This window comes from Bombina bombina, chromosome 3 (assembly GCF_027579735.1).
Source record: "Bombina bombina isolate aBomBom1 chromosome 3, aBomBom1.pri, whole genome shotgun sequence".
NCBI lineage: Eukaryota > Metazoa > Chordata > Amphibia > Anura > Bombinatoridae > Bombina > Bombina bombina.
Window position 1 is genome coordinate 1123702741 of NC_069501.1, and position 144179 is coordinate 1123846919.

Here is a 144179-nt window from a genome sequence, read left to right on the forward strand (position 1 = left end):
CTGAACAAAAGGCAGAATAGTCCTTATAGTTACCATTTTGAATGTTGGTATCCTTACATAATGATTCAATATTTTTAAATCCAGAACTGGTCTGAAGGAATTCTCCTTCTTTGGTACAATGAAGAGATTTGAGTAAAACCCCAGCCCCTGTTCCAGAACTGGAACTGGCATAATTACTCCAGCCAACTCTAGATCTGAAACACATTTCAGAAATGCTTGAGCCTTCACTGGATTTACTGGGACATGGGAAAGAAAAAATCTTCTTGCAGGAGGCCTTATCTTGAAGCCTATTCTGTACCCTTGTGAAACAATGTTCTGAATCCAAAGATTGTGAATCGAATTGATCCAAATTTCTTTGAAAAATCGTAATCTGCCCCCTACCAGCTGGGCTGGAATGAGGGCCGCACCTTCATGTTGACTTGGAAGCTGGCTTTGGCTTTCTAAAAGGCTTGGATTTATTCCAGACTGGAGATGGTTTCCAAACTGATACCGCTCCTGTAGGGGAAGGATCAGGCTTTTGTTCCTTATTGTGACGAAAGGAACGAAAACGATTAGTAGACCTAAATTTACCTTTAGATTTTTTATCCTGTGGTAAAAAAGTTCCTTTCCCCCCAGTAACAGTTGAAATAATAGAATCCAACTGTGAACCAAATAATTTATTACCCTGGAAAGAAAGGGAAAGCAAAGTTGACTTGGAAGACATATCAGCATTCCAAGTTTTAAGCCATAAAGCTCTTCTAGCTAAAATAGCTAGAGACATACCTGACATCAACCCTAATGATATCAAAGATGGCATCACAAATAAAATTATTAGCATGTTGAAGAAGATTAACAATGCTATGAGAATTATGATCTGTTACTTGTTGCGCTAAGGCTTCCAACCAAAAAGTTGAAGCTGCAGCAACATCCGCTAAAGATATAGCAGGTCTAAGAAGATTACCTGAACATAAGTAAGCTTTTCTTAGAAAGGATTCAATCTTCCTATCTAAAGGATCCTTAAAGGAAGTACTATCTGCCGTAGGAATAGTAGTACGTTTAGCAAGAGTAGAGATAGCCCCATCAACCTTAGGGATTTTGTCCCAAAACTCTAATCTGTCAGATGGCACAGGATATAATTGCTTAAAACGTTTAGAAGGAGTAAATGAATTACCCAAATTATTCCATTGCCTGGAAATTACTTCAGAAATAGCATCAGGGACAGGAAAAACTTCTGGAATAACTACAGGAGATTTAAAAACCTTATTTAAACGTTTAGATTTAGTATCAAGAGGACCAGATTCCTCTATTTCTAATGCAATTAAGACTTCTTTAAGTAAAGAACGAATAAATTCCATTTTAAATAAATATGAAGATTTATCAGCATCAACCTCTGCAACAGAATCCTCTGAACCAGAGGAATCATTATCAGAATCAGAATGATGATGTTCATTTAAAAATTCATCTGAAAAATGAGAAGTTTTAAAAGACCTTTTACATTTACTAGAAGGAGGAATAACAGACATAGCCTTCTTAATGGATTTAGAAACAAAATCTCTTATGTTAACAGGAACACTCTGAGTATTAGATGTTGATGGAACAGCAACAGGTAATGTAACATTACTAAAGGAAATATTATCTGCATTAACAAGTTTGTCATGACATTCATTACAAACAACAGCTGGAGGAACAGATACCACAAGTTTACAGCAAATACACTTAACTTTGGTAGATCCAGCATCAGGCAGCGATTTTCCAGAAGTATCTTCTGATTCAGGATCAATCTGAGACATCTTGCAATATGTAATAGAAAAAACAACATATAAAGCAAAATTGATCAAATTCCTTAAATGACAGTTTCAGGAATGGGAAAAAATGACAGTGAACAAGCTTCTAGCAACCAGAAGCAAATAAACAATGAGACTTAAATAATGTGGAGACAATAATGACGCCCATATTTTTTAGCGCCAAAAAAGACGCCCACATTATTTGGCGCCTAAATGCTTTTAGCGCCAAAAATGACGCCACATCCGGTAACGCCGACACCTTTGGCGCAAAAAACGTCAAAAATGACGCAACTTCAGAAATTTTTTGCGCCAAAAAAGTCCGCACCAAGAATGACGCAATAAAATGAAGCATTTTCAGCCCCCGCGAGCCTAACAGCCCACAGGGAAAAAAGTCAAATTTTAAGGTAAGAAAAAAATTGATTGATCAAATGCATTATCCCAAGTAATGAAACTGACTGTCTGAAATAAGGAATATTGTACATCCTGAATCAAGGCAAATAAATGTTTAAACACAAATATTTAGAACTTTATATAAAAGTGCCCAACCATAGCTTAGAGTGTCACAAAAATAAGACTTACTTACCCCAGGAAACTCATCTACATGTAGTAGAAAGCCAAACCAGTACTGAAACGAGAATCAGTAGAGGTAATGGTATATATGAGTATATCGTCGATCTGAAAAGGGAGGTAAGAGATGAATCTCTACGACCGATAGCAGAGAGCCTATGAAATAGACCCCGTAGAAGGAGATCATTGAATTCAAATAGGCAATACTCTCTCCACATCCCTCTGACATTCACTGCACGCTGAGAGGAAAACCGGGCTCCAACCTGCTGCGGAGCGCATATCAACGTAGAATCTAGCACAAACTTACTTCACCACCTCCACGGGAGGCTAAGTTTGTAAAAACTGATTTGTGGGTGTGGTGAGGGGTGTATTTATAGGTATTTTGAGGTTTGGGAAACTTTGCCCCTCCTGGTAGGAATGTATATCCCATACTTCACTAGCTCATGGACTCTTGCTAATTACATGAAAGAAAAAACACTAAATTACAGAAAATAATAAAATAATTACAAGAATTTTAAACTAATTACACCTACTCTAATCCCCCTAACAAAATAAAAAAGCCCCCCAAAATAAAATAAAAAAGCCCTAACCTACATTAAATTACAAATAGCCCTTAAATGGGCCTTTTGCGGGGCATTGCCCCAAAGTAATCAGCTCTTTTACCTGGAAAAAAAAGTACAAATACCCCCCCCAACATTAAAACCCGCCACCCACACAACCAACCCTACTCAAAAACCCACCCAATCCCCCCTTAAAAAAACCTAACACTAACCCCTTGAAGATCACCCTACCTTGAGAAGTCTTCACCCAACCGGGCCAAAGTCCTCCATCCGGCGCGGAGTGGCTCCATCTTCAAGACATCTGACGCGGAGCATCCTCTTCTAACGACATCTGATGACTGACTGAAGGTTTCTTTAAATGACGTCATCCAAGATGGCGTCCCTTCAATTCCGATTCGCTGATAGAATTCTATCAGCCAATCGGAATTAAGGTAGAAAAAATCCTATTGGCTGATCCAATCAGCCAATAGGATTGAGCTTGCATTCTATTGGTTGATCCAATCAGCCAATAGAATGCCAGCTCAATCCTATTGGCTGATTGGGTCAGCCAATAGAATTGAACTTCAATCCTTTTGGCTGATTGCATCAGCCAATAGGATTTTTTCTACCTTAATTCTGATTGGCTGATAGAATTCTATCAGCCAATCGGAATTGAAGGGACACCATCTTGGATGACCTCATTTAAAGGAAACTTCATTCATTCGTCGGGTGTCTTGAAGATGGGGCCGCTCTGCGCCAGATGGATGAAGATAGAAGATGCCGCCTGGATAAAGACTTCTGCCCGTCTGCAGGACCACTTCTGCCTGTCTGGAGGACCATCTCTGCTGGCTTCGTGGAGGACTTCGGCCCGGTTGGGTGAAGACTTCTCAAGGTAGGGTGTTCTTTAAGGGGTTAGTGTTAGATTTTTTTAAGGGGGAATTGGGTGGGTTTTAGAGTAGGGTTGGTTGTGTGGGTGGTGGGTTTTAATGTTGGGCGGGTATTTGTACTTTTTTTACAGGTAAAAAAGCTGATTACTTTGGGGCAATGCCCCGCAAAAGGCCCTTTTAAGGGCTATTTGTAATTTAAGGTAGGGTAGGGTTTTTTATTTTGTTAGGGGGATTAGAGTAGGTGTAATTAGTTTAACATTCTTGTAATTATTTTATTATTTTCTGTAATTTAGTGTTTGTTTGTTTTCGTACTTTAGATAATTTATTTAAATTGTAATTAATTGTATTTAGTTTAGGTAATTAATTTAATTATAGTGTAGTGTTAGGTGTAATTGTAACATAGGTTAGGTTTTATTTTACAGGTAAATGTGTATTTATTTTAACTAGGTATTTATTAAATAGTTAATAACTATTTAATAACTATTGTACCTAGTTAAAATAAATACAAAGTTGCCTGTAAAATAAAAATAAACCCGAAGCTAGATACAATGTAACTATTAGTTATATTGTATCTATCTTAGGGTTTATTTTACAGGTAAGTATTTAGTTTTAAATAGGATTAATTTAGTTAATGATAGTAATTTTATTTAGATTAATTAAAATTATATATCAGTTAGGGGGGTTAGGTTTAGGGTTAGACTTAGGTTTAGGGGTTAATAAATTTAATATAGTGGCGGCGACATTGGGGGCGGCAGATTAGGCGTTAATAAATGTAGTTAGGTTTCGGCGACATGGGGGGCGGCAGATTAGGGGTTTATAAATATAATGTAAGGTTCGGTGACGTTGGGGGCAGCAGATTAGGGGTTCATAAGTATAATGTAGGTGGCGGCGGTGTCCGGAGAAGCAGATTAGGGGTTAATAATATAATGTAGGTATCTGCGATGTCGGGGGCGTCAGATTAGGGGTTAATAAGTGTAATATTAGGGGTGTTTAGACTCGGGTTCATGTTAGGGTGTTAGGTGTAGACATAAATGTATTTTCCCCTTAGGAATCAATGGGGCTGCGTTAGAGGCTGAACGCTGCTTTTTTGCAGGTGTTAGATTTTTTTTCAGCCGGCTCTCCCCCATTGATTCCTATGGGGAAATCGTGCACAAGCACATTTTACCTGCTCACCGCTACCGTAAGCAGCGCTGGTATTGAGGTGGGATGTGGAGCTAAATTTTGCTCTTCATTCACTTTTTTTGCGGTTAACGCCGGGTTTCTAAAAACCCGTAATACAAGCATTGTCTGCAAGTGAACAGTGAGGGAAAACTGCTCGTTAGCACCGCACCCCTGTTAACGCAAAACTCGTAATCTAGGTGACAGTTTTTCCAATCGTCAAATTTAATTTTTTGTTTGTTTTTCCAGTTACTGAGTATTATATTTCTGACTGATAGGATAGCTACATTTATAAACCTCCATTCCTGCCCTACTTCTTCGTATTCTACTAGAAACACAATCCACAATATCACTATTAACCCACTTCCTTAGCCAAAATTCAAGCCTGTACCAGAATTGCCTAATTATTGGGCAAGACCAAATAAGATGAACTAAGTCTGCTGCCTGCAATCTACATTTTGGGCATTCTGTAAATTGTATATTTCCCCCGGCTGCCCCCCTTTTAGGGGTATAATATGTTCTATACAAGAGTCTAAGATGTGTTTCCCTCCATGTTGTAGAGAGAATTACTCTTTCAATTCTACTCAGGGACTCTCTTATGGTTTCTATTCTTCTTTCTTTAGTTGTAAAGTCAGGGGCCAACTTTTCCAATAGGAGACCTAAATTATTTCTACCATCCTCATTTATAAAAGTCTATACCAAGGGGATATGAAAAAAGTCCCTAGATTAGCTAATTTTATTAAAGAGTTGATTGCTTCCCATCCCCAATCATAACTGTTTCTTTTAATAATTTCTTCAACATAATGGCTAGCCTGTAAAAAGTCTTTGTTATGGATTTGAAATTCTTGTTTTAACATGTCAAAGGTTTTGATATTTTTATCTTCTATAGTCAACATCTGATATATGTATCTCAGACCCTTGATATTCCAGTTAATAAATACGGCGGAGTTAATAGCTTCTGGAAAATCAGGATTTTTTTGAAGTGAGATATATTTAGACATCCCGAACTTAATTTTTAGTTTTTCACATATCTTTTGCCAAGCTTTAATTGGACAGGAAAGTGTTTTAATTTGTCTAATTTCAGCTGGGAGCTTGTTCCAAGTGATATGAAGAATATTTCTCCTGTTAAGTGTGGTCAGTCCACGGGTCATCATTACTTCTGGGATATTATCTCCTCCCCTACAGGAAGTGCAAGAGGATTCACCCAGCAGAGCTGCTATATAGCTCCTCCCCTCTACGTCACCCCCAGTCATTCTCTTGCACCCAACGAATAGATAGGATGTGTGAGAGGACTGTGGTGATTTTAATTAGTTTATTACCTTCAATCAAAAGTTTGTTATTTTATGATAGCACCGGAGTGTGTTATTCATTCTCTGGTAGAATTTGAAGAAGAATCTACCTGAGTTTTTTCTATGATTTTAGCCGGAGTAGTTAAGATCATATTGCTGTTTCTCGGCCATCTGAGGAGAGGTAAACTTCAGATCAGGGGACAGCAGGCAGATTAATCTGCAAAGAGGTATGTAGCAGTTTATTATTTTCTGACATGGAATTGATGAGAAAATCCTGCCATAAATGCAGTAGATGTAGCTGGTATCAGTCTGTCATGTATGTATATCTTACACTTCAGTATTCTGGGGAATGGTACTTCACTGGATTTATACTGTATGCATAGACTTAACCTATTTTGCAGGGACTTGCAATAGGTTTTAAATAACAATTAATTTATTGAGGTTAAACGTTTTTTTGCTGGCATGTAAAATCATTTATTTCTCTGAGGTACTGGGTGAAAAAATGTTTTGGGCACTATTTTTTCCACTTGGCAATAGTTTTGTTTAAATTAAAGCAGTTTACTGATCTCTCTCACTGTTATGTGTGAGGGGGAGGGGCCATTTTTGGCGCTTTTACTACGCATCAAAAAACTCAGTCAGAAGTTCATTTTCTTCCTGCATGATCCGGTTCATCTCTACAGAACTCAGGGATCTCCAAAGCTTGTTTTGAGGGAGGTAATCATTCACAGCAGAGCTGTGAAGATTATAGTTGACTGTGATAAAAAACGTTTATTTGTGTATTTATTTCTGCTGTCAGGGTTAGTTATCCTTTGCTAATGGGAACAATCCTTTGCTAAAATTGTATATTTCTTACAAAGATTTGATGCTATAACTTATTTATTTTCAACTGTCATAATTTTTTCTGTGCTTCTTATAGGCACAGTTCGTTTTCATATTATTGTAAATTACTTGAAAAGCATTTCCAAGTTGCTAGTTTATTGCTAGTGTGTTAAACATGTCTGATTCAGAGGAAGATACATGTGCTATATGTGCTAATGCCAAAGTGGAGCCCAATAGAAATTTATGTACTAATTGTATTGATGTTACTTTAAATAAAGGTCAATCTGTACAAACTGAACATATTTCACCTAACAACGAGGGGAGAGTTATGCCGACTAACTTGCCTCACGTGTCAGTACCTGCATCTCCCGCTCGGGAGGTGCGTGATATTGTAGCGCCGAGTACATCTGGGCGGCCATTTCAAATCACATTACAGGATATGGCTACTGTTATGACTGAAGTTTTGGCTAAATTACCAGAACTTAGAGGCAAGCGTGATCACTCTGGGGTGAGAACAGAGTGCGCTGATAATATTAGGGCCATGTCAGACACTGCGTCACAGGTGGCAGAACATGAGGACGGAGAACTTCATTCTGTGGGTGACGGTTCTGATCCAAACAGACTGGATTCAGATATTTCAAATTTTAAATTTAAGCTGGAAAATCTCCGTGTATTACTAGGGGAGGTGTTAGCGGCTCTGAATGATTGTAACACAGTTGCAATACCAGAGAAAATGTGTAGGTTGGATAAATATTTTGCGGTACCGGCGAGTACTGATGTTTTTCCTATACCTAAGAGACTTACTGAAATTGTTACTAAGGAGTGGGATAGGCCCGGTGTGCCGTTCTCTCCTCCTCCGATATTTAGAAAAATGTTTCCAATAGACGCCACCACACGGAACTTATGGCAAACGGTCCCTAAGGTGGAGGGAGCAGTTTCTACTTTAGCTAAGCGTACCACTATCCCGGTAGAGGATAGCTGTGCTTTTTCAGATCCAATGGATAAGAAATTAGAGGGTTACCTTAAGAAAATGTTTGTTCAACAAGGTTTTATATTGCAACCTCTTGCATGTATTGCGCCTGTCACGGCTGCAGCAGCATTTTGGTTTGAGTCTCTGGAAGAGACACTTCAATCATCTACACTAGATGAGATTACACACAAACTTAAAGCCCTTAAGTTAGCTAACTCATTTATTTCAGATGCCGTAGTACATTTAACTAAACTTACGGCTAAGAATTCTGGATTTGCCATTCAGGCACGCAGAGCACTGTGGCTAAAATCCTGGTCAGCTGATGTTACTTCTAAATCTAAATTGCTTAATATACCTTTCAAAGGGCAGACCTTATTCGGGCCCGGGTTGAAAGAGATTATCGCTGACATTACAGGAGGTAAAGGCCATGCCCTGCCTCAGGACAAAGCCAAACCTAGGGCTAGACAGTCTAATTTTCGTTCCTTTCGTAATTTCAAAGCAGGAACAGCATCAACTTCCTCTGCACCAAAACAGGAAGGAGCTGTTGCTCGCTACAGACAAGGCTGGAAACCTAACCAGTCCTGGAACAAGGGCAAGCAGGCCAGGAAACCTGCTGCTGCCCCTAAGACAGCATGAATCGAGGGCCCCCGATCCGGGACCGGATCTAGTAGGGGGCAGACTTTCTCTCTTCGCCCAGGCTTGGGCAAGAGATGTTCAGGATCCCTGGGCGTTAGAGATCATATCTCAGGGATACCTTCTGGACTTCAAATCCTCTCCCCCAAGAGGGAGATTTCATCTGTCAAGGTTGTCAACAAACCAAATAAAGAAAGAAGCGTTCCTACGCTGCGTACAAGATCTTTTATTAATGGGAGTGATCCATCCAGTTCCGCGGTCGGAACAAGGACAAGGGTTTTACTCAAATCTGTTTGTAGTTCCCAAAAAAGAGGGAACTTTCAGGCCAATCTTGGATTTAAAGATCCTAAACAAATTCCTAAGAGTTCCATCGTTCAAGATGGAAACTATTCGAACAATCTTGCCCATGATCCAAGAGGGTCAGTACATGACCACAGTGGATTTAAAGGATGCTTACCTTCACATACCGATTCACAGAAGTCATTACCGGTATCTAAGGTTGGCCTTTCTAGACAGGCATTACCAGTTTGTAGCTCTTCCATTCGGATTGGCTACGGCTCCAAGAATCTTCACAAAGGTTCTGGGTACTCTTCTGGTGGTACTAAGACCGCGAGGAATTTCGGTAGCTCCGTACCTAGACGACATTCTGATACAAGCTTCAAGCTTTCAAACTGCCAAGTCTCATACAGAGTTAGTACTGGCATTTCTAAGGTCGCATGGATGGAAGGTGAACGAAAAGAAGAGTTCTCTCTTTCCACTCACAAGAGTTCCCTTCTTAGGGACTCTGATAGATTCTGTAGAAATGAAGATTTACCTGACAGAAGACAGGTTAACAAAGCTTCAAAATGCATGCCGTGTCCTTCATTCCATTCAACACCCGTCAGTAGCTCAATGCATGGAGGTGATCGGCTTAATGGTAGCGGCAATGGACATAGTACCTTTTGCACGCCTACATCTCAGACCGCTGCAATTGTGCATGCTAAGTCAGTGGAATGGGGATTACTCAGATTTGTCCCCCACTCTGAATCTGAATCAAGAGACCAGAAATTCTCTTCTATGGTGGCTTTATCGGCCACACCTGTCCAGGGGGATGCCATTCAGCAGGCCAGACTGGACAATTGTAACAACAGACGCCAGCCTACTAGGTTGGGGCGCTGTCTGGAATTCTCTGAAGGCTCAGGGACTATGGAATCAGGAGGAGAGTCTCCTTCCAATAAACATTCTGGAATTGAGAGCAGTTCTCAATGCCCTTCTGGCTTGGCCCCAGTTAACAACTCGGGGGTTCATCAGGTTTCAGTCGGACAACATCACGACTGTAGCTTACATCAACCATCAGGGAGGGACAAGAAGCTCCCTAGCAATGATGGAAGTATCAAAGATAATTCGCTGGGCAGAGTCTCACTCTTGCCACCTGTCTGCAATCCACATCCCGGGAGTGGAGAACTGGGAGGCGGATTTCTTAAGTCGTCAGACTTTTCATCCGGGGGAGTGGGAACTTCATCCGGAGGTCTTTGCCCAGATACTTCGACGTTGGGGCAAACCAGAGATAGATCTCATGGCGTCTCGTCAGAACGCCAAGCTTCCTCGCTACGGGTCCAGATCCAGGGATCCGGGAGCGGTTCTGATAGATGCTTTGACAGCACCTTGGACCTTCGGGATGGCTTATGTGTTTCCACCCTTCCCGATGCTTCCTCGATTGATTGCCAGAATCAAACAGGAGAGAGCATCAGTGATTCTAATAGCACCTGCATGGCCACGCAGGACTTGGTATGCAGATCTAGTGGACATGTCATCCTGTCCGCCTTGGTCTCTACCTCTGAAACAGGACCTTCTGATCCAGGGTCCATTCAAACATCAAAATCTAACTTCTCTGAAGCTGACTGCTTGGAAATTGAACGCTTGATTTTATCAAAACGTGGTTTTTCTGAGCCAGTTATTGATACCTTAATACAGGCTAGGAAGCCTGTTACCAGAAGGATTTACCATAAAATATGGCGTAAATATTTATATTGGTGCGAATCCAAGAGTTACTCATGGAGTAAGGTTAGGATTCCAAGGATATTGTCTTTTCTACAAGAAGGTTTAGAAAAGGGGTTATCCGCTAGTTCTTTAAAGGGACAGATTTCAGCTCTGTCCATTCTTTTACACAAACGTCTGTCAGAAGTTCCGGACGTTCAAGCTTTTTGTCAGGCTTTAGCTAGGATCAAGCCTGTGTTTAAAACTGTTGCTCCGCCATGGAGTTTGAACTTAGTTCTTAATGTTTTACAGGGTGTTCCGTTTGAACCCCTTCATTCCATTGATATCAAGTTGTTATCTTGGAAAGTTCTGTTTTTAATGGCTATTTCCTCGGCTCGAAGAGTTTCTGAGTTATCTGCCTTACATTGTGATTCTCCTTATCTGATTTTTCATTCAGACAAGGTAGTTCTGCGTACTAAACCTGGGTTCCTACCTAAGGTGGTCACTAACAGGAATATCAATCAAGAGATTGTTGTTCCATCTTTGTGTCCTAATCCTTCCTCGAAGAAGGAACGTCTGCTACACAATCTAGATGTAGTCCGTGCCCTGAAATTTTATCTACAGGCAACTAAGGATTTTCGTCAAACGTCTTCCCTGTTTGTCGTTTATTCTGGTCAGAGGAGAGGTCAAAAAGCTTCGGCTACCTCTCCCTCTTTTTGGCTTCGTAGCATAATACGATTAGCCTATGAGACTGCTGGACAGCAGCCTCCTGAAAGAATTACAGCTCATTCTACTAGAGCTGTGGCTTCCACTTGGGCCTTTAAGAATGAGGCTTCTGTTGAACAGATTTGCAAGGCTGCAACTTGGTCTTCTCTTCATACTTTTTCCAAATTTTACAAATTTGACACTTTTGCTTCTTCGGAGGCTGTTTTTGGGAGAAAGGTTCTTCAGGCAGTGGTTCCCTCCGTATAAAGAGCCTGCCTGTCCCTCCCGTCATCCGTGTACTTTTGCTTTGGTATTGGTATCCCAGAAGTAATGATGACCCGTGGACTGACCACACTTAACAGGAGAAAACAAAATTTATGCTTACCTGATAAATTCATTTCTCCTGTAGTGTGGTCAGTCCACGGCCCGCCCTGTTTTTTATGGCAGGCTAAAAAAAATTTTGGATTATACTCCAGTCACCACTACACCCTTGGGCTTCTCCTTTCTCGTTGGTCCTTTGGTCGAATGACTGGAGGTGACATAGAGGGGAGGAGCTATATAGCTGCTCTGCTGGGTGAATCCTCTTGCACTTCCTGTAGGGGAGGAGATAATATCCCAGAAGTAATGATGACCCGTGGACTGACCACACTACAGGAGAAATGAATTTATCAGGTAAGCATAAATTTTGTTTTTGAACCCTATATGGTTGAGCTAAATTCTCTTAAAACTCCGGAATTGTATAATAGACGTTACCTGATAACCATTCCACTACAATCTTTTCTAACGCTATCCAATTATAAAACTCTAGGTGAGGGATGGCTAATCCACCCAGCTCCCTAGGAAGACATAACTTTTTAAAAGCTATTCTGGGTTTTTTATTGTTCCATATAAATTGCAAAATGGCTGTGTTTATTATTTTTATGTCTTTTTTCAGCATTTGAATTGGGATATTTTGCATAATATATAGAATCTTTGGAAAAGTTATCATTTTAAAAAGATTTATTCTACCGGTGAGTGAGATTGGTAATTTACTCCATTTTTTAATATCATTCTTCACTTTATTAATAATTGGAGGGAAATCCAACCTGTACCAGTCACGTTCTACTGGGGAAATATAAATTCCTAGGTATTTAATATAGTTGTGGGAATCATCAAAAACTTTCTCATTTCTTACATCAAATTTACTTGATTTACGGAGCCATAACATTTGTGATTTACTAGTGTTAATTTTATATCCAGAGAATGAGCTATATTTTGATATAACATCTACAATTATCAGAATATTTTTGTCTGAATCTCTAATAAATAGTAAGAGGTCATCTGCATACAGTGATACTTTAAACTCATATTTACCTATATTTATTCCCTGAATTCTTCCTCTAAGACTATTCGCTAATGGTTCAATTGCTAAATCAAAAAGGAGTGGGGATAATGGACAGCCCTGTCTTGTTCCCGTTTCTAACTTAATACTCTTAGATAATTGTCCATTTATTAACATAGCAGTCAATGGGGAATTATATAGTCTACTAATAAAATAAATTAAATTATCATGAAGGCCAAATTGTAACAATGATGTAAATAAATGGCCCCATTCTACAGAGTCAAAAGCTTTCTCCGCATCAAGGGATATTATAGCCAAATCTTGGACTGTCCCTTTCTGAGTATTCTTTTTCTCCTCTCTGTTAATATAATCCATCGCGATAAATACTTTTCTTATATTAGATGTTGAGTTTCTTCCTCTTATAAAACCTGTTTGCTCTGAATGAATTAAGGAGTTTAAGGAATTTTGTAGTCTTTCAGCAATTATACTTGTTAATATTTTGTAGTCTGTATTTAAAAGGGAGATTGGTCTATAAGATCCCATCTCCTCAGGGTCTTTTTGTGGTTTAATTATTAGAGTTGTCCATGAGGCCGTAAAATTAGGTGACATCCCTTTTTTCAATAAAATAAGAGTTAAATAGAGACTCTAGCATTGGGGTTATGCAGTCTACCATCATTTTATAATATTCATTTGGTAAAAGATCCGGTCCTGGGGATTTACTATACTTTAACTTTTTAATTACTTTCTTAATTTCATCTTCTGATATTGGGAGCATAATTTTAGACATTATCTCCTGAGTAATTTTAGGTAGTTTAACATTAGCCCAGAAGTCTGTCTTATTTTGAATATTTGATTCCTGGGAGCTATATACTTTTTGATAGTATTCTACAAATCCTTTCATTATATCTTCTGTATTTTTACATATTCTTTCTTTCCATTTTATGGGCTCTATAAATGTAGTCTTACGGACAATCTTAACTGTTTTTGCCAGAAATTTTCCTGATTTACTTCCATATCTGTAAAATTTAGCTCCTTGTCTGATTTCTTGTTGAGTAGATAAATATATTAAAAAGGTGTCCCTATCTTTTTTAGCCTCTTCATAATTGCGCCAGTTTTGATACGTTGAATTTTCTAGATATCTATTAAATGAGGAGATGAGTCTATTTGTTATTTCTTTTTCTCTACCTTTTTGATTGTTCTTAACCTTGCTAACAAACGCAATAACCTCCACTCTCAGTACTGCCTTTGAGGCTTCCCACAATATTTCCGATTTATCCACATATGTCTGGTTTAAGGAGATATATTCCTGCCATTTCCAAGTAAGATGGTCTTTAAATTCAAGATTGTGGACTAAATAAATTGGAAAGCGAAATCTTCTAAAAAAATACATAGAGCTATGTTGAGTGATATCTAATAAAATGGGACCATGGTCTGAAATTGTAATATTTTTCATTATAACTTTAGCATTAACCCCTGTCAATTTTTCAGACACTAAAAACATATCTAATCTAGAGAAGGTTTTATGTGCTTTAGAGGCACAAGTATACTCCCTTGTTGTTGGATTATGTATTCTCCAAATGTCTTTTAAATTAAGATTATTTATAAAACTTTTCAGAAGTTTTGCCTCCAACCTGTCTCTATTTGTTTTTTTAACCGCTTTATTGGACCGATATCTATCCAAAGGTATTTGGAAAACCATGTTAAAGTCCCCCCCCTACTATAAGATTTCCTTCGTAACTTTCCATTAGTCTAATTTGTAGATTAGTCCAGAATCCTGGAGAGTACTCATTTGGACCATAGACATTGCATAATGTAAATTTTTCTTTACCAACTTCTATTTTTAAAATAACATATCTCTCTTCTGGGTCTAAATCACACACTGCAATTAAATATTGAAGATCTTTTTTTAATAAAATAGCAACCCCTTTTTTTCTACTCTTACAGTGGGTTCCAACCACTTCTCCCACCCAACCTCCTTTTAGTTTGGAAAGTTCTTCACTTTTAAGATGCGTCTCCTGAATGAAGGCGATATCTGCTCCCATATCTCTACAATGTTTAATTATAGCTTTCCTTTTTTTAGGGGAGGTGATGCCGCCCACATTCCAAGAGATACACCTAAGATGTGTTTTCATAATTGTTTATAAATTATACCAATAGCTTTCACCACTGTATGGGGGGGGGGGGGAAAGAGAAGAAAGAGATGGAAGGGGGAAAAAAAAACAAAAAAAACACATACACAACCCTATCCATATATACAATTGCCAACAATAATTATTCCCAGATCAACAAGCCGTATGGACACTATTCCTTCAAGAATTTAGCCATGAAAACCTTGACCTCTTGGATATTATCTAATATTTCAGTTTCAGAGCCTATCTGGACCCTAATTCTAGCAGGGCATAACATTGTTGCATTCAAACCTTCCTTTATCATTTTGGTACAGAATGGGGACATCTCTTTCCTCTTATTTGTTACCTCAACAGAATAGTCTGAAAATAGAAAAATTATTTTATCTTCAAAATATATCTTTTTTTCTTCTATAACCTTGCACAAGTTTAACCTTATCTTGAAACTTAAGTAACTTTATAATAATAGGTCTTGGTCTTTCTGTGTGTCGACTTTCAATAATTGAGCCTATACGATGTGGCTTTTCTATAATGAGTGAAAAATCTATCCCTAGTATTTCCAAAAAATTAGGTAATGTATCTGATGCAAATTTAATTAAGTCATTATAGTGTAGAGTTTCTGGAACACCAATTAATTTAATATTATTTCTGCGAGATCTATTTTCAAGATCATCTACTTTCTGTTGTAACATAATAAGCCTTTTTTCATTGAATTCGATTCTCTCTTTAAATTCTACAGAGTTATCTTCTAGGTCTGAAATACGCTGTTCAGCCTCTTATAACCTTGAAGCGTATTGTCTCACTTCACTGGTCAAAATAGATATATCAGACTTAATCTGTTCAAATTTAGGAAAAAATATATCAGTCATACTTTTTATAAGTGCTTGCGTGTCTATTTGTGTGTTACTTTCAAATGGAGGTTCTATCAAGGTTTAGTTACTGTTTTTATTTATTTTGTCCTTACTTCTGGAGGTCATTGCTGGTAATTTATTTTTAGTTTGAGTAATATACTTATCCATATAGATGTGGAGAAAGAGAAATGTAAAAAAGAAAAAGAGAAAGAAAGAAAATGGTGATGGAAAAGAAGAAACAAACAAACCTCAGAGAGGATATAAATCTATCCTCTTGTGTGTGTCTAAAATAGTAAGTGAGCAGGTGAGCTCAATATTTTTTTTTTTTTTTTTAAATAGAGTGTGATCGAGAAGTGCAGAAAAATAAATTATATTTATATGGGTTAATCAGAAATAACCAGCAGTGTTCCAGCAATTTTAAAGCTAGAACCAATGCATACAACAACAGCAGCAAAAAACAAACAAAAAAAAAAAACTTCACAAAACAAAGTTCTCAGCTACCTGAATAGATAAAAGATAACACAAAGGCCTCTAAATATCAACGTGTCTACCTCAAATACGCTGGAATTCCGCAGCGTATTTGAGGCGAGGCTGATTCGCCTTAGTTATCAAGCCCTAGATACCTGCAAAAGTAGAATTTAGTGACGTAAGCTTTGATCCGCCGGACTCAGTCCGACACAGATCGATTCTTACGTCACTCCAGATGTTCCGCACACAAGTGCGGCACAATCTGACTACTTTTGCTAGTTATCAAAAAACTAGCAGGTATGCTCGGCACTTTTCCGGCCCAGCATACCTGGTTTTCAAAGCGCCGCCCTGGAGGCGACGGATCCCATAGGAATCAATGGGGTCTGACCATAGCGAAAGTTCATGTTTGCTGCTGCCAGACATCCCATTCATTCCTATGGGAGCTGTCTACACCTAACACCCTAACATGTACCCCGAGTCTAAACACCCCTAATCTGCCCCCCTACACCGCCGCAACTAAATAAAGTTATTCCCCCCTAAACCGCCGCTCCCGGAGCCCGCCGCAACTATAATAAACTTATTACCCCCTAAACCGCCGCTTCCAAAGACCACCGCCACTCTAATAAACTTATTAACCCCTAAACCGCCGCTCCTGGAGCCCACCGCCACTATAATAAACTGATTAACCCCTAAACCGCCGCTCCTTGTCCCTGCCGCAACTATAATATATGTATTAACCCCTAAACCGCCGCTCCCGGACCCCGCCGCCACCTACATTATACCTAGTAACCCCTATCCTGCCCCCCCATACCGCCGCCACCTATAATAAAGTTATTAACCCCTATTCTGCCGATCCCAGACCCCGCCGCAACTAAATAAATAGTTTAACCCCTAAACCGCAGCTCCCGGACCCCGGCGCAACCTATATTAAACGTATTAACCCCTAATCTGCCCCCCTTACACCGTCGCCACCTATAATAAATTTATTAACCCCTATCCTGCCCCCCCCTACACCGCCGCCACTGTAATAAAATTATTAACCCCTAAAACTAAGTCTAACCCTAACCCTAACACCCCCCTAACTTAAATATTAATTAAATACATCTAAATAAATTTAACTCTTATTAACTAAATGAATCCTATTTAAAACTAAATACTTACCTTTAAAATAAATCCTAATATAGCTACAATATAAATAATAATTATATTGTAGCTATCTTAGGATTTATTTTTATTTTACAGGCAACTTTCAATTTATTTTAACTAGGTACAATAGCTATTAAATAGTTATTAACTATTTAATAGCTACCTAGCTAAAATAAAGAGAAATTTACCTGTAAAATAAAAACTAACCTAAGTTACAATTACACCTAACACTACACTATACTTTAATAAATTATTCCTATTTAAAACTAAATACTTACCTGTAAAATAAACCCTAACCGCTAGATTTGGAGTTTTGTTGTTAACGACCCGAAAAACTAACGCTGGCTTTTTTCTGGCCGCACCATAAAAATAACTCTGGTATTGAGAGTCCACATAAAGGCTGCGTTAGGCTCCAAAAAAGGAGCGTAGAGCATTTTTAACGCAGCTTCGAATCTCAATACCAGAGTTGCTTACGGACGCGGCCAGCCTCAAAAACGTGCTCGTGCACGATTCCCCCATAGGAAACAATGGGGCTGTTTGAGCTGAAAAAAAACCTACCACCTGCAAAAAAGCCGCGTTCAGCTCTTAACGCAGCCCCATTGTTTGCTATGGGGAAACACTTCCTACGTCTGCACCTAACACTCTAACATGTACCCCGAGTCTAAACACCCCTAACCTTACACTTATTAACCCCTAATCTGCCGCCCCCGCTATCGCTGACACCTGCATTTTATTTTTAACCCCTAATCTGCCACTCCATAAACCACCGCTACTTACATTATCCCTATGTACCCCTAATCTGCTGCCCCTAACACCGCCGACCCCTATATTATATTTATTAACCCCTAATCTGCCCCCCACAACGTCGCAGCCAGCTACCTACAATAATTAACCCCTAATCTGCCGACCGCAAAGCGCCGCCACCTACGTTATCCTTATGTACCCCTAATCTGCTGCCCCTAACACCGCCGACCCCTATATTATATTTATTAACCCCTAATCTGCCCCCCACAACGTCGCCTCCACCTGCCTACACTTATTAACCCCTAATCTGCCGAGCAGACCTGAGCGCTACTATAATAAAGTTATTAACCCCTAATCCGCATCACTAACCCTATAATAAATAGTATTAACCCCTAATCTGCCCTCCCTAACATCGCCGACACCTAACTTAAATTATTAACCCCTAATCTGCCGACTGGAGCTCACTGCTACTCTAATAAATGTATTAACCCCTAAAGCTAAGTCTAACCCTAACACTAACACCCCCCTAAGTTAAATATAATTTACATCTAACGAAATTAATTAACTCTTATTAAATAAATTATTCCTATTTAAAGATAAATACTTACCTGTAAAATAAATCCTAATATAGCTACAATATAAATTATAATTATATTATAGCTATTTTAGGATTAATATTTATTTTACAGGTAACTTTGTATTTATTTTAACCAGGTACAATAGCTATTAAATAGTTAAGAACTATTTAATAGCTAAAATAGTTAAAATAATTACAAAATTACCTGTAAAATAAATACTAACCTAAGTTACAATTAAACCTAACACTACACTATCAATAAATTAATTAAATAAACTACCTACAATTACCTACAATTAACCTAACACTACACTATCAATAAATTAATTAAATACAATTCCTACAAATAAATACAATTAAATAAACTAGCTAAAGTACAAAAAATAAAAAAGAACTAAGTTACAAAAAATAAAAAAATATTTACAAACATAAGAAAAATATTACAACAATTTTAAACTAATTACACCTACTCTAAGCCCCCTAATAAAACAACAAAGCCCCCCAAAATAAAAAATGCCCTACCCTATTCTAAATTACTAAAGTTAAAAGCTCTTTTACCTTACCAGCCCTGAACAGGGCCCTTTGCGGGGCATGCCCCAAGAAGTTCAGCTCTTTTGCCTGTAAAAAAAAACATACAATACCCCCCCCCAACATTACAACCCACCACCCACATACCCCTAATCTAACCCAAAACCCCCTTAAATAAACCTAACACTAAGCCCCTGAAGATCTTCCTACCTTGTCTTCACCTCACCGGGTATCACCGATCGGTCCTGGCTCCGATATCTTCATCCAACCCAAGCGGGGGCTAGACATCCACTGAAGAAGTCCAGAAGAGGGTCCAAAGTCTTCATCCAATCCGGGAAGAAGAGGCGATCCGGACCAGCAACCATCTTGATCCAAGCGGCATCTTCTATCTTCATCCGATGACGACCGGCTCCATCCTGAAGACCTCCACCGCGGACCCATCTTCTTCCGGCGACGTCCAACTGAAGAATGACGGTTCCTTTAAGGGACGTCATCCAAGATGGCGTCCCTCGAATTCCGATTGGCTGATAGGATTCTATCAGCCAATCGGAATTAAGGTAGGAATATTCTGATTGGCTGATGGAATCAGCCAATCAGAATCAAGTTCAATCCGATTGGCTGATCCAATCAGCCAATCAGATTGAGCTCGCATTCTATTGGCTGATCGGAACAGCCAATAGAATGCAAGCTCAATCTGATTGGCTGATTGGATCAGCCAATCGGATTGAACTTGATTCTGATTGGCTGATTCCATCAGCCAATCAGAATATTCCTACCTTAATTCCGATTGGCTGATAGAATCCTATGAGCCAATCGGAATTCGAGGGATGCCATCTTGGATGACGTCCCTTAAAGGAACCGTCATTCTTCAGTTGGACGTCGCCGGAAGAAGATGGGTCCGCGGTGGAGGTCTTCAGGATGGAGCCGGTCGTCATCGGATGAAGATAGAAGATGCCGCTTGGATCAAGATGGTTGCCGGTCCGGATCGCCTCTTCTTCCCGGATAGGATGAAGACTTTGGACCCTCTTCTGGACTTCTTCAGTGGATGTCTAGCCCCCGCTTGGGTTGGATGAAGATATCAGAGCCAGGACCGATCGGTGATACCCGGTGAGGTGAAGACAAGGTAGGAAGATCTTCAGGGGCTTAGTGTTAGGTTTATTTAAGGGGGGTTTGGGCTAGATTAGGGGTATGTGGGTGGTGGGTTGTAATGTTGGGGGGGGTATTGTATGTTTTTTTTTACAGGCAAAAGAGCTGAACTTCTTGGGGCATGCCCCGCAAAGGGCCCTGTTCAGGGCTGGTAAGGTAAAAGAGCTTTGAACTTTTGTAATTTAGAATAGGGTAGGGCATTTTTTATTTTGGGGGGCTTTGTTGTTTTATTAGGGGGCTTAGAGTAGGTGTAATTAGTTTAAAATTGTTGTAATATTTTTCTTATGTTTGTAAATATTTTTTTATTTTTTGTAACTTAGTTCTTTTTTATTTTTTGTACTTTAGCTAGTTTATTTAATTGTGTTTATTTGTAGGAATTGTATTTAATTAATTTATTGATAGTGTAGTGTTAGGTTAATTGTAGGTAATTGTAGGTAGTTTATTTAATTAATTTATTGATAGTGTAGTGTTAGGTTTAATTGTAACTTAGGTTAGTATTTATTTTACAGGTAATTTTGTAATTATTTTAGCTATTTTAGCTATTAAATAGCTCTTAACAATTTAATAGCTATTGTACCTGGTTAAAATAAATACAAAGTTACCTGTAAAATAAATATTAATCCTAAAATAGCTATAATATAATTATAATTTATATTGTAGCTATATTAGGATTTATTTTACAGGTAAGTATTTATCTTTAAATAGGAATAATTTATTTAATAAGAGTTAATTAATTTCGTTAGATGTAAATTGTATTTAACTTAGGGGGGTGTTAGTGTTAGGGTTAGACTTAGCTTTAGGGGTTAATACATTTATTAGAGTAGCGGTGAGCTCCAGTCGGCAGATTAGGGGTTAATAATTGAAGTTAGGTGTCGGCGATGTTAGGGAGGGCAGATTAGGGGTTAATACTATTTATTATAGGGTTAGTGAGGGGGATTAGGGGTTAATAACTTTATTATAGTAGCGCTCAGGTCCGCTCGGCAGATTAGGGGTTAATAAGTGTAGGCAGGTGGAGGCGACGTTGTGGGGGGCAGAATAGGGGTTAATAAATATAATATAGGGGTCGGCGGTGTTAGGGGCAGCAGATTAGGGGTACATAAGGATAACGTAGGTGGCGGCGCTTTGCGGTCGGCAGATTAGGGGTTAATAAGTGTAGGCAGATGGAGGCGACGTTGAGGGGGGCAGATTAGGGGTTAATAAATATAATACAGGGGTCGGCGGTGTTAGGGGGAGCAGATTAGGGGTACATAAGGATAACGTAGGTGGCGGTCGGCAGATTAGGGGTTAAAAAATTTATTCGAGTGTCGGCGATGTGGGGGGACCTCGGTTTAGGGGTACATAAGTAGTTTATGGGTGTTAGTGTACTTTAGAGTACAGTAGTTAAGAGCTTTTGAAACCGGCGTTAGCCCAGAAAGCTCTTAACTACTGACTTTTTTCCTGCGGCTGGAGTTTTGTCGTTAGATGTCTAACGCTCACTTCAGAAACGACTCTAAATACCGGAGTTAGAAAGATCCCATTGAAATGATAGGATACGCAATTGACGTAAGGGGATCTGCGATATGGAAAAGTCGCGGCTGAAAAGTGAGCGTTAGACCCTATTTTGAGTGACTCCAAATACCGGCGGTAGCCTAAAACCAGCGTTAGGAGCCTCTAACGCTGGTTTTCACGGCTAACGCCAAACTCCAAATCTAGGTCTAAGATAGCTACAACATAATTAATAATAAATAAATAATAAATTAATTGTAGCTATTTTAGGATTTATATTTATTTTACAGGTAACTTTGTATTTATTTTAGCTATTTAGAATAGTTATTAAATAGTTATTAACTATTTAATAACTACCTAGCAAAAAAAATACAAAATTACCTGTAAAATAAATCCTAACCTAAGTTACAATTAAACCTAACACTACACTATCATTAAATTAATTAAATAAATTAGCTACAAATAACTACAATTAAATACAATTAAATAAACTAACTAAAGTACAAAAAATAAAAAAAGCTAAGTTACAAAAAATAAAAAAAAAGTTACAAACATTTAAAAATATTACAACAATTTTAAGCTACTTACACCTAATCTAAGCCCCCTAATAAAATAACAACGCCCCCAAAATAAAAAAAATGCCCTACCCTATTCTAAATTAAAAAGTTACCAGCTCTTTTACCTTACCAGCCCTTAAAAGGGCCTTTTGCGGGGCATGCCCCAAAGAAAACAGCTCTTTTGCCTGTAAAAATAAAATACAACCCCCCAACATTAAAACCCACCACCCACATACCCCTAATCTAACCCAAACCCCCTTAAATAAACCTAACACTACCCCCCTGAAGTTCATCCTATTGAAGAAGTCTTCCATCCGATGAAGTCATCATCCAGGCGGCGCTGAAGAGATCTTCCAACCGGGTGAAGTCATCTTCCAAGCGGCATCTTCAATCTTCTTTCTTCTGGATCCATCTTGATCCCGCCGACGCGGAACATCCTTCTTCCCCGACGGCCGACAACTGAATGAAGGTTCCTTTAAGGGACGTCATCCAAGATGGCGTCCCTTCAATTCCGATTGGCTGATAGGATTCTATCAGTCAATCGGAATTAAGGTAGGAAAAATCTGATTGGCTGATTGAATCAGCCAATTAGATTGAAGTTCAATCCAATTGGCTGATCCAATCAGCCAATCAGATTGAGCTCGCATTCTATTGGCTGATCAGAACAGCCAATAGAATGCAAGCTCAATCTGATTGGCTGATGGGATCAGCCAATCGGATTGAACTTCAATCTGATTGGCTGATAGTATCAGCCAATCAGATTTTTCCTACCTTAATTCCGATTGGCTGATAGAATCCTATCAGCCAATCGGAATTGAAGGGACGCCATCTTGGATGACGTCCCTTAAAGGAACCTTCATTCAGTCGTCGGCCGTCGGGGAAGAAGGATGTTCCGCGTCGGCGGGATGAAGATGGATCCAGAAGAAAGAAGATTGAAGATGCCGCTTGGAAGATGACATCGCCCGGTTGGAAGATCTCTTCAGCTCCGCCTGGATGATGACTTCATCGGATGGAAGACTTCTTCAGCGCCCCTTGGATGATGACTTCTGCCGCTCCGGATCTCCTCTTCAGTTCCATCGGTGGTCGGCTGGCTGAAGACGACTCAAGGTAGAATGAACTTCAGGGGGGTAGTGTTAGGTTTATTTAAGGGGGGTTTGGGTTAGATTAGGGGTATGTGGGTGGTGGGTTTTAATGTTGGGGGGGTTGTATTTTTCTTTTACAGGCAACAGAGCAGAATTCTTTGGGGCATGCCCCGCAAAAGGCCCTTTTAAGGGCTGGTAAGGTAAAAGACCTGGTAACTTTTTAATTTAGAATAGGGTAGGGCATTTTTTTTATTTTGGGGGGCTTTGTTATTTTATTAGGGGGCTTAGATTAGGTGTAAGTAGCTTAAAATTGTTGTAATATTTTTGAACTGTTTTAACTTATTTTTTTTATTTTTTGTAACTTAGCTTTTTTTATTTTTTGTACTTTAGTCAGTTTATTTAATTGTATTTAATTGTAGTTATTTGTAGCTAATTTATTTCATTAATTTAATGATAGTGTAGTGTTAGGTTTAATTGTAACTTAGGTTAGGATTTATTTTACAGGTAATTTTGTATTTCTTTTAGCTAGGTAGTTATTAAATAGTTAATAACTGTTTACTAACTATTCTAACTAGCTAAAATAAATACAAAGTTACCTGTAAAATAAATATAAATCCTACAATAGCTACAATGTAATTATTAATTACATTGTAGCTATCTTAGGGTTTATTTTACAGGTAAGTATTTAGTTTTAAATAGGAATAATTTATTAAAGTATAGTGTAGTGTTAGGTGTAATTGTAACTTAGGTTAGTTTTTATTTTACAGGTTAATTTCTCTTTATTTTAACTAGGTAGCTATATTAGGGTTTATTTTAAAGGTATTTAGTTTTAAATAGGATTCATTTAGTTAATAAGAGAAATATTATTTAGATGTATTTAATTAATATTTTAGTTAGGGGGGTGTAAGGGTTAGTGTTAGACTTAGGTTTAGGGGGTTAATAATTTTATTATACTTGCGGCGGTGTAGGGGGGCAGGATAGGGGGTTAATAATTTTATTACAGTGGCGGCGGTGTAGGGGGGGCAGGATAGGGGTTAATAAATTTATTATAGGTGGCGATGGTGTAGGGGGTGCAGATTAGGGGTTAATAAGTTTAATATAGGTTGTGGCGGGGTCCGGGAGCGGCGGTTTAGGGGTTAAACTATTTATTTAGTTGCGGCGAGTTCCGGGATCCGCAGGATAGGGGTTAATAACTTTATTATAGGTGGCGGCGGTATAGGGGGGCAGGATAAGGGTTACTAGGTATAATGTAGGTGGCGGCGGTGTCCGGGAGCGGCGGTTTAGGGGTTAATACATTTATAAGAGTTGTGGCGGGGTCTAGGAGCGGCGGTTTAGGGGTTAATTACTTTATTTAGTTGCGGGGGGCTCCGGGGGCGCCGGTATAGGGGGTAGAACAGTGTAGTTAGTGTGGGTGCTTAGTGACAGCTTGTCAATAAAGCTGTCAAAAAGCCGAAGAGCAGCGAGATCGGATGAGTGATAACTCTCACAGTCCTCTGCTCATCGCCCCGTACTTGATGCATGGCTTTTTGACAGCTTTTTTGATAACTTAGGCGAACGTATTCAGGTCCGCGGCAGCGATGGTAGGCGAGCTTAGGCGGGCGTATTGGACTGGCGAAGGCAGGTAAAATAGACGCGTTGATAAGTACCCCTCAATATATTTTCAGTTAGCTTTCTAATTTACCTTTCCTGCTTTAGAAAGTTACCACTTTGTCTGATTTCAAAGGTTATAGAATTTAGTTTCAACCTATTAATATCCCAGCTTAAAAAAAAAAAAAAAAGCTATTCATATATTCACAGCAAATTAATTCAAAACTCTTCATAAGTGTTAAGACAAATTCTCCTATAAAGTCAAACTTAAGCAATAGACCTTGTATGTCCTTCTTTCATGTGTTCTTTTACTAACTAGAACACTAATTTTAACTTAACAGCCTTTATATTTTTCTATATGGCACTTTCTTGGCCTTAAGGGTCTTTTTTATTCAGACTAAAGTTCTTATTTTTACACCCCAGCCTTAAACTTTCGCCCTCAGCCTATACATCTAGTTCATCTAGACAAATACCTCAGGTCTTTCTTCAGCCCCTGCCGACATCTTCACGTGGCGTTTCTTAATAGTGGCCCCTTTTTATGAAGGTATTTAAGACCTAACCTTTTGCTCTTACTATTATCAGTATAGTATAGTACTTACGGACCCTCGTCCTGGTATGCCTCAGGATTCGGTCACCACTATCGCCAGACTTACAGGTCAGACAGAGGCCCAAACCATCTGCTTTTATCCATCTCCCATAAATCTTTCCAACGATCAGTGTATATCTGTTATTAACCATCAGGTTCCTTTATGTTGTACGGCTCCTGTGTGCATAAGAGGTAGCTGTTCCTGCGGCTTGTTAGCTTGTGCATGCTGCGCCGCACATGTGGACTTCCTAGAGAGAGGCTCTGTGTGGTTCCATCCCTTCTATCTCTTAGCACTGGCTGCGGCAGTGTCCTCGGCGTGCTTAGAACCCCAAACGCCTAGAGGAAATTGAGCGCAGGATAGAGCTCAGATGGACCTGCAGTATGAACTTACTACTTATCCGACCCGCCCACCAGAAGTCTCTCTGTGGATATCATTTTAATAAATAATAAAGAAACAGATGTTGTTATTTTGATATAAGTTAGGCATTTATAAATACCAATGTAGTTATTCATTTTAAAAAAAAGCCTGCCAGCCCTAGGGTACCTATGCTCTCACCAGTTTACCTTTGACCTCCTGTTTTTTAACAGTTTGTATTCAATAAATGTTACGTTTTACATGTTAAACCTCCTTGCTGAACGCTCTCTTTTTTGCTCTATTGGAACGTTATTCATTTAAACTCACAGTCATTTATCTAATCTATTTTTCAGATCAATACATAAATATAGATGTTTTCAATATGATCTGTGTATTTTAAATTATTATGAAGATTAAGTCACAGCATTTCCACATGTCTGCAAATATATTTATTTGTTTCCAGGCAAGATGTGTATTGTGACTTCAAAGGGAACCTGGTGAGTCATTGTGTTGATTATCACATGTATCTGTTAGCTTACCATGTCCTGGGATTCTGCTAGCTTATCTGATATAGTACAAGATTGTGTCTTTGTCACCCCAGGGGGCATCCTGAACTAGGTCAGTATCAGGGCAATTGTTTAAGTCATAGATTTTGATCTGAGCAAATGTATTGAACAAAGGTGTAATTTAGCATAGTGAGTGGGGAGAGGGGTCTGAGCTGAATTCTGATGTGTAATCAGCTAGGCATCCAATTTCTGACCACAGACTTGCAATACACAGAATGTATCCAGCCATGGTATTAAGCATGCTCAAATTGAATATTTAATAGATTGCATACTTATTTTATCTTTATATATATATATATATATATATATATATATATATATATATATATATATATATATATATATATATATATATATATATATATACATATATAGCGATCTTCAACAAAGGACTGCACTCACTGGGTTTCCAAAAACATTCTTATTTATTAGGTAACGTTTCGGGATTCACAGATCCCTTCCTGTGAATCCCGAAACGTTACCTAATAAATAAGAATGTTTTTGGAAACCCAGTGAGTGCAGTCCTTTGTTGAAGATCGCTGTGAATAATACTGACCTGGCACCCTGGTTGCTGACTATATGACATTGTGAGTGCAGATACACATGGAGGATATATACATATATATGTATGTATGTATTATCTACTGACATTCGCAGATACTCTGACACACCTGAACATCCCTATGTAAAAAAAAAGAAAGATATTTTACCTTAAAATGTCCTAAGTATTCACATCCCATTGTAAAGGACTTTAAGCAGCAAATCAGTAAGCCTGTCCCTGACCGGCAAAGAGGTGAGCCTCATGCACACTCATGTTATTTCCCTATTCAGTTTAAGGAAGTTTAATATGAAATCTCATGAGATCACAGTGAAAGAGTTCATGACCGCAGCACTGTTGATGCTGATTGGCTGCATTCATTTTTTTATATTTTTTTTTACCTGCAGATGGACAGCAGCTGAAGTATAACTTTTTACACAATGTGCTTCAATGTATCAAAAGGGTATATGGTTCAAATTTTTTTTGCCAAAGATACTTAAAATTAGTGGTGATCGGCTAATATTCACAAAATATAAACAAGTGATAATGCAAAGTGAAACATGATACATATTTATATTAACATATGATTTATTGGATACAAAAAATAGGAAGCATAAAAATCTAGTGGCAGAATATACCTAACTTGCACTTATTAACCCCTAATCTGCCGTCCCCGACATCGCCGACACCTACATTATATTATTAACCCCTAATCTGCCGCTCCGGACACCGCCGCCACCTACATTATATGTATGAACCCCTAATCTGCTGACCTCAACATCGCCGACACCTACCTACACTTATTAACCCCTAATCTGCCGCTCCCAACATCGCCGCCACTATATTAAAGTTATTAACCCCTAAACCTAAGTCTAACCCTAAACCTAACACCCCCTAGCTTAAATATAATTACAATAAATCTAAATAAATATTACTATCATTAACTAAATTATTCCTATTTAAAACTAAATACTTACCTGTAAAATAAACCCTAAGATAGCTACAATATAACTAATAGTTACATTGTATCTAGCTTAGGATTTATTTTTATTTTACAGGCAAGTTTGTATTTATTTTAACTAGGTAGAATAGTTATTAAATAGTTATTAACTATTTTTTTTTTTTTAAACTTTTTATTGAGGTCATATGAGAATACAACAAGTATGGAATGCCATTGAACATACATATCATTTTACATGACAATCAGTAATTGTTTTAAATAAGGCAAAAGGAAAAAGACAAGAAACATAAATTAAAATATATTAAATCTGTATGGCTATTCATCTGAGACCTCATTTTTATTTTATGTTCTAAAATGAATTCCTCTATGCAAACAACGGGCTGCTTTTGAACCCAACGGATCTAATGGACACTGAGAGAGGAAATTAGCATTATGGGTGGCCACTTTTGGACCTGGTACTTAGTAGAGTAAGATGGGAAAAATCAGCAGGTTAGAGCTGCTTTAAAGAAGGGAGGAAAACGAAGGGGGAGAGAGAAAGAAATGAAAGGCAGGAAAGTGTAGAGGGACTATATGGGGGGGGGAGGTTGGATTCTTGTTAGACGTGTGTCTTATCTGAGATTTAGGGAGTATGCAGTGGGGAGAAAGATGGGGGGCTTCGCCTTGACTAAGTATGCACTATATCCTGATAACTCAAAAAGCAAAAGTTTCAGGGATAGCATTTGCGCTTCAGATGCGTATGTATGGAGACACCTATATCTGCCTTCTGGGCTAGGGAAATTAAGTGGCCTGCAGATAGCAACAGATAATGTCTCATAGTGAGAGAGATTAGATTTAAGAGGGGTGAGAGTTGAGAACATCAGAGTGGTATACTCAACAAAAACCTCCCTAGATTCTGCAGTGATAGCCCTCATCCTATGTTTGGTATTTTATATTTCTCTTTATCTGAAAATAGATGCAATAGGAGGTAAGTAATATAATGAGGGTGTAGTGCTAAAAAGCTCCTGTCTGGGTAACCATATATCTTGTGTAATAAAGCTCATGCCGCTGAATTGGGAGCATTATAGAACAACTATATAGGCAGACATTTGAGATATTAGATGCAAAAAAAATGTGATAACTACCCCAACCGTTCACAGGGGAAAAACAACAGTCAAGCTACCTAAACCCCAATTAAAATATCAGGTATGTTGATCAGGGGGACATCAGAGAAAAACTGCCATGAAACACATAAGGCAACATAGGAATAATACATTTCAGCTATGGGAATCTGGCTGTAACAAAAACGTAAACTCAGGTCCCATAAAGTTAGTGGGAGAGCCCTTATAGAGGGTCAAGTGTCTTTCTAGCCCACTCCGATTTTGATGTTGGCTTGGAGAACTCTGCTGGGCTCTATATAAGCTCCGCTGGAGATATGAGCCCTTTGTTTGATGTAGTGATGGGGAGTTTTGCCCTCAAAGTAATCAGACGGATCTGCGGTCCCGGCCTCTCTCCTCCCTGCCATGTACGCCTTAGCAATAATGCAGTCAGGCGTCCCTGACCGCCCGGAGCGATCAGCTGTATCTTCTGTGATCTTAAGTGCGGTCGGTGCAAGAGCTGTCCGGGAGCGGAGGTAACTCTGAGGGTGGTGCCTAGTGATGGTGAGAGAGGGCCCTATGGAATCCGGTATGGCCGCCGCAGAATGAGGCTGGTCTTCAAAGTGTAATTGTAGTGAGTCGGGGCATACCGACTGTGGCAAAGTGCTGGCCGGGACGTGACTAAGCTGCCTCCTCTGTGCACGCTGATGATAGTGTGGAGCTAGTGGGGGATCTTCTTCCCGGATCTCCTTAGAGGAGTCAGATAGATTTAGTGGAGGAGCACCATCTTGATTACGTAGTTCGAGGAGCGTGGTTTGTAGTCCATAGAAGCATCTGTCAGCTTTTCTGCTTAAGTCCCTTAATAAAGAGATAAGGCAGGTTGAGAGTTCCTCCATGTTGCTAGTAGTATAAAGGGGCTGACAATCAGTAAAATGAGTGGCCTGTGAATAGGCTAGTTCCTGAGACGGCTAGATGTCAGCTCTGGTATCAACCCCTCTGCCACTGCTTCAGCTAGCTGATGGATAATAGTGTCGATAGCTTCATCTTGGGCTCAGACAGAAAGATCATGCCTCTATAATAGTTCAACAATAAAATATAAACTATCTAGGCACTTAGTACCCCATAATTAGTTGTTTATATAATCTACCTTTTAGGAGCTCTGTAGTGGCACATCTTACTCCTTCGGCGGTTAGCTCCGCCCCCCGTTATTAACTATTTAATAACTACCTAGCTAAAATAAATACAAATTTACCTGTAAAATAAAACCTAACCTAAGTTACACTCCTAACACTACACTATAATTAAATAAATTTACTAAATTAAATACAATTACCTAAATTAAATTAAATTACCTAAAGTACAAAACAAACACTAAATTACAGAAAATAATAAACAAATTACAGAAATTTAAACTAATTGCACCTAATCTAATAGCCTTATTAAAATAAAAAAAGCTAAACTAAACTACCAATAGCCCTTAAAAGGGCCTTTTGCGGGGCATTGCCCCAAAGTAATCAGCTTTTTTACCTGTAAAAAACAATACAAACAACCCCCCCAAATAAAATGCTAGCTAAAAAAAACCTAAGCTCCCCATTGCCCTGAAAAGGACATTTGGATCGGCAATCAGCCCATCATGTTCCAATCAGCCAATAGAATGCAAGCTCAATCCTATTGGCTGATTGAATAAGCCAATAGGATTGAACTTCAATCCTATTGGATGATTGCATCAGCCAATAGGATTTTTTCTACCGTAATTCTGATTGGCTGATAGAACTCTATCAGCCAATCAGAACCTAAGGGACGCCATCTTGGATGACGTCACTTAAAGGTACCTTCATTCTGTTTTAGTCATCGGATGAAGAGGATGCTCCTCATCGGATGTCTTGAAGATGGACCCGCTCCACGCTGGATGGATGAAGATAGAAGATGCTGTCTGGATGAAGACTTCTGCCCGTCTGGAGGACCACTTCTGCCCGGCTTGGATGAAGACTTCTGCCCGTCTGGAGGACCACTTCGCCCGGGTTGGATGAAGACTTCTGCCCGTCTGGAGTACCACTTCGCCCGGGTTGGATGAAGACGTCTCCTGGTAAGTCGATCTTCAGGGGGTTAGTGTTAGGTTTTTTTAAGGGTGTATTGGGTGGGTTTTATTTTTTAGATTAGGGTTTGGGCGGCAAAAGCCTTTTAAGGGCAATGCCCATCCAAATGCCCTTTTCAGGGCAATGGGGAGCTTAGGATTTTTTAACTAGTATTTTATTTGGGGGGTTGGTTGTGTGGGTGGTGGGTTTTACTGTTGGGGGGGTTGCATTTTGTTAACACACACAATATTAACATTAAATATTCTGACACATTACAGCATTTGTTGTACTTTTATGTTTAGTGTTTAGCATTAAAAAGATATTAACTAGAAGATTATGCAAAATGAAACAGAACTATTTGCACACACCGTGATATGGTATTATTTGTTTGTTTGTTATGTACTGTAAGACAAAAAAACAAGAAAATAGCAACACCGGATCTCTGTGCAGAGTTAAAACACCTTTAATTAAGCCCCTGATATAAGGCTGTTACTCATTAGATAACAAGTTAAAATATGCATTTAAATACACAAATATCACCAAAGCGTAGGACATCGGACAGTCTCGTATCAGTATTTGCTCAGCGTGATATATAATGATACCCGCAATGAGAGTCCAAATATTCAACAAGTCTGAGATCCAGCAGAATATCCTTCAGGTAGCGTTAGTGATGCGTAAAAACAGCAAACAATACTTTAATGGTAGCGGCTAGATCCCATCCTTCTAAAGAATCTTCTGACATAACAGCCGTCACGTGACTTGTTATGTACTGTATCTGTATTTTGTTTACCATTAAATAATGTGATTGTGATCCCCAGCAATAAAGAATCTGGCAGCACTTTCTAAAATAAATTATACTAAAATACCAGCAATCACATATTTTTGTGTGTTTACTAGATATTCCAGATTTATCTCTTATGCAACTCAGACAGCTTAACTACTTCAGGCATCCAATGTATTAGAATATCATATAACAGGAAGCCAACATCCAACTTGATTTCAAAGATTTCAAAGATTTTGAATGTCAAACAGTGGCGTCACTAGGGTTGGTGTCACCCGGTGCGGTAAGTTATGGTGTCACCCCCCCCTCCCCCCAGAAAGCAGACACACACAAACACAAAAACACAGGCACACACACATACAAACACTCAGACACACTCATACGCACTTAAAAACACACTCAGATGCACACACAAACACTCAGAAACACACTCAGATGCACATACAAAACTCAGACACACACACAAAAACACTCTGACACACACACACAAAAACACTCAGGCACACACACAAAAACACTCTGACACACACACACAAAAACACTCACACACATACACACACACACAAAAACACTCAGGCACACACACAGAAACACTCAGGCACACACACACACACACACACACACACAAAAAACACTCAGACACACACACAAAAACACTCAGACACAAACACACACACACAAGCACTCAGACACACACACACAAACTCAGACACACACACATGCAAAATATGTAAACTGCACTGCATTGATTATAAAGCTCATGCCTAGAGCTGCTCCCAGGCTCAGCAGAGCATCAAATGAAAGATAAACAGAGCACTCTAAAAATAAATCACTAAAGAAAAGGTTTAGGCGCGCAAACTATGAAAATTCTGCTCTCTGACTCTGTTCCAAGTCTGTCAGTGCACAGCCCCGGGCTGCGTGCCTACCGCTTCTTATGGCCAAGCACCTCTGCTCTCTGCCCACCTCCAGACCCCTGTCCGCCCTCCCCTCCTACCTCTTCAGTGTACACTTAGTGTACCGTAACCGTACCGGTCTGGTAGGCATCATACGTGACTCCTTCACTTTATAGACAGTGTCAGACAGTCATGTGGTCAGGTGCCAGACATCCCCCTCATGATTTCCCAGTTTCCGTTTAGAGAGACAGCACAGTAGTGAGTGACTCCACTGCTCCACACGTCACTGAGCAGTGAGCACAGATAGGCAGGCATGTTTAGGCTAGCAGCGCAACTTTGCAAGCCCCACGGCATGCCCACAACATTCATAGTGAAATTGGGCAGGGGAGGAGCAAAGTACAAGCAAGCAAAAGCAGCCGGGAAAACTATTTGTGGAAATTGCAGCGCTGGCTCAAGGGGCAAAAAAATGAAGTGTCTACAACTTCCCCAGTCCCACTAATGTTCACAAATGCTGGCCCCTCTAATTAAAAAGTCTATGCATCTCTACATTGTATTTCTTTGAATTTCAAAAAAAATTTTTTTTGGTGGTGTCACCCCCTGGAGGGTGTCACCCAGGTGTGGCCCGCAAACCCTCCCCCCCACCCCCCTAGTGACGCCACTGGAGCCAAAATACTTCATGTGTTTGAAAAAAAAATAGTTGCATATCATTAACTTGATGTTGCATTAGCAATATTCCTTCATAAGCAACAATTTTATACAGTATTTGTAGAGATGTTAAAGATAGAAAATTGTGGGTAGTCTGAATATAATTTATTTCCTCCTAAATCTGTGCAATAACAAAGGAGCAACCTTTACAGCACTTATGCAGATCAAACTAATGACATAAACCAAGATAACCTGATTATTTGAAGGTTGTTAAAATCTAAGTACAGAATATATTTTATGTCAGTTTAGTATTCTTCAAAAAAAAAAATTAGCCCTCCAGGTATAAAAAAAAGAATGTTGCTGACAAATACAATACAAAGCCCACAATTATCCTGTAATTTGCAAGTTTGTTCCAAATTGAGATGTACCTCATCCCTCAAAGTAAGTCCTTGTTACTCTTCAGGAACCCTTAGGCCTGGCAAACTTAACCCCGTAACAGTTAACCTCAGTTAACCTTATAGTTGCCAACATTTCAATAAAAATTTCCGGGGACACTTCGCAGCAAAGCAAGTAAGCAGGTTATCAGAGTATTGATGGCCTACTGTTCATCTGCTCCGCCCACTCAGTTATGCGATCAAAACACACCCATATGATAGTAATAGTATAATTAAACATATCCATAGATTATTATGCAGATTACAACACTTGCGCCTAGATTTAGAGTTCTGCGGTAGCCGTCAAAACCAGCGTTAGGGGGTCCTAACGCTGGTTTTTACCGCCCGCTGGTATTTAGAGTCAGTCATTAAAGGGTCTAACGCTCACTTTGCAGCCGCGACTTTTCCATACCACAGATCCCCCTACGCCAATTGCGTATCCTATCTTTTCAATGGGATCTTTCTAACGCCGGTATTTAGAGTCTTGGCTGAAGTGAGCGTTAGAAATCTAACGACAAAACTCCAGCCGCAGAAAAAAGACAGGAGTTCTTTCTGGGCTAACGCCGGTTCATAAAGCTCTTAACTATTGTGCTCTACAGTACACTAACACCCATAAACTGCCTATGTACCCCTAAACTGAGGTCCCCCCACATCGCCGCCACTGTATTAATTTTTTTAACCCCTAATCTGCCGACCGCACACCGCCGCCACCTACATTATCCCTATGTACCCCTAATCTGCTGCCCCTAACACCGCTGACCCCTATATTATATTTATTAACCCCTAATCTGCCCCCCCCAACGTCGCTGCTACCTTACCTACTATTATTAACCCCTAATCTGCCGACCGGACCTCACCGCTACTATAATAAAGTTATTAACCCCTAATCCGCCTCACTGCCGCCTCAATAACCCTATAATAAATAGTATTAACCCCTAATCTGTCCTCCCTAACACCGCCGACACCTAACTTCAAGTATTAACCCCTAATCTACCGATCGGACCTCACCGCTACTCTAATAAATGTATTAACCCCTAAAGCTAACTCTAACCCTAACCCTAACACCCCCCTAAGTTAAATATAATTTAAATCTAACAAAATAAATTAACTCTTATTAAATAAATTATTCCTATTTAAAGCTAAATACTTACCTGTAAAATAAATCCTAATATAGCTACAATATAAATTATAATTATATTGTAGCTATTTTAGGATTAATATTTATTTTACAGGCAACTTTGTATTTATTTTAACCAGGTACAATAGCTATTAAATAGATAATAACTATTTAATAGTTACCTAGTTAAAATAATTACAAAATTACCTGTAAAATAAATCCTAACCTAAATTACAATTAAACCTAACACTACACTATCAATAAATTAATTAAATACAATACCTACAAATAAATACAATTAAATAAACTAACTAAAGTACAAAAAATAAAAAAGAACTAAGTTACAAAAAATAAAAAATATTTACAAATATATTAAAAATATTACAACAATTTTAAGGTAATTACACCTACTCTAAGCCCCCTAATAAAATAACAAAGCCCCCCAAAATAAAAAAATGCCCTACCCTATTCTAAAATTAAAATAGAAAAGCTCTTTTACCTTACCAGCCCTTGAAAGGGCCTTTTGCGGGGCATGCCCCAAATAATTCAGCTCTTTTGCCTGTAAAAATAAACACAATACCCCCCCCCCCCAACATTACAACCCACCACCCACATACCCCTAATCTAACCCAAAACCCCCTTAAATAAACCTAACACTAAGCCCCTGAAGATCTTCCTACCTTATCTTCACCACACCGGGTATGAGCGATCCGTCCAGGCTCCGAAATCTTCATCCAAGCCCAAGCAGCGGCTGAAGAAGTCCAGAAGAGGCTCCAAAGTCTTCATCCTATCCGAGCAGAAGAGGAGATCTGGACCGGCAACCATCTTCATCCAAGCGGCATTTTCTATCTTGATCCGATGACGAGCGGCTCCATCTTGAAGACCTCCGGCGCGGATCCATCCTCTTCTTCCGACGACTAGACGACGAATGAAGGTTCCTTTAAGGGACGTCATCCAAGATGGCGTCCCTCGAATTCCGATTGGCTGATAGGATTCTATCAGCCAATCGGAAATAAGGTAGGAAAATTCTGATTGGCTGATGGAATCAGCCAATCAGATTCAAGTTCAATCCGATTGGCTGTGAGGTCCGGTCGGCAGATTAGGGGTTAATAATTGTAGGTAGGTGGAGGCGACGTTGGTGGCGGCAGATTAGGGGTTAATAAATATAATATAGGGGTCGGCGGTGTTAGGGGCAGCAGAGTAGGGGTACATAGGGATAACGTAGGTTGCGGCGGTGTACGGAGCGGCATATTAAGGGTTAATTGTGTAATGCAGGGGTCAGCGATAGCGGGGGCGGCAGATTAGGGATTAATAAGTGTAAGGTTAGGGGTGTTTAGACTCGGGGTTCATGTTAGGGTGTTAGGTGCAGACTTAGGAAGTGTTTCCCCATAGGAAACAATGGGGATGCGTTAGGAGCTGAACGCTGCTTTTTTGCAGGTGTTAGGTTTTTTTCAGCTCAAAATGCCCCATTGTTTCCTATGGGGGAATCGTGCACAAGCACGTTTTTTAAGCTGGCAGCGTCCGTAAGCACCGCTGGTATTTAGAGTTCCAGTGTTGGTAAATTATGCTCTACGCTCCCTTTTTGGAGCCTAACACAGCCATTCTGTGAACTCTAAATACCAGCAGTATTTAAAAGGTGCGGGGAAAAAAAAACCACGCGTAGCTAACGCACCCCTTTGGCCGCAGAACTCTAAATCTAGCCGTAAGCTCTTATACCTACACCATAATAACTACACATTCTGGTCATATGGTAATTGTTACAACACAGCATCAAAATTAGGCAGACAAATAATATGTTAACTCATACAATAATAACAACAATATTCCTGTAGGAGTTAATTATATTTAAATAATATACTATATATACACACTATGGGGCGATTTATCAAGCTCTGTATGGAGCTTGGGGCGCGATCCGATATACGGCGTAGTTTGCGGCGCAAGCGAGAGAACCCCCGTATTAACCCCTAAACCGCCGCTCCCGGACCCCACCGCCATCTAATAAAGTTATTAACCCCTAAACCGCCGCTCCCGGACCCCGCCGCCAGCTATATTAAATCTATAACCCCCTAAAGTGAGCTCTAACACCGCCGCCATCTATGTTACCTACCCCCTAATGTGAGCTCCTACCCCGCCGCCAGCTATATTAAACTATATAAACCAGTATCTAATCCCCCTACTCCACCGCCAGCTATAGTATCTATATTAACCCCTAATCTAATCCCCCTAAAATAATTATCTCTATTACCAGCCCTTAAAAGGGCCTTTTGCGGGGCATTGCCCCAAAGTAAACAGCTCTTTTGCCCTATAACCTGCCCTCCCTACACCGCCGTCACCTATATTAATAGTATTAACCCCTAATGTAAGCCCCTTACACCGCCGCCATCTATATTAAAATTATTAACCCCTAATTTAATCTACCTACCCCGCCGCCAGCTATATTATCTATATTAACCCTAAGTATATTATATTTAATATATAATAGGCCTAGATTTAGAGTTTTGTCGGTAACGACCCGCGTAGCTAACGCCGGCTTTTTTCTGGCCGCACCATAAAAATAACTCTGGTATTGAGAGTCCACAGAAAGGCTGCGTTAGGCTCCAAAAAAGGAGCGTAGAGCATATTTAACGCAGCTTCAACTCTCGATACCAGAGTTGCTTACGCAAGCGGCCAGCCTCAAAAACGTGCTCGTGCACGATTCCCCCATAGGAAACAATGGGGCTGTTTGAGCTGAAAAAAAACCCAACACCTGCAAAAAAGCCGCGTTCAGCTCCTAACGCAGCCCCATTGTTTGCTATGGGGAAACACTTCCTACGTCTACACCTAACACCCTAACATGAACCCCGAGTCTAAACACCCCTAACCTTACACTTATTAACCCATAATCTGCCGCCCCCGCTATCGCTGACCCCTGCATATTATTTTTAACCCCTAATCTGCCGCTCCGTAAACCGCCGCTACTTACATTATCCTTATGTACCCCTAATCTGCTGCCCCTAACACCGCCGACCCCTATATTATATTTATTAACCCCTAATCTGCTCCCCACAACGTCGCCTCCACCTACCTACACTTATTAACCGCTAATCTGCCGAGCGGACCGCACCGCTATTATAATAAAGTTATTAACCCCTAATCCGCCTCACTAACCCTATAATAAATACTATTAACCCCTAATCTGCCCTCCCTAACATCGCCAACACCTAACTTCCATTATTAACCCCTAATCTGCCGACCGGAGCTCACCGCTATTCTAATAAATGTATTAACCCCTAAAGCTAAGTCTAACCCTAACACTAACACCCCCCTAAATTAAATATAATTTTAATCTAACGAAATTAATTAACTCTTATTAAATAAATTATTCCTATTTAAAGCTAAATACTTACCTATAAAATAAACCTTAATATAGCTACAATATAAATTATAATTACATTGTAGCTATTTTAGGATTAATATTTATTTTACAGGCAACTTTGTATTTATTTTAACCAGGTACAATAGCTATTAAATAGTTAATAACTATTTAATAGTTACCTAGTTAAAATAATTACAAAATTACCTGTAAAATAAATCCTAACCTAAATTACAATTAAACCTAACACTACACTATCAATAAATTAATTAAATACAATACCTACAAATAAATACAATTAAATAAACTAACTAAAGTACAAAAAATAAAAAAGAACTAAGTTACAAAAAATAAAAAATATTTACAAATATATTAAAAATATTACAACAATTTTAAGGTAATTACACCTACTCTAAGCCCCCTAATAAAATAACAAAGCCCCCCAAAATAAAAAAATGCCCTACCCTATTCTAAAATTAAAATAGAAAAGCTCTTTTACCTTACCAGCCCTTGAAAGGGCCTTTTGCGGGGCATGCCCCAAATAATTCAGCTCTTTTGCCTGTAAAAATAAACACAATACCCCCCCCAACATTACAACCCACCACCCACATACCCCTAATCTAACCCAAACCCCCCTTAAATAAACCTAACACTAAGCCCCTGAAGATCTTCCTACCTTATCTTCACCACACCTGGTATGACCGATCCGTCCAGGCTCCGAAATCTTCATCCAAGCCCAAGCGGGGGCTGGAGATCCATCATCCGGCTGAAGTCTTCTATCAAGCGGCTGAAGAAGTCCAGAAGAGGCTCCAAAGTCTTCATCCTATCCGAGCAGAAGAGGAGATCCGGACCGGCAACCATCTTCATCCAAGCGGCATTTTCTATCTTGATCCGATGACGAGCGGCTCCATCTTGAAGACCTCCGGCGCGGATCCATCCTCTTCTTCCGACGACTAGACGACGAATGAAGGTTCCTTTAAGGGACGTCATCCAAGATGGCGTCCCTCGAATTCCGATTGGCTGATAGGATTCTATCAGCCAATCGGAAATAAGGTAGGAAAATTCTGATTGGCTGATGGAATCAGCCAATCAGATTCAAGTTCAATCCTATTGGCTGTGAGGTCCGGACGGCAGATTAGGGGTTAATTATTGTAGGTAGGTGGAGGCGACGTTGGTGGCGGCAGATTAGGGGTTAATAAATATAATATAGGGGTCGGCGGTGTTAGGGGAAGCAGATTAGGGGTACATAGGGATAACGTAGGTTGCGGCGGTGTACGGAGCGGCAGATTAGGGGTTAATTGTGTAATGCAGGGGTCAGCGATAGCGGGGGCGGCAGATTAGGGATTAATAAGTGTAAGGTTAGGGGTGTTTAGACTCGGGGTTCATGTTAGGGTGTTAGGTGCAGACTTAGGAAGTGTTTCCCCATAGGAAACAATGGGGATGCGTTAGGAGCTGAACGCTGCTTTTTTGCAGGTGTTAGGTTTTTTTCAGCTCAAAATGCCCCATTGTTTCCTATGGGGGAATCGTGCACGAGCACGTTTTTGAAGCTGGCAGCGTCCGTAAGCACCGCTGGTATTTAGAGTTCCAGTGTTGGTAAATTATGCTCTACGCTCCCTTTTTGGAGCCTAACGCAGCCATTCTGTGAACTCTAAATACCAGCGGTATTTAAAAGGTGCGGGAAAAAAAAACACGCGTAGCTAACGCACCCCTTTGGCCGCAGAACTCTAAATCTAGCCGTAAGCTCTTATACCTACACCATAATACCTACACATTCTGGGCATATGGTAATTGTTACAACACAGCATCAAAATTAGGCAGACAAATAATATTTTAACTCATACAATAATAACAACAATATTCCTGTAGGAGTTAATTATATTTAAATAGTATACTATATATACACACTATGGGGCGATTTATCAAGCTCTGTATGGAGCTTGGGGCGCGATCCGATATACGGCGTAGTTTGCGGCGCAAGCGAGAGAACCCCCGTATTAGCCCCTAAACTGCCGCTCCCGGACCCCACCGCCATCTAATAAAGTTATTAACCCCTAAACCGCCGCCAGCTATATTAAACTATATAAACCAGTATCTAATCCCCCTACTCCGCCGCCAGCTATAGTATCTATATTAACCCCTAATCTAATCCCCCTAAAATAATTATCTCTATTACCAGCCCTTAAAAGGGCCTTTTGCGGGGCATTGCCCCAAAGTAAACAGCTCTTTTGCCCTATAACCTGCCCTCCCTACACCGCCGCCACCTATATTAATAGTATTAACCCCTAATGTAAGCCCCTTACACCGCCGCCATCTATATTAAAATTATTAACCCCTAATTTAATCTACCTACCCCGCCGCCAGCTATATTATCTATATTAACCCTAAGTATATTATAGTTAATATATAATAGGCCTAGATTTAGAGTTTTGTCGGTAACGACCCGCGTAGCTAACGCCGGCTTTTTTCTGGCCGCACCATAAAAATAACTCTGGTATTGAGAGTCCACAGAAAGGCTGTGTTAGGCTCCAAAAAAGGAGCGTAGAGCATATTTAACGCAGCTTCAACTCTCGATACCTTACGCAAGCGGCCAGCCTCAAAAACGTTCTCGTGCACGATTCCCCCATAGGAAACAATGGGGCTGTTTGAGCTGAAAAAAAACCTAACACCTGCAAAAAAGCCGCGTTCAGCTCCTAACGCAGCCCCATTGTTTGCTATGGTGAAACACTTCCTACGTCTGCACCTAACACCCTAACATGAACCCCGAGTCTAAACACCCCTAACCTTACACTTATTAACCCCTAATCTGCCACCCCCGCTATCGCTGACCCCTGCATATTATTTTTAACCCCTAATCTGCCGCTCCGTAAACCGCCGCTACTTACATTATCCTTATGTACCCCTAATCTGCTGCCCCTAACACCGCCGACCCCTATATTATATTTATTAACCCCTAATCTGCTCCCCACAACGTCGCCTCCACCTACCTACACTTATTAACCCCTAATCTGCCGAGCGGACCGCACCGCTATTATAATAAAGTTATTAACCCCTAATCCGCCTCACTAACCCTATAATAAATAGTATTAACCCCTAATCTGCCCTCCCTAACATCGCCAACACCTAACTTCCATTATTAACCCTTAATCTGCCGACCGGAGCTCACCGCTATTCTAATAAATGTATTAACCCCTAAAGCTAAGTCTAACCCTAACACTAACACCCCCCTAAATTAAATATAATTTTAATCTAACGAAATTAATTAACTCTTATTAAATAAATTATTCCTATTTAAAGCTAAATACTTACCTATAAAATAAACCCTAATATAGCTACAATATAAATTATAATTACATTGTAGCTATTTTAGGATTAATATTTATTTTACAGGTAACTTTGTAATTATTTTAACCAGGTACAATAGCTATTAAATAGTTAAGAACTATTTAATAGTTACCTAGTTAAAATAATAACAAAATTACCTGTAAAATAAATCCTAACCTAAGTTACAATTAAACGTAACACTATACTATCATTAAATTAATTAAATAAACTACCTACAATTACCTACAATTAAACCTAACACTACACTATCAATACATTAATTAAATACAATACCTACAAATAACTACAATGAAATATACTATCTAAAGTACAAAAAATAAAAAAGAACTAAGTTACAAAAAATAAAAAAATATTTACAAACATAAGAAAAATATTACAACAATTTTAAACTAATTACACCTACTCTAAGCCCCCTAATAAAATAACAAAGACCCCCAAAAATAACAAAATGCCCTACTCTATTCTAAATTACTACATTTCAAAGCTCTTTTACCTTACCAGCCCTGAACAGGGCCCTTTGCGGGGCATGCCCCAAGAAGTTCAGCTCTTTTGCCTGTAAAAAAAAACATACAATACCCCCCCCCCAACATTACCACCCACCACCCACATACCCCTAATCTAACCCAAACCCCCCTTAAATAAACCTAACACTAAGCCCCTGAAGATCTTCCTACCTTGTCTTCACCCTACCAGGTTCACCGATCCGTCCTGAAGAGCTCCTCCGATGTCCTGATCCAAGCCCAAGCGGGGGGCTGAAGAGGTCCATGATCCGGGTGAAGTCTTCATCCAAGCGGGAGCTGAAGAGGTCCATGATCCAGATGAAGTCTTCATCCAAGCGGGAGCTGAAGAGGTCCATGATCCGGATGAAGTCTTCTATCAACGGCATCTTCAATCTTCTTTCTTCCGGATCCATCTTGCAGACCTCCGACGCGGAACATCCTCTTCTCCCGACGCCTACTAGCCGAATGACGGTTCCTTTAAGGGACGTCATCCAAGATGGCATCCCTCGAATTCCGATTGGCTGATAGGATTCTATCAGCCAATCGGAATTAAGGTAGGAATATTCTGATTGGCTGATGGAATCAGCCAATCAGAATCAAGTTCAATCCGATTGGCTGATTCGATCAGCCAATCAGATTGAGCTTGCATTCTATTGGCTGTTCCGATCAGCCAATAGAATGCAAGCTCAATCTGATTGGCTGACCTCTTCAGCTCCCGCTTGGATGAAGACTTCAGCCGGATCATGGACCTCTTCAGCCCCCCGCTTGGGTTTGGATCAGGACATCGGAGGAGCTCTTCTGGACGGATCGGTGAACCTGGTAGGGTGAAGACAAGGTAGGATGATCTTCAGGGGCTTAGTGTTAGGTTTATTTAAGGGGGGTTTGGGTTAGATTAGGGGTATGTGGGTGGTGGGTTGTAATGTTGGGGGGGGGTATTGTATGTTTTTTTTTACAGGCAAAAGAGCTGAACTTCTTGGGGCATGCCCCGCAAAGGGCCCTGTTCAGGGCTGGTAAGGTAAAAGAGCTTTGAAATGTAGTAATTTAGAATAGGGTAGGGCATTTTGTTATTTTGGGGGTCTTTGTTATTTTATTAGGGGGCTTAGAGTAGGTGTAATTAGTTTAAAATTGTTGTAATATTTTCTTATGTTTGTAAATATTTTTTTATTTTTTGTAACTTAGTTCTTTTTTATTTTTTGTACTTTAGTTAGTTTATTTCATTGTAGTTATTTGTAGGTATTATATTTAATTTATTTATTGATAGTGTAGTGGTAGGTTTAATTGTAGATAATTATAGGTATTTTATTTAATTAATTTATTGATAGTGTAGTGTTAGGTTTAATTGTAACTTAGGTTAGGATTTATTTTACAGGTAAATTTGTAATTATTTTAACTATTTTAGCTATTAAATAGTTCTTAACTATTTAATAACTATTGTACCTGGTTAAAATAATTACAAAGTTGCCTGTAAAATAAATATTAATCCTAAAATAGCTACAATGTAATTATAATTTATATTGTAGCTATATTAGGATTTATTTTACAGGTAAGTATTTAGCTTTAAATAGGAATAATTTATTTAATAAGAGTTAATTAATTTCGTTAGATTAAAATTATATTTAATTTAGGGGGGTGTTAGTGTTAGGGTTAGACTTAGCTTTAGGGGTTAATACATTTATTAGAATAGCGGTGAGCTCCGGTCGGCAGATTAGGGGTTAATAATTGAAGTTAGGTGTTGGCGATGTTAGGGAGGGCAGATTAGGGGTTAATACTATTTATTATAGGGTTAGTGAGGCGGATTAGGGGTTAATAACTTTATTATAGTAGCGGTGCAGTCCGCTCGGCAGATTAGGGGTTAATAAGTGTAGGCAGGTGGAGGCGACGTTGTGGGGGGCAGATTAGGGGTTAATAAATATAATATAGGGGTTGGCGGTGTTAGGGGCAGCAGATTAGGGGTACATAGCTATAATGTAGGTGGCGGCGCTTTGCGGTCGGCAGATTAGGGGTTAATTATTGTAGGTAGCTGGCGGCGACGTTGTGGGGGGCAGATTAGGGGTTAATAAATATAATATAGGGGTCGGCGGTGTTAGGGGCAGCAGATTAGGGGTACATAAGTATAACGTAGGTGGCGGTCGGCAGATTAGGGGTTAAAAAAATTTAATAGAGTGGCGGCGATGTGGGAGGACCTCGGTTTAGGGGTACATAGGTAGCTTATGGGTGTTAGTGTACTGTAGAGCACAGTAGTTAAGAGCTTTATGAACCGGCGTTAGCCCAGAAAGCTCTTAACTCCTGGCTTTTTGCTGCGGCTGGAGTTTTGTCTTAGATTTCTAACGCTCACTTCAGCCAAGACTCCAAATACCGGCGTTAGAAAGATCCCATTGAAAAGATAGGATACGCAATTGACGTAAGGGGATCTGCGGTATGGAAAAGTCACGGCTGGAAAGTGAGCATTAGACCCTTACCTACACGACTCTAAATACCAGCGGTAGCCCAAAACCAGCGTTAAGAGCCTCTGACGCTGGTTTTGACGGCTAACGCAGAACTCTAAATCTAGGCGTTAGGGTTTATTTTATAGGTAAGTATTTAGATTTAAATAGGAATATTTTAGTTTATAATATGAATTAGATTTATTTAATAAGAATTTAGTTAGGGGTGTTAGGGTTAGATAGAGTTAATATAGTTATTATAAATACTATAGTAACTATGTTAACTATATTAACCCTAATATAATTAGGGTTAATATAGTTAATATATATAATGTAATAACTATATTAACTATAATATACTTAGGGTTAATATAGATAATATAGCTGGCGGCGGGGTAGGTAGATTAAATTAGGGGTTAATAATTTTAATATAGATGGCGGCGGTGTAAGGGGCTTACATTAGGGGTTAATACTATTAATATAGGTGGCAGCGGTGTAGGGAGGGCAGGTTATAGGGCAAAAGAGCTGTTTACTTTGGGGCAAAGGCCCGCAAAAGGCCCTTTTAAGGGCTGGTAATAGAGCTTATTACTTTAGGGATATTCGATTATTGGTTAATAATATTAATATAGCTGGCGGCGGTATAGGGGGATTAGATTAGGGGTTAATAATTTTTATATAGGTGGCGGCGGCGTAAGGGGTCAGATTAGGGGATAGATAAGGTAGATGACGGTAGTGTAAGGGGTTTACATTAGGGGATAGATAAGGTAGATGGTGGCGGTTTTAGGGGTTCACATTAGGGGATAGATCAGTTAGATGGTGGCGGTTTTAGGGGCTCACAGTAGGGGGTTAGTTTATGTAGATGGCGGCGGGGTCCGGGAGCGGCGGTTTAGGGGTTAAATACTTTATTAGGGATTGCGGCGGGGGATCGCGGTTGACAGGTAGATAGACATTGCGCATGCGTTAGGTGTTAGGTTTTATTTTGCAGGTAGTTTAGGTAGTTACGGGGCTCCAATAGTCAGCGTAAGGCTTCTTACGGCTGCTTTTTGTGGCGAGGTGAAAATGGAGTAAGATTTCTCCATTTTCACCACGTAAGTCCTTACGCTGTATATTGGATACCAAACTGCGCTGGTTTGGTATACCTGCCTATGGCCCAAAAAACTACGGGCGACGGCAGAAATATACGGGCGTAACTTCTAGGTTACGCCGTATATAGGATACCAAACCAGCGCAAAATTCAGCGTCGCCGGCATTTGCGGGCGACGCTGCATATCGGATCGGGCCCTTGATGCAGAACTTATGAAGCAGCGGTCCTCCTGCTCTGAGGCTGCGGACAGAAATCAACCCTATCAAATACGATCGGATTGATTGACACCCCCTGCTAGCGGCCGATTGGCTACGAATCTGCAGGGGGCGGCATTGCACAAGCAGTTCAGAACTGCTGGGGCAATGATAAATGCCGACAGCGTATACCCCTAAATGTTGGGCACCAGAGGTAGCATTTTCTATTGCTGTTTAGCCAGTAGTGGGTTAATAACACAGCAATAGGAAAAATATTCATGTATACCATTTTAATTAGAGGTAAAGCTTCAGTGCAGCTGACCTTACTGGGTGATTATGCACAACACTGGACTGGGAAAGCTGTTGGGGGGGAATTGTTTTTGTATTATTTAGTCTGACAGCATTTTTCATATTTTTTGCACTGTGTGGAGGAGGTGGTTTATGTTTAAAACTCATGCTTAAAGGGATACTCAATCAAAATTAAACTTTCATTATTCAGATAGAGCATGCCATTTTAAACAACTTTCTAATTTACTTCCATTAACAAAATGTGCAGTCTTTTTATATCTAAACTTTTTGAATCACCAGCTCCTACTGAGCATGTGCAAGAATAAGTGTGTATGCATTTGTGAATGGCTGATGGCTGTCACATGGTACGTGTATGCATTTGTGATTGGCTGATGGCTGTCACATGGTACAGGGGGAGTGGAAAAAGACATAACTTTTAAAATTGTCAGAAAAAAAATCTACTACTCATTTGAAGTTCAGACTAAGGGGCCTATTTATGAAAGGTCTTGCGGACCGACAGTGCGGATCAGGTCCGCAAGACCTCGCTGAATTCGGAGAGCAATACGCTCTCTGTATTCAGCATTGCACCAGCAGCTCACAAGAGCTGCTGGTGCAACGCCGCCCCCTGCCCACAGGAAGGTGTCAATCAACCCGATCGTATTCGATCGGGTTGAATTGTGGCGATTCCTGTCGCCAGAGACACAGCCCTTCAAGCTCCATACGGAGCTTGATAAATGGGCCTCCAAGTGCTATTACATTGTCTTGTTATCTTGCATTTGTCGATTATGCAAATCTACTGTGTTGACTGGTCCTTTAAATCAGTAAGCTGCAGATGATACAGAGTGCTAAATGTGAAGATTACTGTCAGACTAAATAATGCAAAGATGCAAAGAATAAATTACTGTATCTACATTAGTAGCCAAGTAATCTCCCCTCTTTTACAACAAATCAGCACAGCTACCTAGTGTGGAGGAGCTGTTTGTAAGTTTTTTTTTCTTCTGATTTGTGGTAGTTTAAACATTGATCACTTAGAGAAGGTGCAGCAATGAGTCCCTGCCTTGTACTTGCTGCACGCACAGCCTCACCGTCAGATCCTCTCCATTAACTTGTGTCACACATGCCCCAGCTCAGCTGCAGCCTTTCAAATCTCCTGGAGGGGACATTTCCAGGGACAAAAAAAAATCCAAGGACATGCAACAAAATCCAGAGAGTGTCCCTGGAAATCAGAGTCTGTTGTTAACTATGTAACCTAGGACTTACCCTAGATTGTCAAGACCTGGCAAACATCATCAACATGAAGACTCTTTAACTGGGCCCCTCTTCTTTGAACACTTTATTAATGAAAATAAGTAATCTGAAAACTATAAAAACGTAGATTTATTTTATATATATATATATATATATTTATATATATATATACTGTATATATAGTATCTTTAGCTAATGTTGAGTGATTAACAGCATTCACATTGAACTCATTAATAAGATTTTAGTTTTGATGAGAAGCTTATTTTGTTAATACCATAAGCAGTCTTCTTCATTGCCTTAGCTTAATACCAGATAATATCACATAATGGACTAGATTACAAGTGGAGAGCAAAATTGTGCTTTTGCGAGCGGGTTATTTGCGTTCTACTCAGTAATACCGGTGCACACACATGCATTCACATTGCATGGAACCTTTGCACTCACAAGAGTGTGTTTCTATAGGCTTTAATAGGAGACTTGTTTTGATGCTGATAGACACGGCACATAACCTAGTGCAGTAAAGTGGGTAAATCACGCAGCGTTGGGCAGCAAAGTTTAAATATATGTATATGAATATATACATATTTATTGAAGTTGTTTATACTGTATGTGTATATACACATATGAACACATAAATATTTATGTATATAAGCATATCATTATATATTTAAAGTTTTAACACAGTCCCCATAGACTGTTGTGGCTTGAATGTTATTCGACAGACATTTGTTTGACAGATAATATACCGACAGACAAATGGCCGTCGGATAACAGTCCAGCCACGAGATAGATAGATACAGATCGAAAGATAGATTAGATAGACAGAACCACAAGAAGGGACACAGTACTCACACATTCTGTACACGCGTTAAAAGCACATAGTGGGGGGTGGGACCCATGGATAGGCTCCCAGAGGCGGTTGTGGCGCTCTGATTAGAACAGAGCACTCTGGAGCGTATCTGCCCTTGGCCGTCTCTCAGACATATATATGTCTGATGGACAAATGTGCTTTGGGATTCTGTCCATCTGCATTCTGTCTGAGAACCCTGCAATGTAAAGGCACTTTTCATTGCCGGTTTTTCTTCTAACACCCTACATCCCATCCTTTTAGACCTTTCAAAAACTTACTTAGAAGCTCCCAATTTGGCACTGTTGATGAAGTTATGCTGGGACACCCAATGAAAGGGCTGAGAGCAGATCCTCCCCACCCCTGCATATGAAAAGACCCATTATACAAACAATAGCAAGCAGGAGTCTGTATACACCAGTCTACGTCTGCGTACTAAAACTTTGGGGCTTGGTTAGGAGTCTGAAAATCAGCACAATGTTATTTAAAAATAAGCAAAACTATACATTTTTACAAAAAGCAACCCCAGATTGGCTATATAAATGAATCATCAATAAAACATTAATGCAAGGAAACATCTAGTGTACAATGTACCTTTAACCAGAGATCTGATCTCTGGTTAATAAATTAGAGCGCAAAGTGCTACTGCAAGCATGCGGTAGCATTAACCAGCCACTTGTAATGGCTGGTTATTTAATGTAAGCTGTTAATGTTGCGTTCGCATTGCGCTTTACTTGCAATACATTTGCATGCGCTGGTATTACTGAGTGGAGTGCAAATATCGAGAAAGCACAATTTTGCGCTCCATTTGTAATCTGGCCCATAGTTATTATTATTAAAAATATAGAAAACTTCTATAGGAAAAGCTAGCTGTACAGTAGAAGAATTAGTGGATTTTTATACTATGTTATTTTATAGTGCTTATGCTAAAACAAATTATGCTAGGATAATGAGAGACTTCCTTGCATCAGATAAAAATTACAGCTCTGGCTAAATCTGTGTTACACATTCTCAAAATAAATTTAAACATTAAACTCTACAATTTCCATAGCAGGAAGCAATAAATTACCATTAAGTACAGTATATTTAACTGGAAAATGGAAATTTAAATAGTTCCACATAGTTTAGCTCTATAAACATTCATAAGGACTTTTTTTACATACTTAAAGGGAAGGTTAAGTTACCGGTATCTCTAACTTGAATTCAAATCTATGTCGAAAATGAATTTGAGTTTAAGTCATCATCTTTTATGAAATCACAGTGAAATAAAATTATCGCTTTTTAAAATACATAGACCTAGATTTGGAGTTTGGCGTTAGCCGTGAAAACCAGCGTTAGAGGCTCCTAACGCTGGTTTTAGGCTACCGCCGGTATTTGGAGTCACTCAAAATAGGGTCTAACGCTCACTTTTCAGCCGCGACTTTTCCATACCGCAGATCCCCTTACAACATTTGCATATCCTATCTTTTCAATGGGATCTTTCTAACTCCGGTATTTAGAGTCGTGTCTGAAGTGAGCGTTAGACATCTAACGACAAAACTCCAGCCGCAGGAAAAAAGTAAGTAGTTAAGAGCTTTCTGGGCTAACGCCGGTTCATAAAGCTCTTAACTACTGTACTCTAAAGTACACTAACACCCATAAACTACCTATGTACCCCTAAACCGAGGTCCCCCCACATCGCCGACACTCGAATAATTTTTTTTAACCCCTAATCTGCCGACCGCCACCTACGTTATCCTTATGTACCCCTAATCTGCTCCCCCTAACACCGCCGACCCCTGTATTATATTTATTAACCCCTAATCTGCCCCCCTCAACGTCGCCTCCATCTGCCTACACTTATTAACCCCTAATCTGCCGACCGCAAAGCGCCGCCACCTACGTTATCCTTATGTACCCCTAATCTGCTGCCCCTAACACCGCCGACCCCTATATTATATTTATTAACCCCTAATCTGCCCCCCTCAACGTCGCCTCCATCTGCCTACACTTATTAACCCCTAATCTGCCGAGCGGACCGCACCGCTACTATAATAAAGTTATTAACCCCTAATACCCCTCACTAACCCTATAATAAATAGTATTAACCCCTAATCTGCCCTCCCTAACATCGCCGACACATAACTTCAATTATTAACCCCTAATCTGCCGACCGGAGCTCACCGCTACTCTAATAAATGTATTAACCCCTAAAGCTAAGTCTAACCCTAACACTAACACCCCCCTAAGTTAAATATAATTTACATCTAACGAAATTAATTAACTCTTATTAAATAAATTATTCCTATTTAAAGATAAATACTTACCTGTAAAATAAATCCTAATATAGCTACAATATAAATATAATTATATTATAGCTATTTTAGGATTTATATTTATTTTACAGGTAACTTTGTATTTATTTTAACCAGGTACAATAGCTATTAAATAGTTAAGAACTATTTAATAGCTAAAATAGTTAAAATAATTACAAAATTACCTGTAAAATAAATACTAACCTAAGTTACAATTAAACCTAACACTACACTATCAATAAATTAATTAAATAAACTACCTACAATTACCTACAATTAACCTAGCACTACACTATCAATAAATTAATTAAATACAATTCCTACAAATAAATACAATTAAATAAACTAGCTAAAGTACAAAAAATAAAAAAGAACTAAGTTACAAAAATTAAAAAAATATTTACAAACATAAGAAAAATCTTGCAACAATTTTAAACTAATTACACCTACTCTAAGCCCCCTAATAAAACAACAAAGCCCCCCAAAATAAAAAATGCCCTACCCTATTCTAAATTAATAAAGTTAAAAGCTCTTTTACCTTACCAGCCCTGAACAGGGCCCTTTGCGGGGCATGCCCCAAGAAGTTCAGCTCTTTTACCTGTAAAAAAAACAACATACAATACCCCCCCCCCAACATTACAACCCACCACCCACATACCCCTAATCTAACCCAAACCCCCCTTAAATAAACCTAACACTAAGCCCCTGAAGATCATCCTACCTTGTCTTCACCTCACCAGGTATCACCGATCCGTCCTGGCTCCAAAATCTTCATCCAACCCAAGCGGGGGTTGGCGATCCATCATCCGGTGGCTGAAGAGGTCCAGAAGAGGCTCCAAAGTCTTCATCCTATCCGGGAAGAAGAGGCGATCCGGACCGTCAACCATCTTGATCCAAGCGGCATCTTCTATCTTCATCCGATGACGACCGGCTCCATCCTGAAGACCTCCACCGCGGACCCATCTTCTTCCGGCGACGTCCAACTGAAGAATGACGGTTCCTTTAAGGGACGTCATCCAAGATGGCGTCCCTTGAATTCCGATTGGCTGATAGGATTCTATCAGCCAATCGGAATTAAGGTAGGAATATTCTGATTGGCTGATGGAATCAGCCAATCAGAATCAAGTTCAATCCGATTGGCTGATCCAATCAGCCAATCAGATTGAGCTCGCATTCTATTGGCTGATCGGAACAGCCAATAGAATGCGAGCTCAATCTGATTGGCTGATTGGATCAGCCAATCGGATTGAACTTGATTCTGATTGGCTGATTCCATCAGCCAATCAGAATATTCCTACCTTAATTCCGATTGGCTGATAGAATCCTATCAGCCAATCGGAATTCGAGGGACGCCATCTTGGATGACGTCCCTTAAAGGAACCGTCATTCTTCAGTTGGACGTCGCCGGAAGAAGATGGGTCCGCGGTGGAGGTCTTCAGGATGGAGCCGGTCGTCATCGGATGAAGATAGAAGATGCCGCTTGGATCAAGATGGTTGCCGGTCCGGATCGCCTCTTCTTCCCGGATAGGATGAAGACTTTGGAGCCTCTTCTGGACCTCTTCAGCCACCGGATGATGGATCGCCAACCCCCGCTTGGGTTGGATGAAGATTTTGGAGCCAGGACGGATCGGTGATACCTGGTGAGGTGAAGACAAGGTAGGATGATCTTCAGGGGCTTAGTGTTAGGTTTATTTAAGGGGGGTTTGGGTTAGATTAGGGGTATGTGGGTGGTGGGTTGTAATGTTGGGGGGGGTATTGTATGTTTTTTTTTTACAGGCAAAAGAGCTGAACTTCTTGAGGCATGCCCCGCAAAGGGCCCTGTTCAGGGCTGGTAAGGTAAAAGAGCTTTTAACTTTATTAATTTAGAATAGGGTAGGGCATTTTTTATTTTTGGGGGCTTTGTTGTTTTATTAGGGGGCTTAGAGTAGGTGTAATTAGTTTAAAATTGTTGTAATATTTTTCTTATGTTTGTAAATATTTTTTTATTTTTTGTAACTTAGTTCTTTTTTATTTTTTGTACTTTAGCTAGTTTATTTAATTGTATTTATTTGTAGGAATTGTATTTAATTAATTTATTGATAGTGTAGTGTTAGGTTAATTGTAGGTAATTGTAGGTAGTTTATTTAATTAATTTATTGATAGTGTAGTGTTAGGTTTAATTGTAACTTAGGTTAGTATTTATTTTACAGGTAATTTTGTAATTATTTTAACTATTTTAGCTATTAAATAGTTCTTAACTATTTAATAGCTATTGTACCTGGTTAAAATAAATACAAAGTTACCTGTAAAATAAATATTAATCCTAAAATAGCTATAATATAATTATAATTTATATTGTAGCTATATTAGGATTTATTTTACAGGTAAGTATTTATCTTTAAATAGGAATAATTTATTTAATAAGAGTTAATTAAATTTCGTTAGATGTAAATTATATTTAATTTAGGGGGGTGTTAGTGTTAGGGTTAGACTTAGCTTTAGGGGTTAATCCATTTATTAGAATAGCGGTGAGCTCCGGTCGGCAGATTAGGGGTTAATAATTGAAGTTAGGTGTCGGCGATGTTAGGGAGGGCAGATTAGGGGTTAATACTATTTATTATAGGGTTAGTGAGGCGGATTAGGGGTTAATAATTTTATTATAATAGCGGTGCGGTCCGCTCGGCAGATTAGGGGTTAATAAGTGTAGGCAGGTGGAGGCGACGTTGAGGGGGGCAGATTAGGGGTTAATAAATATAATATAGGGGTCGGCGGTGTTAGGGGCAGCAGATTAGGGGTACATAGGGATAATGTAAGTAGCGGCGGTTTACGGAGCAGCAGATTAGGGGTTAAAAAAAAATGCAGGTGTCAGCGATAGCGGGGGCGGCAGATTAGGGGTTAATAAGTGTAAGGTTAGGGGTGTTTAGACTCGGGGCACATGTTAGAGTGTTAGGTGCAGACGTAGGAAGTGTTTCCCCATAGCAAACAATGGGGCTGCTTTAAGAGCTGAACGCGGCTTTTTTGCAGGTGTTAGGTTTTTTTTCAGCTCAAACAGCCCCATTGTTTCCTATGGGGGAATCGTGCACGAGCACGTTTTTGAGGCTGGCCGCTTGCGTAAGCAACTCTGGTATTGAGAGTTGAAGCTGCGTTAAAAATGCTCTACGCTCCTTTTTTGGAGCCTAACGCAGCCTTTATGTGGACTCTCAATACCAGAGTTATTTTTATGGTGCGGCCAGAAAAAAGCCGGCGTTAGTTTTTCGGGTCGTTACCGACAAAACTCCAAATCTAGCCGATATTTTCTATGTATCCAAAACAACCCGTTTTTTTCTTTTTTTTTCTTTTCAAGATCACGTTCTTCAAGCAACCAATTGAGATTCTGGCTGTTAGGTGGCCGTCAATCTACGTCACCAGCCTCCTATTTAAACTGTGCATGTGCTACTATAATTCTCCGTCTTATGCGTAACAACTTGAAATCGGACAAAACTTAATACGTAACATTGTTTGTTACGGAACTCTACCAAACAGTAGAATAACAATAGTATGTTGCAAGTAACGCATGCGCATTGGTGAATGCGATCGGAAAATATTGCATGCACATTAGTAATATTAATCGGCAATTGGCGCACACGCAATACTTACTGTCGTCGTGAACACGCTTGGGAGATGCGTATAGAGCGGGTGGGACCGCTCTCTATGCAACAGCATAGAAAATCAGGAAGTGGAAGTGGGGAGGAGTTTACAAGCAAACGGTAAAGGCAGAATAATATGCTAAAAATAATAATACATTTGCAAAATGTATTCAAATAAACTTAGCAATACAAATATTATATAAGTGATGTATGCCTTTATGCATTCAAATAGTGAAAAATTAAACTTCATTTTAAACTCAGAAAAATAACATTTAAAATAAATATTTATCAAAATAAGTATAAATCGTTTTTAAATTTTACTTACATATAATTTTAATTTATTAGTGTTTAGTGTAATAAGGTAGATTTGAGAATACACTATGAACAAGATTACGAGTGGAGCGCTAACATTTGCGCGCAAGCAATAAGGGGTTTATCACTGGTGTTTGCGCTCATCGGGTTTACCGCTGGTATTACAAATTAAAAGTAAAGCCGTTCACTTGAGCGCAATCACATTTTATTCGAAAATGATTACCTCGTCCGCAGAGCTCTGTTTAACTCTTTCGCGAAACAAATAATTGCCCAAAAAACACATCAAAAATACATTACAAAATACACTTACAATCATAATAACGCTATTTAATATAACATTATTCAAATACAATGTTGCACACAAAAGTTATAAAGGTCCAAAGATATGAGATATCAGGTGTTACATACATATATAGTACATTTCTAAAAATGTCTATATATGTGTACATATGTATTTATGTGTTTATATGTGTGTATATATATATATATAGAGAAGCAAGTAAAATGTGTTCACTCAGTACACTGGGTAAACACAAGTGATACTCTATAGTTGGCGCTAGTCAGTATTGTGTAGGGTATAGTGGCAGCTATATAAGACAAATACTGGTTGAGATGTAAAGTCCCAGTCAGTAAGTGAAAAATGTGTATACAAGGATAGATACAGCGCCTATATATCCATTAAAATATGGGTGGTAAGTGGGAATATGAGTGAGAGCTAAGGATAATTAGTTAAGGAATAATAACAATTAAAAGAATATAAAAGAATGTTAAAATAAATGATGCTAGAAGAATAATGAATAGATTATGAAACAATGTTCATATGAGTCTTTAGGCAATATACAGTCCGTGGTTAATCTTCACATGAAGTTGATATCAGTAAATAGATGGTATATAATACCCTTACCAGATATTACCTCAATCTAATGAGGTAAGTATGCCGCACTGGGGGTATATACAGCTAGTACGCAGATTTTTGCGAGAGGCAGCACATGAGCTTAAAGATTCGTGTCCTGGAGTGTCACGACATTTGCTATCTGTACTCGGCTCCATTCCAGATGACAAGAAAGACAAAAAGAAGCCCAAAGAAAAGATATGCCCATTCTGTTATCAACTATTGATGCCTGGTAATTATAAAGTAAGGCTTAAACCAAAAAAGAAAATAACACCACAAATTGAGCGCCTTCTGAGGAAAGAAGCTAAGAGCCACAGACTCAACTACAAGCAGACAAAGCTTCTGAGGAAATATAAACTCGCACGGAGTGTACTGTTTATACCAAGACAGAAAAGGTACTCCAAGAGGCTAACTACCAACATAAAGGAAGTACAAGGGATCTATCTACAACCAGAAACACATCCCTGCATACTCCAGGAGGCTAACGAAAACCCAAGAGGCACCACATCTGGATACAAGGAGAAGATTCTACCATCTGTATATACCCCCAGTGCGGCATACTTACCTCATTAGATTGAGGTAATATCTGGTAAGGGTATTATATACCATCTATTTACTGATATCAACTTCATGTGAAGATTAACCACGGACTGTATATTGCCTAAAGACTCATATGAACATTGTTTCATAATCTATTCATTATTCTTCTAGCATCATTTATTTTAACATTCTTTTATATTCTTTTAATTGTTATTATTCCTTAACTAATTATCCTTAGCTCTCACTCATATTCCCACTTACCACCCATATTTTAATGGATATATAGGCGCTGTATCTATCCTTGTATACACATATATATATATATATATATATATATATTTATTTACAGACATATATACACATATAAACACCTAAAAACATATGTACACATATATAGACATATAAAGAAGTGCATTGTAGCCCTTTGCTGTTAAGTACATAAAAACATATTTATGCAATATTGATTAATACAGTGTTATTGTGTGTATTTACTGAAAATATTTCATATTCCAATGATCTGCATAGCAGAATATGTTCTATGAATTTTTAAATAGATTTATATATATATATATATATATATATATATAGTTGTGCTCATAAGTTTACATACCCTGGCAGAATTTATGATTTCTTGGACATTTTTCAGAGAATATGAATGATAACACAAAAACTTTTCTTTCACTCACGGTTATTGTTTGGCTGAAGCCATTTATTATCAGTCAACTGTGTTTACTCTTTTTAAATCATAATGAAAACAGAAACTACCTAAATGACCCTGATCAAAAGTTTACATACCCTGGTGATTTTGGCCTGATAACATGCACACAAGTTGACACAAAGGGGTTTGAATGGCTATTAAAGGTAACCATCCTCATCTGTGATCTGTTTGCTTGTAATAAGTGTGTGTGTATAAAAGGTCAATGAGTTTCTGGACTCCTGACAGACCCTTGCATATTTCATCCAGTGCTGCACTGACATTTCTGTATTCTGAGTCATGGGGAAAGCAAAAGAATTGTCAAAGGATCTGCGGAAAAAAGGTAGTTGAACTGTATAAAACAGGAAAGGGATATAAAAACATATCCAAGAAATTGAGAATGCAAATCATCAGTGTTCAAACTCTAATAAAGAAGTGGAAAATGAGGGGTTCTGTTGAAACCAAATCACGGTCAGGTAGACCAACTAAAATTTTAGCCACAAGTGCCAGAAAAATTGTTCGGGATGCAAAGACAACCCCACACATAACAGGTGAAATACAGGACATGTGGCGTGGCTGTTTCAAGATGCACAATAAGGAGGCACTTGAAGAAAGATGGGCTGCATTTATGGTCATGTATCCCGCTTACAATACGCCAAACAGCACAGAGACAAGCCTCAAACCTTCTGGCACAAAGTCATTTGGAGTAATGAGACCAAAATTGAGCTTTTTGGCCACAACCATAAATGCTACATTTGGAGAGGAGTCAACAAGACCTATGATGAAAGGTACACCATTCCTACTGTGAAACATGGAGGTGGATCGCTGATGTTTTGGGAATGTGTGAGCTACAAAGGCACAGGAAATTTGGCCAGAATTGATGGCAAGATGAATGCAGTATGTTATCAAACAGAACGTCTCATTTTCCTCTTCTTGATTAGAGTTTGAACACTGCTGATTTGCATTCTCAATTCCTTGGATATCTTTTTATATCCCTTTCCTGTTTTATACAGTTCAACTACCTTTTTCCCTCAGATCCTTTGACAATTCTTTTTCTTTCCCCATGACTCAGAATCCAGAAACGTCAGTGCAGCACTGGATGAAAGATGCAAGGGTCTGTTGGGAGTCCAGAAACTCATTGACCTTATACACACACACACTAATTACAAGCAAACAGATCACAGGTGAGAATCGTTACCTTTATAAGCCATTCAAACCCCTTTCTGTCAACTTGTGTGCATGTTATCAGCCCAATATCACCAGGGTATGTAAACTTTTGATCAGGGTCATTTGGGTAGTTTCTGTTGTCATTATGATTTAAAAAGAGTAAACACAGTTGATTGATAATAAATGACTTCAGCCAAACACTAACCATGAGTGAAAGAAAAGTTTTTGTGCTATCATTCATATTCTCTGAAAAATGGCCAAGAAATCATACATTTTCTGCCAGGGTATGTAAACTTATGAGCACAACTGTATATATACATACATATATATATATATATATATATATATATATATATATATATATATATATATATATATATATATATATATATATATATATATATATATATATATATACATAATAAACGAAAAAGAAGGTACGCTTGCTCAAAGTAGAAATGCTGGGAAATCAAAGGTTTATTTTCAGACCAAACAGTAACAGGTATGAAGGATCACAGTTAGGAACGCCTGACGCGTTTCACGCATGCGTGGATGCGCTTCATCGGAGGCTAATGGAGTATGACTGTGCAAGCCTTTTAAAACGGATTTTCACCAATCCTGAAGGGACTGAGGTCTAAACCAATCAGTGTTACTTCACTGAGTCTTAACCTGACAATATTGACTACTATATCTTCATCATATGGCGAAGGCCATTAATGTTAAATGGTAACACATGAATAAACAAATAAAATGCAGTGAATCATTAAACATTACAATTGATATAACAATAAATAAAAATAAGGATTGCTGAAAAGAAAATAATTAACAATGCATGCTAAACTCTTAAAAAGAGAAGTCTTTTGGATAGTCAAATTAAATACTAGATATCCCAATGGGATTAATAGAAGATTGGATGTGGACCTATATGTGTAGTCTACTCTAGGTAACCTAAGAGGACCCACACACAGTATGATATTATTTCATATCATATTTGGATATATATTAAATCTTCCTAGGACCAATTAAATGAGACCCAATTTATATACATCTATTAATCTACTATGCCCTATTGGAGTATTATATTGGGTTCTATATTTATGATATCTTCAGTATTCACCTCAAATACTTCAGTACACATAGTACACAGGACTTCATCTAACTCATCAATATGTATCATAAAATTGACTCCTCTATTTACATGTCCATCCAGTGGTCTCCCAAGCTATACATATACATATACTTAGACTTATACATTTATATACATTTATATATATATGTACATACAATGGATAAGTATAGCTTATGATACCTTAGTATCTTAATATTCAATATTTAACTTCAAATAACTAACTGGATTAAAAAGTTTTTCCTAGATTGATTACCACATGCATTTTTCAATCCATATTCTAGCCTTCCTTTGAATATAATTTTCTTATTTTTTAGCCTTTTTAACATATGAAAAATATATATAGGTAATAAATATCAATTTTCTCCTACAAGACTAGGTGTATCAACATTTAACTAGCAAGGATAGATATTTAGAATCATATCTTCCACTTTTGATGGTAGGAAATTCTTATTTATTTATTTTTTCTTATTTTTTCTTATTCATTTATTTATTCATTTTTATTTTTAATTTCAACTTTCTTACTTTTATTTTTATATTTTCTTATTTTTCATCAACACTTTTTATTCATTTATTAATTTATTCATGCATTGTTAATTATTTTCTTTTCAGCAATCCTTATTTTTATTTATTGTTATATCAATTGTAATGTTCAATGATTCACTGCATTTTATTTGTTTATTCATGTGTACCACCCAGTGTTACCACTGAGTCAACATTTAACATTAATGGCCTTCGCCATATGATGAAGATATAGTAGTCAATATTGTCAGGTTAAGACTCAGTGAAGTAACACTGATTGGTTTAGACCTCAGTCCCTTCAGGATTGGTGAAAATCCGTTTTAAAAGGCTTGCACAGTCATACTCCATTAGCCTCCGATGAAGCGCATCCACGCATGCGCGAAACGCGTCAGGCGTTCCTAACTGTGACCCTTCATACCTGATACTGTTTGGTCTGAAAATAAACCTTTGATTTCCCAGCATTTCTACTTTGAGCAAGCGTACCTTCTTTTTCGTTTATTATATATATATATATATATATATATATATATATATATATATATATATATATATATATATATATATATATATATATATGTATATATACAGTTGTGCTCATAAGTTTACATACCCTGGCAGAAAATGTATGATTTCTTGGCCATTTTTCAGAGAATATGAATGATAGCACAAAAACTTTTCTTTCACTCATGGTTAGTGTTTGGCTGAAGTCATTTATTATCAATCAACTGTGTTTACTCTTTTTAAATCATAATGACAACAGAAACTACCCAAATGACCCTGATCAAAAGTTTACATACCCTGGTGATATTGGGCTGATAACATGCACACAAGTTGACAGAAAGGGGTTTGAATGGCTTATAAAGGTAACGATTCTCACCTGTGATCTGTTTGCTTGTAATTAGTGTGTGTGTGTATAAGGTCAATGAGTTTCTGGACTCCCAACAGACCCTTGCATCTTTCATCCAGTGCTGCACTGACGTTTCTGGATTCTGAGTCATGGGGAAAGAAAAAGAATTGTCAAAGGATCTGAGGGAAAAAGGTAGTTGAACTGTATAAAACAGGAAAGGGATATAAAAAGATATCCAAGGAATTGAGAATGCAAATCAGCAGTGTTCAAACTCTAATCAAGAAGAGGAAAATGAGATGTTCTGTTTGATAACATACTGCATTCATCTTGCCATCAATTCTGGCCAAATTTCCTGTGCCTTTGTAGCTCACACATTCCCAAAACATCAGCGATCCACCTCCATGTTTCACAGTAGGAATGGTGTACCTTTCATCATAGGTCTTGTTGACTCCTCTCCAAATGTAGCATTTATGGTTGTGGCCAAAAAGCTCAATTTTGGTCTCATTACTCCAAATGACTTTGTGCCAGAAGGTTTGAGGCTTGTCTCTGTGCTGTTTGGCGTATTGTAAGCGGGATACATGACCATAAATGCAGCCCATCTTTCTTCAAGTGCCTCCTTATTGTGCATCTTGAAACAGCCACGCCACATGTCCTGTATTTCACCTGTTATGTGTGGGTTTGTCTTTGCATCCCGAACAATTTTTCTGGCACTTGTGGCTAAAATTTTAGTTGGTCTACCTGACCGTGATTTGGTTTCAACAGAACCCCTCATTTTCCACTTCTTTATTAAAGTTTGAACACTGATGATTTGCATTCTCAATTCCTTGGATATGTTTTTATATCCCTTTCCTGTTTTATACAGTTCAACTACCTTTTTTCCGCAGATCCTTTGACAATTCTTTTGCTTTCCCCATGACTCAGAATACAGAAATGTCAGTGCAGCACTGGATGAAATATGCAAGGGTCTGTCAGGAGTCCAGAAACTCATTGACCTTTTATACACACACACTTATTACAAGCAAACAGATCACAGATGAGGATGGTTACCTTTAATAGCCATTCAAACCCCTTTGTGTCAACTTGTGTGCATGTTATCAGGCCAAAATCACCAGGGTATGTAAACTTTTGATCAGGGTCATTTAGGTAGTTTCTGTTTTCATTATGATTTAAAAAGAGTAAACACAGTTGACTGAAAATAAATCAGCAGTGGGGTTTACCGCTTTGAATCGCTGCTCTAGCTGCAGTCCCTACCTGGAACCAGGCTTTATACCCTGCCTTTCTACTTCTCCAAGTGAGATCATCTACACGAGCCGACCAACGTCAGGGGTGACGTATCAGGAAGACGAAGCCGGATATCGATATACGCCAAGAAAGACACGCATACTGCACCCGCCCGGGAGGGTTTCCATTGCCCATCCATGAGGAAGTACAGCAGCGTGCCCAGGCATCCCACTGGATCAGCGGAGGGTAAGATACCTACGGCACTTTTGACTGTGACACCCCTGACCTTCAGGCTTACACGGATTACCTTGTAACTGTATTACCTTGTAACTTTCTGGCATCCAGTACTGTGGACATTACTTTAATACTAACTGTTTGTTTCCCTTACACCATTTGTTTTTGGACTATTTATTCCCCAGCTTTGAAGGATTCTTACGTACACTTTCATGAAGAAACCGAGGGGGATCTTTACCTGAACACACAATTTTCTGTTGTATTTTATATATATATATATATATATATATATACACAAACAAATAAGTGGGAGCGCTCTGTATGGAAACACGAAGGCACTGACAAGAGAACTGGCATATACTATACACCATGGGTATACAACAGAGGTATAAAATGAGTGGATCCCATACAATACATAGAGAAATACAGTCCAATACGAAATCACAGGTGATGACAAAATACCGTTATGGGAAAGCAAACGTTAGCAGAAAGCCAAACATCTGGAATTACAAAATTCAAATTGCAGATACCATACCAATTAATAAAAGGGAAAAATACATTTGCTTTGATAACACAGCTCCAATAAGAGCCATGGTAGGTAGTGATGTCGCGAATAGTTCGCCGGCTAATAGTTCCCGGCGAACATAGCTTGTTCGCGTTCTCCGTGGCGGGCGAACATATGCGATGTTCGGTCCGCCCCCTATTCGTCATCATTGAGTAAACTTTGACCCTGTACCTCACAGTCAGCAGACACATTCCAGCCAATCAGCAGCAGACCCTCCCTCCCAGACCCTCCCACCTCCTGGACAGCATCCATTTTAGATTAATTCAGAAGCTGCATTCTTAGTGAGAGGAGGGACAGTGTAGCTGCTGCTGATTTAATAGGGAGATCGATAGCTAGGCTAGTGTATTCAGTGTCCACTACAGTCCTGAAGGACTCATCTGATCTCTGCTGTAAGGACAGCACCCCAAAAAGCCCTTTTTAGGGCTAGAACATCAGTCTGCTTTTTTTTTTTCCTGTGTAATCTAATTGCAGTTGCCTGTCTGCCAGCGTGTGTGTCAGGCTCACAGCGTATACTGTGCCCACTTGCCCAGTGCCACCACTCATATCTGGTGTGGCAGGTGGTGGGGGTTGGTCTGTGGGGAAAGCTACACTAAAGAAAAAAAAACTGAAAAAACGACTTTTTTTTGCAAACTGGTTACTGGCAGACAGCTGCCAGTACCCAAGATGGCCGCCAATAAGGCAGATGGGGAGGGTTAGAGAGCTGTTTTGGGGGGATCAGGGAGGTTGGGGGCTAAGGGGGGATGCAACACCACAGCATATGTAAATATGCTAAAAATAAATAAAATTTAAAAACCTTTTATTTTAGTACTGGCAGACTTTCTGTCATTACTTAAGATGGCGGAGACAATTGTGGGGTGGGGGAGGGAAGGGAGCTGTTTGGGAGGGATCAAGGGGTCTGATGTGTCAGGTGGGAGGCTGATCTCTACACTAAAGCTAAAATTAACCCTGCAAGCTCCCTACAAACTACCTAATTAACCCCTTCACTGCTAGCCATAATACACATGTGATGCGCAGCAGCATTTAGCGGCCTTCTAATTACCAGAAAGCAATGCCAAAGTCATATATGTCTGCTATTTCTGAACAAAAGGGATCCCAGAGAAGCATTTACAACCATTTGTGCCATAATTGCACAAGCTGTTTGTAAATAATTTCAGTGAGAAACCTAAAATTGCAAAAAAAATTAAGTTTTTTTTAAATTTGATCGCATTTGGTGGTGAAATGGTGGCATTAAATATACCAAAATGGGCCTATATCAATACTTTGGGTTGTCTACTACACTACACTTAAGCTAAAATTAACTCTACAAGCTCCCTACATGCTCCCTAATTAACCCCTTCACTGCTGGGCATAAAACACGTGTGGTGCGCAGTGGCATTTAGCAGCCTTCTAATTACCAAAAAGCAACGCCAAAGCCATATAAGTCTGCTATTTCTGAACAAAAGGGATCCCAGAGAAGCATTTACAACCATTTATGCCATAATTGCATAAGTTGTTTGTAAATAATTTCTGTGAGAAACCTAAAGTTTGTGAAAAAGTGAACAATTTTTTTTTTATTTGTTCGCATTTGGCGGTGAAATGGAGGCATGAAATATACCAAAATGGGCCTAGATCAATACTTTGGGATGTCTTCTAAAAAAAAATATATACATGTCAAGGGATATTCACGTATTCCTGACAGATATCAGGGTTCCAATGTAACTAGCGCTCATTTTGAAAAAAAGTGGTTTTGAAATAGCAAAGTGCTTCTTGTATTTATTTCCCTATAACTTGCAAAAAAAGCAAAGAACATGTTAAAATTGGGTATTTCTAAACTCAGGACAAAATTTGGAAACTATTTAGCATGGTTGTTTTTTGGTGGTTGTAGATGTGTAACAGATTTTGGGGGTCAAAGTTAGAAAAAGTGTGTTTTTTTCCATTTTTTCCTCATATTTTATTTAGTGGCGAGAAAAACAGTATATAATATGTGTGGGTACAGTAAATGAGTAAGAGGAAAATTACAGCTAAACACAAACACCTCAGAAATGTAAAAATAGCCCTGGTCCTTAAGGGAAAGGAATTGAAAAATGGCCTTGGTCCTTAAGGGGTTAAAAAAAATAGAAATTTGACTGTGAAATAATAGCAGTCAGTTTCCTTCACACGTGTGCGTTTCAGGGCCTGCCAGGGCACAGTGTCACCCCAGTGCAACTCATATCTGGTGTAACAGTAGTGTACATTTAAAAAAAAAATACAATTTTGACTGTAATAGATTGAATAGCAGTTAGTTGTCTGCAAGCGTGTGTGTCAGGCCTACAGCGTCTACTCTGCCAACTTCTGCCAGTGCACAGTGCCACTCATATCTGTTGTCACAGAAGCTTGCACGCATAGTACCACTAATCGAAAAAAAAATGACAGGCAGAGGCAGGCCACCCCGCAGGGGTCGTCGTGGTGCTGTGATTCCCTTTGGCCCTAGAATAATGCCCAGTGTTCAGAGGCCACGTACCCTGAACTCAAAAAGTTCTGAGGACATAGTTGACTGGCTAACACAGGACACCCAATCATCTACAGCTTCCGCTCGGAACTTTGATGCACCATCCTCCTCCAGCTTAGCTTAGGGCACCTCTCAAGTTACCACTCGCCCGCCTGCCACCACCACAAACACTAGCACCACAGCCGCTTCACTTGATCTGTCAGAGGAGTTATTTACACATCAGTTGGAAGAAATGAGTGATGCGCAACCATTATTGCCAGAGGATGTTGATAACAGGTATATGTCAGGCAGCATTACACAGATGGACGTACGGTGTGATGATGATGATGTTGTACCCGCTGCGGGAGTTTGGTCTGTCACTGTGAAGCGGGCGTAACCCTTACACTACCTGATCGATGCAACATCATACCTGATGTTTTAAAGCATGTTATTCCAAACAATTTAGGAATGTTAAGTGATTTATGCCCTTTATGGATTAAAACCAGACTCTGCATCAACTATGTAATTTTCCATGGGAGTTTTGCCATGGATCCCCCTCCGGCATGCCACAGTCCAGGTGTTAGTCCCCTAGAAACAACTTTTCCATCACTATTGTGGCCAGAAAAAGTCCCTGTGGGTTTTAAAATTTGCCTGCCTATTGAAGTCTATGGCGGTTCGCCCGTTCGCGAACATTTGCGGAAGTTCGCGTTCGCCGTTCACGAACCGAAAATTTTATGTTCGTGACATCACTGATGGTAGGTAGAGAATATACCATAAATAGAACTATAATTATGCTACTCCCTAAACAAATATTTCTTTGTATAATTAATATAAATTTCTAGCTGAGACGTGTCCTCACTATGTTCCATAGGGTGAAGGGTATAAAATAATATGATATATTGCAGCATTTTCTTTAAACTACAAAGGTGCAAACATATTTTTTATACTCAGTGGGCCATTCAATAGGTTACAATACTGCAAGGTTTAGAGTTTTACTTATCTAGACGGTTACTTTGTTTAAGTACATAAACTACAATGTTGTACTAAAACAAATAAGGCATACTTTTCTGCAGACAAAACTATATGACTTGTTATAACTAATATGATCAACAAAAAATAACACAAATACAAGAGCATACAAAACAAGAAATATAAGTAAACAACTTAAAACAATACTCCCCTAATTTAATTGTGTTTGCCTCTGTAACAGCGTAACAAGTCCTCAATATCAACAGGCAAGGCACAGTCCAGAGAAGGATAGTTTTTATGTTCTGAAGACACACATCATAGGAAACAGTCATAGATTACCCAGAGTCCAGTTCTGGGGCTGGTACCAGCATGCAAAGCAAAGAATGGATCCAAAGATAGTTCAGCAACTTTTACTGCAGTATGGTGGTTAAAACAATCTTGACAAAAGGTCTTTTATCTTCATTGTTTCTTTCTTTAAAAGGTTTAATTGCATCCAATCTTCAATCTTTTGGAGAGTGCACTATGGAATTTTATCTGTACAGATTTTACCTAAATATGAAAAACTCAAAAATAATTCAGTTAGTGTCTTTAATCTCTGGACACAGCTTCATGATCTCATCCTGCAAATACAAATATTGTGTTAAGAACAAAAATAGAAAAATAAAAACATTTTAGGTTCACTTTCTTACTTAAAATAATAATCACCCAAATCACATAAAGATACTCAGCAATACTTCCCCCTTTGTTTGTGGGAAACACCCCCTACGTGTCACGCAAACACAAGATAACAGAAAACGAAAAGACAATTCATGCACTCCACTCATGCATGTAGTATACTATTCTTAACATCATGTAAAATCAAATACACCTCAATATTCAATATTCCATTCATACAGCACGCTTCCACACGCAGTCACTAAAAATAAAAAATAAAAAAAACACAACATTCTCTTAGAAAACACTTAAAACCAACTGTCCATTCCACAAAACAAAACATTAACAGCCGACACAAACTTTTAACAACCAGAATTAACCTGAAATTTAACATATATACTTACATTCACTGAAACACAGCACTCGCAAAACACTACAAATAATTAAAATCCTATAACAACCATCTATACCCTGTTCTGCAAATTCTACCATGCACAATACTATAAGATCATACTAATGATGCAATCACTTCAGATGATCAATAAACTCCAGTTGCATATTTACAAATAAAATCCCTAACCATAAATTTACAAAGGAACACACAAACACCTAAGTACCATATTTTGGGAAAGATCAGATAAAAATGGTATAGCCACTGTTCTATATAGCCCCTGCTCACATGCACAGTGCAAATCCACTGTTAAATAAATCATGTGTGGCACAAATAATTTGTGAAAAGCTGTGGAATCCAGTCTATACTTTTACATAACCAACATTTTACTAAATACACCATTATTTGATTTAACTTTTGTTATATAATTTGATATTCACCATTTTGCAGCTTTCCAACTAAATATAACAATGGTATACAAACCAAATGAGCTTTCTAAAAGAATAATAATAATAATTTACACTAATAGATTAAAAGGATAGTTTGTCCAAAAATGTCCCCTTTAAATTGTTCCCAATGATCCATTGGCCTTACTTATAATAAAAAATGTATACTGATGTCCATTGGATAGCCTAAGCAAGCACAGCCAGCATAAAAACACACTCTCACAGTGGGGTGCAGGATAGTTAAAGGGACATTTTACCCAAATTCAAAAATATCTTTAATTGAAACTGCTGACACAGTTAAATATACTAATGTTTGGCTTACAATAAACCTCATTTTCTTTCTCTGTAAATATTTCTTTAAAATCTCAGATTTTATATCAGTTTGCCTGTATCCCTTTTTCTCTCCTCTTTTTTTTTCTTTTTCTTTCGCTAGTCTCACAGATCGCAACACAAAGGTTGCAGGCAATTTATCAGTTCAGTTTGCATTACAAAGGGAATTGAGTTACACTGCGTAAATGTCTGCTATCTAAACGGCAGATTTAAAAAAATATATCTTGCAACTTGTTAATACAGTGTTATTGCTGCTCATGAACTCCTTTCCCATGAGTGAACTGGTCCTTTAAGTAATAAAATGACCATTTTCCATTGCTCTGTCTAAGCCCTGAGCTCCGATTTTACAGATAAATATAAGATAAGGAACACAATAAGATATGCTTATTATCCGAAATTCAAACCATTGCAGTCAACTGTGTTTTGACCAGCTACTTTATATATATACAAATAAACTTGCAAATGCAATTTCTCCTATATTTTATACTATTCAGCTTGTATCACAAGTCATTGAAAATACATTAATATAACTATGTTACAGTGTACTGTCCCTTTAAAGACTAACCATTTATCATGTAAATTACATATGTATACCCTAGCCATGATTAGGAAACTTGTATTATTTACCATAAAAATTCTACTTCTTTACTGTATCATGACCTGCATATTTAAATGAGAGCCATCACCGCATAAATAATACCCATTTATATTAAAATGTCTACTGAATTAATTTACTTGCAACAGAAACGGTCCCAAATAATTTTAGATAAATTTAATGATACACAGCCTATAACCTTACTTTATCTTTTCCACTAACTCCTTGCACAAATCTTGCAAATACAACATACTTGAAGCAACCTGTTAATCTTTTTTCATTTACCAGAACGTCACCAAAAGTCACACAAACATCCGCACATTCACAAATCCCTTAATTAGTTCACTTGCAAAAACAATATATTTATATGCCGCAACAGGTGGACAGTTTTTTATTTGCATACAACAAATATCACTTAAAAATAAAAACTGCTATTAATAACACACATAATTAAGAACATGGTGATGACTTTAAAATAAAGTTATAACAATAACACTACAAAATACCGCATTACAACGTCTGCATTGTTAGCTAAGAAACTAGCCTAAATAATTACCATACAGAAAGAAAAATGCACCAAGATAATTTTTACAGCGATACACACACACAAGCTCATATCATCTCGCATACCAGAAATTCACTCCCAACATTTATTCTTACGCAATTTCAACATACATGAAACTTTTAGTGACATAGAAAACACATTAACAGTTTCTTTCTTTCTTTCTTTCTTTCTTCCTTTCTTTCTTTCTTTCTTTCTTTCTTTCTTCCTTTCTTTCAGGAAAACATATATTTCATAACATACCAAAGACATTTAAGAATACAATAAGATTAACTTTCCACCAAATTTAAAATGTATTTGAAAGTGCCAGAATCTGCAAGGAATGGCCATTTTCGCAGCAAACTGAGACAAATTTCAAACAGGATAATACATCCTCTGTTTTTTTTGTTTTTTTTTAAAGTCCACAGTAAATCTTTTACACGTCATACCAGACACAGTGAGAACCGACAGACCAACACTCATTACCCATAAAATACACAAAATCTCCTTTACATTACTGCAAACACGCATACAACAAAAGAGAGAGTTTTACAAAAGGAGCTTCTGTAACAGTTTTTTTTTCGTTCTCTGAATATGTGCTCTGGTGTGTGTGCTCGGTGGCCCCCCTCTATGCCCACAACATTCTTTAACACAGAGAAAGTTTTCTCACTGAATCTACAAAGCTGTGCCCACTGACAGTTTTATAATCCCCTCCCTTTCTGGAGTGGATATCTCTCTGCCTGAAATGCTTCTGTTAACCCCTTTGTAGACATTAAAAAAATGCAATAACATTCTCCTTTTCTCTATGCATTATTATTAATATTTTGCTATGAGCAGACCCCATTTTTTACATGCACAGTCACTTAATATTTTCTAAGCACAGCACAGCACAACACAATCATATAGCAATAAAAGCAAGCAAGCAAAAAGCACCAAATACCAGTTCAAATCCAGTGATAGGTAACAAAAACTCTACTACAGAAATGTATAGGGACAACTTCAATACAGGTGAGACTCAAACTCACCATCACACAGCGATGCCAACTTTCCTGGGGGACTAAGAACATCCCGTCAAATGCATGCTAATTTTTATCTCTTGCGCGCGTCACCAGACAGGACTGCAACACCTGTCTAGAGGGGATTATATGCCGGCAGGACTAAAAACCTCCGCATAAAAACCCTGCTTCTTTACTGCAGGAACCCCTTAACCCTTTATCATATATAACCAACACCTATTACAAAAAATAAATTTAGGTTCAGATTCACAGAGGGAAAAGTAGAGTAAAAAACACTCATCTACTTACCCAGTGCGAATCCTATGAGCTGACACCAGAAACTGTTAGGTGTTGTTTTCAGGGGGGGGAGTGTCAGTCAGGACTGGGCCTCGGGCACACCATATCAGCTGGAAATGAAGGGGTTATTTGATCAGGATATCCAGAGAACAGCACTTCAGACCATGCAGCAATGAGTCTAAAACTATTCTCCTTTATTGAAAGACACACAACATGTCTTATAGGCAACAATTACAGCATACAGGGCTAACATGATGACACGTTATGACCGCGTCATTTTACACAGTGTTTGTCAGGAAAAATACAAGCTCATTATTATAAGTAGAGTTTTGAGAAGCAATATTTCTATAGTCATAATAAGAAATGCTTCTAGGACCAAAGCAAGGTTATTTGAGCATCTTATAGAGATAGCGATTTCCAGGCGTTTTGCCCAGAACATCTACAAGGCCATCTAGTTCTAACAAACTAATAACAAATATGTATTTCTACAGAATGATTGCTGTAATAAATATTATTCAGACAAGATGGATGCCAAATACAAAATGGTAGTTAAGAACAAGATGGCGCTAGTCATGCTGACAATAATTCCCAACAAAAGCAAATATAACACAAGTCTCTATGGATCAAATAAGATCACTTCGTTCTTGAGTATAATAACATCCAGCTGATCCCCTTAGGGTATATACAACGAGTCACATGACACCGGGGAGGGAAAATGGCTTATTGGGCCCAATTTGGACATTTCCACTTAGGGTTGTACTCACTTTTGTTGCCAACGGTTTAGACATTAATGGCTGTGTGTTGAGTTATTTTGAGGGGGCAGCAAATTTACACTGTTATACAGGCTGTACACTCACTACTTTACATTGTAGAAAAGTGTAATTTCTTCAGTGTTGTCACACGTAAAGATATAATAAAATATTTACAAAAATGTGAGGGGTGTACTTACTTTTGTGAGATACTGTATATATATATATATATATATATATATATATATATATATATATATATATCTATACCTATATATAATCATATTTATATATATATATAGATAGATAAAGAGATATATATTGTACAAAAAAAAATCATATATATATAGAAATGTTTATTTATGAATAAATAGAACATATTCTGTTATGTGAAGAACATTGGAATGTGAAATACTCATATTTTCATGTCGTTTAGCACACTTGAGAATATGCAATCGGGTTTGCGTGCGATTAGGGTGTTTGTTTTTTTCCACCATTTTTTTTGCTCCATTGATTCTATGGGGGAATACGTGAACGCACATGTGATATTCTAACTTCAAAAGTAGAAGAGCCGCACACAGTTTAAATGCCAAACTTCGCAATTTTATTGCATAAAGTAAAAATACAAACACAGAAACAAGGTGTCTAACGCGTTTCCTGCCCTCTAGTGGCGCTTCATCAGAGACTCTGATGAAGCGCCACTAGAGGGCGGGAAACGCGTCAGACACCTTGTTTCTGTGTTTGCATTTTTACTTTTTGCAATAAAATTGCGAAATTTGGCATTTAAACTGTGTGCGGCTCTTCTACTTTTGGATCCTACTTTGGGTGGAAGGTTCCCGCACCCCAGAGCTCTGCACCTTGCCAGGATTGAGGGTTTATCTGCTGGAGGACTTTGCTGCCGCTATAGCGGATAATGTCATTTCCCTGGGATGGATCTCAGCTGTATGTTCCGTGAGCTTTTGCAGCTGCTACCTTACTCTCTCGATATTCTAACTTCGGCTTTTTGCGCTCGTTGGGTTAGCACATGAGAGAAAACTGTTTTCTTTCAACTCATAATACGTGCGCAACCCGACACACGCAAGAAGCTTATTTTCTAGCACAGTTCATTCTCGAACTGTAGCGTTAATTAGCGCTCCACTTGTAATCTTACTCTAAAAGTTATAAACTTTGCAATTTATAATTATTGTAAATATGTTTTGGACCTGGTTACAATTAAAGCTCAGAAACACAAGGGATATGGAGCACTAATGTAACTTGCGCTAAATAGGGCTGCCAAGTGTCGAGTATTCAATCAGACAGTCCATTATTTTGCCAGGCTGTGCAGTAACATCTTTAGAAAAATACACTGAACACTGATATGTCCATTTTTATTCATCTGTGTAGCAGATACATTTTAAAGTCCTCCTATGTCTCTAGGCATAACAGATATGGCCCAGAAAGAAGTGACCCTACACATGTACTGCGCTTTGTGTTACATGGAGCCACTGGCATGGGTGACAAGGGGGGGCAAGAGAGGGCATCTGCCCACTCTGGATATTCCTCCCCACCTGGAGTAAAACTGCAGGAAAAAAAGAAAATTGAATGTCCATTTCTATGCTTTTTAATCCTCTTGATTAAGTTCAGTTTTAGAGGAAGAAGCACAGTATTCTGGGAGTTACAAAACATTCTGGAATGTATAGTTGACTATATCCTACTCATTATTGTGTCACTGCAGTTTTGGTCTCTAATTCCCAGCATGCATTGCACAGTTCATTCTTGTTTGAACTCTGTAGAGAGGGAACACTGCATAGCAGATGATGATTATGTAAGCCTGTTCTAATATAGTGTAAGCCTGTTCTTATATAGTTTAAGTCTGTTCTTATATAGTATAAGCCTGTTCTTGTATAGTGTAAGTCTGTTCTTATATAAAATCACTGACCATGTTACTCTTTAATTATAAATACATTTCTGAGATATTGCTGGGAATAAGCATAAATCAGACAAGCTATATATACTGGTTTGTATGTGTAAGGAACATGCTTTACTGATTAGTGTTACAGTGTCTTACCATTTGCTTTTTAATAGTATTTTTGTGCTGCATTTGGCTTGTTAAAGGGACATTCCAGTCAAAATTTAAATACACATAAATGAATTACATATTTGAAAAGAAATATATTTTAAAATATACGTGTTGGCAAACATGCTTCTAGTAAAAGTTATCTCTGTTTTAGTATTAACATTTTTCTCTGCATGTGCATGTGAAGCATAGCTAGATAATCTCAGTGAACCAGCATTTTAAATACTGCAGCTGCTCAGAGTGCCAGTCGGACTTGTATCATGTCAGCAATTAAAAAATTGCAATTATACCAGTGGCTTATAATATAATATATTTATTAAGAATCCAAACTCATGTTGTGAGAGGCAAGAAAAGTGTCTCATATTCAAGGCTATATTTCTCTATCTATACTATCCTGTTACCTGTATGTGTGTAAGGAAGGCCCTTTTATCTTGGTCTTATCCTGATCTTCTTCTTCTCTAGTTCCTTCCAACACAGCACATATAAAGCCACCAAGCCACACCATGAAGAGAGTCCCAGCCAATGAAATCCTGACTTTACGTCCAGTCATCCATAGGTGGCCAAAGTCCTGCACATGCACCAGCTACCTGCTGGTGCAATGCTGAATACGGAGAGCGTATTGCTCTCTGCATTCAGCGAGGTCTGGTGGACCTGATCCGCACTGTCGGATCAGGTCCGCCAGACCTTTGATAAATATCCCCCTTAGTCTGAACATCAAATGAGTAGTAGATTTTTTTTATAACAAATTTCAAAGTTATGTATATTTCCACTCCCCTTGTACCATGTGATAGCAATCAGCCAATCACAAATACATATACGTATAGTCTGTGAATACTTGCACATGCTCAGTAGGATCTGGTGACTCAAAAAGTGTAAATATAAAAGACTGTGCACATTTTTTTTAATGGAAGTAAATTGGAAAGTTGTTTAAAATTACATGCTGTATCTGAATCATGAAAATTTAATTTAACCTGAGTGTCCCTTTAATACAGAAAAAAAAAGTGAATCAAATTACATGTCTGCAGAAGGAGGTACCCTGTGCCCACAGTCTGTGAGATGGTCTAACCCCCTATTACTGTATATAGTGACACTGTTTAACCCACCAGTACTGTATATAGTGAGTTAGTCTGTAATCTGCCGGTGAGATGGCTGGCCTGACCCTACCGCCCCAGTACTTTATAAAGTGACTACAGTAGTCTGTGACATGACTGACACTGTTTACCCCCCACCCCCCCCATGCTGTAGTAACAAGGTCTGTAATTTGAAGGTTCCACAAACATGCACACACACACATACATGAATAAATACACACACAGTCACATACACACACACATAAACACCAATGGGTAAAACAGAAACACTAACCCCTGTAGTCAGAGACACTAGTGAAGCATCACATCACACTCACATGATATCAGTGCAGGCAGTGGCAGGTCAACGTTTTTTACTAGAAAAAAAATATTTTTTTTTATTTATTTTTTTAAGCTTGTCCCCCACCCTCAGGGGCCCAGTCGCAGTTGCGAACTCTGCACCCCACTGTAGTTCCGCCCCTTGGTAGGGCTATTAATGATATTACTTGGGAACTGGTTTATTTAAGAGAAATCCATTTTAGCTCCATCAGGCAGCATTGGGAATATTATTATTGTTTTATATATTTATAACAGTGTATATTAAATACAGATTGAAACAGCTATATCTTTTATTAGAAGCATTTTTGCTAATACATGTATATTACAAAAATGCTTCTATTCAAAACTGAAATACATCCATGTGGATTTAAATTTTGGCTTGAGTGTTCCTTTAACTGCTTCACACCTCTGCCCATGTACACATGAGTGATTGTTCATGTGAGAAGAAAACAAGCCCCTCATAAGCAGCCAGCACTGGGGAAAGTCAGATCATTTCACAGCTACATATTTAGTTGTTTTTTTCTCCGTGCACCCTTGCTGTATCTGTAAGTGACCTATTTTTCATTTGTATATTTTTAATAGTTACACAATCAGACGCAGCAGTATTCAGCAATGCTGATTTACACCAATGCACAAGCAAAGTATTGCTAAAATATATATATATATATATATATATATATATATATATATACACACACACATACACACTACCGGGCCGGACATGTCCAGCTAAAATTTACTAGGCCTTGAGGTCACTTTGGGTGAGAGCCACCGCCTTAGACTACACAATTCTGGGAATTATTACTTTCAGCAACAGCCTGAGAAAATGCTACTTACAGTTAAATAAAAACGGGCTGTTGGTAATATGTGTCAGGCAGTAGGGTGGGACTAGGTTGCAAACCCATTCTCCAGGATGTTTTTTTAAAGCATTACTTGCACCCTGGTGAAAGGAAAACAGAATAATGTGTCTATATGTGGCAGATTTCATGTTTTTAAGACCTATGAGGTCTACACTATACTTTTATTTATGTGTAATACATAAACTATTGTAAATATGGATATACTGTATGCTTGTGGTCACATACAGGTAGATTACAAGTTTTGCGTTGTGAATTTTAACACTGAAAAAATGGCAATTTCAGCATAATGGCAGTAACGCACTATTACGAGTCGTGTCGGTATAGCTATACTGCAAGCATTTTAGCCTGACGCAATGTCCACTCCGCACTCAAAAAAATTAAGTTTTTGCGTGGGATTTTTATAGCGCTGGTATTACAGGTTGTGTGGTGAGGCTAAAATGCTTGCGTTAGAGCCTATACCGACACAATCCATACCACCATCTGAGAGCAGTAGTTATGAGTTTTGTGTAACAAAAATGTTTCACAAAACTCATAACTAAAATGTTACAAAGTACACTAACACCCATAAACTACCTATTAACCCTTAAACCACCACCCTCCTGCATTTCAAACACTATATTAAACTTGTTAACCCCTAATCCGCCGCCCACCCACCCACATTGCAAATATTAAATAAATTTAATAACCCCTAATCTGCAGCTGCCCGACATCGCAATACTATAATAAAGTTAATAATCCCTAAACCTCCGGCCTCCCACATCGCCGCCACTAAATAAACCTATTAACCCCTAAACCTTCGCCTCTCACACCACCGCCACTAAATAAACCTATTAACCCCTAAACCTTTGCCTTCCACACCGGCACCACTAAATAAACCTATTAACCCCTAAACCTCCGGCCTCCCACATTTCCCCAACTAAACAAACATATTAACCCCTAAACTGCCGGCCCCCCACATCGCAAAACACTAACATAAACTATTAACCCCTAAATCTAACAGCCCCCTAACTTTAAATTTAAATTACAATATAACTATCTTTAAATAAATAAAAACTTACCTGTGAAATAAAAATAAGCCTACAATTAAGCTATAAATTAACCTAACCTTACTATTCTAATAAAATAAAAAATATACTACCAATTAAAAAATCTAAATTGCAAATTTAAAAAAACCTAACATTATGAGAAACATTAAAAAATCTAAAATTACAAAAAACACTAAATTACGAAAAATAAAAAACACTAAGCTTACAAAAAATATTCATACGGTCCCTGTTGTACACTAAAGCTTCAATTCAATGTAGCCTTTTCAAAATTGCGTACCTGGCATTCTTATTGGCTGATTTGATTCTTCATCCTATTTTTAGCTCTATTTTTTATAAATGATTATTAATGCTTGGATTTGTACATATATCTTTGCACATACTTGTGTATATATATATATATATATATATATATATATATATATATATATATATATATTGGGGGATATTTATCAAAGCGTCAATCTTGGTACATTCGCAGGCGTCAATACACTCACAAGACATCACTGACACGGCTCTGCATAGGATAGCCCTTATTTATCAAACAAACAGTCAAAAACATGCGTGTCAAGTACGGCGTGATGAGCATCAGACTGTTGTTAACTAACAGTCATCAATGTTGAGGTTATTCTGTTTTTTCCCAACTTTATTTATGCCATTTCATTACTGTCCATGAACAAGCACATTTCTCTAAAGCTAATCTTTTATTTTTCATCTGTTAATGTCCAAGAAATAGCTAGATTTATACCTGAACAAACAATATCTCATAGAAAGTTTTGTTTTATACTTATTTGCTATACAAAAATATCAGTTATATGATACTTTCACAGAAATGAATGTGTATTTGTATTTCTAGATGTCATGATATGCTTTTATCTCATGTTTTTTTTAATAAATGATTATTAATGCTAGAATATATCTTTGCACATACTTGTATGTATATATATATATATATATATATATATATATATATATATATATATATATATATATATGTGTGTGTGTGTGAGTGTTATGTCAGAAATCTTTTGCAAACATATTTACATGTCCCTAAATTCCTTTTTTTGTTCTAAGCAATGTTGTCTTCCATATCTCTGTTTTTATTTATACCACTGCTGTATCTGAATCATAACAGTTTATTGTTAGGTTAAATGTTAGGTGGGCTATCCCTTTGAGCTATCATCTTAAGATTATATTGAATCAAACAACAATTCGAATTTTAAAACCATTGTCTAAAATATTACACTGTGTGTCCTAATATCAGCATTAATTTTATCTTTAATACTAATTTCACATACACGTATACATACATTCAAAGTTTAATACACTATGTAACAAACGGCACTTACAAGTTCTGATGAGTGATCAATGGCACAAGTATCGAGCAATTTGATTCCTTAGTGATAGTTTAAAATGTATATTTGAATCAGATTGGCTGACGTCATAAATCCTGTAATTATGCATATTCCAATAAAAAGTAGTTGAAAAATTCACTAGTGTGTGGGTTGTTTAGGAGTTTGCGTCATAATTGGTGCAAGAAGTGTTGCGTCAAATTTGGTGCGAAATTTGGTTCCAAAAAAATAAAAAGGAAGTTAGCTATATTATGTTGTGTATTTATTTCATTTTTATCTCTATATCTATTAGTGCAACAAGTTTGGGGCAAAACTTTGCAACAAATTTGGAGAAATAATATTGTCCCCTTGCTTTGTAATAAGAGACAAAGGTGTAACATAATCCATAAGTAGCAATGTATTTTTCATTTTTATCCCTATATCTACTAGTGCACCAAATGTGGAGCAATAATATTGTTTGATTTAGAAAGGGTATATAATTTTAATAAAGTTTCTAATTTACTTTTATTATGTAATATACTTCATTCTCTTGCAGCATCGAACATAAACTTTCTGTGTTTTCAGACTTCCATTGATTTCTATGGCATCCGAGGCCTCAAGGGTGGTGGATTGAAAACTAGGTACGCTGCTTCGGAATAGACGCGAGCATACCTGTTAAATATTTGATAAATAAAAGGGTCAAATAGAGTCGAATGTGAATTCAAAAAATCTGTAATGATGCAAGCATCGATCTGCGTCGGATTGAGATTGCGGGAGCGTATATTTCGTCACACATTTCAACATTTATTATTTATTATTATCGGTTATTTGTAGAGCGCCAACAGATTTTGCAGTGCTATAAACAAAGGGGGAGTACAACAAAACAATTATAGGGATCAAATGGGTAGAGGGCCCTGCCAATAGTTGCACTGTTGTAGTCAGCTCTTAAGAAGGTGATCTACAAACAGCTGGACTCTTAGGCTTACATGCTAAGGGGGTTCAGGGGATAGCAATGGAGGAGAGGAACTGGTATTAGGAAAGGTTAGTGTAGGTTGTATGCATCCCTGAACAGTAGAGTCTTTAGGGAACACTTGAAGCTTTTAAAACTAGAAGAGAGTCTTGTGGAGCAAAGCAGAGAGTTCCACAAGATGGGAGCCAGTCTGGAGAAGTCCTGTAAATGGGAGTGTGATGAGGTGACAAGAGAGGAGGAGAGTAGGAGGTCATGAGCAGAGCGAAGGGGACGGAGGGAGAGTATCTGGAGACAAGGTCTGAGATATAGGGGGGAGCAGTGCAGTTGAGGGCTTTGTATGTCAGAATGAGAATTTTGTGTTTGATCCCAGAGGCAAGAGGAAGCCAGTGAAGGGATTGGCAGAGAGGTGCAGCAGATGAAGAGCGACGTGTAAGGAAGATGAGTCTGGCAGAGGCATTCATTATGTATTGTAAAGGAGCTAGGTGGCAGGTGGGGAGACCAGAGAGGACAGAGTTGCAGTAATCAAGGCAGGAAAGAATGAGAGAGTGGATTAAAATCTTAGTTGTGTCTTGCGTAAGGAAGTGTCTAATTTTAGAGATGTTTTTATGGTGGAAGCGGCAGGCTTTAGACAAGGACTGAATGTGAGGAGTGAAAGAAAGATCTGAGTAAAATGTGACCCCAAGACATCGGGCGTGCGGGGTAGGGGTAATGATGGAGTTGTCGACAGTTATAGAGAGATTGGGGGCGGAGAGTTTTGAGGAAGGGGGGGAAATAAGGAGCTCAGTTTTGGAGAGATTTAGCTTGAGGTAGTGAGAGGACATCCAGTTAGAGATGTGAGAAAGACAGTTAGTGACACGGGTTAGCAAGGAAGGAGATAGGTCTGGTGCAGAGAAGTAGATTTGGGTGTCGTCGGTATACAAATGATATTGTAGACCATGGGACTTTATTAGGGAACCTACTGATGACGTGTAGATTGAGAAGAGAAGGGGACCGAGGACAGAGCCTTGCGGTACTCTGACAGAAAGTGGTGACGGGGCAGAGGAGGCCCCAGAGAAGGCTACACTAAAGGTACCGTTTGACAGGTAGGAAGAGAGCCATGAGAGGGCTGTGTCACACATGCCGAAGGATTGGAGGGTTTGGAGCAAAAGAGGGTGGTCAACAGTGTCAAAGGCTGTGGAAAGATCAAGGAGGATAAGCAGAGAGAAGTGGCCTTTTGATTTTGCTGTAAGTAGGTCGTTGGTAACGTTAACAATTGCTGTATCTGTGGAGTGATGGGGACAAAATCCAGATTGCAGTGGGTCAAGGAGGGAGTTTATTGTAAGGAAATGGGATAGACGTGCATAAACTAGTTTTTCGAGAAGCTTTGATGCAAGAGGGAGGAGGGAAATAGGGCGGTAGTTGGATGGGGAGGTAGGGATAGGTTGAAAGTGTGTGTGAGTATAGGGGTGAGGGTAGCAGAGAGGGAGGGGAGTAACTGTGAGGGGATAGGGTCAAGGGGACAGGTAGTGAGGTGAGAGCGCAGTATAAGTGCCGAAACTTCTTCCTCAGTGACAGGGGAGAATGAGCTAAGTTTAAGGTTATGTGGGTTGTGATTGATTGAGAGCATTTGAGGGGGTGAGAGAAAGGAATTATGTTGAGAGCTGATATCATTTCTGATGGAGTCGATTTTGTTATTGAAGTGGCTGGCAAAGTCTTGAGCTGACAGAGAAGTTGTATTAGGAGGTGGGGGAGGGCGGAGAAGGGTATTGAAAGTGCAGAACAAACATTTGGGGTTTGAAGAAAGATTAGAGATAAGAGTAGAGAAGTAATGTTGCTTATGGAAATTAAGGGCAGAATAGTAGGAGTTCAAGATAAATTTGTAATGTTGAAAATCAGCTGAATTCCTAGATTTTCTCCAGTGCCACTCAGCAGTACAGGAACATCTGCGTAGGTATCGTGTGAGAGGAGTATGCCAGGGCTGAGGATGAGTGTTTGATTTCCGAGCTATGGTAAGAGGGGCGAGATTGTCAAGGATGGATGTAAGGGTGGAGTTATAGTGGCAGATAGATTGGTCAGGGCAGGAAAAGGAGGAGAAGGATGAGAGGAGAGGTTTGAGGGAATTAGAAAGCTGTTGTTGATCTAATGACATAATGCTTCTTTGAAGTTTGGTGTGAGGAGCAGAAGGAGGGAAAGTTGTAGGGAGGGATGATATGTTGCAAGTAAGGAGATGGCGGTTAGAAAGAGGAAAGGGTGAGTTTGTGAAGTTTGAGAGAGTGCATCGATAGCTAAAGATCAGGTCAAGGAAGTGACCATCTTTGTGAGTGGGAGAATCAGTCCATTGTGACAAACCGAAAGAGGAAGTGAGTTGCAGAAGTTGTTTTTCAGAGAAGGTAGTGGGATTGTCAAGAGGGATGTTGAAGTCACCAAGAATGAGGGAAGGGGTGTCTGAGGAAAGGAAATAAGGTAGCCAGACAGCCAAGTGATCTAGAAATTGAGTTGAGGAGCCAGGGGGTATATGGGTATAGGGACGGTATATGACTGCAACACGTATAGAAAGAGGAAAGAATAAGCGAATCATGTGGGTTTCAAATGAGGAAAATGTGAGATGGGATGTATTTGTTGAAAGGTGCAATGAGAGGAAAGTAAAATACCTACACTACCTCCTTGTCTATTACCAGACCTAGGAGTGTGGCTGAAGTGGAGACCCCATGTGACAGAGCAGCAGTGGATGCTGTGTCAAGGGGAGAGAGACAGGTTTCTGTTAGGGCCAGAAGGTTGAGGGAGTGGGAGATAAAGAGGTCATGTATAGAAGTGAGTTTGTTGCAAACAGAGCGAGAGTTCCAGAGTTCACAAGTGAAAGGGGTAGTGACTTTTGATGCAAGAGGAATGTGAGTAAGGTTGTCAGAGTTTTTTTTTTGAGTCTGTGGGATGGTACACATGGATGTGCCCACAGACTAAAAAAAAAAACTCTGACAACTAGGCAGTTGCTGGGGACCAGGATTAGGGGAGATGACACCAGCAGTTAGTAAAAGCAACAGGGAGAGTGACATGAGATGAGATACAGATTTGCAGTAATGAGACTGCTTTTGAGACAAGGTGCAGGGAGGAGAGAGAGTGTTTATGAATAGGTAAAGTTCGACAATCTGACATTTGACTATCTTGACGCTTTGTTAACTACGGCAGATCAATCTCGCGTCAAATCCATCCAAGGGGATATCATGACTGCTCAGTTGGGAAAAATGTATATGACTGGTTCAAGGGCAGGGTCTAAGATGGAGACCTACATGGGACCATTGTGTGCCCCTATCTACAACTAGGGTTACCAAGTTGTGTCAGTATTTTGTTGAACCACCTTTTGCTTTAATTACAGCCTTTAGGCTGTTGGGATTTGTCTCTACTAACTTTGCACATCTAGACTGTGCAATATTTGTCCACTCTTCTTTGCAGAACTGCTCCAGTTTTGTTACATTTGATGGTGACTGTTTGTGGAATGCAGTCTTCAAGTCATGCCACAGATATTCAATGGGTTTTTTCTCCTTAAAACACTGTGTGGTCATGTTTGCTGTGTGCTTTGGGTCATTGTCATGTTGGAAGGTAACAGGAAAAAGAGGGTATGAAAATAGTAAAATAATTTTATAAGTGTAAATCCACTAAACAACCAAACTATACCAATAAAAACTCAAAAAATTGGCAAATATAGAAACCAAATTAGAAACACAGTTAGTGTGGTTGCGCCTAAAATGTTTACTAAAATAGTTAACAAAGTCTTAAAATGGATAACACAAACCCAATATTTTAAAATGATATATCTTAAATAAGATCAAATATTATGCTTTACTAGTTAAAATGAATGAGACATGTTGCACATACAGAACATAAAATATATGTAACATATAATAATATCTGTAGCATAAATAGCAATCTGGACTAAAGAGCCTTAAAATATACTAAAATTATCTCTTTAACATCAGGATATTTATTATCTCTCCAGTTAAATAAACTTGAAACTGAAGTATATGATCAAAGAAGCAGGTTAAAAGGACGCTAATAAGAATGTTTAACTATACTGATACCTAATAGTAAATACACAATTAAGTAAAATAAACCATACTGTGTGACTGGCCAGTCATTAACAACTAATCCTAAAATAAACTTAATACCTGATTTATAGGAACAAAAATGTCTTAGTGGTTAAAAGTAATTTAAAAGATACACTCAATATTCAGAATGGAGATCTTTTAAGGATACTAAAAAGGGTCACAATCCTTGAACTTCAAAATTATCCGTTAATATGTCCGTTTTTTCTTAAAAGAGGTATTGTATTATAGCATATGAGGATATTCCTAAAGTCAATGTTGAATTTTAGAAATTAAAAGAATAGTTGCTAACAAATACCGGTAATTGATTTTTCAGCTGTCTGTGTTTTTTAAGAGATCTTACAGCTATCGCTTGACAAAGGCTGTGGATACAGCTGAAACGTGTAGCGTACAAACTAATCAGCTGTGCAAATTTTGGAGATACGGCAATTCCAGCATACAGACCGGAACGGAGTATGGTCTGAATCCCTGAGGTCAGAGTGAACTTCCGATAGCGTTCTAAAGGACGCTGGACAAAGTAGAGATCGGAGGAATCACCAGGAGACCCTTTGAAAGGGGAAACAGTCCACAGTAGGATTCTTGCAATCCGGATAGCCGTAAGATCTCTAAAAGGACACAGATAGCTGAAAAAGCACTTACCGGTATTTGCTAGCAACTATTATTTTAATTTCTAAAATTCAACATTGACTTTAGGAATATCCTCATATGCTATAATACAATACCTCTTTTAAGAAAAACGGACATATTAACAGATAATTTTGAAGTTCAAGTCCTGGACATTAATAAATATTGTGACAACATTAGGATTGTGACCCTTTTTAGTATCCTTAAAAGATCTCTATTCTGAATATTGAGTGTATATATTAAGTTACTTTTAACCACTAAGACATTTTTGTTCCTATAAATCAGGTATTAAGTTTATTTTAGGATTAGTTGTTTATGACTGGCCAGTCACACAGTAAGGTTTATTTTACTTAATTGTGTATTTACTATTAAGTATCAGTATAGTTAAACATTCTTATTAGCATCCTTTTCACATGCTTCTTTAATCATATACTTCAGTTTCAAGTTTATTTAACTGGAGAGATAATATATATCCTGATGTTAAAGAGATAATTTTAGTATATTTTAAGGCTCTTTAGTCCAGATTGCTATTTATGCTACAGATATTAGTTTATGTTACATATATTTTATGTTTTGTATGTGCAACATGCCTCTTTCATTTTAACTAGTGAAGCATAATATTTGATCTTGTTTAAGATATATCATTTAAAACTATTGGGTTTGTGTTATCCATTTTAAGACTTTGTTAACTATTTTAGTAAACATTTTAGGTGCAAACACACTAACTGAGTTCCATGTTGGAAGGTAAACCTTCTTCCCATTGACAACTTCCTGACAGAGGGCAGCAGATTTTCCTCAAGAATTTGAAGATATTTTACCTCATTCATTTGTTCTTCTATCCTGACAAGTGCTCCAGTGCCTGCAGAGAAACACCCACATAACAGGATATTACCACCTCCATGCTTTACTGTAGGTATGGTGTTATTTGGATGGTGAGCTGTATTGGATTTCCTCCAGACATATCATTTGGTGTTGAGGCCAAATAATTCAATTTTAGTCTCATCTGACCATAACACCTTTTTCCACGTGGCCTTAGAATCTCCTATGTCTGTTATGGCAAAGCTCAGTTGTGACTGCATGTGACCTTTCTTGAGGAGTGGCTTTTTTCTTGCAACCCTCCCATACAAGCCACATTTGTGGATAATTTGTGATATTGTTGTTACATGCACACAATGACCACTCTTTGTCATAAATTCCTGCAATTGTTTCAGAGTTGCTGTGGGCCTCTTGGTAGCCTCTCTGACCAGTTTCCTCCTGGCTCTTTAATCCAGTTTGGAGCGACGTCCTGATCCAGAGATGGTCTGTGTTGTACCAAATACCTTCCACTTCTTAATAATAGACTTCACTGTGCTTCTAGGCATTAATAAAGCCTTTGATATTTTCTTGTATCCATCTCCTGACTTGTGCCTGACCACAACATTATCCCAGAGATCTTTTGACTGTGCCTTGCCACCCATATTTGATTGTTTGTTTCAGTTGCACTACCAGGGACCGAGATACTCCAGGAAAGCTTTTTTCATGCTGAGCTAATCAATATGCCCACAGTTGGTCACAGTTGAAGGTCAAATGGCTTTGTGTGTGCAGTTGAGAAGGTGATTAGCTACACCTGATTGAGTTTACAAGTAATTTTAGGAGGGGGTGATCCTTTTTCCAACTCAGTGATTCTGTTTTTTATTTTCAAGGGTGGTGATTCTTTTCAATACCCGCTATATATATATATATATATATATATATATATATATATATATATATATATATATATATATATATGTGCAGCCACCAAACAGTAGCTTCTGAGTATACCTAGGTATCCCTTTGAACAAAATATACCAAGAAAACAGAACAAATTAGATAATAGAAATAAACTGCAAAGTTGTCACATGCTTTATCTGAATCATCAAGGAAAAATGTTTAGTTTTTTTGTCCCTTTAAGTAGAACTACTAAACTACTAAAAAATCTAGCTTGCTCCTATTGTTTTATACTGTCTATCCCATGCTGGGCAACATGATTGAGAAAAATACACATTAAAATTTAATTGCCAAAAAACTAATTTCTGTATGTCAGACAGACTAATATATAAAGCATTATTCATTATTAAATAGCTAAACCAATGTCAATTTATGTGCACGTGCACCCAAATAAAACTGTATTTAATTGTCCAATTTAACCTGAATAGTTAGAATCAGCAAATTACCACAAATTACTTGACAAAAGACTGGTGCTTTCCTTTAGTCCCTGTAAGGATGTAATATAGTTACAAAAGGGAAGCAGAAATATGTAAACAGTTCAAGGTTTTAGTGTCTGTCATTTTTCTCTGTTAAACGCCTCCACGTCCTATCTTTTGTTAACACCACTTGTCTCATCTATGATAATTTACAATGTTTTCTAGCAATTACTTGGCAATCTGTTGCAACAGCAGAAATCTCCTGAATTCATTGCAATGCAAAAATAAAAAACGTAAAACCAAAACACTGTATTGTACTATAGCCCATGACTCACAGGTTTGACGTAAAAGATAATACAGTAATCTCTGATAAACAGCAAATTCTTACCCCACATTTAGCTGCCAAGTTATCAGTCCTTAAAAGGAGCAAGCTTCCAGTTACATGTGCAGAACAAAGCTAGCAACAGATATATCATCCATATCCCTGTGATTCCCAGTGTGTTTGCCTATAGAAATAATAGACAATGGTGAATTACAGTAATTGCCTTTCTAGAATTGGAAAAAATTGCATTGATAAAACCGTGTTTCTACAGAAATCTGACCTTATCTGTATGCAACAGTACAGTTGGGAAAGAAAACTATCATCTTTATGGATTTCCTGAGATGGAGAATATTATTTGTTCTTTGCCGACATTAAAGGGATATGAAACCCCCCCAAAAAATGTTTGTGATTCAATCAGAGCAAACAATTTTAAAAAAGTTTCCAATTTACTTATTTTATCAAATTTGCTTTGTTCCCATGATTTTCTTTGTTGAAGAGATACCTAGGTAGGTCTCTGAAGCACTACATAGTGCTGCCATCTAGTGCACCGACAAATGGAAAACGTTCTTGCAAAACTGCTGCCATATAGTGCTCCAGAAATGGGCCGGCTCCTAAGCATATGTCCCTGCTTTTCAACAAAAGATAACAAGAGAATAAAGAAAAATTGATTATAGAAATAAATTGGAAAGTTGTTTAAAATCACACGCTTTATCTGAATCATGTAATCAAAATTTAGATTTTCATATCCCTTCAAAGATATTTTATATATAAGAAATTAAAGGCACATAAAACACCAAAAAAAAAAAAAAAAAAAAAAAATCATGATTCAAATAGAGTGCAAAATTAAAAGAAAAATCCAATGTACTTCTATGATCAAATTTGTTCTCTTGGTATCCTTTGTTGAAAAGCAGATAGGAATGTGTAGGAGCGTGCACGTGATTGGAGCAATACACGGCAGTTGTTTTATAACTTGTTATACATTTTCAAGAACAGTAGGTGTCAGCAGCTTTTCCTGTCATAAAAAGGAGGGAGAAGCAGTTAGCGCCTAGGACTATATACCTGCTGCACTATAAAGAAGACCCCCTAACAGGTCTGGTGAGATATACAATGGTGGATATATAGGAGCGCCAAAAGGCTAAGGTATAATACAGGTGCCGGTATTCTGGAATACCAAACTCTATCAATAACAGATGATGTCTTAGATAGTAAAAACTATTTATTACAATATTTGCCATTAAAATTGGGTTAAAAATACATTAAATAATATAAATTGGGACAATGTATTTTCTAATAAAAATACAGAGGATAAATGGATAATATTTAAAAATTTGTTAAATAAATATACATATCAATACATACCATATGGTTATAAAAATAAAAATAAAAAAAAATAAGCCGTTATGGCTAAATAAAAATGTGTTAAAAGAAATTAGGAAAAAACGTAGGGCATTTAAATTATTAAAAGAAAATAGCACAGACTCAGCATACAATATTTATAAGGAATGTAACAAAGCATGCAAAAAAGCAATCAAATTAGCCAAAATTGAAAATGAAAAATTAATTGCCAAGGATTCTAAGTCTAACCCTAAAAGGTTCTTTAAGTACATAAATAGCAAAAAATCTAAGAAGGATAATATAGGTACATTAAAATGTGTGGAGGGTAGCATGATAAATAATGACAGGGAAAAGGCTGAGGTACTAAACCAGTTTTTTTCTTCAGTATACACAAGAGAGGAACCATTGAATGATACTTTGGAACAGAATAGAACATGCCAGTCCATACCACTAACTGGGTTTTGTTTAGAGGATATCAGGAAAAAACTAAAAAATATTAAGGTAAATAAAACTCCAGGCCCAGATGGAATACACCCAAGGGTGTTAAGTGAACTTAGCACTGTTATAGACAAACCTTTACTCTTAATTTTTCAAGACTCATTATCCTCAGGCATGGTACCCCAGGATTGGCGTAAAGCTGATGTGGTGCCACTCTTCAAAAAGGGAAGCAGGGATGATCCAGGAAGCTATAGACCAGTTAGTCTGACATCAATAGTGGGGAAGATATTTGAAGGGATTATAAGGGATTATATTGATGAGCATATTCGTGTAAACAAGATTATGAGTTCTAATCAGCATGGCTTTAGGAGAAATAGATCATGTCAAACTAATCTAATTAGATTCTACGAGGAAGTAAGTAAAAATATAGATAAAGGGGAATCAGTTGATGTGATATACTTAGATTTTGCAAAGGCATTCGATACAGTGCCACATGAGAGATTAATGCACAAAATTAAGGGACTGGGAATAGCTGAAAATGTTAGCTCATGGATAAATAACTGGATAAAAGATAGGGAGCAACGAGTAGCAGTAAATGGATCATACTCAGATTGGACAAAGGTAATCAGTGGCGTCCCCCAGGGATCAGTACTGGGCCCTGTTCTTTTTAATATTTTTATAAATGACTTGGAGCAAGGATTAAATAGCGACATCTCTATTTTTGCAGATGATACTAAGTTAAGTAAGGTCATTAGGTCAGAGCAGGATGAACTCTCTTTGCAAAGGGATTTGCAAAAATTAGAACTATGGGCAAGTGAATGGAAAATGAGATTTAATACGGAAAAATGTAAGGTTCTACATTTTGGAAGTAAAAATAAGCAGGCTATGTATTTTTTAAATGGGACAAGACTTAGCCAAACACAGGAGGAAAGGGATTTGGGAGTAGTAATAGATAACAAGCTAAAAATGAGTGCACAATGCAGGGCAGCGGCTTCAAAGGCTAATAAGATACTAGCATGTATTAAAAGAGGCATTGATTCAAGGGAGGAAAGCATAATTCTGTCATTATATAAAGCCCTGGTAAGACCTCACCTTGAGTTTGGAGTGCAGTTCTGGGGACCGATTGCTAAAAAAGATATTGCAGAACTAGAAAAAGTTCAGAGAAGGGCCACAAAGCTAATAAGGGGATTGGAGAAATTAACCTATGAGGAGAGGCTAGCCAAACTGGGTCTGTTCTCTTTAGAAAAAAGGTGCTTGAGAGGTGACATGATTACTTTATATAAATATATTCAAGGCCCATATACAGAGATGGCAGAAGCTCTTTTTATTCCAAGAAAATTGGTTCTGACAAGAGGTCATAATTTAAGGTTGGAGGAAAGGAGATTTAATCTCCTGCAACGGAAACGTTTTTTCACTGTAAGAGCAATAAAATTGTGGAACTCATTACCAAAGGAGGTAGTGAATGCCAATACCATAGATACATTTAAAAATAGTCTGGATAAATTTCTGTATATAAACAAAATTCATGGATATGATTGCTAGTATTAAATGGGTCACATTTTAATGGGGTTATTTAAGCTTAACTGGAGCTTTTTGTAAGTATTTTAGATTTGTATAGGTTGAACTCGATGGACTTCAGTCTTTTTTCAACCTTATCTACTATAAAAAAAATACTTCTAATATGACGAGAATATCAATAAAAGATAATAATAGGGATAATAAATAACCTAAAAACTGATATGGTTTAGGATGATTAAAACCTGTTACACACAACGGCTCAAACAACAGCTCAAACAGATAATCTCATCTAATATGGCTAATGTGACAAAAGTGGGAGGTAACTTTACCACACGGTTTTGGTCATAACATCAGCAAAGATCCTTATAGGTAAATATCAATGTGGTAATGTACCACAAAAAACGGATACCAATTTGATAAATGGATACCAAAATAATAATGGAAAGTGATAAATTACATAATATATATATATATATGAAAAACTTGGTGAATACAATGTATAACTCTAAGGTGACAGATTTAAAAACAGTATGAAAAATACAATGTGAAAAAATACAATACGTAGATGTGTTTATAACACAAAATGTGTGAAAAAAATGGATCAATACCGTTTTATCCAAAGGGTGTTAGAAAAAAAAAATATATATATATCAAAAAAGAACAATATGACAAATGTTATTAGTGAATCGAACCAAAAATCAATATGAAAACAAATGTACCATAAGGTGAATGTGAACATACAATTATAACAATGTATTGACCATATAGGACTAACTTGCCCTCTTAGGTTACTATTAGGTAGGGCCTAAAGTGCCCAGTGAATATGCGACAATATTGATGTGATTATAACAATAATATTTAACATTAAATAACCAACATATAATCATAGAATAACAGTCTGAGTCAGATTGGTCCCAATCTGATTAATCCTTAAAGATATCCAAAAATGTCAATAAGTCAGAAAGAGTGACTGAGTGAAAAATCCTAAGGAATATGTCCTGATCCAGTATCCTAGTCTGTTGAAAACATGGGCCTTTCTTGAAAAAGGCCCTTTTGTTGGGCCGAAACGCATAAACTACCTAGAAAGATTTGTGAGGCTTCATATACTACCAGGACTTTTTGGCATTTAGGGTAAGTTAATTTACCGATAAGCTACACCCCATAGGCCCTTATTGTTGAGTATTTTTCTCTCTTTGATTTCAGGTCCATGAATTCAACAGACTAGGATACTGGATCAGGACATATTCCTTAGGATTTTACACTCAGTGACTCTTTCTAACTTATTGACATTTTTGGATATCTTTAAGGATTAATCAGATTGGGAACAATCTGACCCAGACTGTTATTCTATGATTATATGTTGGTTATTTTATGTTAAATATTATTGTTATAATCACATCAATATTGTCGCATATTCACTGGGCACTTTAGGCCCTACCTAATAGTAACCTAAGAGGGCAAGTTAGTCCTATATGGTCAATACATTGTTATAATTGTATGTTCACATTCACCTTATGGTACATTTGTTTTCATATTGATTTTTGGTTCGATTCACTAATAACATTTGTCATATTGTTCCTTTTTGATATATATATTTATTTTTTTTCTAACACCCTTTGGATAAAACGGTATTGATCCATTTTTTTCACACATTTTGTGTTATAAACACATCTACATATTGTATTTTTTCACATTGTATTTTTCATACTGTTTTTAAATCTGTCACCTTAGAGTTATACATTGTATTCACCAAGTTTTTCATATATATATATATTTTATGTAATTTATCACTTTCCATTATTATTGTGGTATCCATTTATCAAATTGGTATCCGTTTTTTGTGGTACATTACCACATTGATATTTACCTATAAGGACCTTTGCTGATGTTATGACCAAAACCGGGTGGTAAATTTACCTCCCACTTTTGTCACATTAGCCATATTAGATGAGATTATCTGTTTGAGCTGTTGTTTGAGCCGTTGTGTGTAACAGGTTTTAATCATCCTAAACCATATCAGTTTTTAGGTTATTTATTATCCCCATTATTATCTTTTATTGATATTCTCGTCATATTAGAAGTTGTATTTTTAACCCAATTTTAACGGCAAATATTGTAATAAATTGTTTTTACTATCTAAGACATCATCTGTTATTGATAGAGTTTGGTATTCCAGAATACCGGCACCTGTATTATACCTTAGCCTTTTGGCGCTCCTATATAGCTTTTTCTGTCATGTAATGCTCTAGAAATGTTCACGCTAACTATCTAGATATCTCTTCAATAAAAAAACAAAACATGAGAATGAAATATGATAACAAAAATAAATTGATTTTTTTTTTAAATTGTATGCATTGGGGCCGATTTATCATGGCCTGAATGGAGCCGTATACCCCTGTTTCCGCGGAAACAGGAATTAAGACCGCTGCTCCTTAACTTGTCTGCTACCTCTGAGGCTGCGGTCTGCAATCCGCCCGATCGAATATGATCGGGTTGATTGACACCCCCTGCTAGCTGCCGGTTGGCTGCGAATCTGCAGGGGGCGGCATTGCATTAGCAATTCACCAGAACTGCTTGTGCAATGATAAATGCCAACAGCTGATTTATTGTCTGAATCATGAAAAAAAATTGGGTTTCATTGTAAAAGATCTGCATAAAAAATATCTGTTTTAAAAGCATTTGAACTGTCATTTAAAAAAAATAATTAAATTTTGCAGTCCAGGGACAAACACATTTGCCGTGGCCACTTAGATATAGATATAAATGAGTTTGTAGATAAATCTAGCAAACACTGTGTATCAATAGGATAATGTAAAAAATAAAATTTTCATTGATAAATTAAAGCAAGAAAAGCGGGAAAAGTGCCCAGTAATTACAAGGTAATATGTAGCTGATTAATCATTTAATTATATATAATTCTGACAACTGTTATAGTTTGAAATCTGAAAAAGCTGAACAAGGGCATTTATAGAAAATATCTGTAAAAACTAATTTAAAGGGACATTAAATATTAAATAAATGCCAGATAGAATGATATTTACATATAAGCAAAGATTATTTAGTGAATATTGTGTGTGTGTATATATATATATATACGGTATATATATATATATATATATATATATATATATATATATATATATATATATATATATATATATATATATATATATATATATATATATATATACAGGGAGTGCAGAATTATTAGGCAAGTTGTATTTTTGAGGATTAATTTTATTATTGAACAACAACCATGTTCTCAACGAACCCAAAAAACTCATTAATATCAAAGCTGAATAGTTTTGGAAGTAGTTTTTAGTTTGTTTTTAGTTTTAGCTATTTTAGGGGGATATCTGTGTGTGCAGGTGACTATTACTGTGCATAATTATTAGGCAACTTAACAAAAAATAAATATATACCCATTTCAATTATTTATTTTTACCAGTGAAACCAATATAACATCTCAACATTCACAAATATACATTTCTGACATTCAAAAACAAAACAAAAACAAATCAGTGACCAATATAGCCACCTTTCTTTGCAAGGACACTCAAAAGCCTGCCATCCATGGATTCTGTCAGTGTTTTGATCTGTTCACCATCAACATTGCGTGCAGCAGGAACCACAGCCTCCCAGACACTGTTCAGAGAGGTGTACTGTTTTCCCTCCTTGTAAATCTCACATTTGATGATGGACCACAGGTTCTCAATGGGGTTCAGATCAGGTGAACAAGGAGGCCATGTCATTAGATTTTCTTCTTTTATACCCTTTCTTGCCAGCCACGCTGTGGAGTACTTGGACGCATGTGATGGAGCATTGTCCTGCATGAAAATCATGTTTTTCTTGAAGGATGCAGACTTCTTCCTGTACCACTGCTTGAAGAAGGTGTCTTCCAGAAACTGGCAGTAGGACTGGGAGTTGAGCTTGACTCCATCCTCAACCCGAAAAGGCCCCACAAGCTCATCTTTGATGATACCAGCCCAAACCAGTACTCCACCTCCACCTTGCTGGCGTCTGAGTCGGACTGGAGCTCTCTGCCCTTTACCAATCCAGCCACGGGCCCATCCATCTGGCCCATCAAGACTCACTCTCATTTGATCAGTCCATAAAACCTTAGAAAAATCAGTCTTGAGATATTTCTTGGCCCAGTCTTGACGTTTCAGCTTGTGTGTCTTGTTCAGTGGTGGTCGTCTTTCAGCCTTTCTTACCTTGGCCATGTCTCTGAGTATTGCACACCTTGTGCTTTTGGGCACTCCAGTGATGTTGCAGCTCTGAAATATGGCCAAACTGGTGGCAAGTGGCATCTTGGCAGCTGCACGCTTGACTTTTCTCAGTTCATGGGCAGTTATTTTGCGCCTTGGTTTTTCCACACGCTTCTTGCGACCCTGTTGACTATTTTGAAGGAAACGCTTGATTGTTCGATGATCACGCTTCAGAAACTTTGCAATTTTAAGAGTGCTGCATCCCTCTGCAAGATATCTCACTATTTTTGACTTTTCTGAGCCTGTCAAGTCCTTCTTTTGACCCATTTTGCCAAAGGAAAGGAAGTTGCCTAATAATTATGCACACCTGATATAGGGTGTTGATGTCATTAGACCACACCCCTTCTCATTACAGAGATGCACATCACCTAATATGCTTAATTGGTAGTAGGCTTTCGAGCCTATACAGCTTGGAGTAAGACAACATGCATAAAGAGGATGATGTGGTCAAAATACTAATTTGCCTAATAATTCTGCACTCCCTGTATATATATATATGTGTGTGTGTGTGTGTGTGTGTATATATATATATATATATTAATATTAATTTAAAGTTTTAGTGTCCATAATTTTTAATACAAAATAAAAACAAGTTCATTGTAACAGTATATAATAATGCATTGTGATAATGTATTTGATCCATTTTCCTGTAATTTAACTCTGAACTGTGTGGGTATTTTCACTGTCTCAGTGATGCTATAGTGCGCAAATCCTCACCCTGCAACATTATACACAGTAATTGCTTTTGATCAGTACAATAGTTTGTCTATATTGTCTGGGGTTGCCATTTCCCTTGCTCAGAGAAGAATTGCCTGGTATTTAAGGGCTGGACTGACCTTGTTAGACGGGATTAGACTGATATACTTCAGAAAAGTTTTTCTCTGTGAAAAGCACAATTGGGCTAAAAGAAGCTACTCCCAGGTGGTTACCTGGCCCTAGAACAAGCCACTGAGCTGTTGTTTATTCCTGGCAGACTGCTTCTCTTTCTGTTTGTATTTGTCTATATTTGTCTATATTTGTCCCTATTTGTCTATATCTGTCTCTATTTGTCTATATTTGTCTCTATTTGTCTATATTTGTCCCTATTTGTCTATATTTGTCTCTATTTGTCTATATCTGTTTCTATTTGTCTCTATTTGTCTCTATTTGTCTCTATTTGTCTATATTTGTCCCTATTTGGCCACAGCAAATGAGATATGATTCTTAAGAGACTTTTTAAGTTGCATATTGCTGGTCTGCAAAGCAAAACAGCAATACAATTTGCTTACAAAAATAAAAAATAAATACTGTTTTAAATGCTTTTTATAGTACTTGTATGCAGCTCATTTGCAATCCACTGTTCAGTTGCTGATATATATATTATTTATATATTAAAATTAACGAAAGCTTTAAGGGCTAGATTACGAGTGGAGTGATATCGTTTTCAAGGCCATTTGTGCTCAAGTTAAATTATGCAAGTATTACAAGTTGAAAGTAAACAAGATCGCTTGAGTGCAGTCATGATTTACGCTAGAATGATTACCGCAACTTCAGAGCTCTGGTTAACTGTTACACAAGTCAAAAAAGTTTCACAAAACACATCAAAAATGCTTTACACAATACAGTTACACTCATAATAACACTATCTAATGAAAATTATTTTTTAAAAAATTGCACAAAAATGTTATAAGGCCTCAAAGATAGGAGCTGTCATATGTTAGAAAAAAAAATATGTATTTCTAAACATATGTATATATGTATTGATATTTGTATATATGTATTTATATGAGTATATATGTATTTATATTTGTATATATGTATTTATATGTGTATATATGTATTTATATTTGTATATATGTACTTATATGTGTATATATGTATTTATATTTGTATATATGTATTTATATGTGTATATATGTATTGATATTTGTATATATGTATTTATATGTGTATATATGTATTTATATTTGTATATATGTATTTACAGCCATATATACACATATAAATATAGATATACATATGTATACAAATACATACATATATCCCACTGCAATCCTGCGCTTGTGTTTGTGCAAACTGGTTGCTATTTTTTGTTGTTGTTAAAAACGAGACTCCATTAAAGTCTATGGTGGAATACGATCTTGCTTTCGTAACTTCGCAAAGTTTTTTATTCTGTGCGAGGATGCGACCGTGAGAGTGCAAACATTTTACTTGCAACCAGTTAAACGTGCGCAAATGGGCACGCAATGGTAAAAAAAGTTGAGCATAGATAAAGCACTGAGTGGGATCGTAAATTTGCACTACACTCGTAATCTAGCCCCTAGTATTTTGTTACTGGAAGCTAAAACAACAGTACTTTTGTTTATTTGTACCCCACCCTTGGCCGCTTACTTGCTGAGCAAACTAGCTGGGGAAATAAAAAAAATAATTAAAATAAATATTTTGCTGGCTATTATCAGAATTTGTACAGTCCACTTTTTCCATAGAGTTTTCAGAAAGTACATTTATAAAAATAGATGGACTAGAGTATCTGGTTAGTGAAATGAGAGTTCAGCGCGTACTGAACTAAGGTATTTATTCAGAAATATCTTATACATATTAGTTATATATTGTTCAGAGGCTGTATTTTTTCATATTTGTAAATATGTATAGACAGCATGTCATGATAAAAATGATTGTGTTTGCTAAAATGTATTTCAGTTCCCATGCCCTTGTGTCCTGATAAAGTTACCACTTAGAATTAAAATAAACAAGTCACTTATAGAATGTCCAGGTCATGAGAAATGTTGTATTCTAGTTACAGGGTTAGATATACTTTGTCAGCTCTTTATTGAAGTACTTGTCTGGTACCATCGTATCTCTTTCTGAATGATTATTTCCCCTTTTCCTTGGGTGCTGTGGTTAATGGTTTGTCTAGACATTTGAGAAGAAGTAGCCAATTTGAAGCTAGGTTAAGGTACAGTCAGTCTGTGGTGGTGAACTGCTTATTTTACCTTAAAGGAACATTAATGCTTTTGGCTGCTAAGCCATTTTCACGCACCCCCTGGGCTAGAAGTGTTTTCAGTTGTTTGGCCCTCATTGCATTTACACATTTTTTCTGTGAGGTACCCACACACATTATTCCTCATTTCGTTCAGCAGAACAAAAAATAAGTTTAGATTGCAGAAACATCATAATATGACAAAACGCCACCAAATGAAATGCAAAAAAAATCATTACATTTCTGTGTCATATTCTATGATGAACATAGTAAATTGCAGCAAGGTTGTCATTATTTCCTTTAAGACAGCAATATGTATATTTTTTTTTTCTTACATGGTTCAATTAAAATGAAAAATTATTATTTTAGTTTATGCAGAAAACGAGTAGGTATAAAATAACATAATTTATGTAAGAACTTACCTGATAAATTCATTTCTTTCATATTGGCAAGAGTCTATGAGTTAGTGACATATGGGATATACAATCCTACCAGGTGGGGCAAAGTTTCCCAAACCTCAAAATGCCTATAAATACACCCCTCACCACACCCACAATTCAGTTTAACGAATAGCCAAGCAGTGGGGTGATAAAGAAAGGAGTAGAAAGCATCAACATAGGAAATTTGGAAATAATTGTGCTTTATACAAAAAATCATAACCACCATAAAAAGGGTGGGCCTCATGGACTCTTGCCAATATGAAAGAAATGAATTTATCAGGTAAGTTCTTACATAAATTATGTTTTCTTTCATGTAATTGGCAAGAGTCCATGAGCTAGTGACATATGGGATATCAATACCCAAGATGTGGAGTCTTCCACTCAAGAGTCACTAGAGAGGGAGGGAATAAAACAAAAAACAGCCATATTCCGCTGAGAAAATAATCCACAACCCAAAAATAAGTTATTTTTACTTTTGAAAGAAAAAAACTTAAATCAAAAAGCAGAAGAATCAAACTGAAACAGCTGCCTGAAGAACTTTTCTACCAAAAACTGCTTCCGAAGAAGCAAATACATCAAAATGGTAGAATTTAGTAAATGTATGCAAAGAGGACCAAGTGGCTGCTTTGCAAATCTGATCAACTGAAGCTTTATTCTTAAAAGCCCATGAAGTAGAGACTGATCTAGTAGAATGAGCTGTAATTCTCTGAGGCGGGGTTTGACCCGACTCCAAATAAGCTTGATGAATCAAAAGTTTCAACCAAGAAGCCACGGAAATAGCAGAAGCTTTCTGACCTTTCCTAGGACCAGAAAATAAAACAAATAGACTAGAAGTCTTCCTGAAATTTTTAGTAGCTTCCACATAATATTTCAAAACTTTTACCACATCCAAAGAATGTAAGGATTTCTCCAAAGAATTCTTAGGATTAGGACATAAAGAAGGGACAACAATTTCTCTACTAATATTGTTAGAATTCACAACCTTAGGTAAAAATTGAAAAGAAGTCTGCAAAACTGCCTTATCCTGATGAAAAATCAGAAAAGGAGACTCACAAGAAAGAGCAGATAGCTCATAAACTCTTCTAGCAGAAGAGATAGCCAAAAGGAACAACACTTTCCAAGAAAGTTGTTTAATGTCTAAAGAATGCATAGGTTCAAATGGAAAAGCATGTAAAGTCCTCAGAACCAAATTAAGACTCCAAGGAGGAGAAATTGACTTAATGACAGGCTTAATACGAACTAAAGCCTGTACAAAACAGTGTATATCAGGAAGTATAGCAATTTTTCTGTGAAATAAAACAGAAAGAGCGGAGATTTGTCCTTTCAAAGAACTTGCAGACAAACCCTTATCCAAACCATCCTGAAGAAACTGCAACATTCTAGGAATTCTAAAAGAATGCCAGGAGAAATTATGAGAAGAACACCATGAAATGTAAGTCTTCCAAACTCTATAATAAATCTTTCTAGAGACAGATTTACGAGCTTGTAACATAGTATAAATCACTGAATCAGAGAAACCTCTATGACTTAGAACTAAGCGTTCAATTTCCATACCTTCAAATTTAATGATTTGAGATCCTGATGGAAAAACAGACCTTGAGATAGTAGGTCCGGCCGTAACGGAAGTGGCCAAGGCGGGCAACTGGACATCTGAACCAGATCCGCATACCAAAACCTGTGTGGCCATGCTGGAACCACCAGCAATACAAAAGACTGTTCCATGATGATTTTGGAAATCACTCTTGGAAGAAGAACTAGAGGCGGGAAGATTTAAGCAGGTTGATAACACCAAGGAAGAGTCAGCGCATCTACTGCTTCCGCCTGAACATCCCTGGACCTGGACAGGTATCTGGGAAGTTTCTTGTTTAGATGAGAGGCCATGAGATCTATCTCTGGAAGACCCCACATTTGAACAATCTGAGAAAACACATCTGGATGGAGAGACCACTCCCCTGGATGTAAAGTCTGGCGGCTGAGATAATCCGCCTCCAAATTGTCTACACCTGGGATATGCACCGCAGAGATTAGACAGGAGCTGGATTCCGCCCAAGCAAGTATCCGAGATACTTCTTTCAAAGCTTGGGGACTGTGAGTCCCACCCTGATGATTGACATAAGCGACAGTTGTGATATTGTCTGTCTGAAAACAAATGAACGGTTCTCTCTTTAGTAGAGGCCAGAACTGAAGAGCCCTGAGAATTGCACGGAGTTCTAAAATATTTATTGGTAATCTCGCCTCTTGAGATTTCAAAACCCCTTGTGCTGTCAGAGACCCCCAAACAGCTCCCCAACCTGAAAGACTCGCATCTGTTGTGATCACAGTCCAGGTTAGGCGAACAAAAGAAGCCCCTTGAATCAAACGATGGTGATCTATCCACCATGTCAGAGAGTGTCGTACATTAGGATTCAAGGATATTAATTGTGATATCTTTGTATAATCCCTGCACCCTTGATTCAGCATACAAAGCTGTAGAGGTCTCATGTGAAAATGAGCAAAGGGGATTGTGTCCGATGCTGCAGTCATGAGACCTAAAACTTCCATGCACATAGCCACTGAAGGGAATGACTGAGACTGCTGCGACCAATCTTAAACGTCTCTTGTCTGTTAGAGACAGAGTCATGGACACTGAATCTATCTGGAAGCCTAAAAAGGTGACCCTTGTCTGAGGAATCAAGAAACTTTTTGGTAAATTGATCCTCCAACCATGTTTCCGAAGAAACAACACTAGTTGATTCGTGTGAGATTCTGCAGTATGTAAAGACTGAGCTAGTACCAAGATATCGTCCAAATAAGGAAACACCGCAATACCCTGTTCTCTGATTACAGATAATAGGGCACCCTGAACCTTTGAAAAGATTCTTGGAGCTGTTGCTAGGCCAAATGGAAGAGCAACAAATTGGTAATGCTTGTCTAGAAAAGAGAATCTCAGAAACTGAAAGTGTTCTGGATGAATCGGAATATGAAGGTATGCATCCTGCAAGTCTATTGTGGACATATAATGTCCTTGCTGAACAAAAGGCAGAATAGTCCTTATAGTCACCATCTTGAAAGTTGGTACTCTTACATAACGATTCAAAATTTTCAGATCCAGAACTGGTCTGAACAAATTTTCTTTCTTTGGTACAATGAATAGGTTTGAATAAAACCCCAAACCTTGTTCCTGAGGAGGAACTGGTATGATCACCCCTGAAGACTCCAGGTCTGAAACACACTTCAGAAAAGCCTGAGCTTTTACTGGATTTACAGGAATGTGTGAGAGAAAAAATCTTCTCACAGGAGGTCTTACTTTGAATCCTATTCGATACCCTTGAGAGACAATGCTCTGAATCCAATGATTTTGGACAGATTTTATCCAAAAATCCTTGAAAAACCTTAATCTGCCCCCTACCAGCTGAGCTGGAATGAGGGCCGCACCTTCATGCGAACTTAGGGGCGGACTTTGGTTTCCTAAATGGCTTGGATTTATTCCAATTTGAGGAAGGCTTCCAACTGGAAGCAGATTCCTTGGGAGGAGGATTGAGTTTTTGTTCCTTATTCTGACGAAAGGAATGAAAACGGTTAGAAGCCTTAGATTTACCCTTAGGTTTTTTATCCTGAGGCAAAAAAACTCCTTTACCTCCAGTGATAGTTGAAATAATATAATCCAACTGAGAACCAAATAAATTATTACCTTGGAAAGAAAGAGATAGTAATCTAGATTTAGATGTCATATCAGCATTCCAAGATTTAAGCCACAAAGCTCTTCTAGCTAATACAGCTAAAGACATGGATCTAACATCAATTGCAGCCGCAACATCACCCAAAGAAATAGCAGGTCTGAGAAGATGACCTGAATATAAATAGGCCTTCCTTAGATAAGATTCAAGCTTCCTATCTAAAGGATCCTTAAAGGAAGTGCTATCTTCCATAGGAATAGTAGTACGTTTAGCAAGAGTAGAAATAGCCCCATCAACTTTGGGGATTTTTTCCCAAAACTCTATAGATTTTGCTGGTAAAGGATACAATCTCTTAAACCTTGAAGAAGGAATAAAGGAAGTACCTGGCTTATTCCATTCCCTAGAAATCATATCAGAAATAGCCTCAGGAATAGGAAAAACACCTGGAGAAACCACAGGAGGTTTAAAAACAGCATTTAAACGTTTATTAGACTGAACGTCAATAGGACTGGTTACCTCAATATCCAAAGTAATTAACACTTCTTTTAATAAAGAACGCATATACTCTATTTTAAATAAATAAGTAGATTTGTCAGTGTCAATATCTGAGGAAGGATCTTCTGTTTCAGATAGATCCTCATCAGAAGAGGATGAATTATTATGTTGTTGGTCATTTGAAATTTCATCAGCTAAATGAGAAGTTTTAAAAGACCTTTTACGTTTATTAGAAGGTGGAAATGCAGACAAAGCCTTCATAATAGATTCAGAAACAAAATCTTTAAAATTTACAGGTATATCATGCACATTAGAAGTTGAAGGAACTGCAACTGGCAATGTACTATTACTGATAGAAACACTATCTGCATGTAAAAGTTTATCATGACAACTATTACAAATGACATTCGGTGGAATAATTTCTACAATTTTACAACAAATGCACTTAGCTTTTGTAGAACCCATGTCAGGCAGCAATGTTCCAGCAGAAACTTCAGAGACAGGATCGGATTGTGACATCTTGCTCAATGTAAAGGAAAAACAACATATAAAGCAAAATTATCTATTTCCTTAAATGACAGTTTCAGGAATGGGAAAAAATGCAAAAGCATAGGCCTCTTGATAGAAAAGAAAGCAGGAGGCAAACAACAATGGGGTATTGAAATAATAAAGAAAAATTGGCGCCAAGTATGACGCACAACGTAACGTAAACTTTTTTGGCGCCAAAAATGACCGGAAATGACACACTTGCGTCACTAATGACGCCGCCGTGTGAAAGGTCTCAACGTCACGTATGACGCCGGAATTGACGAAGTTGCGTCAAAAACGTAATTTCCCGCGCAAAAATGTTCGCGCCAAAAATGACGCAATAAAGTCCAACATTTGACGCACCCGCGGGCCTAATACCCGCAAATGCAAAAGTAGTCAAATTGAAAAAAGACTAAACCCCAGGTAAGAAACAAATTTCTTAAAGTGTTTATATTCCCAAAAATGAAACTGACAGTCTGCAGAAGGAAATACAAGTACAATACATATATTTAGAACTTTATATAATTTGCATAAAGTGCCAAACCATAGCTGAGAGTGTCTTAAGTAAATTAAAACATACTTACCAAAAGACACCCATCCACATATAGCAGATAGCCAAACCAGTACTAAAACAGTTCTCTAGTAGAGGTAATGGTAAATTTGAGAGTATGTCGTCGATCTGAAAAGGGAGGTAGGAGATGAATCTCTATGACCGATAACAGAGAACCCATGAAAAAGACCCCCATTAGGGAAATCATCGTATTCAATAGGTGATACTCCCTTTCACGTCCCTCTGACATTCGCTGTACTCTGAGAGGAATCGGGCTTCAACAATGCTGAGAAGCGCATATCAACGTAGAAATCTTAGCACAAACTTACTTCACCACCTCCATAGGAGGCAAAGTTTGTAAAACTGAATTGTGGGTGTGGTGGGGGGTGTATTTATAGGCATTTTGAGGTTTGGGAAACTTTGTCCCTCCTGGTAGGATTGTATATCCCATATGTCACTAGCTCATGGACTCTTGCCAATTACATGAAAGAAATCCAACCATACAAATATTGCATGCATTTAAAATTACAGAAAATTCTGATTTCCCAGATGGGTGACTTAAAGGGTTATGCAACCCAAAATTTTTCTTTCATGATTCAGATAGATCATGCAATTTTAAACCACTTTCTAATTTACTTTTATTATAATTTTTTCTTCATTCTCTTGGTATCATTTTTTAAAAAGCAGGGACATAATTTTGGCCCATGTAAAAAGAAAATTAAAATTACTCCACAAAGTTGTCAAACTATGATTTTGTATTGTAATACATTTTTAAAACACTTCACACATACAAATACATGTACACAAATATATGCAGACGCACATATCAGTGAGTGCGGTGAGGTCAGTGGCTGGTGAGACACTGGCTAGTATCACAGCCAAATAAACACACATTTAAACCCGATAGTTCAGTTGTTGGATACTTAAAAGTCTACAGAAACACTCAGGCATAAACAAACAAAAACATTCACACTCACATACACACAGAAATACTCAGACACACAAAAACATGTACTCACTAACAGACACTCAGAAATACTCACACACAGAAACACTCCTGAGACACACACACGTTCAAAGACACAAAAACACTCACAAACACTCACATAGAAAAACTCAGATACACACACTTACACACACAGATGCAAAAAACACATGGCCAGATTACGAGTTTTGCGTTAGGAGCTGTGCGGTGCTAATGAGCCGTTTTGTCTCACCGCTCACTTACCTACAGCGCTGGTATTACAGGTTTTTACAAACCCGGCGTTAAAAGGCAAAACGTGAGCGTAGAGCAAAATTGAGCTCCTTACCGCACTTAAACACCAGCGCTGCTTAAGTCAGCGGTGAGCTGGTCGTACGTGCTCGTGCACGATTTCCCCATAGACATCAATGGGGAGAGCCGGCTGAGAAAAAGTCTAACACCTGCAAAAAAGCAGCGTAATACTCAGTAACGCAGCCCCATTGATTCCAATGGGGAAACACATTTTATGTTTACACCTAACACCCTAACATGAACCCCGAGTCTAAACACCCCTAATCTTATACTTATTAACCCCTAATCTGCCGCCCCCGACATCGCTGACGCCTACATTATTCTTATTAACCCCTAATCTGCCGCTCCGGACACCGCCGCCACCTACATTATATTTAATAACCGCTTAACTCTTGCCCCTAACATCACCGCCACCTACATTATATTTATTAACCCCTAATCTGCCTCCCCCAACGTCACCGCAACCTACCTACACTTATTAACCCCTAATCCGCCGCCCCCAATGTTGCCACCACTATATTAAATGTATTAACCCCTAAATCTAAGTCTAACCCTAATCCTAACACCTCGTAACTTAAATATAATTTAATTAAATCTAAATAAAATTACTATCATTAACTAAATTATTCCTATTTAAAACTAAATACTTACCTATTAAATAAACCCTAAGCTAGCTACAATATAACTAATAGTTAACATTGTAGCTAGCTTAGGGTTTATTTTTATTTCACAGGCAAGTTTGTATTTATTTTAACTAGGTAGAATAGTTATTAAATAGTTATTAACTATTTAATAACTACCTAGCTAAAATAAATACAAATTTACCTGTAAAATAAAACCTAACCTAAGTTACAATAACACCTAACACTACACTATAATTAAATAAATTCCCTACATTAAATACAATTAAATAAATTCAATTAAATTAGCTAAATCACAAAAAAAACAAAAATAAAAAACAAATTACAGATCTTTAAACTAATTAACCTAATCTAAGAGCCCTATCAAAATAAAAAAGCCCTCCCAAAATAAAAAAAAACCCTAGCCGAAACTAAACTACCATTAGCCCTTAAAAGGGCATTTTGCGGGGCATTGCCCCAAATAAATCAGCTCTTTTTCCTGTAAAAAAATACAAACAACCCCCCAACAATAAAACCCACCACCCACACAACCAACCCCCCAAATAAAATACTAACTAAAAAAAACCTAAGCTCCCCATTGCCCTGAAAAGGGCATTTGGATGGGCATTGCCCTTAAAAGGGCATTTAGCTCTATTTCAGGCCCAAAGCCCTAACCTAAAAAATAAACCCACCCAATACACCCTTAAAAAATCCTAACACTAACCCCCGAAGATTCACTTACCGGGAGAAGTCTTCATCCAAGCGGCAAGATGTCCTCAACGAAGCTGGCAGAAGTGGTCCTCCAGACGGGCAGAAGTGGTCCTCCAGACAGGCAGAATTCTTCATCCAGACAGCATCTTCTATCGTCATCCTTCCGACGTGGAGCGGGTCCATCTTCGAGACATCTGACGCGGAGCATCCTCTTCAAACGACGGCTTCTTCGTAATGAATATCTCTTTAAGTGATGTCATCCAAGATGGCGTCCCTTCCATTCCGATTTGCTGATAGAATTCTATCAGCCAATCGTAATTAAGGTAGAAAAAATCCTATTGGCTGATGCAATCAGCCAATATGATTGAGCTGGCATTCTATTGGCTGTTCCAATTAGCCAATAGAATGCAAGCTCAATCCTATTGGCTGATTGGATCAGCCAATAGGATTGAAGTTCAATCCTATTGGCTGATTGCATCAGCCAATAGGATTTTTTCTACCTTAATTCCGATTGGCTGATAGAATTCTATCAGCCAATCGGAATCAAAGGAACGCCATCTTGGATGACGTCACTTAAAGAGATATTCATTACGAGGAAGCCGTCGTTTGAAGAGGATGCTCCGCGATGGATGTCTTGAAGATGGAACCGCTCCGCGCCGGAAGGATGAAGATAGAAGATGCCGTCTGGATGAAGACTTCTGCCCGTCTGGAGGACCACTTTTGCCCGTCTGGAGGACCACTTCTGCCGGCTTCGTTGAGGACATCTTGCCGCTTGGATGAAGACTTCTCCCGGTAAGTGAATCTTCGGGGGTTAGTGCTAGGATTTTATAAGGCTGTATTGGTTGTTTTTTTTTTTTTAGGTTAGGACTTTGGGCCTGCAATAGAGCTATATGCCCTTTTAAGGGCAATGCCCATCCAAATGCCCTTTTCAGGGCAATGGGGAGCTTAGGTTTTTTAAGTTAGTTTTTTTGGGGGGGTTGGTTGTGTGGGTGGTGGGTTTAACTGTTGGGGGCTTGTTTGTATTTTTTTTTTTACAGGAAAAAGAGCTGATTTCTTTGGGGCTATTGGTAGTTTAGGGTAGGGTTTTTTTATTTTGGGGGGGGGGTGCTTTTTATTTTTATATAGCGGTAGTGAAAAAGGGCTATTAGATTAGGTGTAATTAGTTTAAAGATCTGTAATTTGTTTTTTATTTTCTGTAATTTAGTGTTTGTTTTTTTTGTGATTTAGCTAATTTAATTTCATTTATTTAATTGTATTTCATTTATGTAATTTATTTAATTGTAGTGTAGTGTTAGTTGTTATTGTAACTTAGGTTAGGTTTTATTTCACAGGTAAATTTGTATTTTATAGTTATTAAATAGTTAATAACTATTTAATAACTATTCTACCTAGTTAACATAAATACAAACTTACCTGTAAAATAAAAATAAACCCTAAGATTGCTACAATGTAACTATTAGTTATATTGTAGCTATCTTAGGATTTATTTCACAGGTAAGTATTTAGTTTTAAATAGGAATAATGTAGTTAATGATAGTAATTTTATTTAGATTTATTTAAACTATATTTCAATTTGGGGGTGTTAGGGTTAGGGTTAGACTTAGGTTTAGGGGTTAATAAATTTAATATAGTGGTGGCGACGTTGGGGGCGGCAGATTAGGGGTTAATAAATATAATGTAGGTGGCAGCGATGCTAGGGGTGGCAGATTAGGAGTTAATATTATTTAACTAGTGTTTGCGAGGCGGGAGTGCGGTGGTTTAGGGGTTAATATGTTTATTATAGTGGCGTCGATGTCCAGAGCTGCATATTAGGGGTTAATCATTTTTATTTAGTGTTTGCGATATGGGAGGGCCTCGGTTTAGGGGTTAATAGGTAGTTTATGGGTGTTAGTGTACTTTTTAGCACTTTAGTTATGAGTTTTATGCTACGGCGTTGTAGTGTAAAACTCATAACTATTGACTTTAAAATGCGTTACGGATCTTGGAGGTAGGGGGTGTACCGCTCACTTTTTGGCCTCCCAGGACAGACTCGTAATACCGGCGCTACGGAAGTCCCATAGAAAAAAGGGTTTACAAAGTCGATTTGCGGTAAGGCCAAAAAAGTGTGTGGGGCCCCTAAACCTGCAAGACTCGTAATAGCAGCGGTAGTGAAAAAGCAGCAATATGACCTGTTAACACTGCTTTTTTACCTTACCGTAAAACTCGTAATCTAGCCGATAGATAATAAACAAAAATTAGCTATATACTGTATATATAGATTCACAATAAAATGCACTCAGAGGAAATTCTGAGAATACTTTTGGGAATTCAGAACCTGGCCACCAGAAGGAGGCAAAAGACACCCCAGCCAAAGGCTTAAATACCTCCCCCACTTCCATCTTTGCCTTGTCACAGGAGGTTGGCAGAGAAGTGTCAAAAGATTTAGTTAAGTCTCTTATAGAGGGTAGTACTCGGAATGGGACTGAAGTTTTAAGTAGTCCTGTCAGCCACTCAGTGAGAGTATGGATGATGATGCAGGGAGAGTCTTTCTGCGAACCCATCCCGACTCATATTAACAGCTCCATAAGCAATCAGGGTTGACGAATTTCGCTGTCTGCTTTCTTCACTCAAGTCCATGTCAGAAGCGACGCTACTATCTGTCACACTTGAAGGGCCGAGTTCCTGTTCCATGGCATTGATTCCAGTAAGATTGTTTCATTTTACTTTAAATATGGAAATGTAATGTAATGAAGAAAACACGGTCTCAGTGGGACTCCATTTATCTTACGGAATCAAGGGTTAATATCTCCTGAGGGGGGTTATTGAACAGGGGATTTTAATCATGTTTGTTTTGGGATTCTGTCTGCTAATGTGTAGTGATACTTGGGCTCATGGCTATTTCGAAACATACCAGCCTTTTTTGCAGGCTGTGCGGTCTTTTGCGGACTGGTGCGCTTTTTCTTGGACTGTACGGTACACCTTGTGACCGGACGTGGTCATGCCTCTATTCTCTATTTCCGTATTCCTGACTGTGTGGCGACGGAGAGAATCTGTTTCGCTAGAGTCTGGGTCAGGAGGTGGTGAGTGCCCCAGCCATTGGAGGTGTAAGGTTCTTATTTTTTGGAGACGAATGTCTCTGATTCAGATTCTACTTCTTGCGAAGAATATGAAATGGCCCGGGTGATCCATGCCCATCAGTTATGGTCCGAATCCAACTTTAGAGTGCTCTATTCTCCGGAATCAGGGAATTTAGAGTCCACTGAGCCATGCGCCCCTGAGGATTCCATATCCTGCAAGGCGCGCGCCCTAGAACCTACTTTTGCTACCAAAGCAGGTGTCCCAAGTGCCGTTTATCCTTCTCCAGAAGGCGGCTTGTTTCTTCCAGAAGTTACGGCATGGTTCCACATGGCCATATCGATGGCGTTGGTGCATTTACATCTTCCAGGAAGATATTATCTGTATTCTGTTAACCAGGGCTCCTCAGGCATGGGATATGCTGGTTCAGATCAGCTCTCTGGGGAAGTGGTTTCCTCTGAGGCTTCAGGGGTCCAACCCTCGGGCCAGGGTCATCAGTTGCCCCGGTAGAGGTAAGTCTTGCCTTTCATTTTAGACTGGCACGCCTTCGTGTCGTGCTGAGGCATGTTTTGGCAGTGCTGGAGGATCCCAGTCCTAATGGGTTGGTGGATCCTCGGTTAGACGAATGGGGGTGAATTAATGTCCTTGTCGTCTCCTTTTTTTTTTTTTTAAGTCTTAATCTTCTTCCAGTTCTGAGCTTTGAAAGAATGGGATCTCTGACCGGCTGGTCCTGTTAGTGTGTCCGTTCTTCTTGGGCATTAACCTGCGGGTGTGGCCCTCTTTTATTTTGAGCCGGTTAGGATGTATTTTATTTTGTGTATTTTGTTTAATTTTGAAAGCTCATGTCTGTTAATTTTTTCCTTTGGAAACATTTTTTCTCTGGAATTTGATACTAGCAATTTTGTGGTCGCATTGGAGGTTTTGCAGAAGTTATATGAAAAGTTCGGACAGTGTCATGTCTACCGTTTGTCTGTTTAATCAGTCTGGTCCTGGTTGGGTACTAGTTTTCTGTCCCTTGGGGTCTATATCAGACACGTGGTGCCCGTTATACCTGGCTGGTCCAGTTAGGGTGTCGAGTGGCTCACTCTTGTTTTGAGTTTCGTTTTCTTGTTTTTCCGTTATTAAATTATAGCGGGCCTTTCGTTCCTAGATCTCATACTGGCCCTTGTTTATTCTTCTGGGGCATCTGAGGGGATTGTGCTCAGTCCTAATTGTCCTATCCATGCTTAGCTGGCGGGGTTTCCGAGGTTTTGATCCTGCTAAGGCGTACTCTGTAGGCTCCTGGGTTCTTTTGGTTCAGGTGCTAGAGTTTTTTCTCCTTCCCATAGTGGGTTAGAGGTTCAGAAGATTTCATGGAAATCCGTGGTGCCAGGTTCTGGTGGCATTTCCTTGACGCTTCCTTTGGAATTGTCCTCTTGGAATTTGTTTCCTTGATGATGGTACCTCTTCCTTCGGGTCAAGGCTGATTGGGCCTTTTGTCCCCTTTCCTTGGGGCTGGCCTTCTGGTGGTCATCGTTTTTTCTCGGTGTTTGCCCCTGCTTAGGCGTTTTGGGTTTTCATCCGCCAGAGGGTTAGAATGCTCGTTCATTTGTAAATTCCTCAAGCTGTAGGTGTTTCCAGGAAGTTGATCCTGAGAGGATTTTGGAGACTATTGTTCTCTTCTAAATTCAGATTTTCTAGGTTTGAGCTCTGTTCTCTTGTACGTTTACCACAGTCTTTGGACTTGGTAGGGTTGTCCCTAGAGCCTTTGGGGGTCAAGCAGAGTAGCTGTGTGGCTTTATCATTGCCTAGCACCCTTTAGGTTGGGAGTTTGAATCCTGCTGTGGGTGTCTTTAAAGTACTCTGTGTCTGGGATACTTACATGAAAGGTCAGTGTCCAAGGTGCCTTGGATATGACTATGATTGCATTGTTGTGATGCAAGGTTTGCTCTGGATGGGGTAACCCAGTGGTTCCTCAGGGGTTATTAGTTGTTTAAAGCCGGCTCCGGTTTCCGGGTGTCTGTGTTTTTTGTTCCTTGTCTTTGACTGGACGTTTTGGGGTTCTGTATACAGATCCCTTAGGACTGGTTTGGGATGGCCCATTTTCCTGTTTCCGGGACATCTCCTGTTTCTACGGGTGGATTTTTCTCTCTCTTTTCAGAGAATTGGACATTTCTGCTAGGCCAGCTGTAGTGGCCAGATGGTTCTTTATTCAGTACTTGACCTTTTAAGTCCATCTACAGCTTTACACTCCATACTTGTGTGCAGGTGAGCTGTTTTGTTTTTGTTTTCCCTCCTTTTGGGGTGGACGTGGCATTCCACTGTATCCGCCTGGTGCTCGGAGGTCCTTTTTCTTCCTCTGTTCTGCCTTGCGTTCAGGATGTCAGGTGAAAGGCTGGATTTCTTGTGACATTCCATTACTGTAGTTTCAGTAATGGGTCTCCATTTGGGAGTGTCCTTAGTTATAGGGAAGGGAGCTGCTCTTTTTGGGGAGGCTGGATCCCCTACATTTTCCTTCCTGAAGATCTTTGGACTCGGGAATTTTTCATTCCTTTGTCTTTCAGACATTGCCAGTCGCTTTTGTGCTGGGTCCATTGCCCGGAGTGAGGGTCAGGGATCTGTCTGATTGGTCGATCTTTGACCGCATGTCATAGATAGATCTTGTGAGCCTTCCTTAGGTGGGAGGTTTCGCCGTGGATCCCTCCTCAGCAGGTAGTTTTTCTTTTTGAGGACGGTCCTGTGCAGTTTACTAGCTTGGTTAACTATGGTTGGCGACTTGTGTTTGCTTAGACCACCGTGGCAGCAGGAAGTCTATGGCTTTCAAAGGAGCATATTCAGATATTCTGATGCTGTTTTCCGCGGCTCTCTGGGACGGTTTGTCTTTCGGTTGCTCTATCCTGGGTGTGAGTTAGCACTCTGCATAGGAGAGGGGTTCTCCTTTCTCCCTTTAGTTTTCAGGGTTTTACTTTGGTTCCTTGGAATACATGCAGATAGGGGTCTGGGATTTTTCTCCCTTGCTCTGCTAGGTCGGTGGGGTCTTTCGTTGCCCTGTTTGGCGGAGTAAATGGAACTCCCAACATCCGAACCAATGTGTAAAATGCCAATATCCCAACCATTCCCTGTCACATTATTTCTTGCACTGTCCTATAATCCGCTGCTTCTGGGGGCTCTTGCAGTACTGGCTCAAGAAAACCATGAAGATAGAAGTTACATTTACTATTGATAATATATACCTATTCATGTGGGAGGGGTGAGCACAAAACTTCATCCCATTCTTACCCTTTGTACACTGATAGCTAGGAATTGTATTCTGATTCTGTGGTGTTCTAGACAGCCCCCTACACTGACACAGTTTAAAAAGGCCCTGTTCAGAGAGATCTTTATAGAGCAACAAGATACTATGCTAGACACAAAGGGAAGACTGCCATCATTTTTAAGGAAGTGGAAGACCTTATTAGTGACACTACAGATAGAGAAACAAAAACAAATTCTAGAACCCTTCCTGCAGACTGAGATAATGATGGTAGCGACACTAAGAGGAGACTGGAGATTATCATTATATCATTATACGATCCTCTTTCAAGCACGGAAATATTAGAGCCTATAAATGAGATAAATGTGGAATCCTTTTTCTGAGAAAGATGAGATCCCCTTCCTCCCCCCCCCCCTTTTTTTTCCCTCTCCTTCTCTCCTGGGATGGGTTTGAGCCATTGAGTCAGCTGAATTAAACTCTATGAGTTGTTTGTTTATGTTAAATAGTTTTATAGTAAAGTTGAATCTGTTTGTTTGCATAATTTAAAATTAAGGGATACAGATGTTCAGGCAGGCAGATGTAATCACACATATACTTTGATGTATACATCATAACAGCATGAGACTATATTATCAATATATGGACGATGTTGCAGTTCTTTTTTTTTCAAGCTAAAATGTGGACCATCTGTTAACCATGAAAACATCTATGTTAAACTATGTCTTACTTGATTTACATCTGTAATGTCTGAAATGTGTCTCTTTCAATAAAAATATATTAAAAAAAAAAAAAGAATGTAAAATATGTGCATCAGGGTTTGCAATTCAGGTCTAGCACGGTCGGGTTAGTGAACATGAAGAATTGCTTAATTCAATGCGTATTCTTGAAATATTAAATATAAAATATTTAAAAATATTGATAATAATTATTAACAATTATTATACATACTGTAAAAAATTCTAAATAATCCATAGATTTTTGTTTTAATGTTTTAAACAATACTTTACATGCTAACTTTTTCACACCTACATGTCTTACCACTTTTTCATTGGCGAGATGAGCATTTTCTATGAAATATATGTAATTTACTGTGACTTAGTTTGCATATATATTATTTGACGTATTACAAAACATAATCTATTTTCAGATTCACTAAACTTACATTATATGTTCTGTAAACATCTTTAGCAATGTGCTTGTAATGTTACAGTATACTTTCTTATGGAAGCCACATCGCCAATCGTCTGTACAGAGTGGGTAAGCCTACTTTTTTAGAACAGTTCACATGGCGAGAACTTTGTGTGACTTGCAAGTAGGGATGGGCGAATGTTTCGCAACATTCCAAAAATGTGATTTTTTTTAACACATTCGTTCATTTATTTTGAATTTGAATGTTTGTACAACATTCTAACATTCGTTTACTGTAATAGTATTTCTAATGCTTTCTTTAATGCAATATTCTATTAGAATTTTTCTAATTTGATTCTAATTATGCAATATTCTAATTTAAAAAATTTGAATTTATATATTTGTAATAGTATTTCTTATGCTTTCTTTAAAAGTAATATTCAAATGATGTAATATTCGAAAAAGAAACATTCAAATTGATATATTTGTATCTGTCATGTATCATTTTACTAAATTCCCTACCACATGAACTATTGTACTTCTGAATAGTATTTGTTAAATCAAATGTTACATTCGGAATTTTGAATGTGGACGTTCAATCTAATTATGAACATTCTAAATAGAAAGTGACATTCAAAAACTGTAAATAACATTCGATTATAGAACTTTTAAGAATATTCATTATTATCAACATTCGATTATGTAAATCGAAGTTCTACAATAACATCTGTTCTAACAATTGAATATAAACACATTTGCCCATCCCTTCTTGCAATACAGAAATGTACATTTCTCGCTGGGCAGAGTGATCTTTTGAACCTCGGGCCCAAAGTGAGCAATGTAGCAGAAATGCGCAGCTGTCTCCAGTTCTTATTATAAACCCCCTAATTTTTAGTCCCACACAAATCCTCTTTTTCTCCCCTTCTGCAAAACAAACAAACAATGCTTGAGCCTTGCTGGTCCTTTTGGAGCCTCTGTATATGTTTATGTGTATGTTTTGATAAATAATTGTTCACTTGAAGGTTGTTTGTAGTGATCAATATATTCATATTGAATTAATATAACTTTTAAATGTAATCACCAGCCTTTCTAGGATAGGATCATACATCCCACTCTAAACCATCTATGACAAAGTTAGCCATTAGTTACACAAAGAACAGGTGTCAGGTCTGCGTTTCTTGATAATAAACTTAGCCATGTTACAAAACATCTTCATACATTGTGCACTGAATAATAACCAGAGTTTGTATTGGGAAATTAAATAGACTACTTTGGCAATCCATAGCGCATTTTTATATCAATGGAATGTTGTGTATAGCTACTAAGTTATTCATTTTCAATTGGCAGTGCAAACAACAAGAAACTTGATAAATGGATATAAAAGTCCTTATAAATCTTATTCTTTATTTAAAAAATTGTTAATTTTTAGGAGCATAAAAATATTACTTACATAGATATTGACGGCAGATAAGAACCATAGGCCCAGCAAGTCTGCCCGACCTTACCTAACAGTATAAACTTATCTAGTTCGTAGGATAGCCCTATGCTTGTCCCATGCATTTTTAAAGTCCCCCACAGTGTTTGTTGCTACTACCTCTTGAGGAAGTTTATTCCATAAATCAATCACTCTTTCTGTAAAGAAGTGCTTCCTCAAATTACTCCTGAATCTACTACCCTTTAGCTTGAGCTCATGACCCCTTGTTCTTGAATTTTCCATTTTATGTAAAATACCCACAGCCTCAGTTTTACTAAACCCTTTAATGTACTTGAAAGTTGCTATCATATCACCTCTTTCCCTTCTCTCCTCTAAGCTATACATCTTTAGGTCATTGAGCCTATCCTGGTAAGTTTTATTTTTTAGACCATGTACCATTTTGGTAGCCCTCCTTTGCACAGATTCAAGTTTGTTAATATCCTTCTGACGATATGGCCTCCAGAACTGCACACAATACTCAAGATGAGGCCCAACTAATGATCTATAAAGTGGCATAAGAACCTTACTATTTCTGCTGCAAATACCTCTACCAATACATCCAAGCATTCTGCTAGCCTTACTCGCTGCATTACTACATTGTTTACTAAGTTTTAAATCATCTGAAATAATAATTCCCAAGTCCTGTTCCTCGTCTGTAACAGTCAGTAAAGTGTCATTGAGTCTGTAATTAACATTTGGATTTTTCTTCCCTAAATGCATTATTTTACACTTTGCTGTGTTAAACTTTAGATCCCAGTCGTTTGTCCAATCCTCCAATTGTTGTATATCACTTCTCATTTTGTCGACCCCCCCTGGAACATCCACTCTGTTGCAAATTTTTGTATCATCTGCAAAGAGACATACTTTCCCCTGTAGCCCTTTGCTGATATCGCAGATAAATATGTTAAACAAAACAGGCCCCAGAACTGACCCCTGAGGAACACCACTAGTAACAGCCCCCTCTGCTGAATGAACTCCATTTACTAAGACACTTTATTTTCTGTCCTTAAGCCAGCATTCCACCCAGTTCACAATTTTTGAATCTAGACCAAGGAGATATAGTTTGTGAATAAGTTTATTGTGTGGGACGGTGTCAAATGCTTTGCTGAAATCTAGATATGCTGCATCAACTGCTCCTCCCTTGTCTAATACTTTTGTTATATAATCAAAGAAGTCAATTAGATTAGTCTGACTTGATCTCCCTGAAGTAAAACCATGCTGATTTTGGTCCTCTAAATTGTTTGTCTTTATGTAAGTCATAATTCTTTCTTTTAAGAGGCTTTCCATTAATTTCCCTACTACTGAAGTTAAACTAACTGGCCTGTAGTTGCCAGATTCTTCTCTACTGCCCTTTTTATGAAGAGGTATTACATTTGCTATTCTCCAATCATCTGGGACAGCTCCTGTTAATAGTGACTGATTAAACAGATCAGTTAATGGGACAGTTAGCACTGATCGAAGTTCTTTTAAAACCCTTGGATGAATATTATCAGGACCCACTGCCTTTGTAACATTTATTTTTGATAATGCTAACAAAACCTCATCCTCTGTAAAAAGATTACTGTTAAGCTTGTTTCTATTTTGCGTAGCATCCCTTAATGTAGACATTGTATCTTCACAATCTTTAGTGAAAACAGAACAGAAGTAATCATTGAGACAGTCTGCAATCTGCTTATCTCCTTCTATTATTCTACCATCAACTGATTTCAATTTTACTATTCCTACCTTATTTTTTCTTCTTTCACTGATATATCTAAAGAATGTTTTGTCCCCATGTTTTACTGACTGTGCTATCTTCTCTTCTGCATGAGCTTTAACCTTCCTAATTAACTGCTTAGTCTTTTTTTGTTGGAGTCTCCATATTTTCATATCATCATCTGCTTGTGTGTGTCTGTAATTTTTATAAGCTATCTTTTTTGTCTTTACAGCATGTGCTACTTCTTTGGAAAACCAAATTGGTTTCCGCTTTCTTTTACTTTTACAGACATGTCTAATACAGTCTCCAGTAAAACTTATAAGCATGTTTGAAAGCTGAAGTAAATCATTATTATTAATAGTATACACAACTACATGCAGGTTAGTGCACCATTGGCTTATCGCTCAAGCAATATCCAACATAAATTTTACTGCGCACGTACATAGCAGTCTATTATGTACTATCCAGCATGCAGATGTTAGTGCACCCTAGACTATCGCTCGAGTGATAAGAAATAATAAATGCAACAGAATCACTACTGATTGTGCTCGAGCGAGGTTAACATACAAAAATGCTAATATTTTTGCACTCCATTTGTAATCTAATCCTAAATGTTTAAAAGCATTTACACGCTGCATAGTTTTTGTCAGTCCATGGACAAACAACTTTTACGTCTCTTAAATAATTTTTCTTTTTTGCTGTGGCCAAACTGCAACAGACATAAATGAGCTCTTGCTAAATCAAACAACTAGGCTGCATTATATAGAAGGGTCAGGGTTCTGAATTCTATTTTCTACATGGGCAGTGAGGAAAAAAAATTGATTTCAATAACAGAAAAAACAGGTCAAATTATATAAAGAAAATGCTTCCATTATTTTTCCACCAAAGTTAAATAATTAAAATGTTCATGGTGAATGAGTTTTAACTTCACTTTAAAAGGAAAAAATAAATAAAATTTAGTCTATAAATGTGCTTAAAAAAATAAACAATGCATACTCCATAAATACATCAATCCAGATTTATGCAAGCTATTAACAAAATGGTGACGTATGACTGAGACATCAAAAATACATCTGCTTTAAATAAATATTAAAATCAATTTGAAACAGCATTGGTCTCTTTCTCTTTGTCTCTATTTTTGTTGTATTGCACAAGGACCATACTTTGATCTGCCGAATAATTCAAGCCTCTGAGATTTATTATCAATGATTTGAAAGCAGATAACATCTTTATCTTGCACGTTCTATCTTCAGAAGCGGAATGCTGATTATTTTAGCTACACACTCTCACTCTCTCTCTTTAAAGTCAAATGGAATTTGTTTCTTCAAGTGCATAAATCAGCGATGTTCCTTGATATAAAAATCTCCCTAGGAAAGGCTGAAAATATATTACTAAAGTTTTTGTCCCTTTTATGGGAAACATTGCACTTTTAAAGTACCATCAATTGTATCTTAATCAACATATCTGTACATTATTTTAGATGCTGAAAGTCATTTAATAGATTGCCGTGCGTAACATTCTTAAAATAATTACTTAAAATTGAATGTATTTTAATACAATTAAGCAAGAAAAAAAACAGTTTTCTCGTAAACCAAGTTAATGCAGACTCAACATCAACATGTAATTATACCAGATCCTTTGAAAAATTTAATTTTTCCACAACACAACAGAAACATTGATCATACTTCTGCTGCAGATCAGTATCTATATGGAAAAGAGCTTTAATCGGGCTTGCATTTAGGACAGCACGTATACAGCATTGCAAAATATTTTTTGCACAACAAATGATCAATTTGATGTATACAAACTTTGGGCTTGCTTCCATTGAGTCGTAAAAAAAGTAATTTACAGCTCCATTTTAGTACCAGGTTTTTATTGAAATATTTTGCGCATTTCGGGCAGTCGCTCTTTTCATTTAGGTGTAACTTGAATTATTGCAAAATAAATCTAAGGGACAGTCTACTCCAGAGTTATATTAATATACTTTTTACCTCTGTGATTACCTTGTATCTAAGCCTCTGCCGACTGCCCCCTTATTTCAGTTCTTTTGACAGACTTGCATTTTAGCCAATCAGTGCTGACTCCTAGGTAACTCTACTGGATGGAGCACAATGGTATCTATATGGCACACATGAACTAGCACTGTCTAGCCGTATCAAACTGTCAAAATCCACTGTGATAAGAGGCGACCTTCAAGGGCTTAGAAATTAGCATATGAGCCTACCTAGATTTAGCTTTCAACAAAGAATAACATGAAAACAAAGCACATTTGATGATAAAAGTAAATTGGAAAGTTGTTTGCTCTATCTGAATCATGAAAGACTGTCCCTTTAAAGTTTTTTTAAATGTTAAATCATTTGTCTTCTGTAAAAAACAAAATGTGTTGTGATTTGTTATGATTTATATATTTACAACTGTCCAAGCCCTATGAAGGCTAATTAAATAAACATGTGAGTTTTAGTGTAAAGGTCGGACAGAAAACAATACATTTAAGAATGAAGCAAATTACAAAGGCTCACAGCAAAAAACAATCATGGTTCACAAGACATTAAACAAGTCTATTGGGTAAATTTATCAATTGCTGGGCGGACATGATTTGCTGTAGCGAATCATGTCCGCCCGACATCGCTAAATGCAGACAGCGTACACTATCTGCATTTAACATTGCACAAGCATTTATAGTGAAATGCTTGTGCAATGCCGCCTCCTGCACATTTGCGGCCAATTGGGGTAGCCAATCATCCCAACCTAAAAGGTGGTGGACAAGTTAAGTAGCAGTGGGCTTACATACACATACAGTAGTTTGCAAATGCTTTAAGCAGGTGTGAAAAAATGCAGTAACGTAAGAATCCTTTCAATAATAGAAATGTTAATAGTTTATTTTTATAAATTAGCAACATTTAAAGTGAGTGAACAGAACAAAAATGTAAATCAAATCAATACATGGTGTGACCACCCTTTGCCTTCAAAACAGCATCAATACTTGTAGGCATATAATCAGGTGCATGATTAAACAAATTTACCAAACAAAAATTGATCATTAATTGAATATGTAGGTTGAGACACTATCATTAACCCCTTAATGACAACTGACGTACCAGGTACGTCATGCATTAACTTACAGTTAATGACAATAGACATACCTGGTACGTCAGTTGTCTAAGAGAGTGCTGGAAGCGATCGCAATCGCTTCCAGCAGCTCTCAGGGTATTGCAGTGATGCCTCCATATGGAGGCATCCTGCAATACCCTTTCAGAAGACTCCGATGCAGAGAGAGCCACTCTGTGGCCCTCTCTGCACCGGTAGCGATGGTGCCGGTTCGTTGGTGGGTGGGAGCATAACAGGGAGGCGGGTGGGCGGCCCATCGCTACCCGGCATCCGGCTCCTGTAAGTGCAATGTGCACGCCGGGTGCCGGGAGCGTGCGGGGGCGCGCATGCGCGTGCGCGTGCGCGATTAGCTACCCACTGACACCAATGAGGAGGGAAGAGGGGGGAAAAAAGAATAAAATCAATAAATATATAAGGATCTGGGAGGGGGAGGGGGTTGGGGTATTGTGGGGGGCTGCTACACTACAGAAAACATTTAAAAATGGCAAAAAAGATAAAAAAAACACTTGTTTTTGGGGCAAATTGGGTACTGGCAGACAGCTGCCAGTACCCAAGATGGCGGCAATTAGGTAGGGGAGAGGGTTAGAGAGCTGGGGGGGGGGGGGGATCATGGAGGTTGGGGCTAAGGCAGGGGTCCATCACAGCTAAAACATTTTATTTTTTTTTATTAAAAAAAAGAAAAACTCCTTTTATTTAGTACTGGCAGACTTTCTGCCAGTACTTAAGATGGCGGGGACAATTGTGGGGTGGGGGAGGGAAGAGAACTGTTTGGGAGGGATCAAGGGGTGGGATGTGTAAGGTGGGAGGCTGATCTCTACCCTAAAGCTAAAATTAACCCTGCAAGCTCCCTACAACCTACCTAATTAACCCCTTCACTGCTGGGCATAATTTACGTGTGGTGCGCAGCAGCATTTAGTGGCCTTCTAATTACCAAAAAGCAATGCCAAAGCCATATATGTCTGCTATTTCTGAACAAAGGGGATCCCAAAGAAGCATTTACAACCATTTGTGCCTTAATTGCAGAAGCTGTTTGTAAATAATTTCAGTGGGAAACCTAAAGTTTGTGACAAAATTTGTGAAAAAGTGAACTTTTTTTTTTATTTGATAACATTTGGCGGTGAAATGGTGGCATGAAATATACCAAAATGGGCCTAGATCAATACTTTGGGTTGTCTTCTAAAAAAAATATATACATGTCAAGGGATATTCAGGTATTCCTGACAGATATCAGGGTTCCAATGTAACTAGCGCTAATTTTGAAAAAAAGTTGTTTGGAAATAGCAAAGTGCTACTTGTATTTATGGCCCTATAACTTGCAAAAAAAGTAAAGAACATGTAAACATTGGGTATTTCTAAACTCAGGACAAAATTTAGAAACTATTTAGCATAGGTGTTTTTTGGTGATTGTAGATGTGTAACAGATTTTGGGGGTCAAAGTTAGAAAAAGTGTGTTTTTTTCAATTTTTTCCTCATATTTTATATTTTTTTTATAGGAAATTATAAGATATGATGAAAATAATGGTATCCTTAGAAAGTCCATTTAATGGCGAGAAAAACGGTATATAATATGTGTGGGTACAGTAAATGAGTAAGAGGGAAATTACAGCTAAACACAAACACTGCAGAAATGTAAAAATAGCCATTGTCATTAAGGGTAAGAAAATTGAAAAATGGTCCGGTCATTAAGGGGTTAAATGAAACAGAAACAACTTTGTAGGAGAAATAAAACCGGGTGAGGTTGCTGAAGGTTAATGTCAAAAGATACACCATAGCACTAGACTGAGCACAGCAACACGACACAGGTTAGTTATACTGCATCAGTAAGGTCTCTCCCAGGCAGACATTTTAAGACAGACAGGGGTTTCCAGATGTGCTCTTCTGAAGAGGCACAAAAAACAGCACCCTAAATGCAGTTGTCGGCCAAGGAATGTTTAGCAGATGAAAGACAAAACATGCGTACTTCCTTCCCAATTGGAAGATGTCCAACCATGCCATCAGTTTGGAATTGAAAGAAACCATAGGTACCCTGGTATACACATCTACTGTCTGGAGAAATCTGGTCAAAAGTGGTCTTCAAAAAGCCACACCTCTGACGTGGGAACAAGGCCAAACAACTAATCTATGCACAAAAAAAACATGAACTGGGCTGTATAAAAATGACAGCATGTGAGTCTGCGGATCTAGTCCATTCTTACATCTCATCAAAATAGTTTGTCTGTGACCTGCAATTTCTAATACACTTGCATTATTTAATCGATGAACACCCAAGAATAATGCCACACTTTATCATTTTTTGTACAAATACAATATATATTACCCTTTGTCATTGAATATCTATATCTGGATGTCTCTAATATATTTGTGTGATGTTTTTTCATGCTAATTCATAAAAGTTAATAAAAAAATAGTAAACATACGAAAGAAATTTACAGTATTTGAATTTATTTGCAAAATCAGGAAAACATCTTCAGGTTCCTGAGAAGATATTCCAATATTTTCCACTTTCAGCATGTGTGAGCTATTTTTATCTACCTCTAGTTACTACAGCCATTACTCATCTATTAAAAAGGCAATTCCTCACTATGTTCTGGCCTTATAGATATATCAGTAAGATAACTTTAACAGCCTTTTTTCAGCAAAATTAGCTGTTTCATTCACGTTTAGTCACCAAGGTTACGGAGTGTTGAATGTCTTCCATTCAATGAGTAGCATGAGCAATTTTATTTCCCTTTCTTGGAGATTTACATAAAGTGTTATCAGTTTAAACTAAACAGTTTTTCCCCCTTTGTTTCATCTTAGAAAGACATTTTAATATGAATTATAGTTTTTTTATTTTTGTGTAAACAGATATTCCTTTAATAAAAATAATAGAGCTTTTAGAGTTCTGCTTATCAGCAAGTAAACAATCAGTCCTTAAAGGTACAGAAAAGTCAAAATTAATCTTTCATGATTAATGCTGCTTCAAGAGCAGCATTTCATTATTGGGGGATAGCTGGGGATTGATGGCTGCACTATATGTCTCTTGTCATTGGCTCACCCAATGTGTTCAGCTAACTCTCAGTAGTGCATTGCTGCATCTGAACCTACATAGGTATGCTTTTCAACAAAGGACACACAGAGAACAAAGCACATTTGATAATGGAAGTAAATTGGAAAGCTGTTTCATATTGCATGCTATGGGACCAATTTATGAAAGTGCGAGCGGACATGATACGATGTAGCATATCATGTCCGCCGCATATCGATAAATGCCGACAGCATAAGCTGTCGGCATTTATCAATGCACAAGCATTTCTTGTGAACCACTTTTGCAATGCCACCCCCTGCAGATTTGGCTAGCAGGGGGTGTCAATCAGCCCGATCGTATATGATCGGGCGGATTGATGTCCGCAGCCTCAGAGCAGACGGTCAAGTTATGGAGCAGCGGTCTTTAGACCGCTGCTTCAAGACTGCTGTTTTCGGCGAGCCTTAAGGTTCGTGCGGAAACAGGGGCATCAAGCTCTGTTTGAAGCTTGATAATTTGGCCCCTATATCGAAACCGTAAAGTTTCATTTTTACTTTACTGTCCCTTTAAGGCCCAGTTATACGACACGGCCATACATTTCCAATCAGCTTCAAACTTAAATGAAACAGCTTTAACATCATTTAAAAATAGTGATCTTTCATATGCATAAGTAATGTATGAGCCTGAGACTCAATGCAAGAATCGTAAGAGTAAACCATTTAAATTTCAGCATTTTGCAGCTCCACAAATGATATTATAAAAGCAAACAAATAAAAATACTTTAAATACTATTTCATTGCGGCTATATACTTTCCCTCTGTTTTTGTGTTTGGTGGTATTTTAGGCAGGCATCTGTGACCCTAGTTATTTAAATTATTAACATATCTGTGGTTATTAATATTAACCCCTTAAGGACCAGACCATTTTTCAATTTTCTTGCCCTTAAAGGGACTCTGATCCAAATTTTTTCTTTCGTGATTCAGATAGAGCATGTAATTTTAAGCAACTTTCTAATTTACTCCTATTATAATTTTTTCTTCGTTCTCTTGCTATCTTTATTAGAAAAAGAAGGCATCTAAGCTTTTTTGGGGTTCAGAACTCTGCATAGCACTTTTTTATTTGTGGATGAATGTATCCACCAATCAGCAAGGACAACCCAGGTTGGTCACAAAAATGGGCCGGCATCTAAACTTACATTCTTGCATTTCAAATATAGATATGAAGAGAATAAAGAAAATTTGATAATAGGAGTAAATTAGAAAGTTGCTTAAAATGTCATGCTCTATCTAAATCACTAAATAAAAAAATGTGGGTTCAGTGTCGCTTTAAGGACTAGGGCTATTTTTACATTTATGCTGTATTTGTGTTTAGCTGTAATTTACCTCTTACTCGTTTACTTTACCCACACATATTATATACTGTTTTTCTCACCATTAAATGGACTTTCTAAAGATACAATTATTTTCATCATATCTTATAATTTACTATAAAAAAAATCATAAAATATGATGAAAAAATGGAAAAAAACACACTTTTTCTAAATTTGACCCCCAAAATCTGTTACACATCTACAACCACCAAAAAACACCCATGCTAAAAAGTTTCTAAATTTTGTCCTGAGTTTAGAAATACCAAATGTTTACATGTTCTTTGCTTTTTTTGCAAGTTATAGGGTAATAAGTTAAGTAGCACTTTGCTATTTCTAAAGCATTATTTTTTCAAAATTAGCGATAGTTACATTGGAACACTGATATCTGTCAGGAATACCTGAATTATCTCTTTACATATATATATATATATATATATATATATATATATATATATATATATATATATATATTTGTAGACAACCCAAAGTATTGATCTAGACCCGTTTTGGTATATTTCATGCCACCATTTCACCGCCAAATGCGATCAAATAAAAAAAAAAAACGTTAACTTTTTCACAAACTTTTTCACAAACTTTAGGTTTTTCACTGAAATTATTTACAAACAGCTTGTGCAATTATGGCACAAATGGTTGTAAATACATTTTCTGGGATCATCTTTGTTCAGAAATAGCAGACATACTGTATATAGCTTTGGCGTTGCTTTTTGGTAATTATGCCCAGCAGTTAAGGGGTTAATTAGGTAGATTGTAGGGTTAATTTTAGCTTTAGTGGAGATCAGCTTCCCACCTGACACATCCCACCTTCTGATCCCTCCCTGACCCCCCTAAAACAGCTCTTTTCCCTCCCCCACCTCACAATTGTCACCGCCATCTAAAAATAAAGACTTACCACTTCGTTTTTTTCAGGACCCTCAAAGGAATAAAAAGAGATTAAAACCCAGGCATATATTTTGTCAGTATATAGCAGGGTTACAATACAATTTTTTTTTACTCATTATTCTTTAAAATAACCCCCAATTAAAATGCATATATGAAACAATTAAAATCAATATTTATTCCTAAATTCTTTAGATTAGTTAAAATTTATAGACACATTGAATTATATTTATAGAAACCAGATTATGAATCAAATGATACACACTTAAACTGTTAAAATATTCTATACAAAGATCATAAAAATATACCTTTACAATTTACCTTATTCACAATAAATCACATTAAAATATCACAATAAAATACCAGAATATGGACCGCTAACTTTAACAGTCAATTTCAAGCCAATTTATCTGAGCTGAAATAAATCTTATTTAGCTACAATAAGGCAAATTATAAAATGTATATATAGTTGCAAATATAAATTACTTAGCACTAAATATGACTAGTTTTAAACTACACAGGACTATGAACACAAGCTTAAAATACAAAGTATGCTCTTTAAATTTACCAGCTGTAATCTAACTATAGGCTTAGAATGCCCTTGATTTAAATATTATATTTATTTAACAATTTCTTATACTTTACCAGGTCACTAGTTTGAGAATTCAGTTAATATCCAAATATGTCTATCGTCATATGTTTTGGGAGAATTATTCCCATTTGTAAGATAATTATTCTTGATAGTCTCTTATCCACAAAGAGTGTCCCAACGTATTTGTCTTACAGAAAACTGTGTTTGCACACTGGTCTCTCTATAAGCAAAAATGGCAACAGCAGGATTGCAAACAGTCACCAATACAATTTTTTTCCACCAAGATCCTTTTCTCTCTGTGCAGGGAGCTTTTGTCTGAGACAAAATTCCTCCCCATGTCTTAATCATTCGATAGAATTGGATATGCCCTCTTCTCTGAATGGCTACTGAGGAATGTCATTTTAACAGTCAAATGTCTTTTGGTTGTAATTCTGGATTTAGGCCATTGGGGGCAGCAGACAAGACAAACAGTTTCATTTTCAACACTGCTATACAGTTTAATATAGATTCATATATATTTTTACAATGTATATTTAGTGTATTCACTATTTCTTGCCTCAGCAAACAATTATGTCCAATTTGTATAGGATCACTTAATATTATTTAATCTGGGCATTTAATCAATATTAAACATGATACACTTCCCACAATACAAAGTAATTCTTATACATTTAAAATATATGGGTATTTAAAAGGATTTTAATACTTTTAGCATGGATCTAATTAATATCTCAGTTATCATCTTAATATCACATACATACCTTGAGATCAGCAATCAGATGTCATTTCACATAATTATGTTTATATTGTACTACTTTTCCATATCAATATAAATTTTGCATATCTGTATATCTCTTGCTGAGTGTATAAAAACATATGATGTTATTTATATTTTTCATTTAGCAGACATTCAAATTTAATATTATCCAAACAGACAAATTCATATCCATTTACATTTACTATACAGCAAATACTTATTTAATATGTTACATTTTTCTCTTAGATCCACAAATACACATTTTTATACAATATTGAAAATTATACAATTTGTACTTTAAAATGAATTTAAAATTTACAATGCAACATGTGTTTCTGCTTAGCTAATCTTCATTTAGACATAACATCTAGAATTTGTGGATTCAACACAGCAGGGGTAATCAACTCTTGCATCCACTTACGCCTTAAACAGATTTTTCCAACAGACAAACCATGTCTGTTTATTTACAGGGGCCATTACCTGATAACCTTTTATTACATAGAGGAAAGATCAGGAAATCCACATATGGACATACATATCTGAGGGTTCTATAATGCTAACATTTACTTTGAAGTGGCCCACGTGTATCCCCCCTTTGGAGCTGTGAGCTTCAAAGGCCAAATTAGTGATTGAACAATTGTATAATTTAGCATATTGAGTGGGGAGGGGAAGAAAGCTTTAAGTTGAATCCTGATATGTAATTAGCAAGGCATCTCATGTCTGAACCTCAGATTTGCAATACACAGAATGTATCCAGCAAATGGTATTAAGCATGCTCAAACCTAATATTTGATAGATTGCATACTTACTTTATCTTATTATATAGATATGTATTAGCCACTGACATTTACAGATACCCTGACAATTTACTTCACACTACAACACTTCATCTGCAGAAGAAACCACATTCACATTCATTAACTTCAAGTTGGGATGTGCCTCTATCATTGCATCATCCCACTTGCCCCCTTACCTAAACTTATGTTGCTTGCCCTATATGATTATTTATTTACCCCTTTATGTCATATATTGTTTTGGCCTAATGCCCCATTTTACATCTTCATTGTGATACATTTTATTCTTATTTAATTTGGCCAACTCCACCATTATAGATTCTGGGTTATATCAGTCCTGGTGACACCTGAAAAACAATCTATAATATGTGTTATTGGGGAAAGTTTGAAGGAAAGGTGAGAAGCCTTCTGTCTACATTGTTTTCTTCCTGTAATATAAGACTTCAGATAGTTTATATTGAAATGTTTTCAGAAAGAGAATGCATCAATTAACTATGCATTCTAAATATTGGCATATTAAAACTTAATTATGAAACAACTTAAAAATATTCATTGAACTTAACACTAAAAGTACACATTAGTTAAAAAAATGCACTGCAAACAAACATGCTTATAAACAACAAAAATAATTATTTAAGTTGAGCACTCCAGCTCTGTCAGCTGTTTCTTTAGAAACTCAATTTCTTCTCTCATTCTCCTGTTTTGTTGATTGAGTTCCAATAACTTAAGTTTCCTTACTCAATATATGTTGTAACAAGAGAAATATATTTACAGATATATATACACACATAAAGTTTTACAGCAAAACAGTCCAACAGGGCAACTAGCTACCACAACCCTTATTTTTTAATGTGTGCTCTCTTGCATTGTCCAAAATCAGCCATAATTGTATTCTCAATTCAAAAGGGTCTGGCCTATCACATGTCAGTCAAAGGCTAATGGGAGTGTCTTTAAAACCAAGCTTAAAGGGCCATAATACCCAAATGTTTAAACACTTGAAAGTGATGCAGCATAGCTGTAAAAAGCTGACTAGAAAATATCACCTGAACATCTCTATGTAAAAAAGAAAGATATTTTACCTCAAAAGTTCCTCAGTAGCCGCCTCCCATTGTAAAGGATTTCTAAGCAACATTATAGTGTGTCTGTCCTGGGACATCTTAGGGGATGAGCATTGTAAACTCTCATATTATTTCACCAATCAGGTAAAGGAAGCTTACTATGAAATCTCATGAGAGTTAAGTCAAATCTCATGAGATCACAGTAAGAGTTCATGACCTCAGCACTGCTGATGCTGATTGGCTGCTGTTCATTTCTTCATTTTTTTTTTATTTTTACCTGCAGCTGGGAGCAGGTGAAGTATAACTTTTTACACAGAACTTACTCTGCTGAGCTGAGGAAATTGTGAGGTAAAATATCTTCCTTTTTTACATAGAGATGCTCAGGTGATATTTTCCGGTCAGCTTTTTGCAGTTATACTGCATCAGTTTCAAGTGATTTAGCATATGAGTATTATGTCCCTTTAAACACCTAGCTAAGAGACAAAGGTGTATCTGGTCAAAGGGATTTTATTAACAGCTAGGTGAGAATTCCAGGGATAAAATCTGTAAACTATGTCACCACAAAATCTTTTTTAACAATTTTAAACTATAATTCCCTTTAAAATTCCCTATTACTGATATAACATTTGAGGGGTTAAATGTTAGTGTAATTTAGTATCCATTTGAGACATCATTACCAGATTTTGGGCCAATAAGGGGTTTATAGCAGGTGGTTGCACTCATGAGGCTTACTGCTCGTATTACGAGTTGAAAGTAAACATTATTGCACTCAAGCGATTTACTCTGGAATTATTGCTGCGTCGTCAGAGCTCTGGTTAACTGTTTCGCAAAACAAAAAAGTGCAACAAAACACATCAAAAATACATTACAAAGTACACTTACACTCATAATAACTCAATATAATAAAAAATATTTTAAAAAATTATTGCACACAAAAGTTATAACACGCAATATTCTAAGTTCGGCTTTTTGCGCTTGTTGCGAAAATAGTTTAATTTCAACTCATAAAATGAGCGCAACTGGACGAGCGCAAAAAACAATTCTAACGCAATTAATGCTTGAGTGGAAGCGTTAATTAATTAGCGCTCCACTCGTTATCTGGCCAATTATGTTTTATGGACCTTTAGGACTTAGGGGTGTCCTAGGCTAGCTGGGGCCTTACCTAGGTTCATAAATCTTTGGTAGAGGTGCGTGGAAGACCCATTGTTTCAGGTATTGGGTCTCTTTTTGAGAAACTCTCGGACTGGGCAGAATCTTTGTTGCAACCTTTAGTTTATCTTTTACCCTCCTATATAAAGGACACTAAACATCTACTGAACACATTAGACTCTATTGACTGGAATGTTAACTATTCATGGTTAACGATAGATGTAGTGGGACTTTATTCTGCTATACCTCATCATCTAGGTTTAGAAGCGGTTAGATATGCATTGGATACATACAGTAACTATGACAGAGGTTTAAAAAATTACCTTTTAAGAGTGCTTGATGTTTTACTAACACACAATTCGTTTGAGTTTGGGGGTGAATATTTTCTGCAGAGATGTGGGACCGCTATGGGGGCTAAGTTTGCCCCTGCATACGCCAACCTATTTATGGGTTGGTGGGAGCGGTCCCACATCTATACAGACACCGATCCATTTCGTCATTGTGTCAAATTATATAAGAGATACATTGACGATCTTCTTGTAATTTGGACTGGAACAGAGTCAGAAGTGGGTGACTTTGTGAACTGGCTAAATGACAATGGTGTAAACCTCCAATTCACATTTTCACATCATACTACCCAAATTCCCTATCTAGATGTCACCTTAATAGGTGACACAGATAATAAAGACAAATGGAATCCACAGCACCAATTAGGTAAAAGAAAATACCTTTATTTTCACATTACATGCTTTTGTGACACAGATAATAAGAAGATCAGCACAGTTTTATACAGAAAGCCTATTTCATCCAATGCGGTTCTTCATGCCCATAGCAACCATCCGCCCCATACAGGTTTTGGGATTGCTAAGGGGCAATTTATTCGCGTTAAGCAAAATTGCTCCAGCAATTCTGATTTTGAAAGAGAAAGTGATGAATTGAAAACACTATTAAAGGATAGAGGTTATAAGAATAAAGTCATAGAAAGAGCCTATCTTGAAGTGAGTAGGATGCCACGTAGTGAAATCCTACAGGAAAGAGGACCAAACACAAACCGTAATAGATTTGACCCCTCTAAACCTGTGTTTGTAACAACATACAGTTCCCAATATAGGGAAATTTGTAATATAGTGACTAAACATTTACCTATCTTAACAGCGGAAGATGCACTTAAAAATTATGTGTCGAATGGTTGCCAATTTGTAGCCAAAAGGGGCTGCACATTGGGTAATACCTGATCCCCAAGTATGTTGAAACCTGAACCAAAAAACAGTAGTTGGCTTACCACTAAAGGACACTATAAATGTCACTTCTCTAACTGTATAGCTTGCAGTCACAGCATAACCACTCATACTTTTCAATCTAAGATTATACAAAGGGTTTACAACCTTTTGGATCTTACGAATTGTAGAACTACGCATATTGTGTACCTGATTGAATGCACCCTTTGTCACAAACAATATGTGGGGTGCTCAACAAGGGAGGCCAGATCACGTATAAGAGTGCATTTGAATAATATTGAGAATAACAATGAGTGCTCTGATCTGGCACGTCACTTCATTCAGGTGCACAATCAAAATGTAAATAGTTTTAAATGGCAGGTCATAGAGTGGATCAGACCCCTAGCAAGAGGTGGTGATAGAGCAAACAGATTACAATATAGAGAAGCTTTTTGGATCTTCCAATTGAGGACCAGAAGACCATGGGGGTTCAACATTGATGGAGATATTATTAATTTCTGGCAAAGATACTAAAAGGGTTACTTTTTGGTTGAACATCCTTTCTTGGTTGTGAACATCTTTCTAACTAACCACTTAGAATTAATATACCCATCATAGACTTAGCATTTGGGTTTATAAATTTTAAATCCAGATGCTGGTCTATTTTTAGTATCCATTCTCGTGTTTATATGGTGTTTATTGCAAATATTTACTATGAATCAATTAAAAATTATTTTTTCAAACACTGATATTTATATAAGCAATACATCAATTGAATATAAAATATCTATTATTCCAGGTTTTATTTAATCTTTGCTTTATACCTACAGTATGAATACATAATAAGAGGAGGCTTTTTTCCATGTAGCCACACAATGGTTCCTAAATTAACTTATTACACACGAGCTAATGAAGCATAGAATGTGTAAAAATTTAGTCTTTATTTAGAGGAAACTATATGTGTAAATGTGGCTATCACATGTTAATTAACTTCTTTTATGAGAATATTGTTTAAGACAACAGTTAACTCTATAAATGCCCCTGTTATAAAGTATGGTATATATATGCAAAGGTGCTCTCTTTAAGTAAAAGTGGTGGGGATACCTTTAAGAAACTACCCAGCTATTATTGATTAGTTAATTAGTCTGGGGCTATATTAGCCTGGGCTGAGTTTCTAAACATTGTGTCTATGAGTAAGGCTAAGATGTGCAGCCGAAACGCGTAAGACAGCAGCTGGGTTTTTCTGTTTTTAAAGTCTTTTTAAGCTCATGTTAATCATAATAAAGTATGTTAATTTTTTCTATGTCTAGAGGCTGGCCGGAGTCTTTTTTCTATTTCCTTACCTAGGGCAGCAGGGTTTTAAGAGGACAGGGGGCCTGATGATATAAAGGCAGATTTTGCTAAACTTCTCTAATGGGTATTCCCTGCATTTATGGATGTGAAAGATAGAAAAGCCCTGTGCAATATAGCAATGCATGATATGAGAGTTTTGTTACATTTACACTTTGTGTTATGCATTTTATATTACTTTAGACTTCAGGTTATGTCCTTAAGGATTTACTACATTTACGCTTTGCTCCTTCATTTTTTTGTATTTTACTGCCTATAGATCCTTATAAAGTAGGGTATTTATTGGGATTTTTACAAATTCTGATTATGCTTTGACAGTTTCTGTGTAACTTTAACACATTAGGATCATACTTTGTAAATGTATGTTTTCCAATAAAGATACCAAGAGAACGAAGAAAATTTAATAATAGGGGTACATTAGAAAGTTACTTAAAATTGAATACTCTATCTGAATCATGAAAGTATAATTTTGACTAAACTATCCCTTTAACATACTTTTTACCTCAGTGATTATGTTTTATCTAAGCCTCTGTAGACTGCCCCCTTATTTCAGTTCTTTTGAAAGACTTGCATTTTAGCCAGTCAGTGCCCTCTAATAAATAACTTCATGGGCGTTAGCACAATGTTATCTCTAACTGTGAAAAACTGTCAAATGCATTTATATAAGAGGCGGCCTTCAAGGGCTTAGAAATTAGAATATGAGCATTCCTAGGTTTAGCTTTCAACTAAGAATACCAATAAAACAAAGCAAATTTGATGATAAAAGTAAATTGGAAAGTTGTATAAAAATACATCTATCTGAATTCTGACTAGACTGTCCCTTTAAAGCAGTGCTTTCCAAACTGTGTGTCGTGACACATTAGTGTGTCGGCAGCAGTGTGTAGGTGTGTCCCTGCTTCAGCACTAATTTCTTTTAATTTAATTTTTTTTTGGTTTCCGACTTTCCACCTGCCTGCTACGCATATCACATGGTTGACACGCGATTGATACCTAGTGGGTCACAGATCATCTTAACCTATTGGCGCAGCTCAGTGGGAACTGAAACTATTCCCATTGGCGGCACATTGGCTCCTGACTGCAAATGTAGTGTCCTCAATTGGCTCGTGACTGCATGTGTAGTCAGTGAGTGCGACAGCAGTGTGTTTGCAGAGTGGGCAGTCGTCAGTCGGACTCGCAGAGTTCTGAGGGCAGCAGCTTAAACACTGAGCTGAAGTCAGAAGTCAGTGTTTTTTTCAGCTAGCTCCCAGTAGTGCATTGCTGCTCCTGCTCTTGATATATGGATAGGAAGTGGAAGATTAAAAGTGCTTGATGATAAAATGCGAGTGTCTTTAGCTAATATTCCACCAAATATTCAGAAACTGTGTTCATCCCATCAACCTCATACATCCCATTAAAATAGTAAGTAGCTATTGGTGTTATTAAACTTTTTTTTTTAATTCTTGCACTTACATACTATTACTTGTAAATACATTTTGTTATATCATTTATGTGTCCGTATCTCTTAAAACAAGTTAGTTTAATCTCCTGTTTGCTAGAACAACTGAATTACTGTGTTGCAAAATAATGTAGGTTTAAAAAGGGTGTTACCAACATGAAAAGTTTTGAAAGCTCTGCTTTAAAGTGTTAGTAAACACCAAAACTTTTAATGTTTCAAAAAAATAGATAATCCCTTTATTTACCATTCCCCAGTTTTGTATAACCATTTTTACCTCTGTAATTACCTTGTATTTAAGCTTCTGCTGACTGCCTCCCTATCTCAGATCTTTTGACAGACTTGTATTTCAATTAGTGCTTACTCTAAAGAACTCCACATGTGTGAGCACAACTTTATTTATATGAAGCACATGAACTAACGCCCTTTAGCTGTTAAAAACTGTCAAATGCATTCAGATAAGAGGCGGCCTTAGAAATTAGCATATGAGCCTACCTAGGTTTAGCTTTCAACTAAGAATACAGAGAGAACAAAGAAAATGTGATGATAAAAGTAAATTAGAAAGTTGTTTAAAATTGCATGCCCTATCTGAATCATGAAAGTTTAATTCTGACTAGACTGTCCCTTTAACTAGACTCCATGCAATGGATCCTTATCAGCACATCATCTGTGTTAAATTAGTTGAATTGAAAAATGTATCCAGGTGAACTCAAAATTAGTACAAATAAATCTGAAAAGCTCAGCAGTATGATGCTATCTAGGATAATGAACCAAACTAATACAAGAAATATAAATTGTATAATCTGAAATACTATGAAAAATTACACAGCTCTTGGTTTGAGATGCTGAATGTGACTGATTACTGCTGTGCAGCAGTAAAATGACTATTTTACAAAAAAAGACTCTGCACCCAAAAGAGATGAGATGTGACTTTGTAACAAAGAAAAATATTGTTAGCAAGTGTGACTTAGCATGGCACTGTGCTCTGGGCTGTAGCCATAAACATTCTTCCAATACTAAAAAACCTAATATGGCAATTTGCTAAAAAAATATAGCTGAGTTTAGCTTTGCAAGACCAAAAGACATGTGCCTTGTTTAGTGGTTGCAAGCAAAGCGTACAATTTTGAGAACATACAGCCCTTGGGAACACATTTAATTTATATAACCCAAATAATAGAATTAAAGGAAATGAAAATAATGGAACAATGGAATTAAATCAAAGGAAATTTAGCAAAATATGATGTTCTCACTGTTTTTCTCAAGTGCCTATTGTTGTTTTTATTCTTTATTATTCCTTCCTCTAACAAATAAACTGGGCATTTTTATGTTACATGTAGACATTCCCAGTAGCATTTCTACATGTTTGCATTTTTTCTGCTATATAAAATCAAAGATATAATAGGATTTGTCCTGTTAAAAATTAGTCTCTAAAAATAAAATATACTCCACACATTTCCGCACCTCTCGGATATTTTTCTGTTTCTTTTCACTAGGAAGCACACAATTCCTTTGGACAAGGCCTGATAAGTTGTGATTTATATAAATCGTCCATGGTTGCTTCTCAATAGATCTGACTATCTGATTTATCTATATTGTGGTTGTCTCCTCATTTTTCATACATTTGTAAACCTTTGCCTTAGGAACCTTTTACAATGATCTTTTAAAAGACATTTATTCAAAAATTTAAATATAATTTTCAGCTTTAGGAGGTCCATCAGAATTCTCTTGTGAAGCACCTTACATGTTTTTTGATGAGGTTTTCAAAATCAAAGCCATTCCATTCCATCTGGAAACCCTTCAATAGCCCACAAGCTTTTCAAATGTCTTTGTGGTGCTATAACTCCTGTCTGGAGGAGAGAGGCAAATGCACACACTCCTTATGAAACATAAGCACCCACATGAGTCACTATTTTGAAATTTTTAAAATAAAGTAGAGTGAAACTTGGATATTTTGTCCCACAATGGCCACCATACTTCACCAATGAACATTATCAGACGTTGATACTGAGCACTATAATCAAGTCTCTGAGAGATTGAAACTAGAGGAGCTATAGGGATTGGATATTATAGTTCACACACAGTTATGTGCTTGCACATTTGTAGTTCCTCGTGACTATTTTGTGCATAATTCGGTACTAAATCAGTTTTGCCTTTGGGCCACAGTTGAACTGTTCTATTTGCTATTATTAAAAAAATGTGTTCAAACCCAATAGATGGTCATTATTTATCAATACTGGATGCATTAGCTGGAATGCTTTTTATTGTTCTTTGGCTGTATTTCTTTTGTTTACATTAGCCATGTGAAAGCCCCTGCAAAAAAAACAAGACTTGAAAAAGTCTTTTTTGAGTAACTTTTGTGTGTTAAATGGATATGAAACCTAAACTTTTTTTTTTTTTTTAATTAACTGTTTTATTTAACTTTTCAAACAGGTGTACAGGTTTTGTATTCATACAGATTTTTCCCAAAGATGGTAAATACAATAAATACAATCCAGTTGAAATGTATGGAGTTTGTACACTTAAACAAATAACAAAAGAATAACGCCTAGATTTAGAGTTTTGTCGGTAACGACCCGCGTAGCTAACGCATGCTTTTTTCTGGCCGCACCTTTTAAATACCGCTGGTATTTAGAGTTCACAGAATGGCTGGGTTTTCAGTGCGTTAGGCTCCAAAAAGGGAGCGTAGAGCATAATTTAACGCCACTGCAACTCTCGATACCAGCGGTGCTTACGGACGCGGCCAGCTTCAAAAATGTGCTTGTGCACGATTCCCCCATAGGAAACAATGGGGCAGTTTGAGCTGAAAAAAAACCTAACACCTGCAAAAAAGCCGCGTTCAGCTCCTAACGCAGCCCCATTGTTTCCTATGGGGAAACACTTCCTACATCTGCACCTAACACCCTAACATGTACCCCGAGTCTAAACACCCCTAACCTTACACTTATTAACCCCTAATCTGCCGCCCCCGCTATCGCTGACCCCTGCATATTATTTTTAACCCCTAATCTGCCTCTCCGTACACCCCCGCCACCTACATTATCCCTATGTACCCCTAATCTGCTGCCCTAACATCGCCGACCCCTATATTATATTTATTAACCCCTAATCTGCCGCCCCCAATGTCGCCTCCACCTAACTACACTTATTAACCCCTAATCTGCCGACCGGACCTGAGCGCTACTATAATAAATGTATTAACCCCTAATCCGCCTCACTCCCGCCTCAATAACCCTATAAGAAATAGTATTAACCCCTAATCTGCCCTCCCTAACATTGCCGACACCTAACTTCAAGTATTAACCCCTAATCTGCCGATCGGAGCTCACCGCTACTCTAATAAATTTTTTAACCCCTAAAGCTAATTCTAACCCTAACCCTAACACCCCCCTAAGTTAAATATAATTTTATTCTAACGAAATAAATTATCTCTTATTAAATAAATTAATCCTATTTAAAGATAAATACTTACCTGTAAAATAAACCCTAATATAGCTACAATATAAATTATAATTATATTGTAGCTATTTTAGGATTTATATTTATTTTACAGGCAACTTTGTATTTATTTTAACCAGGTACAATAGCTATTAAAAAGTTAATAACTATTTAATAGTTACCTAGTTAAAATAATTACAAAATTACCTGTAAAATAAATCCTAACCTAAGTTACAATTAAACCTAACACTACACTATCAATAAATAAATTAAATAAACTACCTACAATTATCTACAATTAAACCTAACACTACACTATCAATAAATAAATTAAATACAATTCCTACAAATAAATACAATTAAATAAACTAACTAAAGTACAAAAAATAAAAAAGAACTAAGTTACAAAAAATAAAAAAATATTTACAAACATTAGAAAAAAATTACAACAATTTTAAACTAATTACACCTATTCTAAGCCCCCTAATAAAATAACAAAGACCTCCAAAATAAAAAAATGCCCTACCCTATTCTAAATTACAAAAGTTCAAAGCTCTTTTACCTTACCAGCCCTGAAGAGGGCCCTTTGCGGGGCATGCCCCAAAGAATTCAGCTCTTTTGCCTGTAAAAAAAAACATACAATACCCCCCCAACATTACAACCCACCACCCACATACCCCTAATCTAACCCAAACCCACCTTAAATAAACCTAACACTAAGCCCCTGAAGATCTTCATACCTTGTCTTCACCATGCCAGGTATCACCGATCGTTCCAGGCTCCGAAATCTTCATCCAAGCCCAAGCGGGGGCTAGACATCCATCATCCGGCTGAAGTCTTCTATCAAGCGACGGCTGAAGAAGTCCCGAAGAGGCTCCAAAGTCTTCATCCTATCCGGGAAGAAGAGTAGATCCGGACCGGCAACCATCTTCTTCCAAGCGGCATCTTCTATCTTCATCCGATGAGGACCGGCTCCATCTTGAAGAACTCCACCGCGGACCCATCTTCTTCTTCCGACGACTTCCCGACGAATGACGGTTCCTTTAAGGGACGTCATCCAAGATGGCGTCCCTCGAATTCCGATTGGCTGATAGGATTCTATCAGCCAATCGGAATTAAGGTAGGAAAATTCTGATTGGCTGATGGAATCAGCCAATCAGAATCAAGTTCAATCCGATTGGCTGATCCGATCAGCCAATCAGATTGAGCTCGCATTCTATTGGCTGATCGGAACAGCCAATAGAATGCAAGCTCAATCTGATTGGCTGATTGGATCAGCCAATCGGATTGAACTTGATTCTGATTGGCTGATTCCATCAGCCAATCAGAATATTCCTACCTTAATTCCAATTGGCTGATAGAATCCTATCAGCCAATCGGAATTCGAGGGACGCCATCTTGGATGATGTAATTTAAAGGAACTGTCATTCGGCGACTAGGCGTCGGTTGAAGAGGTTGGATCCGCGTCGGTTGGAAAGAAGATGGCTCCGCTCCGCTCCAGAAGAAAGAAGATTGAAGATGCGGCTTGATAGAAGACTTCATCCCGATGATGGACTTCCGACTTCAGCCCTATGATGGATTTCTTCAGCCGCCACTTGGATCCAGACTTCAGCCCCCCGCTTGGGCTTGGATCAACACTTCCGAGGCTTGGATCAAGACTTCCGAGGACGGATCGGTGAACCTGGTATGGTGAAGATAAGGTAGGAAGATCTTCAGGGGCTTAGTGTTAGGTTTATTTAAGGGGGGTTTGGGTTAGATTAGGGGTATGTGGGTGGTGGGTTGTAATGTTGGGGGGGGTATTGTATGTGTTTTTTTACAGGCAAAAGAGCTGAATTCTTTGGGGCATGCCCCGCAAAGGGCCCTGTTCAGGGCTGGTAAGGTAAAAGAGCTTTGAACTTTTTTAATTTAGAATAGGGTAGGGCATTTTTTTTTATTTTGGGGGGCTTTGTTATTTTATTAGGGGGCTTAGAGTAGGTGTAATTAGTTTAAAATTGTTGTAATATTTTTCTAATGTTTGTAAATATTTTTTTATTTTTTGTAACTTAGTTCTTTTTTATTTTTTTGTACTTTAGTTAGTTTATTTCATTGTATTTATTTGTAGATATTGTATTTAATTAATTTATTGATAGTGTAGTGTTAGGTTTAATTGTAGATAATTGTAGGTATTTTATTTAATTAATTTATTGATAGTGTAGTGTTAGGTTTAATTGTAACAGGTTAGGATTTATTTTACAGGTGATTTTGTAATCATTTTAACTATTTTAGCTATTAAATAGTTCTTAACTATTTAATAGCTATTGTACCTGGTTAAAATAAATACAAAGTTACCTGTAAAATAAATATAAATCCTAAAATAGCTACAATATAATTATTATTTATATTGTAGCTATATTAGGGTTTATTTTACAGGTAAGTATTTAGCTTTAAATAGGAATAATTTATATAATAAGAGTTAATTTATTTCGTTAGATTTAAATTATATTTAATTTAGGGGGGTGTTAGTGTTAGGGTTAGACTTAGCTTTAGGGGTTAAAAAATTTATTAGAATAGCGTTGAGCTCCGGTCGGCAGATTAGGGGTTAATGTTTGAAGTTAGGTGTCGGCGATGTTAGGGAGGGCAGATTAGGGGTTAATACTATTTCTTATAGGGTTATTGAGGCGGGAGTGAGGCGGATTAGGGGTTAATAACTTTATTATAGTAGCGGTGCGGTCCGCTCGGCAGATTAGGGGTTAATAAGTGTAGGTAGGTGGCGGCGACGTTGTGGGGGGCAGATTAGGGGTTAATAAATATAATATAGTGGTCGGCGGTGTTAGGGGCAGCAGATTAGGGGTACATAAGGCTAACGTAGGTGGCGGCGCTTTGCGGTCGGCAGATTAGGGGTTAATTATTGTAGGTAGCTGGCGGCGGCGTTGTGGGGGGCAGATTAGAGGTTAATAAATATAATATAGGGGTCAGCGGTGTTAGGGGCAGCAGATTAGGGGTACATAAGTATAACGTAGGTGGCGGTCGGCAGATTAGGGGTTAAAAAAAATTAATCGAGTGGTGGCGATGTGGGGGGACCTCGGTTTAGGGGTACATAGGTAGTTTATGGGTGTTAGTGTACTGTAGAGCACAGTAGTTAAGAGCTTTATGAACCGGCGTTAGCCCAGAAAGCTCTTAACTCCTGGCTTTTCTCTGCGGCTGGAGTTTTGTCATTAGAGTTCTAATGCTCACTTCAGCCACGACTCTAAATACCGGCGTTAGAAAGATCCCATTGAAAAGATAGGATACGCAATTGACGTAAGGGGATCTGCGGTATGGAAAAGTCGCGGCTGGAAAGTGAGCATTAGACCCTTTCCTGACTGACTCCAAATACCAGAGGGCGTTAAAAACCAGCGTTAGGAGCCTCTAACGCTGGTTTTCACGGCTACCGCCCAACTCTAAATCTAGGCGTAAGTGTTTCCACAATGATGATTTAGGTGTCCATGGCTTGAAGGCCCTAACAGAAGTATCTTGTGTCATATATCTAGTCATTACAGTAAGAAAAAAATTTCATCCAAAGATTAAGAGTGCTACATCAACTCAACTACAACCAGGCAATACTAAATCAACAATTAACATGTCATACCATTTGTGAAAGATCTTATATGAACTATGGCTTCTGCTGCTCCCAGATGTATAAGATATCTGCAATAAAATCTTGTTTTCCTATAAAGGTATAGTGTATTCTTTCCAAAGATAGAACGTAATCTACTTCCCTTAACCACATAGAGAAATCGGGGATTTGGTGTTTCTTCCAAAACCTAGGTATAAGGCGTTTAGCAGTTTAGCATATATTGAAACAGTTTTTTCCGGACTATAAAGGAAATAGGGGGTGAGATATTTAATAAAACTATAGTGGGAGAGAGTCATGTTGATGCATTTAGCTATTTCCTTCCAATAAGTTTGTAGGAGAGGGCAGAACCACCAAATGTGGGATAAGGTGCCTGCCTATACCTCCACAATGTCTCCAACACCGGGAGGAGGAATTAGGGAATATGCTGTGTAGACGGTGAGGGGTTAGATACCATCTAGATACCAACTTATAAATCATTTCCGCTATAACTAATGATTTAGATTATTTTTTGGTCTCCACAAAAATATTACTCTATTGAAATTCTGTTAGGGTGAGATCCAGTTATTTTTCCCATTTTAGTATATAGGAAGGTTTTATAGCGGAGAAAGAGCCTCTTAGGATCTTGTATATTATAGAAATGTGAGATCTGGTCATTGAAGGGGATGTACATAACGCCTCAAAGGGGGTAAGAGGTCTGGTGATATCTGGCTTATGAGGGCTATTAACTATAGCATGTCTTATTTGCAAATAAGGAAATCAAAGTTGGAATGGAGGACCTAGTAATTGAAAAAGTTCCTTTTGAGGTCGAACTAGTCCTTTGTTTAGTACCAGATGTACCGGGAGATTGGAATAAGAACCTGCAACAAGTGGAGTAGGTATATTTTACGGTTGCAAAAATAGTGCATTATTTAGGAGAGATGTAAGAGGAGATGGTTGGCTTGAAATCGTACTATTAGAAAACAAGGGTTCTGTCCCACACCCTTAGCGTAGCTGCAACATAGTAGTTTGTTTTAGCTTCATGGGGTCTAAATTTTGGTGGTAATCAGCACAAATCCCAGAGGTTAAGCCCTCCAGTAAGGGAGGATTCTAATTGTACCCAAGGCTTATTGCTTTAAAGTAAGCGAAGAGATTCTGGGCTCCCAGTCCACCATCCTCTCTGCTAAGGTATAAAGTATGTTTAGTTACTCTAGATCTCTTCTGAGACCAAATAAAAGATTTGAACAAATTTTGCTGTTTTGTAAGAAATGTGGGGGGAAGGTCTAGGGGAAGGACCTGAAATAAGTATAAAAATTTAGGGAGAAGAGACATTTTTATTGCGTTAATATGCCCCATCCAAAAAAAGATGGCCTTGCTTCTGCCACAGTTCTAGAGTTATTTGGGATACTTTTTGAAGTGGGATATAATTAAGTTCAAATAAAGAAACCTAAACATTTTTGTTCATAAATCAAATAGAGTGTACAATTAAAAAAACTAACACGTTTAAATAGAATTATATGATCAAATTTACTTTGTCCTTTATGTATCTTTTGTTGAACAGCAGATAGGTAAGCTCAGGAGGGTGCACTTTATGGCAGTACTTTTGCACAAACGTTTTTAACAATGCTATACATTGTGCTATCAATGCTGCAATCAAGTGTATTCTTGCACAACTGCTTTCATATAGTTCTTCAGACACATGCACAGTACCTACCTAGGTATGCTTTTCAACAAAGAAAACAGTGAGAAAGAAGTAAATTGTAATTTATTTATTTTTATTCTATATTCTCTATCTAAATTGATTTCCTTTTTCCTTTAAAAGAACACCCTGATATTGCAATAACATGTACAATTTTATTGAATGTCTATTGCTAACCATAGAAGCCTTACATTAGTGTACATTTCTACCATTTACATCTATAGATGCATAAGGTGCCCAGTACATAATCGCTTGCACATGAAACAAGAATTGCTAGACAAGAACAGCTAGCAACTTACAAGGGCAACACAAAGGAAACACTTTAGCAAAATGTTTTATGTCAATGTTTGTAACTGATGTTTGTGAAATACATTGTCCTTCCAGCCATGTCAATTAATGTCAAAGCTGACAAGGTTGTCAAGTTTTATTTTCTGCTATTTCTCTGTTTTCAAGATTTATTTTGTGCACAAGTTAGAATAGGCTGTTTAAAGAGGGAGATTTTTTTTTTTTAATTAGTTTGTTCTATAAGGTTTTGAAGGCATTTTTGTGGTATCCTTCACAAGTGGAACACATTCTATGCTGAGAAGTGAGCAGTTGCAAGATGATGCTTTTTTATTGATTATTATGGAACTTAACTCACTACTAGCATCTGTAATGAAGGGCTGGTACAAATCTTTACAATTTTCAAGTTCTGATGTTGTGGCAAGTTATTTTTCCCAGGATTATTAGTTTCAGAAGTTGGTTTTGTTAAATCAAGTCTAATGTGCATATTGCTGGGAGTTTTTGCTGTGTTTTGGTATTGATCCCTCATAAGAATATAAGTCTCCCAGCTGCTTTAATAAAATAGAACTTTATTCTATTTTCTCCATAGGGTCCAACAAGTGAAAAGCAACATTTGAGGCTCAATATGTGCCCTTAGTCATGCTTCATGTGTTGAGCCCAAAATATTGCTTGTTTACTTGCTGGACCATATGGGGTCAATTTATTAAATGCAGGGTGGACATGATTCGCTGTAATGAATCATGTCCGCCCGGCATTGCTAAATGTCAACAGCATACGCTGTCGGCATTCTTGTGAAATGCTTGTGCAATGCCACGCTCTGCACATTTGTGGCCAATCGGCCACTAGCAGGGGGTGTCAATCATCCCGATCGGATCGGGATGATTGCTGTCCGACACTTTTTAAGTTAAGGAGCAGCCGTCTTATGTCCGCTGCTTCTTAACTTCTGTTTCTGGTGAGCCAGAAACTACGGGGTAGATAGCAGCATCCGCTTCTTATTAAATCTACATCTATGTATTATATGGAATAATTTTCTCTTTTATTCAAGCAGCTGGAGGATTTGTATTATGAGTATGGTTAGGCTTCTCCAGAGTCTGTTGTATTATATTGCTGACGCTAAGCTCATTACAATTTATATTGATCCTGACCATAGCAAGATTTTTATTGGAACAAAGACTCCCTTACAATATTTTGTATAACAATAAAGTAAAAATAATAATACATTTTTTTTAGAATCATTATTTTTTATGTATATTATTTTCTTTACTTGAACTAGCCTCAAGGCACATAAATGTTATAAATGTAATAACAGTTCCATAATTGTATGGATAATGTTTTGCACATACAACGTGTCAAAGAAAACATTCAATCACCGAATTTAATTTCACCCAATTATCAAACTGGCACATTTTTTTTAAATGAACTTTAATATTTTGTTGAATCCAAATTAGTTCATGTAGTTTAACAGAAATCTCTGCAATAGGTTTCATTAGTCTTTGGTCGCTAAGAAAATAGGTTAACGGGACAAAGTACTGTAAAATTAATTTCTTTGTAATATGTTTCCAATTACTTGTTTTACTTTTGCATATCATGTATAGTAAGTAAGCTGGGTTTATTTTTGTATATGAAATAGCTTGTTTTGCTCTTTTAAACAACAACCCATTAAAATGGACTGAGCTTGCAGGGAGAATATATATCATTATTGTATTACTATATAAGCACAAAAGCTCACTCATCTGTGTCTGTGAAAATTTACATTGAAGCACCTATTGTTACCACCCCGACTGGGAGTGTGACTACTTCTTCTGGATCTTACTTACATAGCTTTTCTGTACCCGTTACTGCAGTAAAAACAGCTATTTCAAATGACAAAAAAAGTTAAATGAGGTATTTGTAAGCAATTTCATACATTCTCAGCAGGTAAAGTGGGTAATGGGGAACACATTAAAGGGGAGAAAATGCTATAGTGCACTGTCCTTTTAAAATGTAAATTTAAAGGAACATGAAACTCATTTATTTTAAGATTCAGACAGAGTATACAGTTTTAAACACCTTTCCATTTTAAATATAAACCAACATTGGGGGCGCCCTTCAGATGAAAATATATATATATACCAAAGCTAATCAAACCAACAGAAAAAAAGTATTTATAAAAACAGAACTAAAGCCTCTATAAGACCAAATTTAAAAAGATATATAAATAAAGTTCAAGGGGCCGATTTATCATGGCCCGAATTGGTCCTAATGTAACTGTTTCCGTGCCAGCCTTCAGGAAACAGGAATTAGAAAACAGCGGTCTTAAGATTGCTGCACTACTCCTTAACTTATACAGCTCCTCTGAGGCTGTGGTCTGCAATCCGCCCCAATCGGGTACAATCGGGTTGATTGACACCCCCTGCTAGCGCCCGATTGGCCGCAAATCTGCAGGGTGCGGCATTGCACAAGCAGTTCTCCAGAACTGCTTGTGCAATGTTAAATGCAGACAGCGTATGCTGTCGGCATTCAGCGATGTCTGGTGGACATGATCCGCTACAGTGGCCCCCAAGTCTCCTTCACATATCCCAAGAAAGGTTACAGCCCAGGCCGCTCCAATTCACCAGGTGTTGTCCACCTCTTCAACAATGTGTCTCTGAAGTCAATAACACACCCCAGTTAACTACACTCCTACTCTCAAAGCAGCAGGCAGGAACTCATAAGCGCAGACAATAATGATAAAATAGTGCAGAACAAGTACTGCTATATGATATAAAATCAATAGTTTATTTCAAATCAGCTACATGTTTCTTAGCCGTATTATTAGTCCTTTCCTAAGGCCAATTTACTTTTCAATTTCAAATTACATAACCATTTTTTTTTCTGTTATCAATTTTACTTCATTATCTTGGTATTCTTTATTGAAGAAGCAGCAATGCACTGCTGGGAGCTAGCTGAACACATTAAAAGCCAATGACAAAGAAGGTAGTTATCAGCTCCTGAGCCTACAAGGTATGCGTTTCAACAAAGGATAGCAAGAGAACTAATCAAACTAAATAACAGAAGTAAATTATCCCTTTAACATTTTACATTAATCAACGTGAGCAAGTATTCAAAAATGTCATATACAGTAGAGAGAAAACTTCATATCAGATTAGTACTTTTTACTTTCAAAGAAGAATGCAAAATCATAAATCAAAATAATTTGACAGTATGTTTCTTTGATCCTAAAGAAAGAATTTGAATGAAACGGATGCATATGCTAAAAAAAGATTTGTGGTGGATGTCTGGCTTAAAATGGAATCAATTTCCTCATCTGAAAACATTCCTTAGATACTTTTGTCTAAATATGAAACATTTGGTGGAACTCATTATATAGGATTAAATTACCGTTTTCTGAATTTGCAGCCAATTTATATCAGTTAAAGGTGAATTACTCAGTGCTTACGTAGTACAATTTGTGCATGTGCATGCTAAACGCTAGTGCTCCATGCATATTGTGGTTGTTTAGTATACATGAATTGTAATAAGACTATCATAATGAACTGAAAACAAATGCATTATTACTTGTTAACTGGAATTTCACTGAAATTAAAAATCGAAAATGTAACTTCTCTCCATCT